The sequence below is a fragment of the Chlorocebus sabaeus genome, chromosome 10, assembly GCF_047675955.1.
Source record: "Chlorocebus sabaeus isolate Y175 chromosome 10, mChlSab1.0.hap1, whole genome shotgun sequence".
NCBI lineage: Eukaryota > Metazoa > Chordata > Mammalia > Primates > Cercopithecidae > Chlorocebus > Chlorocebus sabaeus.
The window spans coordinates 42,229,104-42,373,282 of record NC_132913.1 but is presented as its reverse complement, the minus strand read 5'-3'; the positions used below and the strand labels follow the sequence as shown (position 1 = coordinate 42,373,282).

General features: G+C 34.0%; 1 pseudogene; it reads left to right on the top strand.

The window, feature by feature from the left end:
• The first annotated feature begins 53,566 nt into the window (after positions 1-53,566).
• Positions 53,567-53,666, top strand: LOC119625437 (U6 spliceosomal RNA; annotated as a pseudogene).
• The last annotated feature ends 90,513 nt before the right edge of the window (positions 53,667-144,179 follow it).

Here is a 144,179-nt window from a genome sequence, read left to right as displayed (position 1 = left end):
TCTGTGTAAAAAGTGGCCATAAAGAAATTATCTGACCTAACTTCTTTGACTGTAAGCCATAACACCCCAATTCCAGAAAGAGTCCTGCCCCACAATCAGAAAGGAGGAAACCTGCATAGAGAGGCCAAGAATCTAAACAGACAGGCCTTGCTGGGCTTCTCCTCTGTCTATTAACAGAGCATACACTTTTTGTCCAATTATATATCTACACAGCTCTCCATACTTTGTTGAACCTAAGCAAATGAATAGACTATTTCCTCCTGTATCTCTGTGTCTTCATTTTGAACGCTCTCATGTATACATGTTAAATAAATTAGTATGCCTTTTTTCCAATTTATCTGTTTTGTGTGAGTTGATGTGCCAGGAAACCTGGAGAGTGCCAAGCAGAATTTCTCCCCTTTCCCCCTACAGCTATTATTGCTAGGTACAGAGAAAGACATAAATCTTTCCTTCGTAAAAAATAAAAACAAAAATGACTTATAAGTATACTACTGATATGGATTTAATTATCAATAAATAGTGCGTTAACTCTAGTTTATCATTCTTGAGTATATAGTATCTTTCAGACTAAAACTCAATCTCATTGCTTGTAGTTTTATTACGTATTCCAATCAAGTTGTAATATGATATATTGGATCAATATAGCTAAGCATAATTATCATTTTATAAAAAGGTTTGAGATAAAGTAATACATACATATTTAAAATATTTTCTTGGAAAATGAGCTACAAAGCAATATGCAAAAGTAGAAAGAGCTTTCTTGGATAAAACTTTTAAAATAATACTTCTTAAGTATGATGTAACATTTTTTTCTAACATAGCTCTATGTTGACTAGACAATATATTTAGAAGATAAAAAGATAATGATTTATTTTAGTGACTCTCTGTCTGACTAACACATTTCTCATTTACACATTTTCCTTGAAGCTCTCAAAACAGCAGCAACAGCTACAAGGCCCTGAGATTTCCAAGGCATGCATCTGCATGGCCACAGATTTCATCTCCCTTCCATCTAATTGCTTTGTTTTATTTTTCTATTCTGCTAATCTCTGTCCGTCTAGCTTTCTAACATCTCACAGCTCAATACATTCTTTTTGCCTCCAGCTTGGTCTTTTTACCTGTGAATCACTTCCCCTACTGAAGGTCTAACATCTTAGTCCCACAATGAGTATAGTTTTTTGGAAATGATATTTCCAAATTGCCTGTGGCAAACTCAAAGCTTGGCATGTGATCCTTTTCAATGCTGCAGCTTTGAGAAATATATAGAGGATCTTAATAAACTTTGCTTTTGTGTAAATTCAAGCTATAGTATGGATGGGAAGTTCCCAGTTGGTTCAGAGACATCCTAACTGATATTGAAAACACAAACAGGTAAGTGAGCAGTATGAGGTAGGTCAAAGATCAAGTCATAGAACAAATGGGTCTAGTGAGAGTTTAGTTCAGACAGTTGAAGATCAAAATGGGATAAATCCATGTGAAGTGGAGATCAGTCAGGTAGACTGAATAAACAAAGAGGGAAAAAATTTCCCAAAAGTCAAGCCATTGAAGCTATCCTAATACATACTAAGGAAATATTTCTAAAATTTCATTTAATAAAAAGAATCATGTAGTAACCTTTCTTTCTCTTCATTGCTAGACTTCTTGAAAGGTCTATAAAATAGTCTACCTTTATATTTTCAACTCTTATTTACTCATTTCATCATCTCTTTATAGTCAAATTTCTGTCTCCACTGTCCTATAAAGATTTATTCCTTTAGGGCCAAGAATAGACTTTTAATTGAGAGCATAATTGTTTCTATGCCCTCAACTTTGGCACTGCTTACTCACCCTTTTATTAATAAGATGCTTAGCAATGAACTCTTAGCCTCAGAGGAATCTTTTTTTTTTTTTTCTGGTTTTGATTCTATGTTATAAACTTGTGCCTCCATTAGTTTTTAAATTACTTTTTCATTAGCTGAATCAGACTATATTTCAATGTGCTTGTAAAAACTGTTACAACCTCACCTCTCAAAACACTTGTTCTCACACCATATGCTTCAGACTTACAGTGCTTCTTCTATTTGCTTGTACATGACCTTGTTATGGGCCATTCTCTCTGTCTAAGGCATCTTTTGTTCTTTTTTGTTTTTTTCTGGTTAAATACTACTGACCAAGACAGAATTAACATTTCTCTCATCTTGACTAAACTTTAGACAGGCATCCTCCCCTCCCACATAGTCACCTGTAGAATTCAGATGGCCTAACCACAGAGACCTTACCTCCCTTTTCTTAGTACATTTACTTTAGAACATTTGCAACTGCAACTTTTTTCCTCTGCCCATTTGAGATGCAAATCCTTTAAAAAGGCCTCCTTGCCAGTTGTACAACCCAGGACTATCTTTCTCAACCACCTGAAGGCAATCCCTTTGAAATGAAATTATCAAAAGTAAAAAATAATACCCCTTATATCTCAGTCTCTGTGGAATAATGGGGCTACTGTTGGTAGGAGCCTTTCTCAAAGTTGTAAAACTACCTGCTATCATAAAGATGCAAAATAGCCTAACTTTCCTTTGGGTAAGGCCAATTAGCAAATACAGCTGGCCTGTGATCTTCCTATAGGGAATGTCCCCTAAGAGAGGCTTGGTCTTCAGAAAGGGAAACTTTCAGAACACAGCAGCTCTGTTAGAAGGAGACTAAGGTGGGTTTAACCCCCTGATCATATTCACCTCTTTCTGTAATCTCCTGTCAATACATATCTGAAAGTCAGAGGTTCAGAGAGCCTGATGCAGGTCGCATACCCACAGATCTAGGTGGAGAAGGGTAGACAGTAGACATAAAGAACCTAACAAAAGATTTTTTATATATGTATCTGTGTTTATGTATATGTACCTAAGTATATGAATATATGTGTATGTATATTTATATACACACACATGCATAAATATTTATATCCCGGTTTGTAAACTAGTTGAGTCATTCATCAATCTACCCACTCATCCCTTCAAAGGATGGTTTTTTAATGTGATTGGCAATATATTAGGTCCTGGAGATTGTTTTAAAAAAATCCATACAGCATTACAATAATGATTGCATTGAATTGCTACTACAGAAACATTTCCAAATGTTGTGGAATTTTAGGAAACAAAGGTATGGAAGCAGTAAAATTTTTATTGCCATTTACTTTAAGGCTTATACATAAGTACATTGCCAAAAAAGAAGTGGAAGCAAGGCTTGATGGATGTGAGTGGTTTCATGTATCTGGACTATAAAATCTGTGAAAAAGATAAAGAGAGAGGAAAGATGTTGGTAAAATAATAGCAAGCTAGCTAGCTAAATAGATAAGTGGATAGATAGATAACAGAAAATCACCATTGAGACTAAGAAAGGAATGATTACAATAATCACCCAATAGTGTCCCAACTGTGGAAATTCAAAAAAGAAAGACTTAAAATTGACCTTTGAGTTTTGATTGTGAAAAGAGTATTATTGATCTTTGCAAGACTTGCAGGTGGAAAATTATAAAAGGTTGGGATTTTATTCAAACCTGAAGAAATCTAAATACTTATTACGTAAAAATTTGAAAAGATAAATGATGAAAAGGAAGAATTACCTTGAATTGATGTATAATGTTGACTTAAAAAATGAACTGCTTTTCCTCTGCTCTCACACTACAACAATCAACACAGAACACTTCTGGGACCAAATTTGTGGGGCTTTTTCCCTACTAGCAAGCAAGTAATTGATTCTGCAGTGGACGCTAGCTGGGTGTTCTCCAATTCAACACTATCTACCAGAAGATAGCATCAGACCCCACAGGTTTAGAACTCAATCCACTTCTGATGCCAATCACGAGGCTTGGGTGTTTTTATTTGTGTTTCTGGCCAACCAGCTATAAGTCAGAGTTCCCACAACCTCTCTCCTGGGTTTGATTAATTTGCTAGAGTGGTTCACAGAGTTGAACAAAACACTTACGTCTACTAGTTTATTATAAAGGATTTTACAAGGGCTACACCTGATAAGATACAGAGAGCAAAATATGGGAGAAGGGTTCCAGGGCTTCCACACCCTCTTTGAGTACACCATCCTCCAGGAACCTTAATGTGTTCAGCTATCTGGAAGCTCCTTGTAGCATCCTCTTGGGCCTTTTATGGAAACTTCATTGCATAGTCATAAATGAAGCATCGATAAGGGGGTAGAAATGTGATTGGACAAAAAGGGTATGATCTAATACAAATAAACAGAGCGGGAAACCCAGCAAGTTCTATCTATCTGTTCAGATTCTTTTTGGCCTCTCTGTGCAACATTTTCTCCTCCAGGGTATGGGGCAGAACTCCTTCTGAAATGGGAGTTTCATGACTTATAATCAGAGAAGGCAAGTTTGAGAATTTCTTTGTGACTAGCTCTAAGATGGAAAGGCAGGAGGAAATTAGGGTACATTTGTAATTTCTGTGGCCTGCCTTGAGGCAAAAAAGGAGCAGGTGAAGGGAGGGCAGAAAAAGGTCAAAGAGAAAGAAATTCTGTGTCTGAGGCCTGATTCTGAGGTCTAAAGCATCCCAACATTATAACAAAAGATGGTCTTTCACTTTTATCTCTCTGCAGTTGTTCCAAAGCTGCTTCAGGAAACAAGGACAAAAGGCCAAATACTTTAACAAAAGATATGCTTATTGCTTTAGTCACTTAGAAAATAACAAAGGTTACCGGAGTTATAAGCCAGGAACTGTGGACGAAAACCAATATGTATGTATAATAATATAACAGACATGGTTCTCATTTTTTCCTTTTCCTTTTTGCTGGTAGAGGAGATTTTATTGATGGATTCCATCTTTACTGCCTTTCAAACCCTGCCTTTCTCCTCAGAGGAAATAAAAAGATTAAGCAATTGTTCTATAAACAGCACATGAATTGTTCTAACCTGATACTATCAGTAATTCTTAAATGTGTGTTCATCAGGAACTCAGTATAAATTCAGTATTTTTAGTCGATTATATAGTTGTGGCTCAGAACACACCACCCCAAAATATGACTGGAGAAGACCAGAATATTTGAACCTAATATATATGGTTTTGGCATAGTTTAAACACATTATTCACATTAGTTTTAGAACCTGCAGACACAGAAGTATCTCTGAAAAGCTGTCCTTTTATAAATATATGTATAAAGGAAACCTGCATTTGTAAAAGTATCTCTATCAGGAAGATAGTGCACTGCTCCCAGACAACTTTTATTACCTGAGAGACTTTTTATCAGAGTAATAAGGCAATTTTTATTCACCATAGATTGTCTCTTCTAACTCCCCCATAACTTGTCTTCACCACCCCACAGAAGGCCAAAGTCTTTATTGCTTTTTGTAGCTCAGGATGCTATGTAAACTTTAATCATCTGTGGCCCTTCTTTAAGTTACATATTTTGGTGGGACTCCCATGCATCTGTATATAATTAAATATAGTTTTTCGCGTGTTAATCTGTTCATGTCAATTTAATGTCTAGCCAAGCCTAAGAACTAAGAAGGGTGAAGGATGCCACTTTTCCCTCCTCTGTAATAGTCAACAGAATATTTTCCACTCTTTGATTTTGTGCTTTTTTGTCATAAGGCTTCAATAAAATTGTCAGCTCCAATTTACTCATTATAAACATGTGCTATTTTTATTGAAAATTGTGTCAGTGGCATTTCTAGAGAGTATTTGCAAGTTGCTAATTACGAAATATGGTAAGTACTATGAGAAGACATTTTATACTTTAGTATTTTTAATTATTTTTAGAAATGAAGCTAAAAATACCTTTTCCAAAACTTATGACAGTGAGAAATATCTGCATAATTGACTCCATCTTGCTTCCAACCTCATAAGCTAACAGCCTTTGTTAACTTTTAAACAAAGATGATAACAGTACCTTCTGGAAACTAACTTCCTGGGGACTCAAACCACCTTTGTAATATTAACGAAAGGCCACAGTGTTAGGATTATGGGAGGGGTTTGAATTCTGCTTAGATGTAGGCCTAGTTGAGTGATAATCAATCATTATTTCTTACCTTGATTTTTTGTTTTTCCTTTATTTTTCTTTTGTATTTTTAGTAGAGATGGGCTTTTACTATGTTGGCGAGGCTGGTGTTGAACTCCTGACTTCAGGTGATCCATTTGCTTTGGCCCCCCAAAGTGCCGGGATTACAGTCGTGAGCCACCACATGCAGCCCCCTAGCTTGATTTTCTATAAGCCCTTACTGCTCAGGAGTCACGTAGCCAGAGATCACAGTATTTGTGACTTCCTTAATTGCTCCTATAGATAACATCAGTATTGTCAAAACCTAAGATTTATCTTTGAGATATTTTTCAGACTTTGGATTAACTGACTCCATGTGGACCCACTACTCATACCAAGGACCTGACTCAACCAGTAAACTCAACCCAGAAATGGGCATAGCATGCAAAAGCAGTGTGGACACCCCTGTGATTTCTTCCCCAACCAATCAGTAGCACCCATTTCCAAACCCCCTCCCCACCAAATTACCCTCTAAGCTCTTGGGGAAGTAGACTTGTGAAATGTCTCCTGTCCTAGCACTTGGCTGGACCTGAAATTATTTAAGGCTTTCTCTACTGCAATATCACTGTCTCAGTGAATTGGAATTATCTGTATAACAGGCAAGAAGAACCTGGTGGGGCATTTACAATATCTGATCCTATTCATATTAGTTGTTGGAATAAATAAATCATAACTATAAAGGAAAACAATATTAGTTTATAAGAGAAGGCAAATCCCATTGGAAAGTCAATTTCAATATAAGAAGCAATCAGACCAATCAGAATCACTGGACTCTCGACCAATCAGAGTCTACATAGATCACACTGAGAATACAACTTTTAGTGACAAAGATAAAATGATAAGCCTATTAACAAATTATGCTATTCTACCCTTATTTCTCCATATTTTGGGATTCTGTTGCCCACTAAGGCTTTCTACAACTGTGGTAACCATAGATATTAATTGAATTTCTACTCTGCGTCAGTAAATTTGCATACACTTTGTTTAAAGTCACTCAGCTAATAAGCACAGTACGGGATTTTTCTGCTAGATAGGCCATAGGTACTACTGTGAAGCATTTCATGTTCTAATACAATTGCATGTATCTTTCTCTACTCTTGACTGTTAGCTCCCTAAGGCTTAAATGTGTCTATTCACCTATGCGTATTTTATACTAGCACAATGACTAAAAGTGGATGAATAATTTAGAATTTAAGCTATACAGGTTATAACACCATAAACAGGGAACCATGATATACTTGGTAGCAGTTATATTAAATTACATGGGAAATGCTTACAAGTCAATCAGTGGCTTCGTAAAATTCTGATATGCTGAGTGACTACTAAGTCACTGGCCAAATGCATGCATAAGCCAGAGAGGAGTGCCTTATTTTGAGACTGGCAGATTTGATCTCAAACTGCTCTAAGGAGATACAGAGACTGAAAACCAAGAGTTAGAGAAAATGCCTAGATAGAGATAGGTGATGGATGGATGGATAGATATAGATAGATAGATAGATAGATAGATAGATAGATAGAGAAATAGGTATCAGTTGTCAAAAGCTACGTTGAGGAATCCAGAGTCAGCTGATATAAGATAAAAACACGTAAGCTGGTATCATTAATTCATAAGGCTTTCTATGTCATTATACAATGCCAGTAAGCAGAGACGTCAGGAATACTGAGGTAGTAGTATTTGTTTCTGAAATCCCTTGTACATTCACAGCCACATGTGAGTAGTCCTGCTTATGAATAGAAGACAAATTTAGCCAGAGGCAGAATCAGAATAAAGAGGAATTTATTTTCTCTTTCAGAGAAGTTGATCTATGATTATAGGAAGACTCTTCCCATATAAGAAGCTCTTATGTGGGAAACGAGAGAAAAAAAATGTTTCATTGCTAATTTATACTACAAGCACTTCATATTCTCATAAAATTAGATTTTAAAAGTTTGCCATAAAGAATAAAAATCAAGGATGCAATAACTGATAGCCTTTATTTAAATGAGTATCTATCCATTTGTGGTCTTGTCTTAAATCAGGCTTTCGATAGATACAAATATATGCTTTCTCATAACTGAATGTAACTTACCTGCCCTATTTTCCTCTCATTGAGAGAATGTTGTCATATTCAAAGGCTAAAACAAGTTTTCAACATGCAGTTCTGATTTAAGATTATAAATCTTATGAAATATTTAAAATCTTTAGGATTTTGTTAATTAGTTTTTCAGTGGTAAATAAAACATATCTAGAGTTCTAGCGCTTTTTAATAGTCTTTTAAAATCTTCTTTCAAAGTTGAAGAAATAAATAATAAAAATTTTCAAAACAAGCTTGGGAATGGAATATGCTACCACATGACAACATTAATAATGATACCGAAATTGCCAAGCAATTGCACTATATTCCTTCCTGAACTTGTCACACATGTAGGACCATGCAAAAATTTCATGTTAGATGACAGTGTTTTACAGGTATAATCATGTATTGTATGTATTTGGACATCCCGTTGCTTCAGAAATGCTCTGTGGAGGAGGTGAGATCTGGGGTTGGGGAGGAGTTTCTTTGAAATAAGGCAACTACTTTCTCTGGGGAAAAAAAGAGCATAATGTGTGATCAGAACAAGAAATGAAAAAATAGAAATAGATGGGGCAGTGTGTGGCCATTTCTAAATAAATGACCATTTACAGACTTTTGTGCAAATCACTTGTGAACCAAATTCATAGTTTTAATTTTATATTTTCTTTCTTTTTCTTCCTTATACAAATCGCAATTAATCATTATTTGAACTAAGACATTAAAATGCTTTGAAAAAATGCCAGAAAAAATAATTTTTATGTAGTAGTAGAAAATATCATTTTTAAAAGTCCTGCCTGAATATGCAATTAGATACCACAAAGATTCATGCAATTAGGCAGAAAATATTTCACAATGCTGTTTCTAAAAAACAATACAAAACAAAAAACTGTGCTTTCAAACTGAAAAATGATTAATTAACTAATGCAAAATAATTTCAAGTGTAATCTCTAAGCATACTGTTTGTTATACATTTCTTAAAGTTTATAAACTATTTCAATTAAAACTATCGGCTTTTTGAAGACAATAAAGAATGTATATTAATACTCTGTACCATCGGTAAGTTGAGTGTTTATTATCTGAAATTGTTTACAATTCAGGCCAATAACAACCTATTTAACTTTTTTCCGCCTTCATCATTATTCTGAGAACCAAAAGTTTTACTTCTGAAACTTAATTTTGTTGTACATGATGATAATATGGTATTTTGATGGATGCTACAAAAATGGCTCATGAATAGGAAACCAAATTCAGAAGTCACATTTTTACTTTTAGAATTACATTATTGTATTCAAGTGTGAAGCCTAAAATAAAACAACATAACATATTACTCAAGGGGAACACTTGTCAGCTACTTTTTCTCTCCTTCCCTCATCCCTGATAGGGTTGTGTGTGTGTGTGTGTGTGTGTGTGTGTGTGTATTTATGTCTATACACGCACACATTGTCCACATATGGGGACAAAGACACACACATATGTGCTCTCTAGCATAAGTAAAATTCAGATTTGCTTGGGGATATCTTGTAACCTAGAGATCACTAGAAACTTATTTGGGGGTGGCCAAAATTATTCATGGAAAAGGAATGAGATGTAGGAATTTTAGACGTAAAGAGCATACATTAAATGACAATCTATGGGCTTATTTAGGCAGACAAGAGTCTATTTACAAATAGCAAGAGGTATGGATGTCTTTTTTGTAGGAACAGTTATCCTAAGGTGATAAAGAGCTGAACCTTACAGACTTGACCCTATAACAATAACAGAAATTACAGACAGGAGAAGCAATTCTGAATAAACCTTGCTGTCCGTTATATTACATATTAAATATACATACATATTTAATGTCCCCTTCTCTTTTCTGTGCTTTGCTACTTCCCTGAATTCTGTCAGTCTTTTGTGTGTTACTCTCTTAATTCTCCAATCAAATAGTCACCATAGAACTGGGATGTGGACGAGTGTGGGTTCTTATTTTTCTTGAACTAGTGAAAGAATCATAATTTATCAATACCTGCACTACTGGCTTCTCAAAGCCCATATCATTCTCATACTCACAATTTGAGGCACCTAGTGGGTAGTATATCTTTCCAATTCTCATTAGTGATAAAGAATTTTGTCTATTTCCGTTAGAAAACTGAAGATATGGGTATCAAATGCACGGACCAATTAGACCATCACATTCATCCTGAAACTCTATATGAATGTGTACAAAGTCTCATATGTATATATGGAGGGAGTATACACACACATACTTTTTTATATACTGAAAGTTTTGTTGTGATAGTTCACAATACACACAATTTAACCATTTAAAGTGTGCAATGCAAAATTCCCAGAGTTATATAACCGCTATCACAATTTTAGAGCATTTTGATCACTTCAGAATGAAAGCCCATACCCTTTGTCTATCACTCCGATATTTCCAAGTCAGACACCACTCAGCTGCTCTCTCTCTAACTTTGCCTATTCAGGATTTTCATATAGATGAAATCATATTATGTGTGATCTTTTGTGACTGGCATTTTGGTATAATGTTTTCAGAGTTCATCATATTGAAACATGTATGAATATTTCACATTTCTATAGCTTAACAGTATTCCATCGTATGAATATATGATATTTTATTTATCCATTAATTAGTTGCTTGATATTTGTTTCCACTTTTTGATTATTCTACATAATCCTTCTGTAAACATTCATGTACAGGTTTTTCCAAGCATATGCTTTCACTTGGTCGGGGGGTACCTAGCTAGAAGTAGAATTGTTGGGTCCAATGATAATTCTATGTTTAATTTTTTGAAGAACTGTCAAAATGTTTTCCAAAGTGGCTGTACCATTTTTATATTTCCACCAGTAGTTTACGAGAGTTCCAATTTCTCTATGTCTTTGTTTACACTTTTTATTATCTGTCATTTTGATTATAGACATACTCGGGGGTGTGAAGTGTTATTTCTTATGGTTTCAATTTGCATTCATCTGATGACTAACGAGGTTGAGCATGTTTTCATGTGCTCATTGGCCAGTGTATATTATCTTTGGGAAAGTTTGTTAATAGTGGTCATAGTGTACATTTTGATTACCCCCAATTTATTTGATATTTTGTTGTCAGTCATGCTATTGGTGTCAAATGTAAAAAATCATTGCAAAATCCAAGATCATAAAACTTTACTTCCAGGTTTTCTTCTAAGAGTTTCATACTTTTTGCTCTTGCATTTTGGTCTGTGATTCATTTTAAGTTAATTTTGTACACGGTGTGAGATAAGGATCCAAGTCCATTATTTTGCATCTAGATGTCCAGTAGTCCCAAAGCCATTTGTTGAGGAGACCATACTTTCCCCACTGAATGGTCTACTCACCCTTGTAAAAAAATCAATTGACCATAGATGTATTTGTATATTTCTGGACTGTTTATTTTATTCTGTTCATCTGTATGTCTATCCTGATGCCAGGATCTCACTGTTTTGGAACTGTGTTAGGAAGTGTGAGTACTCCAACTCTATTCTTTTATAGATTGTTTTGACTGTACTGGGTACCTTAAATTTCCATATAAATTTAGGACCCACTTGTCAATTTCTACAAAAAGTCAGCTAGGATTCTGATAGGGATTATGTAAAACTTATAGATCATTTTGGGGAGTATGACTATCTTAATAATATTAGGTCTTCTGATTCTTGATCATGGATATCTTTCTATTTATCTAGAACATCTATCTAGAACACATTTCAGCAATGTTTGTAGTTTTTTGTGTACATTATGACATTTTCACTTATTTTGCTAAATTTATTCCTAAGAATTTTACTTTTTGGTGCTATTGCACGTGTAATTGTTTTCTTAATTTTATTGTGGATTTTTCAATCTAGTTTACATAATAGAGTTGATTTTTAAATTTTGTTTTCTGCAACTCTCTGAACTCACTTATTATGTTTAAAAGTTAAAAGCCCACAAAGTGGATTCTTAAAGATTTTCTATACATAAGATCATGCCATTTGTGAATAGGGATAGTTTTATTCTTCATTTTTAATATAGATGCTTCTTTTTTTTCTTGTCTTTGCCCTTCTTAAACCTTCCAGTTCTAAGTCAAATAGAAATGGTGAGAGTGGACATATTATTTTTATTCCTGATCTTAGAGACAAAGCATCTGGTTTTCACTAGTAGATATGTTGCTAAGTGGAGGTTTTTTGTACTTGCCCTTTTTCAGGGTGAGAAATTTCTCTTCTGTTCCTAGTTTGTTGAGTGTTTTTAATACGAAGCAATAGTGGATTTTGCCAATTGCCTTCTCTGCACAAATTAGGGCAATCATTTTTTTTAATATAATCTTCATACTATTATATGGTATTGATTGATTTTCATATGCTGAAACATATTTGCTTTCCTGGAATAAATGTCACTTGATATTGGTAATTTTTTTTCTATGGTACTGAATTCAGTTTGCTAATATATTTTTAAGGATTTTTTTTTTCATTTGTATTCATAAGAGATGTTGGTCTGTTGTTTCCTTTTCTTTTCATGTTTTGTTTGGCTTTGGTATTAGGGTTAAATAGTCTAGGAGGCATTTTATCTTCTATTTTTTTAGAGGTTTGTGAGTCATATATATATATATATATATATATATATATATATATATATATGAGACAGGGTTTCATTCCATCTCATACCTAGGCTGTAGTGCAGTGGCACAATCACGGCTCACTGCATCCTTGACTTCCCAGTCTCAGCCGTTCCTCCCTCCTAAGTAGCTGGTACCACACATGTGCACCACCATACCTGGATAATTTTTTGTAGAGACAGAGTCTCCCTATATTGCTCAGGCTGGTCTCAAACTCCTAGGCTCAAGACATCCTCCAGCCTCATCCTTCCAAAGTGCTGAGATTATAGGTGTGAGCCACCGTGCCGGGTGTATTAATTCTTTAAATGGTTGGTAGAATAAACCAATGAAGCCATCTAACCTATTTGATTTATGGAACTAGTTATTGTTTATTAATAATTTAATTTTCTTACTTGCTCAGGTCTATTCAATTGCTTTTCTTCTTGTGTCAGTTTTGGTAGTTTGTGTCTTTCTAGGAATTTATCCATTTCATCTAAGTTATCTAATTCATTGCCATGTAATTGCTCATAATATACATATATTTATTAATGTATATTTAAGATATATAACTATAAATATAAAATATATATACATTTCTGTAAGGTAGTACTATTTCCTTTCTAATTCTAGTAATTTTAATATTCTTTCTCGCTTTGTGTGTCTGTCAATATAGCTAAATATTTGCTTATTTTGTTAATTTTTTATTTCAAAGAGCCAACTTTTGTCTTTATTTATTTTCCCTGTTGCTTTTCTATTGTCTATTATATTAATTTCCAACCTAATGTGTATTTTTTTTTCTTCTTTTTGTTTTAGGTTTAATTTGCTCTTATTTTTTCAGTCTCTCAAAGTGGAAGTTTAGGCTAATTAGGAATCATTCTTGCTTTTTATGTAGATATTTACAACTATAAATTTTCCTTCAAGCACTGCTTTACCTGATTCTAATAATTTTTGGTGTGGTGTGCCTTCACATTTATTTATCTCAAAGTACTTTCTAATTTCCCTCATGATTTCTTATTTGACCTCTTAGTTAATTAGGAGTATGTTATTTAGTATTCATATATTTATGGGATTACCAAATTTCTGTTATTGATTTCTATGTTCAATCTATTGTGACCAGAGAACATACTTTGGGTAATTTGAATCCTTTCTATGTTCAATCTATTGTGACCAGAGAACATACTTTGGGTAATCTGAATCCTTTAAAATTTGTTTTGACTTGTTTAATGGCTCATAAACTGTCTCTCTTGGGGAAAGTTTCAGGTACACTTGAGAAAAATGTGTATTCTATGATTGTTGGGTGCTGTATTATATAAATGTCTGTTAGATTTAGTTGGTTTAGAGTATGATTGGTATCTACTACTTCTTTGACAATCTTCTGCTTAGTTATTCTGGCCATTATTGAAAGTGTTAAATTCTCTATTTTTAAATTATGATTTCTTTCTCTTTTTCTTTCTTCTTGTCAATTTTATTTTTCATTTTCATTTTTGGAGGGAGGAGGCCCCGTTTTGTAGGTCTTTGATTGTTACATCCAACTTATAGATTAAACTTTTATCCCTATGAAATAAGTCTCTTTTTCTTAGTAACATTTACTTGATTTAGAGACCAAATTTTGTACAGCCATTCCATATTTCTTATAATTTATGTTTTCATGATCTGTTTTTGAATTCAAAGTTTATCTTCGGTAGTAAGTATATAGTTGGATCTTATATCTTTTAAATCCCTCTGACCATCTATGTCATTTGGAAATTTTAGTCTACTCACAATTAATGTTATTATGATATAGTTGGATTTATGTCTGTGAATTTTTGTTTTCTGTGTGTCTTTTATATTCATTTATTTACTCCTTTTAATACATTAAATTAATATTTTCTAATGTAACATATTAATTACCTCAATTTGTTTGCTATGTCTATGTTTTTTAGCTGTTTTCTTAGCAGTTGTTCTAGAGCTTACCATATATATCTTAACTTTGATACTTCACATTTAGACTAAACTAATTCTACTGAGTTCTAGAAACAATATACTAATATAGCTCTATTCCCTTTTCCCCACATTTGTGCTATGATTACTTTATATAATTATATGTCTCTTAAACAAGTGGGAGAAGAGAGGAGAGCAAATATGTATTTATATAGATGGTAATATTAACTTTCTTATATTCTATTTCTGGGTTTCTTTCTTTATTCCTGTGGATACCTGTTACCACCTGGTGTCATTTCCTACTCCAATATAGTTTACCTCCCAGACAATTTCTTTGTAGTTGTATTAATCAGTTCTTACACTGCTATAAACACTGAGACTGGGTAATGTATAAAGAAAAATGCTTTAATTGGCTCATGGTTCCATGGACTGTACAGGAAGCATAATGCAGGCATCTGCTTCTGGGGAAGCCTCGGGAAACTTTCAATCATGGCAAAAGGCAAAGGGAAAGCAGGCACATCTGACATGGCTGGTGCAGGAGGGAGAAAAATGGGGGGAAGTGCCACACATTTCTAAACAACCAGATTTAATGAGAATTCTCTCACAAGACAGCACTAGGGGGATGGATGCTAAATCATTAGAAACCACCCCCATGGTTCAGTCACCTCCCACCATGCCCCACCTCCAACACTGAGGATTACGATTCAATGTGAAATTTGAGGAGGGACACAGATCCGAACCATATAAATATAATTTTATTTTTATATATCTGTGTGTGTGTGTGGGTGTATAGTTTTATACACTTCCTTTTTAAGTCATTAGAAGGAAAAAGTAGAAGACATGTGCATATATGCTATATTTAATAATTCCACAGTTAATTTTACTGGAGGCCTTTGGTTTTGTTTTTCTTTTTATGTAGATTGGAACTACTGTCTGGAATATCCTTTGGTATTTCTTATAAATTGTATCTACTAGTAATAAATTCATTCAGTTTTTGTTTACCTGTGAATGTTTTAAATTTTTTTCATTTTTGAAAGATAGTTTTGCTGGGTAAAATTTTTGGTTTACAGTATTTTCTTTCAGCACTTTGAATATATTACTCTACTTCCTTTGGCTTCCAATTTTATAAAGAGTCAGTTGTTTAATCTTATTGGAGTTTCTTAGTAAATGAGAAACCATTTTTCTCTTGATCTTGTCAAAATTTTCCACTTTGACTTTCTGTACTTTTCCATGATATATCTGTCTGTGTCTCTGTTTGTTTTCAAGTTACTTGGTGTCAATGAGCTCCTTAAATTTGTATATTCATGTCTTTCATCAAATTTGGAAAGCTTTCCAACTTTTACAACTTGTTTTCTAATTATTTTCTTCCTTCTCATCCATAGTAATTCCATTAAAAGCATATTAGTGTGCCTAATAGTGCCCCACATTTACCTGAGGCTCTGTTTACTTTTATTCATTCTCTTTTCTTTCTATTAGTTTGATTGTATAATCTCTATCAATCTATTTTTCAAGCTTACTTATTCTTTCTTCTTCAAGTTTAAGTCTACTGTTGATCAACTCTAGTGATATTTTTTTCATTTCAGTTGCTGGGCTTTTAAAGCCCAGAATTACAATTTGGTTCCTTTTATAACTGCTGTTCCTTTATTGATATTGTCTATTTGATGAGGTCTTATCATCATGCCTTCCTTTACTTTTTAAAGCATCATTTATTTTGCTTCTTTGAATATATGTGTAATGGCTGTTTTGATCTTTTTTTGTGTTAAATACAACATCTAATAATTCTCACATGCAGTTGCTTTTGTTCAAATATATTTCAATATATGGGCCAAATTTTTTGTGTGTATCTTTAAATGTCTCATAATTTTTTCCAAAAAACTAAAAAATTTAGATAATATATTCTAATAACCTTATTCATTGTTTTTTTCTCCTCCCTCTGAAGCCTGTTTTAGTTATTCATTTAATTATTTGTTTAATGACTAGATGGATAACTTTAATACAGTCTATTCCTTTTCTCCCTCCACCCATTAAAAGCCTCTGATATTGCTCCTCAAATCTCACTGCCTTGGATGTGTACACAACTAGCCTAAAATGACAGTTGTTTTAGTAGGACTTTCTTTGATTGTCTCTTTTTCTGACCACAACCAAATGTTAACATCCTCTAATTGCCAGCTCATTACTCTATTGTTGTTAATGTGTTCTGGAGCATAAATTCCTCTGCAGGTTAATCCAGTTAAATCTGGGATCTTTTGCATGAATAGTTTTTGAGTTCAACATTTTGGTTTGCCCTGACCTTTGGAGAGCACTTCTTAACTGTTTATTCATTTGGTTACTCCAATAAGCCTGTTGGTCTGTGATTTAACTTATACCTCTAATGAAATTATTAGCATTCTCTTAATTGCTTTCCACTGAAAGCTTCATAATTTTTTAGCATGCTCTTAGGTTTGAAGTTCCCTACACTCTGTTTCACATAATGTCAAATATTTTAGGAAAAGCTTCTGAGCTCACTTTTTATGGCCTGACTGTCCCTCTGGGGAAAAAAAAAATTCAGGTCACATCTCTGGATCTAAGAGCAGGAACACTGTCCTGCTTCTCTTTGATTGACATTTCTGCTCTTTTCTTGCTTCTTCCAGCATTAAACCTTCATCCGATGAATGAGCCAATGTGAAGGCAATCAGGATCCCAATATCCTTAACAAGTGTTCTCAAGGTAGACATTCTGTCCCACAGGTTTGGGAGGGGTGGAAGAAGATAGATACCAACATCTAAGGCAAAGTCAACCAAAATTTAGTCTCCGGAACAAGAATGTGAAGGATGAAGAATGAAATAAAGAATGTTGATTTCCTACCTCTCACACAAAGATGCCATAGCTCACAGCTGGCAGTTGGGGTAGAATAACCTGAACCTGTATTGTCAGTTATCCTCACCTGGAATGGAAGTCACAATCTGCTGGGAGTGAGAAAGGACATAGTTGATTATAGTTCTAATATCACAGATTCTCACTGTTTTTACTGAGTTTTAGTCAATTTTCTTGAATAAATGTTTCTTCATTTCCTATATACTCTTAGAAACATATCCACAGATTTAACATTGACCTTTTCTTAACATATATAAATTCCACCAGTTTCATGGAGGATTTCCATGGAACTCCTCATGTTACCATTCTAGAACACTTATTCGTGAAACAAATATTTGTTGACTGTATAAAAATAGGTACTGTTTCCATGGTAATATGAAAGAATAGCAGTAGAAAATAGGGAGGTAGTTCTGAGAATAAAATCCTAAAATCTGTTATTTTTAAAATTAAGAAACACAAAACTTAAATATATCCTTAGTATTAAACATCCAAAAAATATTGAGTTTCATAAAAGCAGAAATCATAATAGGCTTTATGTGGTTGTTTAATTTTTTTAATAACACACGTGTTTTATAATAATAGGAGAGCTAGTTCAACTTATTGACCCAAGAGATACTATTGGAAATGTGTTTGTTGACTACACAACTATGGAGTAGAAATCCTCTAAATGCAGGAAATGAAGTGATACACGAAAAGAAAAAGATTGGGATATTAGTAGGTAAGGTGTATAAAAAACAAATCCACAAGCAAGAAAGATAGTAAGAGCTAAGCAATAGATTATAATAGGTTGAAGCATAGAGAATTACTGGTGGTTGCTTAAAGATCTGGGAAAAACTCTCTTGCCAGGTGACATTTCAAAGGAAATCTAAATGACAAGAAAGGGTCCAATAGAATTTCAAAGGATAGGGAAATTCAGGCAGCAGATAGGACTATTGAAAATGATATAAAGGAAAAGCTTGGTTATTAAAGGAACAGAAAGAGTCAGTGTGACTGTGCCATGGTAGATAAGGAATTTGGCAATAATATTTAGTTATTGGGTCGTGATAGCCCCCAATCAAATCACCTAATCAGCTGATATATAGCCCTAAGCAATGTGTAAAAATCTGATTCCCATTCTGCATCAAAAATTTTGCAAATTCTATAAACCATTATTTATTGTTATTACTAAAACGGACCTTTCATTCCTGTCATGTCTGATAATCATTAAAATACTTAGATATTTTGTGAATAAAACCATTCTCAATTTAGATTTGATTCTTTTGTTATCTATTTGGATCTGATATTGCTATAAAATGCTTGGGATGTAATGTATGATACAGCAATTCATTTAATTCTGCTTGTTGAATTTTCACTTTATCTGATCTGCTTCTATAAATATCCCATAACTACATCCAGTCTGATTGTTCAATTATCTTGGCATTACTCCAGTCTAGAGCAGTTTCAGCATTCTTAATCCTACAGTGTAAATGTAGACTCACCATGTGGGAACTCCTGAAATCATGTTGTCTGTGTAAAAGGCAGAGAAAAGTATATGACTCATAATAGGAACTAACAAAGGTAAGTTTTGTTGCCTTTCTTGCTACCTTCCTTTCTCCCACCATTACTTTCTCCCCCTGCACAAGAAGAACCTGAGACAGGTAGGACTATCCATTGTTTTGTACATCCTAATGAGAGGGGAAGTAATAGTTCAGAAGGAACTGTGATGTGGTGGGAAATCACAGGTTTTGGTACCAAAAGACCTGAGACCAGGCTTGTGTTCTAGTACTAACTTTTAATAGCTGTGTATTAGTCAGGGTTCTCCAGCAAAACAGAACTATAAGAATGTACATATAAGTACACATATACACACACACACACACAAACACACATTCATTGTATTGTTTTAGTAGCAGAAAGATTTATTAGAAATTTATTACCCTGAACTGATGTTGCATGTGCCATAGTACTATTAGTCATTACAATTGATGTGAAGAAATATTCTTGCTTCCAAAATAGTCTTGAACAAAGCTATAAAATGTAGTTTCCAGTGTGATTTGTGTTCTGCCTCTTTCCCTTGGGATCCCACCAATGACTATGGTTATCCCTTTTACAGATGGAGATCGTGAGATACCAAGGTAGATGCTACTCTAATGGTTACACATTACAGTGAATGATAGGAGTTGCCTTTCTCTGCCTGGCCTAGGTAGAAGGTATTGGAGAGGCTGATGTGTCTGATCAAAGATAGGGACATCCATGGCCCCATCCAGTTGACACACAAAATAAACCATCATATTATACTTTGTTGCTATGAACAATTTACCTAAGTTCCTTGAGTATTAGTTTATTTTTGAATGAATTATAGTGGGTAAAACATCCCACAGAAATGTTATAAAGAATGAATTAAATATGCAAAATATATGAAAGCACTTTGTAAACTTTTATGACCATAATATTTATCATTATTTTACCTGATTTTACCAAAACTTTTTTTTTTTGAGACGGAGTCTTGCTCTGTCGCCCAGGCTGGAGTGCAGTGGCCGGATCTCAGCTCACTGCAAGCTCCGCCTCCCGGGTTCATGCCATTCTCCTGCCTCAGCCTCCTGAGTAGCTGGGACTACAGGCGCCCGCCACCTCGCCCGGCTAGTTTTTTTGTAGTTTTAGTAGAGACGGGGTTTCACCGTGTTAGCCAGGATGGTCTCGATCTTCTGACCTTGTGATCCGCCCGCCTCGGCCTCCCAAAGTGCTGGGATTACAGGCTTGAGCCACCGCGCCCGGCACCAAAACTTTTTAAATGAAGCTATAGGAATGTTTAACTTACACATATAAAGATTCATTTATAGATTTAACAATCATACTTCTGGCACTTTTCTCATTTATGGTGCTACAGTGTACTGTTACATAGTATACATTCTTCTGGAGACTGTAACTTTTAGTTCCATTCAAGAAAAATTTGGTAAATATTATAAAAAAAAAAGAAAGACTATAACTTTTTTAATTTCTGAGAAAACTTTTTAGAACATCTTTATCTAAGTCCAGTCCAAGCTAATTTGAGATATTAATTTGGAGACTTTTTCATTGCATTTTCTTTAGGTCAATCAGATGAGAGAGACCATGAGGGTGCTTGAGCAAAAACAACATCTGGCATTTTCAGGGATGGGGGAATAATTCAGAGATCCAGGAGGATTGGACTGTGAGAAAGGCAGGCATCAGGTGCTGTTTGCTGTGTTAACAGTTAATAATTACATTAAGGATTTTTGCTCACACTTCTTTTGTATCCTAATTATTTATAGTTCAGGTCTCCAGCTTTTACATACCACTTTCTGCTCCACAAGTCTCTGGAGATCTCTGAAAATAACTGCTGAAGAACAGTGACTTAGGTAACAGATTGAGTTGGATTTAAAGTCTTCATATTGAAGAATATATTATGTTTGTTTCTGTCTCCTATTATGACAATAAAACTCTCATGGTTACTGATTATTCCCAAGCTATTCCAAATAGTGACAATCAAAAAATAGAGAGAACATAAGAGTAATGGCAAAGAGGAGATAGTACATTCAACAAGAAAACTTTTGCTTACATTGCTTGACATGATATATTTAAATGCAATTGTAAATGTTACTTAAGGGGAACTATTTTAGAAAAAGTTAATAGTTTCTGAAAGATAGAGATTTGATTAAATCAGAATCATGCTCGGGTGATGTATTAGCCAGGTTTCTCCAGAGAAACAGAACCAATTCAGTAATACATATGTGGGGTGTATGTGTGGGCGTGTGTGTGTACATTTCTCATACTATGTTACCTGTAATATATGGTGTAAGGAAATGACTCACATGATTATGAAAACTGGAGACATAGGAAAACTAGTAGTATGCTTTCAGTTTGAAAGCAAAGTCCTGAGAATCAGAAAACCAATCTTGTAAGTCCCAGGCTGAGGACAGGAGAAGACCAATGTCTCAGCTAATGCAGTCAGGCAGAGAGAGCAAATTCTTCCTTCCTCTTCCTTTTTGTTCTATTTAGGACCTCAGTAAATTGAATGATGCCTGCCCACACTGAGGAAGGCAGTCTTCTCCCAATACAAATCTAGACTCTATTGATTCTAATGCTAATCTCACACAGAAATGCCCTCTCAGACACACCCAGAAATAATGCTTAACTAAATACCTGGGCACTCTGTAAAATGTCACTCTGTAAAGCTGACATATAAAATTAGCCATCACAGAAGTATAACTATCAACTTTCCCATTTTTAAATTCACATGTTACATTATACTGGATATAAATTTTTGGAAATGCAGGGGTGTAAAAGGTTGAGACAATCTTAAAAATACTAAAATCAAGTAGGAGGAGTTGAAGAAAAAATAAAATTGTGGTGAATATTGAATAAAATAGTTTCCTTGGCTAAAAACTTCCATATGGAATAGCATATTGAGTTTCTTCTCAAAGAGTGGCAAAACTATATACCAGATTGATTGAATCTGGCCTTCTGTGGAACATAAGTTTATATACACATTTGTAGAGAACAGAAAAAAAAGAGAGTCATATTAGGTGTTATGTGGAGTTACTAGACAGTTTCCTAAAAACTAAGCATTATGTACTCTTTAAGTTAAAATTTAAAGCTTTATTTTAGAAGCTGTGAGATAATAATTTATTTAAACATTTTTAAACCTATAAATTTTATTGGAATGTATTGTTCTAGCTTGAATTTTCTGAGGGAACACAAGACACTAGTCACAAAAATGGTTCCCTACTTTTAGCAGAACAACAAAAAAGTTCTCCCCACTTTATAGAATCTTTAAATATAAAGGCAAATAGCTGATCTCCAATGAGTTAAGAAAAGTTTAAATTCTGATACAATAATGAATATAAAATACATGTGTATACACAGCATGCATATATACAAACAAAATTAGTAAATATATAAGTTATGCATAATATGTGAATATGTTAATTATATATGCATAAATATATAATAAATTAACAAGTGCATCTTTTTTAAGTCTTTTATAATATATCATTTTATATATTCTCAGATTTCAAAAAGAGATAATACAGGCTTCTTGATACTATAGCAGGGTAGCCCAAATAGTGAGATTATGAAGGTCAACTAAGAAAATGAGTAATCCACAGAATGCTATGTAAAAAGGTCATTGAATGATCCTGAAGCCTACATAGACTTCTATACAATTGCTTTCAGTAGAAAATCTCCTCAAAAGTTGAACAAAATAATTTTTAGATAATTTTAGGATTAATGCAATTGAAAGACTCAAGAATACTTCACATAAAAAATAATACACAGAAATAAGTGGAGAAAATTAGCTACATTTTGAAAAGATATTCTTCAATCACACAGTAAAAAATTCTCATAGTGCTGTTCTAAATTTCAAATAAAGGATAAATTTAAAATTATAGATAAGTGAAATTTGCATATCTTTCCCAATATTAAATTTTTACAATTGCATGACAACATATAACTAAGCTAATTTACAATCAAAATAGTGAAGAACAGTGGATGAAATAATACAATGTGTTAAATATAATGACTGGTTAGTCAATTTACTTTGAATACCAAACAGAAGTGAGATTTCAGAGTGAAATATATTGCTTTTGTATTTGTCTTTCTAGTTTGCTAATGATCATTACTAGACAAATTATGAAATCTACACACACTTTTCCCCAAAACAGTGCCTGACATATTAAAAAGAAAAAATCCCCTAAACTTAATCAGGTATTAATAAAGTACTGAAATTGTGACACCATTTATAAACCTTTGAATCACAAATATTGTATTTCCATTGCCTAAATTTTACTTTAGGCTGAAATAGAAACTAATATTTATCAGACTCATTAACCCTCAATGAAAGGATGAAAGGGTTAAGAATCAGAGTTGTCAAGATTATATAGAGTTAGAGACAAGAAATTGGAAGAGAGAAACTTTCTCTTTTGATTAGACATTCAGTCTCTTGGTTATATTTTGGCTTCTATTGAGTCTCACTCATTATTCTGTATTCCATTCATTGATGATTATTGGTGGGTGTTAAGAGCCTAGAATAATTTTAATACCTAATTAAAATGTTTTGAAGTTTGAATATCCTACATTGTTATTTTGAAAGTGTGTGTGTGTGATTTTTAAGCATTGCATTAGCAGTGATCATTTATAGGAACTGTCTTCAATATATGTGGCTCAGCCAAATTTGTGAGTTCATTATTTATAAGCACATTAGATTCATCTATATATTTTTAGCTGAAAAAGTTACTCAATCATCATTTCTTGTCAAAATTATTATAATGCCATAATGATGTGCTTGAAAGACTATAATTAAGAGTAAGTTAACAATGCCATCTGAAACTCAAAACTGAGAGATGATTATAATTTAACCCAATTACTCTATTGTAAATGATCTCAGCTTTTCAAGGACTCTAAGTAAATTTTATTATATTCTTACAAAATATGTGCCACCTAAAATAATTCTGATGATCAAGCTCCTGAATAAAAGCATGTGTTTATTTGCCAAAAATCCCTATAAAACAAAAAACAAAACAGTCTGATTATTTCACTTATTAATTAAAAAAATTCTTAAAAATTCAAATTTAGTAATATTTAAAAATGGTTGAAGCAAAGCAGAACATATTGAAATGATATCCAATTTTCTATGAATTAGCCACTGGTTCCATTTGTTTTGTGAATTTGCAGGACTAGAGTCTGGAAAATGCATATCTGTATTTTGTCAGGGGAAATTATCTTGTTTGGGAATGTTTACAAACCACAACAGAAGAAATTGAAGCATCTTTTACTTAGGGTGAAATGTCAAGCAAAAAAGATAAGAAGATTATTTTATCTGTCAATTTCTGTTTCACATAGTTTTTCTCTAAGTTGTTTTTAATAACCACGTATTATAGGTAGGCAACCTACTCCTATGTATGAATCAACTGGGGGGTAAACAAGTCACCTGGCGTAAGTGGCAGAAGATTTAGCATATGTTTATTCTATTATTCTACACTTCAAGTAGAAGTTACTAGGCACTTTTCACCTTTCCAATAATTACCTAGTTAAATTTTAACAATGCCCTCTCCCTTGAGCATTTGGATACCAAGGATTGCTCAATTTCTTTGAGGTAAGTGCTACTCAGTCTATTTGTGGTAAAAATATATGTTTTTCTTTTTATTATTTATTTCTAATGTATGGGTTTTATGCAATAATACTTTTATAAAATAAATAGAGAAGCTTTTACTTTTTTTTTTTTTTTTTTTTTTTTTTTGAGATGGAGTCTCGCTCTGTCACCCAGCTGGACTGCAGCAGTGGTGTGATCTCGGCTCACTGCAACCTCCGCCTCCTGGGTTCAAGCGATTCTCCTGCCTCAGCCTCCCAAGTAGCTGGGACTACAGTTCCATGCCACCACACCCAGCTTATCTTTTGTATTTTTAGTAGCAACAGGGTTTCACCATGTTAGCCAGGATGGTCTTGATCTCCTGACCTCGTGATCCGCCCACCTGGGCCTCCCAAAGTGCTGGGATTACAGGCTTGAGCCATCACACCCAGTGAGAAGTTTTTTCAAAATCACACAAACACAGGCCATTATTATACTCAATACATATAATACTATAGCTATGGCAATGGTTTGCAGATCTCGCTTTGTATAGTACTACTTTAGTGACCTAGTGCACTGTTTAATTTTTGATGGGGTTATGAGAATGTGAATTAACTTAGCTTGTTCTTGCTAGTCTTTTTTCTTGAAAGCAGAATCCTATTCATTGTCTATTATCTTTTGTTAAACAGCATAACTAGATTGGTTTTGGTTCTGCCTGACTTAGTTCTTTTCTTCATTCATTTAAGTAAGACTTCTAACTCTTACTATGAATTTCATTCCTGTTTTTAGATATCTGTGTCTTGTTAGAACTGGAAAGAATCTGTTTCCCTTGTCCACATGGGCATTTAATGACTCGAGTCATTGCCCTAACTTCTAAGTAGCTCACTATCTACATGTATTTCTGTTTCTCTTCCAGCCTTATTTATAGCATGACGTTGTAATACTTCCCCTAACTCAAGGGTTCTTAAGAGTTTTCTAGTCCTCTAGAGCATTAATCAATTTCCTTTAGAAGGTTCATGAACCTAATAAATTATGCGCATTATTTTGTGCATTGGTGCATATGACATATTCAAAGTCTTTTTTGTTGTTCTTTCAAAAGATATACTGTTGCCATTTTTTGTGTGTGGAAAGACTACAGTGCTATCAGCCAATAAACTGTAATAGATTAAAAATTCCAAACTTCTTGATAAGTAACTTGAACTCAAGGCAATAAGAGGATAATTTTCTCTTTCCTTACCGATCATTGTCATAAAGTATTATTTTTCAGGACTTATAAATAAATTAAATAATCCTAACTCTGGATATTTATACTCAAACTATAGGCCAAGTGTAGCATAAAGAAAAAAATCAATCACATTTGCATCACCATCCTAGTCTACACATGCGAGCATGAGCAATCATCAGATTAGAGATTTAAGGGATATTATTGTAGATTCAGCATGATATTATATGAAGCACACAACCAACCATTGATGGTTTGAAGCTGAAAAGAGGGCCACAAACAAAGAAATCTGTTCAACCTGTAGAAGCTGTAAACAATCTCTGAGAATATTTTCAATAAGAAGCCACCAGCAAGGAGCCCAGCCCTGCCTGAATCTTGATTTTAGCTGAGACCCATTTTCAGACTTCTCACCTTCAAAATTTTAAGATAATAAGTGTATTAATCTGTTTTCATACTGCTATGAAGAAATACCCAAGACTGAGTAATTTATAAAGAAAAGAGGTTTATCTATGCAAATAAACTAGAAAATCTAGAAAAAAATGGATACATTCCTGGACACATACACACTCCCAAGACTGAACCAGAAAGAAGTTGAATCTCTGAATAGACCAATAACAAGTTCTGAAACTGAGATAGTAATAAATAGCTTACCAAACAAAACAAAACAAAAAAAAACAAACAAGAAAACAAAACCCAGAACCAGATGAATTTACAGCTGAATTCTACCAGAAGTACAAAAAGGAACTGATAACCTTTCTACTGAAAGTATTCCAAATAAGTGAAAAGAAGGGACTCCTCCCTAACTCATTCTATGAGGCCAGCATCATCCTGATATCAAAACCTGGTGGAGATACTACAAAAAAAAGAAAACTTCAGGCCAATATCCCTGATGAACATCAATGCAAAAATTCTCAATAAAATACTGGCAAACCTAATACAACAGCAAATCGAAAAGGTTATCCAACACAATCAAGTTGGCTTCATCCCCAGGATGCAAGACTGGTTCAACATATGCAAATCAATAAATCTAATTCATCACATAAACAGATCTAAAGACCAAAAGCACGTGATTATCTCAATAGATGCAGAAAAGGTCTTTGATACAATTCAACATCCCATCATGTTAAAAACTCTCAATAAACTAGTTATTGAAGGAACATACCTCAAAATAATAGGAATCATTTATGACAAACCCACAGTCAATATCATACTGAATCGACAAAACCTGGAAGCATTTCGCTTGAAAACCAGCACAAGATGAGGATGCCCTCTTTCACAACTCCTATTCAACATAATATTGGAAATTCTGGCCAGGACAATCAGGCAACAGAAAGAAATAAAGCATATTCAAATAGAAAGAGGGGAAGTCAGATTATCCTTGTTTGCAGATGATATGATCCTATATCTGGAAAACCCCATCGTCTCAGCCCAAAAACTTCTTAAACTGATAAGCAACTTCAGCAGAGTCTCAGGATAAAAAAATCAATGTGCAAAAGTCACAAGCATTCCTACACACCAACAACAGGCAAAGAACCAAATCATGAATGAATTCCCATTCACAATTGCTATAAAGAGAATAAAAATACTTAGAAATAAAGCTCACATGGGAAGGAAAGGATCTCTCCAAGAAGAACTACAACCCACTGCTCAAGGAAATAAGAGAAGACACAAACAAATGGAAAAACATTCCATCCTCATGGATAGGAGGAATAGATATCATGAAAATGGTCCTACCGCCCAGAGTAATTTATATATTCAATGCTATTTCCATTAAACTACCATTGACACTCCACAGAATTAGATGGAACAATTTTAAAATTCATATGGAACCAACAAAGGGCCTATATAGCCAAGACAATCCTAAGCAAAAAGAAAAAATCTGGATGCATCACACTACTGGACTTCAAACTATACTACAAGGCTACAGTAACCAAAACAGTGTGGTACAGGTACCAAAGCAGACACACAGACCGATGGAACAGAATAAAGAAGTCAGAAATAAGACCACATATCTACCACCATCTGGTCTTTAACAAACCTGACAAAAACAAGCAATGGGGAAATGATTCCCTATTTAATAAATGGTTCTTGAAGAACTGGCTAACCATATGAAGAAAAGTGAAACTGTATTCCTTTTTTACACCTTATACAAAAATTAAGTCATGATGGATTAAAGACTTAAATGTAAAACCCCAAACTATAAAAACACTAGAAGAAAATCTAAGCAATACCGCTCAAGACATAGACACAGGCAAATATTTCATGATGAAATCACCCAAAGCAATTGCAACAAAAGCCAAAATTGACAAATGGGATGTAATTAAGCTAAAGAGCTTCTGTGCAGCAAAAGACACTATCATTAGGTGAGCAGGCAACCTACAGAGTGGGAGAAAAATTTTGCAATCTATCAATCTGACAAAGGTCTAATATACAGAATCTACAAGGAACTTAAATTCTCAAAAGCAAACAAACAACAACAACAAAAATCAAAAAATGGGCAAAGGACATGAACAGATCCTTTTTAGAAGAAGACATTCACGTGATCAACAAACATGATAAAAACTTCAACATCACTGATGATTACAGAAATGCAAATCAAAACCACAATGAGATAATATCTCACATCAGCCAGAATGATGATTATTAAAAAGTCAAGAAACAACAGATGCTGGTGCGGTTGCAGAGAAATAGGAAAGCTTTTACACTGTTGGTAGGAATGTAAATCAGTTCAACCATTGTGGAAGACAGAGCGGTGATTCCTCAATGATCTAGAACCAAAAATATAATTTGACCCAGCAGTTGTATTACTGGATATATACCCAAAGGAATATAAATCATTCTGTTACAAAGACACATGCTTGCGCATATTCACTGAAGCACTGTTCAGAATAACAAAGACATGGAATCAGCTCAAATACCCATCAATGATGCGGTACATATACACCATGGAATACTACGCAGACATAAAATGGAATGAGATCATGTCTTTTGCATGGACACAAATGGAGCTGGAAGCCATTATCTTCAGCAAAGTAACACAGGAACAGAAAAACCAAAGACCACATGTTCTCACTTATAAGTGGTAGCTGAACAATGCGAACACGTGGATACAGGGCAGGGAAAAACACACACTGGGGCTTGTCAGGAGGAGGGACAGCATTAGGAAAAAGAGCTAATGCATGCTGGGCTTAATTCCTAGGTGATGCGTTGATAGGGGCAGCAGACCACCATGGCATACATTTACCTATGTAACAAACCTGCACATCCTGCACATATAACCTAGAACTTAAAATAAAAATAAAAATTAAAAAAGAAAAAAAGTAATTTTTGAAATAAATAGAAATACTATTCAACCATAAAAAGAATAATATCCTGTCATTAATGGCAACATAAATGGAACCAGGGAACATTGAGTTAAATGAAATAAGCCAGGAACGTAAAGCAGAACACTACACGTTTTCACTCCCATGTTGAAACTACAAAAGTTGTTGATTACACAGAAGTAAGAAGTAGAACTAAAGGCTAAGAAAGATAGGAGGAAGAGAGGCGATAAGGAGAGATTTGTTAAAAGATACAACATATAGCCATAAAGGAGGAATAAATTCTAGTTTTCTATATACCACTGTAGGATGGCTATATTCAAAATAATATATAGTTTCAAAAAGCTAGGAGGATATTGAATATTCCCAACACAAAGAAATGATAAAATGTTTGAGATAGTGAAAATGCTAATTACCCTGATCTTAATACTATACAATATATTTATCAAAACATTATGTCCACCATAAATATGTAGAATTATGACATGTCGATAATTGTTTTAAAAACAAAGAGAGAAAAGAGGTTTAATTGACTCACAGTTCTGCATGGCTGAGAAAGCCTCAGGAAACTTGGCAAAAGGCACCTCTTCACATGGTGGCAGGAGAATGAGTGATGAGTGAAGGGGGAAGCCCCTTATAAAACCATCAGATCTCATGAGAACTCACTCACTATCAGGAGCACAGAATGAGTGAAACTGCCCCCATTATTCAACTATCTTCACTTGGTTCCAACCTTGACATGTGGGGATTATTACAATTCAAGGTGAGATTTGGGCGGGGACACAGAGACAAAGCATATCAGTAAATTTTTGTTGTTTTAAGTCACTAAGTTTGTGGTAATTTCTCATGGCAGCAATAGGAAACTGATACAGAGTCTATTGTCTATGACAAGTCATTTTTCTGTTGCTGCTTTCAGGGTTCTTGCTGGGACTTTGTTTTCAGCATTTTTATTATACTGTATCTGGGTGTGATCCTGCTTGGAGTTTGCTGAGGTTATTGGATATGTAGATTAACATTTTTCATCCAGCTTGAGAAATTTAAAATTTGTATTTCAAACATTTTTTCTTTTAATATTTTGTTCCTTTCTCTATCCTCTTCTTCTGTGTCCCATTTTCCATAGTTGGTGCATTTAATAGTATCCAACATTTCTCTGAAGCTCTGTTCATTTTCTTCATTCTTTATTCTTTCTGTCCTTCATAGGATCTATCTTAAGTTAGCTGATTTTATGCCTGTCAGTCCAAATCTGCTGTTTAGCACATCTAGTAAATGTTCCATTTCAGTTTTTAGACTTCTTGACTCTTGAATATCTATTTGGCTTTTTCTTTTTTTTTTTTTTTTTTTGGCAGTAGTTTTTCTTTCCTTTTTTAAAAGAGATGTGGTCTCACTATGTTGCCCATGTTGGACTCAGATCTGGGCTCAAGCAGTCCTCCCACGTCAGCCTTCTGAGTAGTTAAGACTACAGGCCAGGTAAATGCCATTGTGCCCACCATCTGTTCCTTTTTAATAATTTCTATCTCCTTAGTGATATTCTCTATTTGATGAGACATTATAACCATACTTTAATTATTTAAGTGTGGTTTCCTTTAATTCTTTGACCATCTTGGCTTATATTCTTTGGTGACAATGGCTGCTTTGAAGCCTTTGTCTGCAAAGTCTGGCATTTGGGCTTCTCACAGGCAGTGTCTGTTCGTTGAGTGTTTTTGTTGTTGTTGTTGTTGTTTTGTTTTTCTTTCTTTCCTGTGCATGGGTGACCCTTCATTTATTTTTGTTTAATACTGAGTATTTTGGATAATATAGTGAAGCAATTATGGATTCTTATCCTGTCTACTTTTCTTGAACTTGTTTTTGCTTGCTGATTTATTTGTTTACTGGAATGGCTGTATTATTTTAGTGATGTCTTTTTATTGCAGCATGAAGCCTCTGATGCTGCTTCTTTGATGCTGCAGCCTTCAGCCCAAACCTGAAACAACAGTGAATTATCAGGACTTTTTTTGACTGTATTTTACCATAATCTGTCTAAGTGTCTGCCTTCATTAGAATCATGACTCAGTTGTTTGCCTCCACTAATTGTTGGATAATTGCTCTATAATTTTTGTTAGTGCCCTCAGGCACAAATTTCTCCAAAGTCTGATTCAATTAAAGTTGGGCCACTTTGAGGTGTGAGGTTTGAGATGAGTCTTTGAGATGTGTTCTAACCCCAGGAGCTCTTTCCATCTCTTTCTCTCCTTGATTCTCTCTGTTAAACTAGCTGGCTTTTGGTTTAGCTTGTTGCTCTCCTGGAGCTACCAGCTTCCTCTAAATTGCTTACTCCCCCAAATGTCCATTGTTTTAAGCATACTTTTAGACTTGAAATTACCCACACTCTGTTCCAAATAAAATTGATTAACTTGGGAGATCTTCAAAACTGTCTGTTTTTATGGTCTGCCTCTCAATTTGAGCAAAATCTCTGGCCCCAGATCTGGAGGAAGAAGAGAGAACAAGGTCCTGCTTTTCTCATTGTGGCACCTCTCATTTTTGTGCAAGATGTGAACTGGGGGTAGGAGTTTCTGGTCTTATTTGCTTGCCACTCCCAGTACGGAAGACATGCCCTATGAGCAGGCTGGGGTTAGGATGAGAAATAGCCCAGTATGCTTAAGACAGAGCTGTGCAGGGTCCATGCCAGGTGGCGGAAAGGAGTTTTCAACCTCAGAGCTTTCCTTGTTTAGAATTTAGTTTCTGCCACATTGAGTTGTGAGGGATGAGAAACTCCAGTGGCATGACACTCCGAGGGAGATGCTAAGGAGAGAATGAGCCTATTTTGACTTGAAGCTGGGAGAAGAGAGACCCATCTCGGCCACATCTGCCAAAATGGACCTTCTATCACCCTGAGCTGGAGATTGGGGAACACAAAAGGAGTAGATTGTGGCTCAAGTGCTACAACCACTCACTGCTTTTACTGAGATTGAGTACAGTTTTGAAAAAATCAGTTTCCTCCTTTGCTATATGTCCTTAGGACAATTTCCAGATACTTTAAATGATTGTATCTTTTAAAAAATAATTTTTATACTGGGGAATGAATCTATGGAGTTTATCATCACAACTATACAAATAAAATTGAATTATTAATTATTTTAAATCAGATTTTCCCTTCAAATTGTAGATTAATAGTCTCTCTGAGAAGGTTGAGAGTAGGTGATAAAGTTCTGGGGTCAGAAGAGAGCTCAGAAATAGAATGTCAGTATTTAGCTAACTCTGGATGTAAAACCAGTAAAGTCTCTTGGTATGTCTAGTCAAAGTAATTTAAGAGATCAGGAAAAAAATGTATATAACTAAGATCCTTCTTAAGATAACTATTATTTCAGTGTAGGCCTGGTAGGTCTGGATGATTCCAAAATATGTAGTTTTGTTTTGTTTTAGTTTTTCATGCTTACATCTATATTTTGAAGAAGAACTAGATTTGGTAAATTCTGTCTTAGAAGACCAATGAAAAATTGATCTGCCCTTAAGTTACAGTCACTGAAGGATTCACTAAAACTTCTAGAGAAAATGTGAAAAGTGTAAAGTTCCCATAGCATATAGTGACCTCCTAAATTTGAATGGCTGACCGTATTAATCAATCAAACAAACAAGAAAACCCCCAAACAACACAAACACAAATAAATCAATGATGTGAACAAACAAAACCACTTCTAGCCATCACCTAAAAATAACTAAGCAACAGAGAACAGAGAAGATTTTAAGTCACAGACAAGTATGAAAAGAAACACCTGGAGAGTCAGCTCCAGTGCCTGATTTTGTTTTTATATTTTATTTTAATTAATTAATTAATTAAGTGATGAGGGCTTGCTATGTTGCCCAGGCTGGTCTCAAACTCCCGGCCTAAAGCAGTCCACCTGCCTTGGCCTCCCAAAGTACTGAGATCACAGGTGTGAGCCACTGTGCCCAGCCAGTGCCAGTTTTAAATAGAGAATTAAGTAGACAACTCATAGAAAAGAAGATTGGGGAACAAGGGCATAGGAATTACAATAAAAAAAAAACTTCCCTGCTTCCCACCAAAAGAACAAAATATCACCCAGAGTGGCAAAATACAGAGAAAAATATTAGCACATAATTAAAACATGAGATTTTTCTGCAGTTTATCTATGTTTTATTTCAATGAATCTTTCTATAGAAAATAATTCTAGATTTTGAAATGCATAAAGTATTTATTGTAGTTTGGATTTTAAATGCAAGTTTTAATGTTACATAAATGTGTTATAAGATATATGTAATATTTCATAACCCAATTGTATGTCCTGAATGAAAATATTCCAAATATTTAATAAATATACTAGAACTATTTTGTTGCCAAAGTTTCTGTTAACATTCTTCTTTTAGTTCTATTTTCACACCTTCCTTTTTTTTTCTGTCTTTGAAAATCACTGTAACTGTTCATGGAACTACAAAATGAAGGAAGATATTTTTAAAGACTATCACAGTATTTGTTTTAACATTTTTAATTGCTCAAAATCTTTTTAAATGAGTCAGCATGTCTGGTCTAGTAACTGGAAGGAGCCATTTAATAATCAGATTAAAGATGAGACACACTTCAGAAAAATGAATTATTTGACAAGATAAATAATTCATTTATTATTATTGATTGATACATTATTATTATCGATAATAATACATTATTATTAATGTATTATTAATAATATATTATCAATAAATAATACATTATCGATAATAATAATTCATTATTATTATTATATAAAAATGAAGGAAGCTATATTTAGGTTTAATTTACTCAATTTCGTTGCATGCCTATGGAGCAGCAAAGACAAATTACAATTTCTAATAAATAGTTGAAATGTTTAGCATTTTCAAGAAACTATGAGCAATTCTGTGCTCTACATGAATACATATTGAAATGGCAGGTGTTGTGTGGGCAGTGAGTTTTTAGAGTCATAGTAAGTGTGTGAATGTGTGTATATGAGAAACAAAGAGAGAAGAATTAATGTCAATGTGTGTCCCATATTAAGATATTAAAAATAGGTAACTTTATTTAAAAGTATATTTATAACTAAAAAGACTTTTATGTTTTATTCATGACAGAATCATCTTTATAGAATATTAAAATAATACCTGTCATAAGAAATGAAAATACATTCAATAATTATGCCTAGTTTATTTCTGTGATCATATCAATGTTTTATGAGATGAAATACTTTGTAAATTGCATTTGAAGAATCACATCAAGTGAAAATAAATGATTTTCTACTAACTAGCAAATGTTTATCAAATGATTAGTGAGTGCAAATACTTATGGATTTGTCATTATGAAAAATATAACTATATTTTTGTACTATACCTGCCAAACTCTTCAAATATACAATCTAGTCAAAGAGTTGTTACATTAAAGACAAAATAACAAAAGAAAATTTGTCACAATCTAGTCCATGTTTATTTGTTAAATAAATTACTGTGGCCTCACAATATGGTTACTGAATTTTGTATTTTATTCCTAAAAATTAATCGATCTAAGATGACTAAATCTTAATTGAATAAAATCTGTTTTCCCATTGCTACAGGCAAATTGCCTACTAATCTTAATGAACAAGGTATTTATAACCAGATATAATGTTCTCTAGTACATGGTATAATCCTAAATTTGTTTAAATATATTTGTTTATTTTTAAGTATAGGATAATCAATAGAATGGGAGAAAGAGAGAGAGATAAACACAAGCTATGTTCTATATCTTGGATAATGTTTCACTCATATGTTTAAAGGAAATTTATACAAATAGTTTCAGTTGAAATGTCTGAATTACTGGTAACATTAGTACTGATTTTTATATTAAGCTCTTATGTATTTTCCAAATACCCAATATCTTATTTATATTGCTCTCATACTCAGAGAAGAACAATTATTATAAGACAATACAAAACCATATAATGATTAATAAAGGTACAAAGGAAAATAATTTATCTTCAAAAGATATATATGTATTTACCATAATTATCTTCATTTAACCCAAAATAGCATCTTCTCTCTGTCTCCCTATCCAATCTCTCTCTCTTTCTCTCTCTAGCAACTTCAAGTTAGAAAGAGTGACACGCAGTGATTTAAACCTTACATAATGACCATAACTACAGTTTGGCAGTTTGGAGAATGTATTAAATAGAGACACAGAAACTCTTATAAGAGAATGTAACAAGAATCCAAGTAAGAAATGATAGTGGCCTGATTTTGAAAATTATTAGTAGAGAGGGTTAGATGTACCATAGATGGTTTTAAGAGTTATTTAGAAGAAATTATAGATAGAAAATTATGATTATGCAGTTTCAGAGTGTAAAGAAGAAAGAAAATATGTTGCTATAGTTTCATACTTAGAAACAAAGAGAAAATGATACAATTTACTGAGCTAGAAAACAGTGGTCAAAGTTGGAAAGTAAGATCATCTTTGAAAATTTAACTATGAAGTTTCTACAATTGAAATAGGACAGATATTCAGGATAAATTTAGATGTACAGGTTTTAATTGAAACTTATTAACATATGATATATTTTAATTATCCTGGGTAGTAGACAGAATGAAACTGACAAAATATGTAGAATGATCTGAAAATAAGAGTCAGAAACAGACTCTGTAAAAGCAAAATATTTAATAAATAGAAAGACTTAAAGGGTATCAAGTGGTTAATGTTACAATAAACAGAAGTAGCCGGCTTCCCTTTTTCCATAGTAAATTTGTTAAGTATTTCCATTTCAATGCTAGAGCAAATTGACATTAATACAAGTACTGAGATATGAAGATTGGCTCAATAACAATGATATGAACTGAATTGCATTCCTCCTCCAAATTTAACTGTGGCAGCTGTAATTCCCTATATGACTATATTTGGAGATAGGGCCTTTAAAGAGGTAATCATGGTTAAATAGATCATAAGGGTGACCTCATAGTGCTAAATGAGGTCATAAGGGCTCTAATCTGATATAGCTAGAATCAGATATGAGATCCCTTATGAGAAAAAGAGATACTAGAGATCTCTCTCATTCTGCACCTGCACAGAGAAAAGGGCAGTTAAGGACACAGTCAGAAGGTGGCCATCTAAAAGCCAGGAAGAGAGACTTTACGGGAAACCAACACTAATAGCACCCTGATCTTGTACTCACAGAGTCAAAAACCATGCGAAAATAAACTTCTGTTGTTTAAGACATCCAGACTCTGGTATTTTGTTATGATTGCCCTAGCAGACAAGATTTTGGTACTAAGAGGTAGGGTACTGCCGTAACAAACACTGAAAAATGTGACAGTAGCTTTGGAACTAGGTGATGGTTGGAGGTGGAAGAGTTTTGAAGTGCATGCTGAAAAAGCTTGGATTGCCTTGAAGGGATTCTTGGTAGAAATATGAATACTAAAGGTGATTCTGGTGAGTTCTCAGATAAAAATGAGGTACCTATTATTGAAAAGTGGAGGAAAGGTGTCTTAGTTTATTTTCTGTGCAATAACAGAATACCATAAACTGAGTAATTTATAAAGAAAAGAAATACATTTCTTGCAGTTCTGAAGGCTGGAAAGCCCAAGTGCATGGCAAAGCATATCATGAGAGCTTTCTTGCTGTGTTATTTTGTGGTGAAAGAACAGAAAGGCAAGCGGAGCATGTGAAGAAGACCTCAAGAGCAAGTTGTTTGCTTTCATAACAACCGGCTTTCTTGAGAACCAATTCACTCTTGTGAGAACTAATTCACCCCTGCAAAAACTAACTCATTCCTACAATAATGACATTAATAAATTGATCAGGGCTCTACCTTCAATGACCCAGTCACCTTTTAAAGGCCCCACCTATTAATGCTGCTACACTGACTGTTAAATTTCCAACACGTGAACTTTTGTTAAATTTCCAACACATGAACTTTAGGGGGATACATTCAAATCATAATCAAAGGTGATTCTTAATATAAAGTGGTAACAAACCTAGCTGAGGTATGTTCTAGTGCTTTTTGGAAAGTATATTTGCAAATGAAGACATTGGGTATTTAGCTAAGTAGATTTCTAAGATTCTAAGTGTTGAAGAATGAGCCTGGCTTCTTCTTATTGCTGATGATAAAATGTGACAGCATGGAGATAACTTGAATTAATTGACCAAAAAGAATATTGGGATTTTAAAAATACCATCTATCCTAATTGAAAAAGAAAAAAAAAAAGAGGGAGAGAGAGAAAGCTTGTTCTAGAGAGAACACCAGACAATTACTTCATGAAGAGATCACACATCTAGTTAATCAGCCACCTCAGCAGAAACCAGCAATACAGAGGGGAGTATGCAAACAGGAACCCTGACAGTCTGAACCAGAGCGAACAGAGATTGGAAAAAATAAATATAAGTTTTCTAACTTCTGGGATTCTACAGGACAAGATGATACAGATTTTTGACTGTGAATTTGCTTCTGCCTTCAAGAAACGGGAGGAGTTACTCTAAAGATGGCTCAGAAATAATCAGGGCAGACACTCCCCACAACAGGGCCAGAAGACAAGGTTGTTTCCTTCTTGTTTTCAGAGGGTAGGGCCATCTGTTTTGTTTCAATGGGTCAGGCTGTCTTTGCTCAGAGTCTCAGAGATGGGTGTCTCTGCATAAAGCTGTGGGGATGAGGCCACCACAAAGAGCCAAGGGAGTGGAGCCACCATCCTGAGCTGACAGGCAGGGCCACCACCTAAGGAAATAGGCATGATACTACCTCTCTAGGGCACCAAGAAGGCAGAACAAATAGCCAAAGAATATTATTCTCAATCTTTAAGACCTAATGGAATTTTCTCTGCTAGGTGTTGCGCTTGCTTGGAACCCATTACCCTTTTCTTTCCTATGGTATCTTTCGAAATTTGGACGTCTGTCTTATACTTATCCCACCATTGTGTTTTAGAAGCACTTAACTTGTTTGGGTTTTGCAGTTTCACATCTGGAGAGGAATTTTGTCTCAGCATGAATCTCACCCAAGTCTGATTTAGATGATATTCATTTTAAAAAATTTTCTTGATTAACTTCTGATCATTTTTAACTTTTAATTCATGTGGGTACACAGCAAGTGCATATGCTTACGGCATGCATGAGCATTTTGATACAGGCATGCAATACATAATAATCACATTATGGTAAATGGGGTATTCATAACCTCAAGCATTTATCTTTTGTGTTACAATCTAATTATGCTGTTTTAGTTATTTTAAAATGTACAATTAAATTTTTACTGACTATAGCCACCCTGTTGTGCTATCAAATACTAGGTCTTATTCATCCTATCTAATTTTTGTACCTATTGACCATTCCCACATTTCACACACCCACTCAATACTTTTCCATCTTCTCTCCATCTCCATGAGTTCAATTGTTTTGCTATTTAGATCCCACAAATAAGTGGGAACACGCAATGTTTGTCTTTCTGTTCCTAGCTTATTTCACTTAACATGATAATCTCCAGTTCAATCTATGTTGTTGTAAATGATAAGATATTGTTTTTATGGCTGAATAGTACTCCTTTATGTATAAGTATCGCATTTTCTTTATCTATTCATCTGTTGATGGTCATAAGTTGCTTCTAAATCTTGGCTATTGTGAACATAGATGTGACAAGCATGCTTACTATTTGTATGTCTTCTTGGGAGATAAGTCTGTTCAAATATTTTGCCCATTTATTAATCGGATTATTAGATTATTGTATTATTTCTTATTCCAACAATTCCAGAGTTGTTTGAGCTTTTTATATATTCTGGTTATTAGTCTTTTGTCAGATGGATGGTTTGCAAACATTTTATTCCATTCTGTGGATTGTCTCTTGAGTTTGCTGATTGTTTCCTTTGTTGTTCACAAGCTTTTTAACTTGATGGGATCCTATTTGTCCATTTTTGCTTGGTTGCCTGTGTTTGTGGGGTATTACTGAAGAAACTTTGCCCAGACCAGTGTCCTGAAGATTTTCCAATGTAGTAGTTTCATAGTTTATAGTAACTTCATAGTTTAAGGTCTTAGATTTAAATCTGTAATCCATTGTGATTTGATTTTTGTATTACGCAAGAGAGAGGAGACAAGTTTTATTCTTCTGTATATGGATATCCAGTTTCCCCAACACCATTTATTGAGGAGATAATCTTTTCCCCAATGCGTGTTCTTCACATTTTAGTTAGAAATGAACTCACTGTAGGTTTGTGGATTTGTTTCTGTGTTCTCTATTCTGTTTCATTGGTCTATGTGTCTGGTTTTATGCCTCTACCATGATGTTTTAGTTATTTTAGCTCTGTAGTACAATCTGAAATTAGGTAATGTGATTCTTTCAGTTTTTGTTGTTGTTGTTCTTGTTGTTGTTGTTTAGGATAGCTTTGGCTATTCTGGGAATTTTGTAGTTCCTCAAATTTTTGGATTGTTTCTTCTATTTCTGTAAAGAATGCCATTAGTATTTTGACAGGAATTGCACTGAATCAGTATATTACTTTGCATTGAATCTGTATGAATATTTAACAATATTGATTCTTTTCATCCATGAACATGAATTATCTTTCCATTTTTTGGTGTCCTCTTCCACTTATTTCATCAGTGTTTTATAGTTTTTATTGTAGAGATCTTTCACTTCTTCACTTAAGTTTATTCCTAGGTTTTTAATATTATTTGTGGCTATTGTAAGTGGGATTAGTTTTTATTTATTTTTCAGAATGTTCATTGTTAGCATACAGAAATGCTACTTATTTTTGTATGTTGATTTTGTTTCATGCAACTTTACTGAATTTGGTCATCAATTCTAACAGATTTTTTTGGAGTCTTTAGGTTTTTCCAAATATAAGATTGTACCATCTATAAAAAAGCATAATTTGACTTCTTCCTTTAATTTTGGATGCCCTTTATTTTTTCTGATTTTGCAATTTTGTCTGATTGCTCTAGCTAGGACTTCCAGTACTACGTTGAATATCAATGGTGAAAGTGGGCATCATTGTGTTTCACATCTTAGAGGAAAGGCTTTCCGATTTTCTCCATTTAGTATGATACTAACTGTGAGTCTAACATTTAGGTCTTTTATTATTTTGAGGTTTGTTCCTTCTATACCTAGTTTTCTTAGAAGATTTTTATCATGAAACGAATTTTATCAAATGCATTTTCAGCATTAATTGAACTTATTATATGAATTTTTTCCTTCATTCTGTTGATATGATGTATCACATCCATTGATTTGCATATGTTGACACATCCTTGCATCCCTGAGATAAATCTCAATTGACCTTGATGAATTAGCTTTCTAATTTATTGTTCTATTTAGTTTGCTGGTATCTTATTGAGGATTTTTGCATCAATATTCAGTTGATATATTGACCTGTAATTTTTTTTTTATGTGTCTTTGTCTTGTTTTGATGTCAGGTTAATACTGGTCTTGTAGAATTAATTTAAATAAAGTCTTTTCTCCTCCTCTATTTTTCAAAGTAGTATGAGTAGAATTGATATTAGTTCTTTCTCTTTTTCTTTTGTTGTTATTTTAAAAGACACTTTTTTGTTTTCTTTTAGTTTCTTTTTTTTTTTTTTTTTTTTTTACTTTTAAATTCAGAGGTACATGTGCAGGTTTGTTACATAAGTAAATTAGGTGTCAGGCAGCGGTTGGAGAACAGATTATTTCGCCATGTAGGTAATAAGCATAGTATCTGATAGGCAATTTTTTGATCCTCACTCTTCTCCCTCCCTCCACCCTAAAGTAGGTCCCGGTATCTGTTGTTCCCTTCTCTGTGTCCATAGGTACTCAATTTTTAGCTCCCACTTATAAGTAGGAATATGTGCTATTTGGTTTTCTGTTCCTGTGTTAGTTCATTTAGGATAATATCCTCTAGCTCCATCCATGTTGCTTCAAAGAACATAACCTTATTTTTATGGCTGCATAGTATTCCATGGGTTATATGTTCCATATTTTCTATATCCAGTCTACCATGGATGGGCATAGAAGTTACCCAGACCCTATGTACGTACAGAGGTGCTGCCTGGAAGCCAGGGATCAGAGTAAAACTTAGAGATTTATTGATGTTCTATTCTACCATGGCTAAGGTGACACTCAAACGACAATACAAAATCCTTCTCACTCTTCCTTCTCTTTTCCCAAGCAGAGCAGCCTCTCCTTATAGCCACCACCACCACCAACCAACAAAGGTTCTGGCAGGCCATTGCCAATGTTCGCTTAAAGCCCAAAGGCTCTTCAGTTTTTCTCACACAGAAGGAGTCTCTTCCTATAGCCACCATAGCTGGGAATGTGCTGAGTCACACCTGAAGCCAGTATGTCTCAGAGCCCAAGGCCCCCAGCACACTACCTGGGTATTGCCACTGGTCATTTGGTGCCCACGGACTCTTTAGTCAGCAGTTAATGAATCCTGCCAGGACCGGGCACTTCCCTTCAAGGATGCAGGTTCCCTGTTGGCCCAACTGTGTCTAGAAATGTGGTCTGTGGGGTAGGACCTGAAATGGACCTCATGACTTTGCCCAGTGCCCTATCCTCCTGTGGCTAAGCTGGTATCCAAGATGCAGGACAAAGTCCTCTTTACTCTTCACTCTCCTCTCCCTAAGCAGAAAGATGGAGTCCCTTTTGTTGTTGTGAGCTGTGCTGCCTGGGATTGCATTAGGGGTGGTCTAAGCACTCCCTTAGCTGCCTCAGCTTATATCTCCCAAGGTCACATGCTGCCCAGTCCTCTGGCTCTGAGCCAAGCCCAGAATGAGCAATTGCCTAGGAATTTCAGTCCTCATGTCTTAGACTGCCTTTCAAGTTTACCTGGGGCCCCAGAGCACTTTGGCCTATGGTGATTAAATCTTGCTGAGTAACTGAAGTTCTGACCACTGGGATGGGATATTCCCCTCTGACTAGGTCTGGTCCAAGTGCTCCCTCCATGCATGCATCCTGCTGACCCTAGTACAACTCTGCTCTCCACTGGGACAGGATGAATTCAATGTGACGTCCCACAGTTGCTATGCACTTTGTCCTGCAAGGGCATAGGCTGTCTCTCAATGCCTCACAGCCACTGCCCAAGGACAATGAAGGGATGGAATTGGTAATTTTATACTGTCTATTCTGTCCTCCTTAATGCTTCTTTCAGTGATATGAAGTTAAAACCAGATACTGTGATTTTGGTTTTTGTGATGGTGCTTATCTGTGTGCAGATAGTTGTTAAAATTTGGTGCCCCTGCAGGGCAGATGAATAGTATAGGCTTCTATTTCACAACCTTGCTCTATTCTCTAGATGATATTTAGATGAGACTTTGAACTTTAGAATTTAGAGATGATGCTAAAAATGAGTTAAGATTGTGGAGGCTGTTGAGTTGTGATGAATGTATGTTGTGTGCACAAATGACATTACTTTTGGGTAACTGGAAAGCAGAATGATATGGACTGAATTGGGTCCCCCTCCCTCAAAATAGTATGTTAAAGCCTTAAGCTTCAAAGTAACTACTTTGAGATAAGTTTTTAAGGAGGTAATTAAGGGAAAATGAAGTTATAACAGTGTGGTCCTAAAGCAATATTGGTATTCCTGTAAGAAGAAGATACACAGGAGTCCTGTTTATCTCCACAAGTACACAGAGGAAAGGTCATGTAAGGACACAGTGAGGCATCTGTACATAAGTCAAGAAGAGAGGTCTCACCAAAAACCAACACTGGTGACACCTTGATTTTGGATGTATAGCCTCCACAACTGTAAGAAAATTTATTTCTGGCCAGGCACGGTGGCTCACACCTATAATCCCAGCACTTTGGAAGGCTGAGGTGTGGATCACGAGGTTAGGAGATCGAGACCATCCTGGCTAACATGGTGAACCCCGTCTCTACTAAAAATACAAAAAAAAAAAAAAAAAGAAAAAGAAAATTAGCTAGGCATGGTGGTGGGCGTCTGTAGTCCCAGCTACTCGGGAGGCTGAGGCAGGAGAATGGTGTGAACCCCAGAGGCAGAGGTTGCAGTGAGCCAAGATCGCGCCACTGCACTCCAGCCTAGGCGACTGAGCAAGACTCTGTCTCTAAAAGAAAAAAAAAAAAGAAAATTTATTTCTGTTCTTTAAGCCACTTAGACTACTGTATTTTATCATGGCAGTCCTAGTAAACTAATACAATCAATAAGCAGGTGGATAAAGTTGTTAAAATTATAGTATGAGTTTCTTTCCTTTTGATGTAAAATGTTTCTACTTTCTATTCAATGCCCCTCAATATCTTCTTACTCCCAGTGCAGCTATGTCAAACATTCTTTGCAGCTATATAATTCTCTGCACATTCTCACTCCTTTTGTCAATAATTCCTAAAGTCTGAAACACAAAATTTATAGTTTGTGCAAGTACAAGTGAATTAAACCAGGCAATTTATTGCAGTGATTTTTAATCAACTTTTAAAAAGCATAAACTGCATACAATAAAACAAGCCCATTTAAAGTGTACGTTTCAATGATTTTCACAAATGTGTAATACTCATGAGATCATCATCACAATCAAGATATATTAATATAGAACAGATCCACCGCCTTTCTGGGTTTACTCATATGCCTTTGAATTTTAACAACAAACACCAGTACAGGCAAACAATAAGCTTCTTTCAGTCACTATAGTGTAGATTGCCCTTTTCTAGAATTGTATACATTAATGTAAACAGCATCCTTTGGTCTTATTTTTCTGGTATTTACGCAGAATAATTTCCTTTAACAACTCTCCACTGATTGCTATTTTGCATTTTTGCAAAGTTTTTATTGTATGAATATTCCATAATTTGCTTATCTATTTATCTACTAATATGCATCGGTTTTGTCTAAAGTTTGGAGTTGCTATAATAAATACAGCTGCTATGAAATTCATGTGCAAGTCTTAATGAGGACTGCATTTCTCTCCTGAACAAGAATAAAACAAACTAAAAAAAGAAACAACACAAATATATTGGGGAGAGGTACTATATCTCTTGGAGCTCACACAATACTGGGAGAAATTAAAGTTCTGTAGAACCAGAGTAGAGAAACTTAACTAAAAAGGCCAAATATGAAGAGTAGAGTTATGGAGGCTTTGAGTATTGTCAATCTCCACAGGCCATGTCATCGTTTAAAAACAGGCCTCTAAAGGCTCAAGTTCATTCATGAGTAACATAGGTGGCCTGCCAAAACAAACTTTAGCATTTTTTTCTTTTTTTTTTTTTTGAGATGTAGTCTCGTTCTGTCACCCAGGCTGGAGTGCAGTGGTGCCATCTCTTCTCACTGCAAGCTCCGCCTCCCAGGTTCACACCATTCCTTGACTTAGCCTCCCAAGTAGCTGGGACTACAGGCGCCGGCCACCATGACTGGCTAATATTTTTGTATTTTTAGTATAGAAGGAGTTTCGCCGTGTTAGCCAGGATGGTCTCGATCTCCTGACCTCGTGATCCGCCCGTCTTGGCCTCCCAAAGTGCTGGGATTATAGGCATGAGCCACTGTGCCCAGCCAGCAAAATTTAACACTCTTTAAATAATACAACAAAATTCTAAGATTTACACCCACAGTGTAAATCTCCATGTTCTGGATGTATTGAAATTCTCTATATTCTGTATGTATTGAATAATTACTAGCCACGTGAAAAAATCAGGAAAGTGTGACTCAGAACTCATAATCAGTCAAATAAACAAATACCCTATAATGATGGAGATTATTAAATTATAAGGCAAAGGTGTGGCATTAGCTGTTATAGATAGGTCAAATAATTTAATAAGAACATGAATATACAGATAAATGAAAGAAACTATTAAAAAATGAATAGAATTCAGGATTTGAGAATACATATATGAAATGAAGTTTCACTGAATATATTTAAAGATTACATACAGAGGAATAGGTCAGTAAACTTGAAGACAGGAAAATAGAATTTATCAAAATTGACATACAGTGAAAACAAGAGAAAAACAAACAACAGCAACAACGACAAAAACAGAGTTGTAATGACCTAGCTGTTGATACCAAGGAGTCTGACATGTATGTAATTGTACTCTCAGAAAGGGGAGAAGCAACAGAAGTACAAGAAATAATGACCCCACATTTCCAAAATTTGAACAGAAGTTTAAGCTCAGACTCTATGTGATCAATCAGCACAAAGAAATCAATATCAACATAACAAAATCAAATTTATGAAAACAATGATAAAGAGAAAACCTTCGAAACAGCCAGAGGAAAAAATATGTACAGAAAACAATGATAAAAATGCCCATGAGATTCTCATCAGAAACAACAGAAGCCAACATAACGTGGAACAACATCTTGAAAATGGTGAAAACAACTTTTAATCCAGAATCTATATTCAGCAAAAATATATTTCAAAAATAAATGCAAAATTACAACAAAGAAGCAATTAACTGATGTTTCTGGGCGTGATGGGTGTTTATGTCAGAATAGTTTAATGAAGATAAACACATTGGACCATACTCTAGGGGGCTTATTAATCATAGTAAGGTACGCTTGTTTAGTGAAATAAAACTGCAAGTCCAAGGATGTGACTTCTTGCTCATTACATTCACTAGCAACCTTGGCTAAATTACTATATATCTAAGCTAAATATTCATGTTCAGTAAGTTAAGCCTAAACAAACTTTTCCAAAACAATATCTTAAGTAAGACTAGTTCCATGATATGATTAATATAAACAGGATTTCATAATGAAATAATGCTTACAATGCTGATTATAAATATTAATACATCAAGGCCTCTGAGAACTCCTAAAATAAAGATATTTGTTAGCACAATTTAACACAAAAATATTGGGGTAGTAATATATTATTTCCAGGTAAATATTTAGTATCAGTTTTTATTTCTTTAAGGAAATATTTATACTTACATTTCAAGTTTCAAATTTAATACTTGAAGAAGCTCAATATACTATTATATCCCAAATGGCATAATGGCTTCCAAATTTATAATAATTATTATTCTATGGGCCTCAACCAATTTATTTGTTGTCTTTATATATATGAACTATATCAAATAATACACAGGAATGCATACTTTTTAAATCAAATACAGATGTTGTGTCTATGAAAAATTAGATATATGGGGAGCATTATAAGGTAATATTTTAGTTTAATAGTATCTGTTTTTTATTGTTACTGTAGCAAATTACTCAAAACTTAGTGGTTTAAAACAATACAGCTTTATTATCTTTCTAGATGTCTGAACTAGTTCTCACTGGGCTAAAATCCTAATGTTGGGAGAGCTGCATTCCTTTCTGTGAGTTCTAGGGAAGAATTCATTTTCTTGTTTTATTCTACCTTCTCAGCATCTTCAAAGCCAGCTGTGTAAAATCATAATTTTTTTCTCTCTATGATACTCCTGCATTTCTCTTTTTCTTTTTGAAAGAACCTTTTGAACAATAGACACTGGAGCCTATTTGAGGGTGGAGGGTAGGAAGAAGGTGAGGATTAAAAACTACCTGTCTATCAGATATTATGCTGATTACCTGGGTGACAAAATTATCTGCACACCAAATCCTCACAACATGCAATTTACCCATGTAACAAATCTGCAAATGTACCTAAACCTAAAATAAACATTGGAAAGAAAAAAATAAAGACCTTTTTGATTATATTGGTCAACTGCATAATCCAAGATAATCTCTTTATCTCAAAATCCTTAATTTATTTACATCAGCGAATTCTCCTTTGCCAGGCAAGGTAACATATTCAGTTCCCTAAGCATTAGGACTGAATATCTTTGGTGGGGTGATTTTCTGACTATCACATTAACTAATAGTAATTTAGTATTTACTGATGCCAGGCACTGTTCAGGCATCTTCTCTCCTGCAAAGTGATCATCAGTGACACGTCTGTGAACAGGAAACACACTTATGCCTTTGTAGCGCCTGCATTCGAGCAAAAGGAGACAGATGATGAACAGGAATTGTAATAAATGTTTTATATTGTTTTAAAAAGAGATAAGTGCTACTGAGAAAAAGAACAGAGTAAAGTGAAACATGATTGAGGTGGACAGAACTGGTGATTTATATGTGGTGGTCAAGATAAAGCATGCTGAGAAGGTAACATGTGGCCAATTATATGCAGACATCTGGAAAATAAAAACCATCTCAGGTATAGAGAGTATCTGGTGTGATTGCCCTGAGATAGAGTAGTGGCTGGTCTGCTGTGGTGAGAAAGAACAAAGGGAGTGGTGTGGTCAAACCGCAGTGAGAGAAGCATGGCTGAGGACAGCAGGAGAGCAATAGCAGATGAGGTCAGAGAAGTAAAAGAAAGGGGAAAAACAAGAATACAGGACCTTGTCAGCATTCGCAAGGACTTTGACTTGCCTGTGCATGAAACAGAAAGCTTCACAGGGTTTTCAGAAACAAGCAAAATGATTTGATTCATGTTTTGAAGGATCGCTTTCACACGTGTTGAGAATGACTGGAGAAGGGGCAAGATTGAATAAGAGATCTGGTTAAGTGACTATGGCAGTTATCTAGGCAAACTTTTAGTGGTGGTTTAGGGCAAGAGGTACCAGTATACATGACGGCAAGTGACTAAAATTGAGATATTTTGAAGGCAAACCAATACAAGATTTTGAAAGAATGTATGTAGCGTATGAGAACAACAAAGACAACAAAATAGAAATAGGGTGACTCCAAGGATCTGGCTTGAGCAAGTACAATTCCCAATCACAGAATTCAGAAGGCTAATTGAAGACCAGGTTTGTGGGGAAAGCGGAAGAGTTGAGTTTAAGCATATTTACTGGAGACATCTTTCTACTACTTGGTGGGGTAGAAAGGACAAATTCTGTATGGAATCAGTTATGAGGTGAATGGCAGGAAATAAATTGGAGACAGTAACCATAGACGACTTCCTAGGAGTTTTGCTGCAAGGGGGCAAAGGGGAACAAAGAGATTGCTGAGAAAGTGGACCAATAGAATATTCACTTGTTTTGGCTAGAAAAAATAACAATTTTTTTGTAATTAAATGGAAACCGTCTTACTAAGATATGCCATTAATGATGAAGGACAGACAAGGCAGAATTTCTAGAGTGATGTCCTGAAGTAGGCAAGAGGAGTTGAAATCTGGTACACACATAGAAGTCGTGCCTTGAGACAGGAGTATGGATGAATCACTTATAATAATATTCAGAAAGAGAGAATTTGTGGACTGTTATCTTGTTAGCTGGGCAGATGTGTTTGAATGATTTGTCAGTGACATAAAAGCATTGAGTACAGTTTGTCCATTACACATTCAGATGTCTGGCATCATATAGCTCTAACCAGAGTATGCATATTAAAAACATGAAATGATGCTAAAAAAATGACTGTGTCCAGCCATGTGACGTGTAAACCATGTTAATAATTTTGAAGCTCATGTTCCCTTGATACAATAAAAAGATCAAACCCCCCAGTTAATATTTGCCAAAGTAGTACTAACTTAGTAATGCTAATTTTAAAAGATCTGTGTTTTTAGCCCCACTCAAATAAAATTGTTTCTGTTGTCTAACAGAGATGTCTCCCATTATTTTGTTACATGCTGTTAAGAATATTTATACGCTCCGGAGGTTAAGAATTTATCAGGACTGTTTACCTTAAATAATAGAAGCAAAAAAAGGAATTCTGGAGAAATTGGTTAACAGAAAAAAATTAATAAATATATATTTAAAAATACATTTACCATATATTTACTATTTATTAATATGCATTACTAAATATATATTTACTGTATTATTATATATAATGATAAATACATATTTACTATTTACTATAAATAGTAAATATATATAAATGTATATTTACTAATAGTATATATAATCCGTTAAGTCACCCTATTTCTATTTTGTTGTCTTTGTTGTTCTCAGATGCCACATACATTCTTTCAAAAAATTTTATTGGTTTGCCTTCAAAACATCTCAGTTTTAGTAATTTTTCATCATGTATACGGTTACCTCTTGCTTCAAACCACCACTAAAAGTTTGACTAGATAACTGCCATAGTCACTCAACTAGATCTCTTATCCAATCTTGCCCACTTGACAGTCATTCTCAACTAATAGTAAATACTATTAGTAAATATATACTTACATATATTTACTGTTTATAGTAAATAGTAAATACTATTAGTATAGTAAATAATAAATATGTATTTATTATTAAATACAATAATAATAATTACTAATAGTAATAAGTAGTAATAATAACATTAATAATTAGTAATAATAGCAAATGTATATTTGCTATTTGGATATTAGAAATATCAACACTTTGAAGATAAATATCAGCAGTTATAGTCTTTAGCAGAGCATTAATTACCTTTAAATATTTTACTTTTCTTAATATCAATTAATTAATTTGGTTGTAGATTCTCACAATATTTTTCAAAAAGACATTCCCCAAATACCCAATGGCTATTAAAATATTAAGTATTTCAACATGACGTTAATTATTTATGTCATACTTTTCATACGAAAACATTGCTGTTTAAAATATTCTAATGATAGATAACTCCTGTGATGAACTTAAATATTTATCTTTCTTTTTCAAAAAAGTGATATATAATCAATAAATGACATTAGTGATAAAAGGAACATTGAAAGAAATGAATATAATCTAGAATTTAACTAATTTAACTAGTATAATCCATTAGAAGTCCTCTGTCAATTCCAAAAGTCGAGGTACATGAAGAAAATGGTTGGGTATGTCTGGCAGACAGCAATAAATATCTAATTGAAGAAAGTGAAGGGCTGAGGAAAGAGTAGGATGATAGAGGTGGAAAATTCTTCCATTGGCAAAAGATATATCCACTTTTTACTTTTCTAAAATATAAATGAAGTTGAAAAACAAAAGGAAAAATTATTTCAGAGCATGTGTTCTTGAAAGATTAATGCAAATCTAGGCAAACTTCTAGGCCAATTTTGTAGTATATTAAAAAATGATCATGAAAATAAGCGTGTCATGTAATCTGGATTTCCTAGACTTGGAGGTTTCAAGTGAAATAATTTTTACGCTAAGAAGAAAATATAGTCTTATTATGATTAAATATAGTACCACAAATATTTGCCTAACATTTGGCAGTTGAAATTTTGTGTGTGCTTTTATATTTGTGTGTGTATGTGTGTGTGTGAGTGTGTGTGAGAGACAGAGAGAGAATGACCCAAAATATTCCAAACTGAAGATTTTCTGACACATTTTACCCTTCAAGTAAATTAATTCTAATTCTATAGAGGAATGTTGAACCTGTTGCCTTGCTGATGTTTCTCAAGTTTGAGAAATTGCATCCTGTCCATGTTGGCTAAAGAGAAACACATTCGAGTAAAGTAGCATACATGGAAACAGTGCAGACAGTTAGAAAGTAATCAGAATCTTACTACCTGTTTAACTATTTCAATGTTTATTTAAAATTTGAGTTGGTGCTCACACCACTAGACGCAATGTGCTTTCTACTTGTTGATATGGATGATAGCATTGAAGTTACTTTTGAAGTTTCAGATTACTTTTGAAAAGCAACTTCATTTTTCCTTATTTGTTAATCTATTTCTTACACAATTTCTCTCAAATAATATGTGTTTATTATATATAATATTTTATTTATAATATAAAATATAATTTTAAAGCACGTAGTTCAATGTTCTCAGGCATTTCTCTTTTAAGATGGTGTAAGTATATCACTGATTTCTGCTGCTTCTTTGCCTAAGTTTCCCGTGATGAAATCTGTGTTACCCTTAGAATTTACATTATGGCTACTTAGGTCAGGCTGATAAATAAAAGTTTGTTAAAAAATAAAGTAAAAGACAGAAATAATTGAATTCTTTGCTCATAAACATGTAAAAAAATTATGATTCAAACTTATATTGGAGATTTTTCTAAAAGCAAGTTTGTATAAACTATGAGTGATTATATTTCAGAGGCAAGTTTTCTGCTCATTGTAGCATCATTTTCTTGAGCAAAGATAAATGAGATCTTGGGAAAAGGTGGTTGGAACAGGAGTATGGTAGAGTGGTTTTAATAGATTCTCATCTTTCCTCATGGAAGTTGTCTGCTTGATAATTAAAGCTTAGTGCCTTGCCTTAATCTCATCACAAAAAGATTGTATGTAAATTATATTGTAATGAATTGATATTAGGCAACATAGGCTGCATAATTAAGTGTAAGGCTTTAATTAAAACAACATTTCCAAACTGTGTGTGCAGGTACATCATTTATGGATTTTATAAAAAATGCACGCCCTTTCCTTGCTGACTCAGAATCCTTGCTAATGGGACTAATTGTCAAAAAAAAAATAACCTGTTTCTAGTATGAGTCAAAAACAAAGTAACATATCAAATTTTAAAAACAACTAGCTAAAATATTTTTGCTTATTAATAAGATTTAAAAGTGTAATAAATTGCTATAGAACAAAATTTAACTTTTTTAACGGCTACACTGTCACTGAGTAGTATTAAACATTGAAATTATGGGTTTACTGATAGATATGTTGTAAAAGGTCAATAAAATGAATGTTCCTGCATGTGGAATGGAATGGATGATTAGTTTCTTGAATAATAATTTGACCATAATTGAAGTCTTGTAATATTACCCAAATAAATGAACAATCTCCATCATATTATAATATTGATTTTTCTGTGCTATATATCTACTGAGTTTATGATGTAACAGCAAGAGAAAATGTGTCAGGAAATAAGTTGATTTTATTTTTAATTTATACACAGCAACTTAAACTTTTTAGTACACAGTTCAATATGTACAGTTCTGTAAATATTGAAAAATACATAGTGTCATGTAACTACCATTACAATCAGGACACAGAACAATCCCCTCACCACAATTAAATTGTCTTATCCTGTCCCTTTGTAGTCAGATCCCCCGCTTTCCCTTATCCCTGGGAAATAATGATCTATTCTTAGTCCCTATACATTTGCATTTTTCTGGAAGTCATGTATATGAAATCCTACAAGATGTAACTTTTTTTTTTCTGGCTTTTTTCACTTAGCATACACCTTTCTAGATGCCTTTCTAGATATTTTTGACATTCATCCGTTGTTCATTTGATTTTAATTCTGACAGGTATTATATTGTCTAGGTGTGCAAGAATGTTTATTCACTCACCCATTAAAAGATATTGAGATGTTTTCAAATTTCAGTTATTATGAGTAGTGTTTACATGTACATTTGTAACTTTTTGAGAGAATTTTTTTTCTCTGATGAAATACTTAGAGCAGGACTGTTAATTCCTATGGTAAGTGTATGTTTAACTTTAATTAAAACTTAACACACACATAGAGTGGAAGAAAGAAAAATTAGACCCTGATGACATAACTTGAGCCCTGAATTTTCTAGAGATTGAAGAATAGTTTACTCTTGGGTTTTTCAGATGGATTCTCTGCACTTGCAGGCCAAAATTTCCAAATACATTACCAAATTCCTCTCGGTTCACAGTTCCTATGGTGCCCAATTTAGTGTTTTTCAAACTTGCATGATTATTAAAATCAGCTAGTGTTTATTAAAAATGCAGATTTCCAGATCACTGTCCTGAAAATTATATTTTATTAAGGTTTCTGTTTTTTAAAAATGGTCCTGATATGAATATTATGATCTAGAAGTTCATATCATCTAGAAGTTCTGTTAGTTCAAGCTAACACAATAATAGTACAATATTTACAATATTAAAAACTATTAATATGCTACCATATTCCACTGAATATTATATGATTCACAAAATTGCTTAGCAAACCAGTATATAGCTACAGAATCATGGAGTGCTACAGATAGAAAAACAGTAGATACAATCTGCTCCAACAGCCCATTCTTTACAGTGAGAAATTTGTAGCTGAGAGAAGTCATACACATAAATCCCACAGGGAGTTAGCAGAACAAATACAACAACATGAGCCTCCTGCTAGTTTCAATTTATCTTGCTACCAAGCTCACATGTCTAAATTAGAAAATTATGAGAAAAAATACATAAGTAACAAGATACTGAAAAATCCACCTTTATAAGTCCAAAAGGGCTTATAGCATGTTGTCAATTCTTAGCATACTGTTTATGAATGGGCACTCATTGTTTGATCATTATAACAAAAATGAATAAAAGCTTATCCTAACTCATGGCTGTGATTTTATAATCATAACATTTAATACTTACATACCAAGTATCTTATTTGTAATAGAAAATTGAGAGATGTTATTGATGAAAGGATTTTGAGAGTAGATAAGTCATTCATTTTTTTTGTGAAACATTAACACAATAAATTGCTTGAAAAATCAAGTGATCCCAAAGCAATAGTCCCAAACAAGAAACTCAAAGGGTTTTACATACCAACTAAGAATTTTTCAAATTTATTTCCCAGGGTTCTGAAAAATTTATATGAAGTAGATTAGCTCCAGAGGTTGCTGATTTAAGGGGTTAATTAACATCACTTGATAGATATAAGGTCCAAAAGTCCTTCACATTATAAAATGAAGCATTATGAACTGAACATCCTCATTATTCTTTCCTCCTCTTGAGTAGTCAAAATCAAACTGATTGCCTTCTATAGCTCAAATTGTTAAAAAAAAAAAAAAACTTCCATTAATGTTGCAGAAAGTGATACTTTAAATAATTTGTTGCCATTTCAAAACTCCAATATTATCCTCACTTTAGCAATGCATGTACTGAAATTGGTGTGATACAGAGATTAGCATGGCTCCTGTGCATGGATGACACACAAATTTGTGAAGCATTCCATATTTTTAATCCAGTTTAAAATGATTCAAGATAAAATGGCCATATTAAGAAAGAATCAAACTGATATGATAGAGCTGAAAAACCCACTACAAGAATTTCAAAACACAATCAGATGTATTAACAGCAGAATAGACCAAGCTGAGAAAACAATCTTAGAGTGCAAAGGCCAGTTTTTCAAATTAATTTAGTCAGGCAAAAATAAAGAAAAAAATTAAAAAGAATAAACAAACCTCTGAGAAATATGGGATTACATAAAGAGGATAAACCTATGACTCGTTGGCATCCTTGATGGAGAAGGAAGGCGTGTAAGCAACTTGAAAAACATATTTGAGGATATTGTCCATGAAATTTTTCCCAACCTTGCTAGAGAGGTTGACATTTGAATTTAGGAAATTCAGAGAACCTCTGCAAGATACAATACAAGATGACCATCCTCAAGACACAGAAACATCAGATTCTCTAAAGTCATTAAAAAGAAAATATATTAAAGGCAGCTAGAGAAAAGGGACAGGTCATCTACACAGGTAACTTCATCAAGCTAATGGCAGGACTTTCAGCAGAAACCCTACAATCCAGAAGAGATTGGGGACATACATTCAGTGTACTTAAGAAAAGAAATTCCAAGTCTTTGCTATTGTGAATAGTGCCGCAATAAACATACGTGTGCATGTGTCTTTATAGCAGCATGATTTATAATCCTTTGGGTATATCCCCAGTAATGGGATGGCTGGGTCATATGGTACATCTAGTTGTAGATCCTTGAGGAATCGCCATACTGTTTTCCATAATGGTTGAACTAGTTTACAATCCCACCAACAGTGTAAAAGTGTTCCTATTTCTCCACATCCTCTCCAGCACCTGTTGTTTCCTGACTTTTTAATGATCGCCATTCTAACTGGTGTGAGATGGTATCTCAAAAAAAAAAAAAAAAAAAAAGAAAAGAAATTCCAACCAAGAATTTTATATCCAGTCAAACTAAGCTTCATAAGTGAAGGAGAAATAAAATCTTTGTCAGACAAGCAAATGATTAAGGAATTTGTTACCACCACATCTGCCTTACATGAGGTTCTTAAGGGAATGCTAAACATGGAAATGAAAAGTCACTACCAGCCACCATAAAAACACATTTAAGTTCATAGAATATTGACACCATTAAGAAACTCCACAATTAAGCCTACATAACAACCAGCTAACAGCACAATGATGAAATCAAATCCATACACATTAATATTAACTTTGAACATTAATGAACTATATGCTCACTTGAAATGCACAGTGTGGCAAGTTGCATAAAGAAGAAAAACCAAGTATATGCTATCGTCAAATGACCCATCTCACACACAGACACCTGTAGGCTCAAAGTAAAGTGATGGAGAAAGATCTATCAAGCAAATTAAAACCAAAAAAGAGCAAGGGTTGCTATTCTTATTTCAGACCAAACAGATTTTAAATAAACAGTAATCAAAAAGAACAAAAAATGATAAACATTTCAATTACATAATGATAAACATTTCAATTCAACAAGAAGGCTTAACTATCCTAAATATATAAGCACCCAACAGTGGTGCATCCAGATTTATCAAACAAATTCATAGACACCTACAAAAAAAACTTAGATAACCACACAATAATAGTGGGAGACTTCAACACCTCACTGACAGTATTACAAATATCATCAAGGCACAAAACTAACAAAGATATTTGGGGACCTAAACACTTGATTAAATAGATCTAACAGATATATAGATACATGTTATATAAATATATATTATATATACAGAATATAATATATATTATATATAATATATATTATATTTATATAGAATGCTTCCCCCATCAACCACAGAAAATACATTCCTCTTATCTGTACATGTCACATACTCTAAAATTGACCACATGCTCAGCTATAAAAAATTTTCAAGAAATTAAAGAAACTCAAAGTTATACCATCCACATTCTTGGACCACAGTATAATAAAAAATAAAAAGCAATACCAAGAAGATCTCTCAAAATCATACAATTACATAAAAATGAAACAAGCTGCTCTGAAATGACTTTTGGGAAAACAGCGAAATTGAAGCAGAAAACAAGAAATTCTTTGAAACTAATATAAACAAAGATAAAACATAGCAGAATCTCTGGGACACAGCTAAAGCCATGTGAAGAGGAACACTTATAGTACTAAAAGTGCACATCACAAAGTTAGATTTGTTAATTTCAAATTAACAAACTAACATCACACCTAGAGGAACTAGAAAGACAAGAGCAAACCAACCCAAAAGCTAGCAGAAGAGAAAAAATAACAAAATTAGAGCTGAACTGAATGAAATTGAGAAGGAAAAAAACAATAAAAGTTCAAGAAAACCATAAATTGGTTTTTTGAAAGCATAAATAAGATTGATAGATCATTAACTAGACTAACAAATGAAAAGAGAGAAGAACCAAATAAACACAATCCAAAATGAGAAAGGAGACATTACCACTGAACCCACAGAAATATGAAAACATTCCAGGACTAGTATGAACACTTTTACACACACCAATGAGAAAAACACAAAATAAGAAATGAATAATTTGCTGGAAGCACACAAATTCCCAAAATTGAACCAGGAAGTAACTGAATCCTTGAACTGACCAATAACTTGTTCTAAAATTGAACTCATAACAAAAAACTATCAACCAGAAAAACCCCTGGACCAGAAAAAGTCACAACTGAATTCTGCCACATGTATAAAGAACAGATGGGACCAATCCTACTGAAACTTTTCCAAAAAATCTAGGAGAGACTCCTCCCTAAACTAAATCTAAAGCCAGCATCAATCTGACAGAAAATCCAGGCAGACACACAACAAGAAAAGTAAACTTCAGACTAGTATTCCTGATGAACACAGATGTAAAAATCTTCAAAAAAATACCAGCAAACCAAATCCAGCAACACATCAAAAAGCTGATCCACCACAATCAAGTAGGTTTTATTCCTGTGATGCAAGGATTTTTCAACATACACCAATTAATGAATGTAATTTGTTACATAAACAAAACCACATGATCATCTCAACATACAAAGAAAAAGGTTTGGATAAATTTCAACATTCCCTCGTTTTAAAAACTCTCAGCAACCTTGGTACCCAAGGAATATACCTCAAAATTATAAAAAGCCATCTATGACAAAACTATAGCCAACATAATACTGAATGAGTAAAAGCTGGAAGCATTTCCCTTGGAAACTGGAAAAAGACAAGGATGCCCACTCTCACCACTTCTATTCAACATAGTACTGTGAGACCTAGTCAGAGCAATCAGGCAAGAGAAGGAAAGAAAGACATCCAAATGGGAAGAGAGAAAGTCAAACTATTTCTCTTTGCAGACAGTATGAATCGTACCTAGAAAATTCCATGATCTCTGCCCAAAGGCTCCTAGATCTGATAAAAAAAACTTTAGCAAAGTTTCAGGATACAAAACCAATGCACAAGAATCAGTAGCATTTCAATAGCCTTGAAAAGAATAAAATAACTGGGAACAGAGGTAACCGTGAAGGTGAAAGATCTCTACAACAATAATTACAATGCACTGCTAAATGAAATAAGAGATGACAGAAACAAATGGAAAATACTCCATCCTCCTGGATAGAAAGAATCAGTATTTTTAAAATGTCCATACTACCCAGACAATTTACAGATTTAATGCTATTTTTATCGAACTACTAATGACATTAATTTTTTAAACATTTCAGTAGTTGTTGGGGTACAGGTGGAATTTGGTTATGTGAATGAATTGTATAGTGGTGAAGTCTGAGATTTTAGTGTACCCATCACCCAAGTAGTGTACATTGTACCTAATATGTAGTTTTTTAATCCTTCACCCCTTCCCCACCCTCCTCTTCTGAGTATGCATCCAAGTTGCTGCAAAAAAATATTTCATTCTTTCTTATGACTGAATAGTGTTATATGGTGTATATATATCATATTTTATTTATCCATTCATTGGCCAATGGTTTTTTTCAGATACTTAGAAAAAAGTATTCTAAAATTCATACAGGACCAAAAAGACTCCAAATAACAAAAGCAATCTTAAGCAAAAGAACAAAGCTGGTGGCATCACACTATTTAACTTCAAGCTATATTATAAGGCTGCAGTAATCAGAACAGCATAGTGCTGGTACAAAAATAGCCACATAGACCAACTGAATAGATTAGAGAACCCAGAAATAAAGCCAAGCACCTACAGCCATATGATTATTGACAAAGCTGATAATAACAAGTAATGGTGAAAGGACTTCCTATTCAATAAGCTATGCTGTAATAACAGGTTAGCTACATATAGAAGAATAAAACTGGACACTATTCTTTTACCATATACAAAAAACAACTCAAGATGGACTGAAGATTTAAATGTAAAACCTAAAACTATAAAAACCCTAGAAGAAAATCTAAGAAATAGCATTCCGGACATTGGACCTGGCAAAGATTTCATGACAAAGACTCCTGAAGCAATTACAATAAAAACAAAAATTGATACCGAGGACCAAATAAAACTAAAGAGCTTTGGCAAGACAAGAGAAACTATCAAGAAAATAAACAGAATACCTACAAATGCGAGAAAACATTTGCGAACTATGCATCTGACAATGGTCTAATATCCAGAATATATAAGGAACTTAAACATATCAACAAGCAAAAAACATATAACCCTATTAAGAAATGAGCAAAGGACATGTACAGACAATTCTCAATAAAAGACATACATGTGATCAATAAGCATATGGAAAATGCTTACCATCATTAACCATTAGAGAAATGCAAATCAAAACCACAATAAGACACCCTCTCACACCAGTCAGAATGACTAATATTAAGAAGATAAAAAATAACAGATATTGGTGAGGTTACAGAGAAAAAGAAACAGTTATACACTGCTGGTGGGAATGTACATTATTTCAGCCACTGTGGAAAGCAGTTTGGAGATTTCTCAAATAACTTAAACATAACTACCATTCAACCAAGCAATTCCATTACTGAGCATATACCTAAAGGAATACAAATCATTCTATCATAAAGATACAGGCATACATATATTTGTCACAGCACTATTCACAACAAAAAAGATATGCTATCCTCCTAAGTACCCATTGATGGCAGACTGGATAAAGAAAATGTGGTGTATATACAACATAGAATATTATGCTAGCGTAGAAAGAACAAAATCATGGCCTTTGCAACAGTATGGATGGATTGGAGGCCATTATCCTAAACAAATTAAGACAGGAACAGAAAAACAAGTGGACAGAAAGAAGGGAACAATAAACACCAGGGCCTACTTGAGAGTGGAGGGTGATGCAGCTGGTGCTCCACCAGTTTGTATAAGCAGTGACATTGGAAAGTACAGTATTTTGCCCATAAAATAACTTGTAAATATTCACAGACATTTGGTGATCATTCTCAGATAATTTTTAAAAATAACACTTTAATACAACTTTTATTCCATGGGACACAGCATCTGCAAGCACGAACTCATCATATTGACACATGGTACTGTCCTGGAGTTGTAATGAAGATGTACTCGATGACAAGTACCAAATAATTGATTATTGACATCTTTTGCCATTGAATTAATTTACCTTGAAACAGATCATTTATTAATGAAATAAGAAAAAATATATTTTTTGGATTTCCTTCCTTAATTCTAGTAACCACCCAAAGCTGACAAGCTTAATATTTTTCTAATATTATGTGGCATCGTATATTTTATGATCATTTGTCCTACTGTTAGAAAACAATGGTCTCTTTTCCTTCTTTAATGATTTTTTTTAGCATTAAAATGACAACACAGTATAGAGTTTTTAGAATTTTTCCTAGTATTTCGGAAGTATGTTATATTTTGCCAATTTTATCAGCATTCTTCATTGTAAAATAGTTCATTAAATGTAACATTTTCGTTCTTCATTAGAACAAAAATAATGTTGGCAGATCAGACACATTGATGACGTTATTTGTGGAAAATACTTAAAATCCAGTTTGAAATATATAACTGAATAATGTTGATGCATATTATTTGTAGTTAAAATAAGAAATATGTAGCAAATAAGAAATAATTATTTTAGAATAGTCTTTTATAAACAGGGATTGACACAAATATACTATACTGGCATCTAAAAGCTCTCAAATAGTTTTGCAATGAGTGGTATGATTTCTAATATGTTCAACTACTTGTCGTAATTTAGAACCAACTAGACTACAATAACTTCTCATTTTACCTGTTAGGTTTATTTCTAGAACATTCAGTGTCATTAAAGCCAGGGGGAAAAAGTATTTTTGTGTGAATTTACATTTTAAAAAATAACTTTTAAATAAATGTTTATGTGTATATATATATATCATATATATATTTATCAAGGCATTTGAAAGATAAGTGGTATGTGAGATCATTCTTTCCTGTTAAAAGCTGTGCTACATATAGCAGAATGCCTTGTTTCTGTAGCACTAACCAATTAAATGCCAGCATTACCGTCTTATCATTGAAACAGAAAAGGCTCCCAAATTTACATAATGTCCCTTAGGAATTGCACTGCCCCAATGAGAGTCAGGACCTTGAACCTTTGGCCTCTTAATCGATCCTGTGTGCTGCCTGAAGCACCATATTGATCGTGTCACCACTCTGCTTAATATATGTAAAATACACTACAAATTCCAATATCCTGCATCATCTTGCTCCAAACCCAACTCAGAATTTGTCTCTGTCAAGATACATTATCTTAATGCTTCCATTCATGAAGAACTCTTACATGTTTGAACTCATACTTTTTCTTTTACGTAGCATTTATACTGTTCTACACTTTACTTCTGGTACGTGTATCTCTGCTTTTATTTTTACATCATGTGGATTTGATATAGATAAATTGTTAGTTATAATTGATGTGTTCAGAAATTTTAGTCACGAGAAATAAATAACATAAATAAAATTATTCTATGCTGTAAATGCTATTCATATACTTACCTCCAAAAATAGAATAATATTAAGGTGTTAAGAAAACATTCTCTCATTAAAATCTTTTAGGAATACAGTTCATTCTAAAGCTCAAATAACAAGACAAAAAATATAAAAATCCTTTTCAGATATTCAATTGTGTTTGATTATTGGCAATTTAATGAATAAATTTGCTTTGTTCTCAAATCATTTTTAATTAGAGAGTCATATTCTCACTGAATTCTTAAATTTTTCACTACATTTCTCCTGGTTCAAAAGTGACAAGAAAGGGATTTATGGCCAATAAGAAAAAAACAAAGCCTTTCAGAATGAGGCTGTCCCTATATGTTTGCAGCTGGATCAAAATGATCTATAACTTTCAATGGGGCCAATTTGCTACAAAGAGTCTGCAAGATTCTTTAAAGGACAAAGAAGCCAGAAGTCACAGTCCCAGCTGTTCAGGGCACAACGTGAGTAAGTCACAGTGAATTGGATCCATAAAAACACTTATTTTTAAAGTGATCTACCATGGAAATGTGAACTCAGCTAAAGAGACTTGTTAAATTTGCTCAATCCCAGAGGCTTTAATATTAAAGAAAAATGTGTTCTTCATGTTATATATAAGTCTTTGGACTAACAACAAAAATACACCCAGCTTTATATTTATTAAAGAAAAATATAAATGAATAAGGAATTGGGGAACTGAGAGAAATGCTAATAGATACAAAAAGGGGAAAATTGTACTTAGCAAGTTGCAGACAAAATAAGGAAAACCAAATTTTTACAGCTGGAGAGTAAATAAGTCAACAAGACAGGTTATTCCCTTCCAGGATAATTACCAATTGGGAAAACTGGGCCTAGCATAGAATGACTTGAGATTATACAAAAATACACAAAACTAAACTTTTGGTTCATCTCTGCCACTTGTTAGCTAAGTGACCTTGTTCAAATTATTTAATTTTTGTGGGACTTAGTTTCACCTCATTTCTTCTTAGTTTCTTTATTTGAAAATGTTATTGGTCTTTAACATAATCTGCCTATTATTAGAAATTTAAAGCCAATTTATAGTCTATATTAACACAAAGTTTCATGCTTGGATTGCTTTGATAACTGTTCTTCCTTTAATAAGGCCGGGCATGGTGGCCTATGCCTGTAATCCCAGCACTTTGGGAGGCCGAGGAGGGCAGATCACAGGTTCAGGGGATTGAGACCATCCTGGCTAACATGGTTAAACCCCGTCTCTACTAAAAATACAAAAATTAGCTGGGCGTGGTGGGACGTGCCATGCCCCACCCAGCTACTCGGGAGGCTGAAGCAGGAGAATCGCTTGAACCCGTCACAGGGAGGTTGCAGTGAGCCGAGATCACACCACTACACTCCAGCCTGGTGACACAGTGAGACTCGGTCTCAAATAAATAAATAAAAATAAATAAATCCTTTCACTGAAAATATCTTTGTATATCACATGCCTTGGTTTGCCACTTGAGACTAGTGTACATCTGACACACTATTTTGTTCTATTTTATTCTTTCTTTAACTTTTATTTTCAGTTCTGGGGTACACCTGCAGGATGTGAGGGTTTGTTACATAGGTCAATGTGTGCCATGGTGATTTGTTGCACGAATCATCCCATCACCTTGGTATTAAGCACAGCATCCATTAGCTATTCTTCCTGGTGCTCTCCCTCCTGCTACCCCTCCTCAGAAGTCCCCAGGGTGCATTGTTCCCCACCATGTGTCCACGTGTTCTCACTATTCAGCTCCCACTTATAAGTGAGAACAGCGGTGACACACTGTTTTAAAGAGTAACATGATTTATTTCATTTGCACCTGTGCATAGTATTTTGGCTGAATTATTTGCTAAGGATTCCCAGATAGTCCTAATGACTTTTTCAGGTTTTCTTACCCACTTGGTACAATGGAAAGTTCATTTACACACTAAGGCACTTGTGCTATGTTCATCCTGGGTTCACAGGGAAAGTAAACCACAACCATAAGTCTAGATTTGAAGTCACCCTAGTCCCTCCCTCAAATTACATAGAGTGTTGAGAGTCCAAGATACTCTGCAGTCGACCCATACTAACTGCCGTAAAAAGCACATATGTGACTACATTGTATAAATTCATATTAAAACTATTTTTGCCTGAATAAAGGATATAACCATCTCTATAAAGTAGTATAAGAAGTTGTTACCTATATAACTGTAGCAAATGAATTTTTTTTCTGTTCATCATGAACAAAACCAAATTTTGTATATGCATGTATATGTGAGGGTGTGTTTGTATATACATGTGTTTGTATATACATATGTGTGTGTATATATATGCATATACATATACAATTTTCTAGTGTTAATTACATATTAATATATATTTCAGGTGAAAGTAAAAATGTCAAAAAGAAATACTGAAGAACTGTAACTTCAGCAATAATATTTATATTGTGCTGACATAAGCCTCCCATCAAAAAACCCTATAAAATTTAATAAAATATATGACATATATTTTTAGGCCTTCACACTGCAAGTCCTAAAAGAAAAGAAAAAGTCATGGTTTTCCTACTGATTTCAGTAGTTCTCTATCTGAGGATAATTTCCCAGTTATGACTCATTGAGTTGAAATCCAACAGATCATGGCATCCCCTCTAAGATGCCAAAGAACAAAAGAGCAACAACAACAACAACAACAAAAACCTGAAGAGATAACAAAGAAAGGCCTGGGATGGAGTTTCATATTGGATTCCATATGGGACTAGGTGGGAGTCCATGGCTAAGAGCTGAGCTGCCTGTCATCAGGTTGTGATTACCTGAGACTTACCAGAAAGCTGTTTCAACAAGGTTCAGAACAGAACACAGATGCTTGAAATTAAACAGCACTGATGCACTTTGGAGATTTGGCCTAAATGAAGTCGAGAAATGTTATTAATGCCTTATTAACACTTGAACATCCAGCTGAGGTACCACAAAAGCCATAGAAGTAAAGACCTACCTAGACTAAGGTTTATTCAAGACCTGTTGAAACAAAGCTTAAAACCAAACTCTGACAAGATCTGCATGAGAGTATAGCCATGAAGTCGTGTTTCAAAAAGTAGCCAAGAAAGACATGACCACTAAAATAATGTTGTATCATAGGTGGGATCCTGGAGTGGAAGAAGGTTAGAAACAAACTAAGAAAATCTGAATAAACTGTGGACTTTTAAATTTAAAAAAATGTATCAATATTGGCTCATTAATCGTGACAACTGTGCCCTACTAATGAATGTAAGTTGATAATAATGGAACTGGTTGTGCAATACATGGGTGCTCTGCACTATTTTCACAAGTTCTCTGTAAATCTGAAATTATTCTAAATTTTTAAGCACTATGTAATACCACTGCACAACCTATATAATGGTTAAAATCACTGCAAATGCCATTTGGCAAGACAGGAGATTGAGGCTCAAAATATATTGGGGGGACCTGTCAAAGGACACAGAGCTAGTAAATAAGTATTGGGGTTGATGGTAGGCCGACAATGTGGGACCTGAGTGCTTTTCACTCTGCAGCCTGATTCTGCAAATTTGTAGAAACTAAGTCCAGGAAATGACAGTCAATGATGAACTGCCCCAGGCAGCAAGTATAAAATGATAGGACTCCACTTATGAACAGGATTTAATAATCCTTCCTTACTCTTAGTTTTCAGTGTTTAATAAAATTGCCATAACTTTCTTCAAACATTTGCTTGCTTGATCAAGAAAGAAACCTTTTCTATTGGAAGTAATCCAATTACTATTAATTCGTTTTCTAAAAAAGCAAGAGGAATGAAACTATTCAAGAGCATTTAGAGAACAACAGGAACGATATGAAGATTACTCTAAATTTAAAGTCAGTTTCTTAGACTCTAAACTTAATATATACGTTTTCTGTATACAAAATGAGATTTGCTTATTGGGATACTCGCCTGTATAGACTGACTCTTGGGAGAAGACTGTGTAAACTTTTCTCTCTCTCTTTTTGTGATGTATTTGCCTGAGGCAAATTGCACATATCCAGTTTTATTCCAGTAAAGCCAAACATCATCTTAAAAAGTTAAATACAAATACTCCCCCAAAGAATGTTAAATCAATGTAGAATCCCTGAGTTTATAGTTATTATAGCTGTGGATCTCATGAATCTTTTAATTATGTCTTCTGGATTGCTAAGAATATGCAGTCCTGTGACGTTTAGTAATGTAATATAGGAAAATGTTTTGTACGCCATATAATGCTGTATCCCAAATCCTCAGGGCTTTTTCCTTGGGGAGTTGTACTTCCTCTGGATGTTTCTCGGTGTAGTTTTCTGCTGTTGTTAAATTAGCCATCACTCTTTTTGGTGTTTACATACATCCCTTCCCTGTTTTGTACCTTAACCAATGTGGGGCAAACCCATGCTCCCTGTGGGTAACCCAAACACATCTTACACGAGTCAGCTATCCGTAGTAGAAATTTGTTAAAGAAAGTAGAGTTTGGATTATTTTTGCTCTCCCAGCCTTGCACACACTCCCTTCTCTTTTGGGAGAAATGATATTGAGATGTTGCATCTTCAATTTTCAGGCAATATCCTTCAGTGAAGCTCACTCCAGCACAAGATCCCAAAGACAGTCACGTGGGCTCATCTGTGCCAAGCTTAACATTCCATGTCTGATCGCCTGATCCATTGCAGACTAACCAAGTCAGAGGTAACAGATCTGTAAAGTGGATCGTGGAGGGACTACTAGAGGCCTAAATTAAGCCATATCTGGGAAGCAAGCTCAAGCTCTTGATTTTTCAGTTTATATGACCTAATGAATTTTTTTGACTGAAGCCACTTTGGATGGGAGTTGTGATGTTTGCAATTAGAAAATTACTATCGGATACAATGTAGGCAAAGGGAAAAGGAATACAGGGAACTGATTAACATGGAATAAATAGATAGCCCTACTTATAAAACATCATCACAACTGTGAAAATCTCAGAACTTACCTTCTACCTTCTTTCTGGCTTCTCACCATATTTCTGGCTCCTCTTTATTCTATCACATTTCATCATGTTCTACCCTCTCTCCAGGAATCCCTCTCTGTCTTCCTCAGTAACTGACTAGTACAACTACACACTGGGCTTCATTTACTATGCAGATAAACTATAATTTTTTCAGAATTGGTCAGTTAATTTTTAATTTTTTAAAATTTAGTGTACATGCTCATGGCATAAAATTAGAAAGGCACTGAAAGCTACACAACTGAAAGAATGTTTTCCTATCACTACTGTCTCCCACATATCCAATTTTCCTCCCTAGAGATATACATTGCTACCAACTTACAAGAAGAAAGTCAAGAACACTTTTGAAATATTGTATGGGTTTTTTAAGAGACTCAATAGATTACACTTTTACAGATAATTTTGAAGAAGAATAATTGCTTTTGTTATTTATTATTATATCATTATGCAAGGAATATAGATAATAATTAGATATATAATTTTATCCTTCTTAGAGAATTACATAGTAATTACTTTTTCTGTTTGTGCTCAAATTTATTTCTTAAAAGGGATGAATAAGTGTGCATGACTGAAATAAAATAGAAATAATGACTCTATATTCCTCAGTTATTTTATGTATTATTATAAAGTTTATACCAAAGGGATAAAATGAGAATATTTGTATAGTAAATAATATTAAACATATTTTGAATTATACAGATAAAATGTCCACTTAAAGCTAATTAATTGTCAAAAGATCAACATCCCACTTTTCTTTTTATAATTGTATATCATAAAATTAAACACTAATTAGTCACTATCTCATTAGAATTTTTCAACTGTGATTTCAAAATTAAACCAACTGTAAAATAGTACCTCATATATAAAAAAAAAGTAGAATGCCACTGAAATGTTATAGTATATTTACTTCATTAGATTCCTGTTACTGGAGATCAGCATTACCCTGGTTCAGTTGTCTCCATCCAGGCTCTGTACACATCCAAGCAGCACATATTCATATATAATCCTTGTAGAATCTAATTATTTTGCCCTGATTCTCATGTAGTGCTTTTCACTACTTTTGATTATCTGTGAAACACATGAACATAGAATCAAATTTGTTTTTTGTAATAAGTTACCAACATTATTAAGCTAGGCCAATCAGTTTTATCTTTTCATTATTTTGTAGCATAAAGTTGTTGGAAGGAATATACATGTTCTGACTCTAATTTAGAGGCTGTACATCCTAAATCCTGGAAACTAGAAAAATTTCTAGTTATCACTGTGCCTGAATTTATAACACTTTAAAAACATTTATCCATACTTGGAAGTATGAAGGTACCTCTAGGGCTTGAAAAATCCCCCCAATTTGTCTGAATTCTTTTTTCTACTTATACATGATGAAGGGAGACATTTTGGCAACGCTGAGTTAGATTTCTCAATTGTCATTTAGCTATACTTCTTTGTATTATCATTCCACTGATTGCCTCAAGGGATTACTGTGAATTAATTTAACTTATAACAATCTAATTAACATTGTATTCTTAAATGAAATATAGGAATCTTGCAACACTATATTTTCATTTACTTCCTCATCCTTTGCACTATTCTTTTTGTATATATTGTTTCTACATACATTAAAAACCACTACCATGTTTGTATGAAAAATTAGTTCATATATACATGTATTTTTAGAGAAATTAAAAGCAGAAAGGAAAGATTATATAGTCTTTTGTATTTACACATATACTTATCAGTTTTGTTCCTTCATTCCTTCTTGTGGATATGCATTAAAATATGGTTTCACTTCCCCTCAGATAAACAAATCCTTTTTTTACAGACCTTTGGCCAACACAGGTCTGCTACTGATAAATTTTCTCTGTTTTTTTTTTTTCAATATGAAAACCTTTCTTATCTTATCTTGAATTATGAAAGACAGCTTTTCAGTCACAGGGCTGAAATTGTTAAAAACCAAATGACTAAGAAGATCTGAATTACAACACAAGTAGAACTTCCAGTCTCATAAAGTGTCCATTGTTAAAGTGAGGTCATTGATTGGGAGCAAATGGGATCCTATAAATTGGGGTAAAGACACAAAAGAAGACCCCAGTGAAGCTATGGACATTGAACACCTAAGTACTAATGAGTCTTCTTTGCCAGTAGAAGAAGTATCCCTACCCCAAGTGAAAGTGACCTCCTCATTTATCAGAGGTATTGGCCTCTCCAGTCCCAACAAAAGTGGCTTCCATATCCCCAGTGAGTGATAGCTCCTTCCCACACTCTGCAGTATCAGCCTTTCCATCTCAGTATGAAGAGATTAACCCTACACTGACTGAGGAAACTATCATGGCCTCCTGGAGGCACTTACCATGCAAGACTGCTGATTCTTTTCAGGACCCACACCCACCCACCACCTCTCTTTGCTTCTAGACCTATAACTTTACTCAACTACCAGTGGACCTATAAAGACAAGGTTCAATATGTGACCCACTAGGAAGTGAATTACACTAAAAAATAACTACTTCATGTTTTTAATTTATGCACACAAAAACCAGAGGACATATGTAGAAATGGATACTAAAGGTAAGGAACAGTGGTGGAAGAAACACAAAATTGGATCAGGATGAATTTATTGGCATGGGTTCACTAAGTGGAGAATCTGTGTTCAATGTTGAAGTTCAGGGAGTTAGAAGGAGTTCTAACCATTTGTTTAGTTGATTAGATGAAACATGAACTAAAACGTGGCCTATAGTGAGTAAACTGGAAATGCTGGATTTGTAGAGTCAAAACAGCAGTTTGAATAGTCTGACTTACACAGGCTTATGGTGTTGGCTATTTGGTCATGGTTGTTCCTAGAAGTGAAATAGATAAGAAGGATGCTAAATTCTTACTTTATCTATATAAGCAGAAAAGCTCTAGGCCAAGTGAACAAAAATCTGACCTAAATGATTAAAACAGAGTGTCTTAGTCCCTTTATGCTGCTGTAACAGAATACCACAAACTGGGTAATTTGTAAACAACAGAAATTTATTTCTCACAGTTCTGGAGGCCGAGAAGCCTAATAAGATAAAGGCATCAAAGAAACTGGTGTCTGCTGAGAGCCTGATCTCGACTTCCAAGATTGCACTTTGTTGTTGCGTCCTCTGGAGGGGACAAATGCCTTGTCCTTACAGGATGGAGAGTGGAAGAGCAAGAGAGTGCTCCCTTCAATCTTGAGCCTTTTTATAAGGCACTAATTCATTCAATGAGGGAGGAGCCATCGTGACTTAATCACCTCCCAAAGGCCCTATCTCTTAATACCACCACAATGGGAATTAAGTTTGAACGCATTAATTTTGGAAAGCACATTCAGATCACGACATAGGGTCATGGCTCGGCTCCTCAATGTATTCCAAGACTTGAGCCACTTTATCTACCCCCAAATCCCTGGGATAAAGGGGAGTTCAGCACTGCTTAGGAGAGTGCCCAGTACATTACCAAAAATGTATATTACTATTTCTCTCAACCTTCCCTAAAGGAACATGTTGTCTTTTCCCAGGTAACTGTATATTGTGGAAAAAAAGAAATAATTAGAACTTTTGAGGATATCTGGACATTGGCTCTTAATGGTCAGTAATTCCAGGACAACCAAAACAATACTTTGGCCCACCAATCAGAACAGGTCTTGTGGAGGTCAGATGATTAATGGAATTTTAGCTTGGGTACTTTTCACAGCAGGTTCAGTAGGTCCCCAAACCCATCTGTGGTTATTTCTCCAATTCAGGAATGCAGAACTGGAATAAGCATACATACAGCCTGCATAATCCCCATACTGGTTACCTTGCAGAGCAATTCTCTGGATGGCATTGGACCTACCCAATCCTCCCTGCCTTTCTTGTTTATAGTTATCAAGAATGACTGTAGAATGTCCTAGGTGTTCAATATCCTGAGATAGAAAGGTAATGCTTGAAACAGCCCAGGCTTTGTTTCTGTCTCTTCTAGGGAATATAGTATACTGAGTTAGGGAGGAACTGCCTAGAAAAGCTCAGATTTTGTTCCTTTCTATCTTGGAAGCAGGATGTCCTTCAGATTTTTAACCCAGTGTGTCATGTGGTCCCTGAGCTATATAACCCAGGATGGACTGCCTTTTTGGGTGCAAGTGTGATACATGCAGTCAAGACTCCATCTCTGTCTTCCCCCTTGCCACAGCTTTCTTGAGCCTTGGGGGAATAGCTCTCAATAAATCCTAGGTTTCTTTTGTCCCTTGCTGCCTATCTGTAAGTAATAAATTCACATTATGTAACTTGTTGTATATGAGTGTGTTCTGTCTCACCAGACTCAGAAAAGTTTATAACCAGTGTGCAGTAAATCTGTGTCACATTCCTGGCCTGTGGAGGGAGGATTATTATGCTAGGAAAGGCCAAGTTAAAGCCATTAGAACCACTTCTACTTAGAAAAAAAGTAAATCAAAATGGAATATTTCATTTCTAGAAGAATTTCAGAAATTAGGGCCACTATCAAAGACTTGAAAAATGCAAGCTTGATGACTCCTAGCCCATTCCCCATTCAACTCTTCTATTTGGCCTATGCAGAAGACAGATGGCTCTTGGAGAATGATGGTGAATTAACATAAGCTTAATTGCATAGTGACTCGAATTGCAGTTGCTGTACCAGATGGGGTTTCATTGCTTGAGCAAATAAACACATCCCTTGGTACCTGGTGTGCAGTCATTGATGTAGCAAATGACATTTTCTCCATACCTATTCATAAGGCCACCAGAAACAGTTTGCTTTAGCTGGCAAGGCCACAGTACACCTTCAGTGTCCTAGCACATAATTTTATCAACTCTTCAGCCCTTTGCCATCATTTTGCTTACAGGATTCTTGATCACCTTCTCCTTTCATAACATGTCCCCCTGGTTCACTGCATTGATTATATTATGTTGACTGGACTTAATGAGCAAGAAGTAACAACTACTCTAGACTTATTAGTAAGACATTGGCATGTCACAGGATAGGAAATAAATCTAAGTAAAATTCAGAGGACTTCTGACTCAGTGAAATTTTCAGGACTGCAGTGGTGTGTGGCATATTGAGATATTGCATCTATTGTGGAGGATAAGTTGTTGCACCTAGCTTCATCCACAACCAAGAAAAAGACACAAGGCATAGTGAGCCTCTTTGGATTTGAAGAGGAACGTAATTCTCATTTGGGAGTGTTACTCCAGCCCATTTACCAAGTCACCCAAGAAGCTGCTAAATTTGAGTGGGGTCTAGAACAAGAAAAATGTCTTCAATAGGTGTGTGTTTCTATGCAACCTGCTCTGCCACTTTAGCCATATGATTCAGTAGATGCAATGGTACATGAAGTGTCAGCTGAAGACAGGGATTGGATAGGTGAATAAAAGTACAGGCTTTTACAATTTTGGAGCAAAGCCCTGTTATCCTCCACAGGTAACTACTCTCCCTTTGAGGAACCTCTCTTGGCTTTCTAATGAACCTTAGTATAGACTCATACTTACGGGCCACCAAGTTACTGTGTGACCTGAGTTACTTATCATGAACTGGGTGTTACCTGACCCACCAAGCCACAGAATGGGACATGCACAGCCATACTCACTATGAAATAAAGTAATATAAATATGATAAGTCTTGAATAGGCCTTAAAGTATTACACGCAAGTTAAATGAATTGGTGTCCCAAATGTCCATAACCTCCACTACTGCTACACTGCCTTTTCTCTCCCAGCCTGCAACTTTAACTTCATGAAGAGTCCCCAGCAATCAATTAACATAGGAAGAGAATATCAGGCCTGGTTTATAATTAGTTCGGTGTAATATACAGGCACCATTCAAAAGTGGACACCTGGAGTACTGCAGCACCTTTCTGGGACATTCCTGAAGTACAGATGTAAAGATAAATTTGCTCAGTAGGCAGAACTTTCAGCAGTTCAGAGCTGGTTTTGCACTTCCTTGGAAGGAGAAATGGCCAGATGTGTGATTATATATCAATTTATGTGATGTAGTCAATGGTTTGGCAAGATGGTCAGGGACTTAAGAAGAACATGATTTAAAAATTATTCCAAAGTCCTTTGAAAGAAGCAGCAGGCAGCAGCCTACATCATGAACCAGGTGGAAAACTTCCCACAGGAAACAGTGAACTTATTCACACACCCAGAATATTACTACAACAACAAGCATCTGAGAAAGCCATCACACAAAGATTCTTTGTAACCAAGGAACTCATACACAGCCTTCACCACTGAAAGCACTCAAAGACAAATGTAGGTGACAATAAACTATAAACATTAAGACCTCATTCTCAAAGGGAAAAATAATTAAAAAATAAAATCCAATCAAATAAAAAATAACTTCAAAAATAATTAGAAGAAATAGTACACACAAATGAAAAGGAACCAGGAAAGTAATTCTGGCAATATAAATAAAATAGGATCCTACAACACCCCTGAAAGATCACACTAACTCTCCACCAGTGGATCCAAACCAAGATGAAATATTTAAAATGCCAGATAAAGAATTCAAAAGATTAATTATTAAGTTACTCAAGGAGATCCAAAAGAAAGATAAAAAACAACATAAAGAAATTTTAAAAAGTATATATATGGAAGTTTTTCTGAAGGGTTAGATATTTTAAAGAAAAACCTATCAGAACTTCTGGAAATTAAAGACACATTTAAGGCAGTACAAATTGCAGTGGAAAGTTTTAACAATAGACTAGACTGAGGAGAGGAAAGAATTTGAGAGCTCTAAGACAAGGCTTTCAAATTAACCCAATCAATCAGACAAAAATAAAAAAAATAAAGAAAATAAACATAGTGTCCAAGAAATATGGGATCATGTAAAATGGCCAAATCTAAGAATCATAGGTGTTTCTATGGGAGAAGAAACAGCAAAAAGTTTGCAAAACCTACGAGGGAATAATTGAGGAAAACTTCCCTGGTCTTGCTAGAGATTTAGATATCCAAATTCAAGAAGCTAAATGCCTCCTGGGAGATTCATTGCAAAAAGGGCATCACTGAGACACACAGTCATCAGGCTATCTAAAGTCAATGTGAAGGAAAGAATTCTAACAGTGAGACAAAAACATCAAGTAACCTATAAAGAAAAACCTATCAGACCAACACCATACTTCTCAACAGAAATCTTACAAGTGAGAAGAAATTGGGATCCTATTTTTAGTCTTTTTAAAAAGAATAACCATAAACCAAGAATTTGGTATCTAGCAAAACTAGGTTTCATAAATGAAGGAAAAGTAAAGTCTTTCTCAGGAAAGCAAATACTGGTATTTGTCAATATTAGGCCAGCCTTACAAGAAATGCTAAAACAAACAAAAGCTTAAAACTGAAACAAAAGGTTGATATGCACAGAATAGGTACACTTGAAAGCATAAAATTCATAGGGCTTATAAAACAGTAACACAATGAAGAAAACAAAGTCACTAGATAACAGCATAATGACTGGAACAGTACCTCACATCTCAATATTAACATTGTAACTGATAAAAATGCTCCACTTAAAAGATATGGGTTAGCAGAATGGATAAAAAATTACAAACCAAATATTTGTTGTCTTCAGTAGATATGCCTAACATAGTCTTATAGATTCAAGGTAAAGGGGTAAAAAAAGATATTTCATTCAAAAGGAAAGCAAATGTGAGCATGAGTAACCATTCTTACATTAGATAAACATACTTTAAAGCAACAACCTTAAAAAAACGAAGAAGGTTGTTATATAATGATAAGAGTATCAATTCAACAAAAAGATATAATAATCCTAAATATATATGCACCTATCCCTGAAGATCCCAGATGTATAAAGCAATTACTACTAGACTTAGAACAGAGATAGACAACAACACAGTAAAAATGAGGAACCTCAGCACTCCGCTGATAGCACTAAACAGGTTATTAAGGCAGAAAATCAACAAAGAAACATTAGATTTAAACTGCACTCTGAAACAAATGAACCTAACAGATATTTATAGAAGATTTTAACCAAGAAAAGCAGAATATACCTTCTTATCATCAGCACCTGGAACATTCTCCGAGATAGACTATATAATAGTCCAGAAAACAAGTCTCAATAGATGTTTAAAAATCAAAATCATATCAAATATCTCCTTGGACTGCTATGGAATTAAAACAGAAATCAACTACAAAAGGAACTCTTAAAGCTATACAAATACATGGAAATGAAACAATCTGCTCCTGAATGATTTTTGGGTCAACAATGAAATCGAAATGAAAATTTAAAATTTTTTTGAAATGGTCAACAATGACACAAGTTATTGATACCTTTGGGTTACAGCAAAAGCAGTGCTAAGAGAAAAGTTTATAGCATTAAACACCAAAAAGTCTGAAAGATCACAAATTAACAAACTGAGACCACAAATCAAGGAACTAGAGAAACAAGAGCCAATCAAACACAAAGCTAGAAGAAGGAAAGAAATATCAAAGATCAGAGCAGAACTAAATAAATCTGAAACAACAAAACTGCAAAAGATCAATGAAACAAGAATTTGCATCTTCGAAAAGAAACAAAATTGATAATCACTAGCTAGATCAACCAAGAAAAGAAGAAAGATTAAATAACCTTAATTAGAAATAAAAATGGAGGCATTACAACTGACACCACGAAAATACAGAAGATTATTCAAGAGTACTATAAACACTTCTGTGCACACAAACTAGAAAATTTAGAAGAAATGGATAAAATTACTGGAAACACACAATCCTAGCTTGAATCAGGAAGCAATATAAATCCGAAACAGACCAATAACAACTGGTGAAATTGAATCCTGAATTTAAAAAATTGCCAACACAAAAAGCTTGGGGTCAGATGGAGTCACAGTCAAATTCTTCTAGAGATTCCAGAGGAATTGGTACCAATCTACCGAAACTATTTCAACAAAGGCACTATCACCGAATCCAGGAACAACAGAAAAACAAACAAACAAACAAACAAGCAAACAAAAGAAAAAAGCTCATGAACATAGATGCAAAAAATCATCACAAAATGCAAGGAAACCAAATCTAACAACTCAGAAAAACAAATTCACCATAATTAATTTAATTTCATCCCAGGGATGAAGGGATAGTTCAACATATACAAGTCAATAAATGTGATACATCACATAAGCAGAATTTAAAATAAAAACAAGACTGGGTGTAGTGGCTCATGCCTGTAATCCCAGCACATTGGGAGGCTGAGGCGGGCGGATCACGAGATCAGGAGATAGAGACCATCCTGGCTAACACAGTGAAATCCCTTCTCTATTAAAAATACAAAAAAGTAGTCGGGCATGGTGGCGGGCGCCTGTAGTCCAAGCTACTCGAGAGGCTGAGGCAGGAGAATTGTGTGAACCCAGGAGGCGGAGCTTGCAGTGAGCCAAAATCGCACCACTGCACTCCAGTCTGGGTGACAGAGCAAGATCTGTCTCATTTAAAACAAAACAAAACAAAACAAAACCACCACGTGACTGCCACATTAAATGCAAAAGCATTTGATAAGATCAAGCATCCTTTTATGATAAAAATTCTCACCAAACTAGGCATAGAAGGAACATATCTCAAAATAATAAAAGCCATATATGAAAAACACATAAGCAACATAATTCTGAAAGGGGAAAAAATTTAAAACATTCTCCCTAAGAACTGGAACAAGACAAAGATGCCCACTTTCACCACTTCTATTCACCATGTTGCTGGAAGCCCTAGCCAGAGCAAGCAGGCAAGAGAAAGAAATAAAGATATCTAAATTGTAAAATAGGAACTAAAAGTATTTCTGTTTGCCAATGATATGCTCTTATACCTAGAAAACCCTAAGAACTCTTCCAAAAGACTCCTAGATGACAAATAGATTCAATAAAGTCTCAGGTTACAAAATTAATGCACACAAATCAATAGCACTGCTATACATTAACAATGACCAAGTTATGAATCAGATCAAGAACTCATTCCCCTTTAAAGTAGCTGCCAAAAAATGATAAAATAATACCTGGAATATACTTAACCAAGGAGATGAAAGATCTTTACAACTCCAAAATACTGCTGAAAGAAATAATGGATGATACAAACAATTGGAAATACATGTTATTCTCATGGATTGGAGGAATCAGTGTCATGAAAATAACCATGGTGCCCAAGGCAATCTACAGATTCAATGCAATTCTTATGAAAATACCAACATTATTTTTCACAAAATTAGAGAAAAACAACTCTAAAATTGATATGGAACCAAAAAGAAGCCCAGAGAGCCAAAGCAATCCTAAGCAAAAATAACAAATCTGGAGGCATCATATTACCTGACTTCAAATTATACTACAAGGCTATAGTAACCAAAAACATCATGGTACTAATATAAAAACAGATACACAGAACAATGGAACAGAATAGAGAACCCCAAAATAAAGCAAAATATGTCCAACTGATCTTCCACAAAGCATACAAAACTATAAATTGCGGAAAAAACAACCTATTTGATAAGTGGTCCTGGGACGAATGGTTAGCCAGATGTAAAAGGATGAAACTGGATCCCTGCCTTTTGCTATATATCACTATATATGAAAATTAACTGAAGATAGATTAAAGACTTAAAAAATAAAGACCTGAAACCATAAAAATTCTAGAAGAAAATCTAGGAAATACTTTCTGAGTCTTGGCTGAGGCAAATAATTTATGAATAAGACCCCAAAAGTGAATGTAACAAAAACAAAAATAAAAATAAATAAATTGGACCTAGTGAAACTGAAAAGCTTCTGCGCAGCAAAATAAATATTTATCAGAGTAAATACACAATATGCAGCATGGGAGAAAATACTTGCAAGTTTTGTATCCAACAAAGGTCTCATATCCAAAAATCTACAAGGAACCCAAATAAACCAGCAAGAAAAAATCCCTAATAAACCCATTAAATAATGTGCAAACGAAATGAATAGACATTTCTCAAAATAGATATTTTTCATATATAAATGACCAACAAACATCTGAAAAAATGTTCAACATCAGTAATCATCAGACAAATGCAAATTAAAACCACAGTGGGATACTACCTTACCCCAGCCAGAATGGCCGTAGACTATAATTAAAATGTCAATGAACAATAGATTTTGGTGTGGATATGGTTGAAAAGGAACACTTATACATTGCTGGTAGACGTGTAAACTAGTACAGCCTCCATGGAAAATAGTATGGAGATTTCTCCAAGAACTAAAAGTAGATGTACCATTCGGTCCAGCAATCCTACTGCTAAGCAAAGAATTCACTATATCAAAGGAAAAGAAGTCACCATGTCAAAAAAAAACACCTGCATCCATATGTTTATTGCAGCACAATTCACAATTGCAAAGATACAGAATTAACCTAAGTGCCCATCAACCCATGACTGGATAAAGAAAATGTGTGTGTGTGTGTGTGTGTGTGTGTGTGTGTATAAAATATGTATGCAAATATATATGTGTGTGTATAGATATGTGTGTATATACATACACATGGAATACTACTCAGTCATAAAAAAGGAATGAATAATGTCTTTTGCAGGAATTTGGATGGGACTGGGGTACATTATCCTAAGTGAAGTAACTAAGGAATTGAAAATCAAGTACTGCATGTTCTTAGTTATAAGTGGGAGCTAAGCTATGGATTTGCAACGGCATACATAGTGGTATCATGGACATTGGTGACTCAGAATGGGGGAAGTGGGGAGGGTAGTAGGAATGAAAAACTACCTATTGGGTACAAGGTATGCTACTTGGGTGCACTAAAATCTCAGACTCCACCCCTATAAAATTCATCCATGTAACCAATAACCTCTTATATCTTTAAAGCTAGTGAAATTAAAAACTTAAACAAATTAGTGACAAAGAAATTTGGGGAAGAGATACACACATAGACTTATCTGAGTGGATGAAGGATGCTAGTGAAGGATAATCCTCTCAGTGAGCAGAGCTTTGAGCAGTACACTTGGTTGTTCACTTTGCTTGGAAAGCTAAATGACCTGTCACACAAATATATTTTGATTCATGGGCCATGGACAATGGTTGGCTAGATGACAAGGAATACAAAAAACAGGATTGGAAAAGTGTTGACAAATAAATTTGGAAAAGAGGTATATGATACACCTCTCTGAATAAGCAAAAAGCAAAGATATTTGTATATATGTGAACACTTACCAAAGAGTGGACTCAAAAGAGGAAAATTTTAATAATTACATAGACAAAATGACTCATCCCATGGATAACAGTTAGCCTCTTTCCCTAGCCACTGCTTTTACCATTCAATGGGCTCATGAACAGTGTCATGGTGAGAGAGACAGAGGATAGGCACAGGCATAGCAACATGAACTTCCACTCATCAAGGCAGATCTGGCTATGGCCATCATGGAGTGCACAATCTGCCAGCAGCAGAGAACAACACTGAGTCCCCAAAATGGCACTATTCTTTGGGATCATCAGCCAGCTACCTGGTGGCAGGTTGATTACATTGAACCACTTCCATCATGGAAGGAGAAACATTTTGTTTTCATTGGAATAGACAGTTACTCTGGATATGTATTTGTCTTCTCTACATGCAACACTTCAGCCAAAACTACCATCTGTGGACTTACAGAATGCCTGCCTTATCCACTGTCTTAGTATTCCACGCATCATTGTTTGTAGTACAGCAGTGGACCCATACGTATTGAATTCACTGTTTTTATCATGTTCCCCAATATGAGTGGGCATCATCCAATCCTTTGAGATTCTGAATAGAACAGGCTCCTTTATGTCTGCTTTATGTCTGCTTTGGCTAGGCTATCAGTCTTCTCCTGTCCTTGGACTGGAATTCACACAATCTGCTCTCTGTTCTCAGACCTTTGGACTCTGATTGGAATTACACCATCCTGAAGCAGCTGGCTTGATAGATAGTGGAATGGTCTTGAACCGCTAGTTAATGACAGCCAGTTGTCAATACATTGCCAGGCTGGGGAATAATTCTCCTAAGGGCTGTATATGCTCCTGTTTTTACCATAGTCAGGATTCACAGGTCCAAGAATCAAGAGGTGGAAATGGTATTAGTAACCCTCACTATTATCCCACTAGTGACACACCAGCAAAATTTTTGCCTCCTGTTTCCACAAGTTTGTGTCCTGCTGGCTCAGATGTCTTGGTTATAGAGGGAGAAATGCTTCCACCAGAAGATACAACGTTGTTCCCATTGAACTGGACGTTAAGACTTCCACCCAGCCACTTTGGGCTCCTCATGCCTCTGAAGCAACAGGTAAATTAGGGAATTAGGGTGCTGGCTGTGGTGATTGATCCTGACTCCCAGGAGGAAATTGGAATACTACTCCACATTGGAGATAAGGAAGAGTATGTATGTCTGGAGTACAGGAGATCCCTTAGGTTGTCTCTTAGTGTTGTCATGTGCTATGATTAATGTCAATGGAAAACTACAACAACCAATCCAGGAAGGGCTAATAAAAGCTCAGATCCTTTAGGAATGAAGTTTTGTGTTTCCACTTCAGGTAAAGATCAGTGACCAGCTGAGTTGCATACTGAGGAAAAAGGAAGTACGGAGTGGGAAATAGAAGACGACAGTTATAAATGCCAGCCTTTTGACCAGTTATGGAAATGAGTACTATAATTGTCATGTGTAGCATAAGATACATTGACTTTACATCATAATATTTAAGTATTGTTAATTTCATAACCTAATATATAAGTTAAAGGATATAAAGTTGAAGAGTAACATCATTTGCAGGATAGCTCTATTACATTAGTTGGAATGACCTCAGTACAGTTTTTATTTAGAGGTTAAGCATAATTTAAGCAATGTATAGGTACCAAATTGACAAGGGGTAGATTTGTGATTGCTAAATTTTATATATCAGCTTGAATGCACTGTGGGTTGCCTATATTAATCATTATTTTTGGTGTGTATGTGAGGATGTTTATGGATAAGATTACCATTTAAAATCAGTGCAGTAAATAAATTAGGTAGCCCTCCCAATGTTTGTGGGCATCATCCAATCTATTAAGAGTTCTAATAGAATGAAGATGCAGTGGAAAGAGGAATTTATTGCTTTCCTTCCTGCCTGCCTGTTTGAGCTGGTCTTTTGACTGGAATTCACACCATCAATTCCCTTAGTTCTCAGACCTCTAGACTCAGACTGGAATTACACCATTGGCTTTCCTGGGTTATCAGCTTGCAGACAGAGGATGGCAAGACTTCTCAGCCTTCATCGTGAGCCAATTCTTCATAATAAATCCCCTGTGTATCCTGTTGGCCCTGTTGCTCTGGAGAACTCTTACTAACATAACTAGTTTACTACAATTCGTATATTTATAACCACATATGAAATGTGCCATTTTTTCTGACTGCCTTCAAGATTTTCTTTCTTCTTCTATTGAAGATAATACAGGAAATCATGGATAGAAAAATAAACAAGAAAAATAAACAAAATCCACAATTCAGAAAGGAAGAAATAAAATTGTTTCTGTTTGCAGGTGACATAATCTTAGGTACCAAAAACTTGAGAGAATTCACAAAAAATAAAATTGTTAGAACTATAAATTCAGTAAAAGTGCAGAATAAAAAATCAACATTCAAAAATCAGTTGCAGTTCTATAAACTAACAACGCTCCAAAAATGAAATTAAAAATAAATCTTATTTACAATGGCATCAAAAATTTAACCAAAGAAGCGAAAGATCTTTACACTGAAAACTATAAAACATAGTTGCAAAAAACTAAAGTAGATAATAGTAAATGGAAAGACATCCTGTATTTACGGCTTAGAAGGATTAATACTGTTAAAATATCCATACTATACAAAACAATCTATAGATTTGGTGGAATCCCTGTCAAAGTTCCAATGGCATTTCTCAAAGAAATAAAAAAAATCATTTCTAAAATTCATATAGAACCCCCTAAAACTCATGTAGCCAAGGAAGTCATAAGAAGAACAAAGCTAAAGTTATCAAAATTCTTGGTCTCAAACGACATAACAAAAGTACAGTAATCAAAATGGTAAGGTATTGGCATAAAACAGATACATAGAACAATGTAACAGAATAGAAAGCCCAGAAATTAACCCATACATAATCAACTAATATTTGACAATGCTGCTGAGAATCTCCAGTAGAGAAAGGATGGTGTCTGTAGTAAATTGTGTTGGAAATACTGGATATCCACATGCAAAAATGTGAAATTGGATCTCTATCTTGCACCACTCACGTTATTAACTCAAATAGGATTAAAAGTTAGAACTGAAACTGTAAAAGTACTTGAAGAAAAGGGGGAAAAACCCTTTGACAATTGGCCATGGTGATGATTTTTTTTTTTTTTTTTGATATGACACCAAAAGCACAGAAAACGAAAGCAAAAATAAACAAGTGGGACTACATCAAACCAAGCACATAAGTACACACACAATAAATTATCCTTGTCTCATTTGTCATATAACTTTATCCAGGACATTGTCTCACTTTATCCAAAGATAATATGAAACATCTTTTCATTAATGTATAGATACTTGTTCTAGTTATTCACGACACTTGAGGCATTTTATTTTGCTAGCTTTTAACTTATTTTTGATATGCTAAAATAAAATAGAGCTGTCTTAATACATAATTTAACAGCATGATGAACTTTGAAGTGTTCCATAAATAATTTGCTACTAAATATAAAGGAGTGAGTTGTGTTGATGGTAATTTAAATCAATAATTGTTTCACTCTCCCACTTGCATTTCATTGAGCTTTGTTTAGTAAAAAGAAATGGGTGTAGTTAAAGCTCTCTTACTGACATACTGTAAAATATATAATTTTGTTTATCACTCAGGATATATTATCCTTTTAAATGCCTTGAGTGGGGGAGAAAAATGGGTAAAGGATTGCTGTGTGTCAACTTCTCTGTCCCCCCAAATCCAACATAAACAGATTTACCTCAAACTCATGTTTCTACCTACAAAGTCATGTTTCTGCCAGAGCCATTACAGAATTATCAAAATTTTACAAATCAGCTCTCTGATATGAAAAATACGTCATTTTTAAGTTAAGAATATAAAAAGAGCATTATTTTTTATTTAAGTATATAAAGAGCATTGTTTTTCAAGATAAAATTTGATCACTTATGAGTTACATGATAGTCTCTATACAACAATTTGTAAAACTATTACCACACATGACATGGATGCCTCTAATAAACAAGATTCAATAAAATAAATCAGAAACAAAAGAATTCATAAAGTGTGACTCTTTTGAGACAAGTAGAAAAAGTCAGAACTAACCCATGGATACCAGGAAGTTAAAGTGGATAATACTCTGCTTCTTGATTTATTTGCTGATTTTATCCATCTAAACCATCTATCTATCTATCTATCTATCTATCTATCTAATCACCCACGAAAATTTTCTGATATGTGCATTTATGATTTGTGCACTTTTGCTGAATGTTATAATTCCTTAAAACAAATTCCAAAAGTCTTTCCCAACTCTGTTCAATTTATAATTTTGCCTTCAACAAAATTTTAGTGATTAATTTAGTCTTTTGCTTCTCTAAATTTTATTAATATTTATCAGTTTTGCATACTCTAGAAATTTGTTACACAAATAATATAATTCAGAATTTATATTGAAGTGGATAAAGAATTTGCACCTTTGCTCAAGAAGATGGATTATTCAATTTCAAACTCCTTCTAGAGTTCAATAGGAACTCATCTTTTCTACTTAAATGTGATATATTTTGAAATATCTAAACCATTAATAAGGCTTTTAGATTGTGCTTAGGTGGTCATTTTCCTTACTTTATGCCTGGGAAAAATTGTACTATATAAAAGCACATTTCACTAAGTATTAATATTCTCCATGATCTCACCATGACAGGCTATTTTTTTGTTCTCTTGGCACTAATGTGATGGATTAATGTAGTAAATATGAAAGGCCAAGTCTTTGATGATCACAGAAACTCAAGGCATAGAATGTCCATTCCTAATTCCAAGCAAAGGTAGGTAATAGTAGAAAAGGAAGGAGAGCAAAATAATTCATAAAGAAAATAAAATGAAGTTTCATTGTTCCTATTGTGGAAGAATGTACCTTTTGACTCTAGTATCATAGATGTTAATTATAGTTTTCACAATGGTAAGACATATATTTTTAAAGATCAATTTAAAACTTGAAAAAAGTAGAAATTATTTACCTTGAAATTGTGAGAGAAAAAAATAAAGCTAGTTAACTTGTCTTATAAAATTTCAGTGAGCTGAGTACTTCACAAGATAGTTGATTCTATTATCATGTCGAAACTGTTCTAACACTAGAAAGCGATTCCTCATATTGAGACAAAACACTTCTACCTGACAGAACTCAAAGCAGTAAAGACAAACCTGTGACTCACTTGAATCATCTCTTTTCCAAGGTTTTTGCATGTCCCTTTACTGCTAATTATATAACACAGTGTCTTGACCCTTCATCATCCTAGGTTACAAGTTTTCTAGATATGTGCTCTGATTTGTGAATATTCCTCCTGAACCAGTGTCCAAAGATAAATTCAAAGGCAGATTCCAAAAAACTTTAGCCCTTTCCATCATCATAGCAGGGGCCCTAGAACATGTTCACGTGTCCTTACGGTTTCATAAAAATTTCAAAACTAATATATTTTAATCTCAAAAGTTGCCAAGGACTGAATATTTGGATTTTGCATAATTCTTATGTTAAAATTCTAACTCCCAATATGACGGCATTTGGAGGTGAGGCCTTTGGGCATTAAGTTATGAATGAGATGAGTAGTTTTATACAAGGGAACCCAAGGAATTCTCTCACTCTTTTTCTGCCAGACAAGGATACAAAGAAAGGACAGTAGTCTGAAACTGGATGAGAGTTCTCACCAACACCAGACAACACTGGCACCCTGATCCTGGACTTCTGACCTCCAGTACTGTGAAAAATAAATCTCTCTCTCTCTCTTTTTTTTTTTTTTTTTTTTAACAAGGCACCCAGTCTATGATCCTTTGTTACTGCAGCCCAAACCAAGGCAAGACTGCGGCCACTTTATATTCCAACTTCCCTTTGTCATAATTCCCCTCGTGTCTGGAAGAACTGGAGGATTTGAGGGTATTTTAGGGATCTAGGCAAAAAGGAATTGAGTTAGTTAAGTGGAATACAGTTATGTGGTTTCTGAGCATTCAAGCCCATTGTAATAGTGACATCTACTTTGGTTGCTCAAAGACCTGCAGTCAGCTGGTCCACTCAGTACTGTGACACAAAGGTAGAGGGAAATAAATTATATCACCAAATAAATGTATACTTCAGAGCCCAACATGGATGTATATAGGTCATGGGGCTTGAGATGTACGGATATAAAAGTAGAATGTGGGAAATCCTCCCACATCTTAGCTTTTATATGTGAGGAAAATTTGATACAGATGTCTTCAAATTTTACAACAATTTAAAAAAAAAAGTGACTTTCTCCATAATGTGTTGTGGACTAGAGAGCAATTCTTCTAAACTATCAATAATAAAAACAAATTTTGATCAACTTTCCTAGTGAAAAGACTGAAATAGCTATTAACTGTAGAAGGCATAATGTGACAAAATCATTTTCATATGAAGAGGAAATCAGGGTATAAAGCCACAATATATCTGAAAACTGTATCACAGAGGTATATCAGGCAGTTAAAACTGTATCACAGAGGTATATCAGGCAGTTAATTCATTTTAAAAATAATGTTTTTTTTTTTTTTTTTTTTTTTTTTTTTTTTTTTTTTTTTTTTCTCTCTCTCTCTAGATTTGGTGATGTCTAGTACTTGCAAGTGTCTTTTCTTTCTTTCTTTCTTTTTTTTTTTTCCTTTGAGACGGAGTCTTGTTCTGTCGCCCAGGCTAGAGTGCAGTGGTGCGATCTTGGCTCACTCAAGCTCTGCCTCCCGGGTTCAAGCCATTCTCCTGTCTCAACCTCCTGAGTAGCTGAGACTATAGGCACCCGCCACCACGCCCAACTAATTTTTTGTATTTTTTTTTTTTTTTTTTTTTTGGGATGGAGTCTGGCTCAGTCGCCCCGGCTAGAGTGCAGTGGCGCGATCTCCGCTCACTGCAAGCTCCACCTCCCAGGTTCACGCCATTCTCCTGCCTCAGCCTCCCAAGTAGCTGGGACTACAGGTGCCTGCCACCATGCCCGGCTAATTTTTTGCATTTTTAGTAGAGACGGGGTTTCACCGTGTTAGCCAGGATGGTCTAGATCTCCTGACCTCGTGGTCCGCCTGCTTCGGCCTCCCAAAGTGCTGGAATTAAAGGCGTGAGCCACCGCGCCCAGCCAATTTTTTGTATTTTTAGTAGAGACAGGGTTTCACCATGTTATCTAGGATGGTCTCAATCTCCTGACCTCGTGATCCACCCTCCTTGGCCTCCCAAAGTGCTAGGATTACAGGCGTGAACCACTGCGCCCGGTCTACTTGTACATTTTTTAATGTGTGATTTGTTGTGATTTTTAAAATTCTAAATAAATATTTTTTTCTATATCAAAAAAATTCAATGAGTTGAAAGGAAAAATACACTTTCACAGATCTCAAAAATCTCTGTTTTATTAAACTACCCCAGTGTAGGTATTTTTTTTTTTTTTTCCTATTATTTACAACCCAAAACATTGAGTCCATTTCTAAAAGTGAGACCTTCTTAGTCTGTTCCTGGGAACAGACTTAGAAACGAGTAAATGTTGATGAGATCTTGGGAAAAATCCTAGGTAATCTGATTATTGCAGAGTGACTTCTGAACAGGAGAATCATGGAGGAAGGATCACAAATTTCATGTGTGAATCAGAGTTTATGATAATACATAAAGACAATTTAAAAACACAGCAATATTTGCAACATTAGCTATTTTATTCCCTTTCCATCACTAAATTATGGTTTTTGTCAAAATATATTCATGGGTTCTAATAATACCTTTGTGCAACATTTATACTTTACAGAACGCTACTGCACACATGACTCAATGTCCTTGCCGTTTTTTTTTCTCCTAAAATCTCGCCCAAATGCTTTGGTCTTTCAGCTTAGATTTAAAAATTATTAACATGCTATTGAATTAAACCTTGTCAAATAGTTGAAAGTGTCATCATTCTTTCAAAGCTTGCAAGAGGGAGACTAATTTTCAGTATTCCATCTTCTCTTATTGATGTCCTCATGAAAGTGTTAATTATCAATTTATTATTTAGCTTTGTTAGGTAACATTAACATAAATATGTATCAAGGTAAATATTGTTACTAAGAAATGACTGGACCTCAGAAGTTGAAGAAAGGTATTATTAATGAATTGAAGACATGCTACAGTAAACACAGAGGATTGTAGAAAGTGTGTCAGAATGAGAGAAAAAAATATGAATTAGAATTAAAATAACTGAAAAACAGAGAAAATGTGTATACAGATCTCAAAAATCTGGAGCTAGAAAGAAATTATTCACCTTATAAATATATTCAGGAGCTAGAAAGAAATTATTTAGGCAGTTAGTGAGGATAAGAGAGCCCTTGGCAAGGTTTCCCTTTTTATAAAAAGCAGCCCCCAAATCATTTCTTTTCTAACAAACAGCAGCCTGAAAAATCAAGCTGCAGACAGAAAAGCCAGCAGCTATACCAAAAGGAAAAGGCTACCTGGGGGCCAGGCAAGTTCAACATGGAGGCTCCATCTTCCCTTTTCTTTGTCAACCATGTGTACAGTAAACCATGTGCACATGTTGCCAGCCAGGTAGAGAAACCATCTGCATAATAAAATATTAGGGTGGGGTGGCCATCTTCTTTGCATACTGTGCAAATGGCACACCTGGTCTGATCAGTCTCTAGTCCCCTATATAAATCAGACACCACCTCCTCATGCTCATCTATAAAACCCTGTGCATTTCACCATGTAGCCAGAAGACCCACTTGGGAGCCCCTCTTTCTCTGCAAGAGAGAAAGCTTTTCTCTTTCTTTCACCTATTAAACCTCCGCTTTTAACCTCATGCCTTGTATGTCTGCGTCCTTTACTGAATTATATTTGTAAGGTGAATATTGATAATTTATACTGAAATATGATAATTTTTCTATGGAAATAGAAAAAAAAGTGGTCCTACTCCTCAAGAAATTGATCTTAAATTCTAAGATTTCTTAATATGTCCCTTGATTGCACATACAGATTCAGAGGTTTTGGGGTTTGTTTGTTTTTTTTTTTTTTTTTTTACTTTTAGCAAATATTCAAATAACTCATACAAATAAAAAATTATTTTAATTATGTTTTTATAAGATGTTAATGTTTTACATGCAAATGCCTATCAGATATGATAATGTTGTAAGTAACTGAAATAATTTCAAAATCTGAACCATAAGCAAGAATCCAAGCATAAAAGAAATGAACAATCAGAGTTTTCACAAATGAAATAATTATTGACTTCAATCATTGCCTTTATGTTTTCTTAGTCCCCTCCTTCATAGTTGGTTAGAAACAAACAAGCAACAACAACAGCAACAATAAAAAACAGAGAGCACAAAGAGAAGAAATAAAGATGCTGTCAGAGATGGAACAGTAAAAGAAATGACAACTAGTAGAGGGGAAAGTAAAAAAAAACTCCAACATAGACTCACAACTATTTTTATTCAGTTAATATTAATGAATAAAGTTTCTTTTGGCAATGCCTCATCAAAAACTATGAGAAATATTCAATACTGAAAAAGGTGGTCATTAATATACACATTATAATTATCTCCATAATAAATGTAGTTTAAATTATTTTGTTTATAGAAACTGGAGTCAAGTTCCCTGGAAAATATATTTATGTGGAGCAGGCGTCCCCGAGGTACACACATGAATTCATGAGCCTGAATCAATCCTTAGTTTCCATATAAGTGCTTGGATATAGTAGTCAAATTAAAAAATATCAGTTCGCTTGGGCTACATTAGTCCAAAACAAAGTAATGTCTTCAATTCCTATAGCTAACAATAAAATGTTTATTTCTCTCTGCTGTGGCAGATTGGTCTTGTATCAATTGTATATTTTCTCTGCTCTGAAACTAAGGGTGACAGCAGGGGGAAATGGGAGATGTGGCAGATGATGAGATAGCTCTTAATGTTTCTAAGTGGCACATGTTACAGGTTCTTTATTACTCACTTTTTATTTCACAAAGCAATTCAGATAACAAAGTCTCAATTCTGTGATCTAAAATATATACTTCTTCTGTAGCAAGATGTATAAAGGGAGACTGGACATTTTTGAACAATAATATGATCTACCAAAAAGAAGTTTGATCTTAATTTTCCCTCACTTTTCTAGAGTTATCGCCCAAGAATCTTCAAATGTAGGACATTGTAATCATTAAGTTTACATTTCACTCAATTCTTCTCCATTTTGATGAAAACAAATGAGAGGATCAAGGTGACGTTGATCTATTATGTAGAAAAATCTATTGTTTATATTTATGTTTGATTTGATAACTGCTTTAAATGATTGATTTAGAGCTTACAAAAATAGCACAATTCTTTGCTGGACAAAAGGCAAAAATAATTTAAGGCAAAAGTACCCATCTAGGTATAAAACGAAGTAATCACTTAGGTAGCTAACATTCTTTTAAAATAGAAATGCATTGCTGATATTTCTTTTCATTATTGAAAGAAACTTTTAATTTGAGATAATTGTACATTTTGAGATAATTGTGCATTCATATGGAGTTGTTAGAAATAACACAGAGAAATGCTGTGTACCATTTACTCAGTTTTCTCTAATGGTAACATTTTACAGAACTATAGAACTATGTTACAACCAGGTATTGATATTGATACAATCCGCTACTCTTATTCAGATTTTCTGAGGTCACTTTTATTCATTTGTGTATGTGTGTATTACATCTATGAAATGCATCATGTGTAGATTTATGTATTCATCACCCAGTCAGCATAGAGAATAGTTCCATGACCACAGGATCTATTGTGTTGCACTTTTATTACCATACCTATCTCCCTGGCCACCCTCCCAGGTCCTAATCCATGGCAAAACTAATCCATTTTCTATTCTATAATTTTGTCATTTCAATAATTCTATGTAAATGAATTTATATACAATGTTTTATCTTTGGGGATTGATGCATTTTTACTCAGTACTTTTCTCTTGAGATTAACTAAAGTTCTTCTATGTATTAATCGTCGGTTATTTTTGGTTGCTGAAAAGTACATAATGGTATAAATATGTCATAGGTTATATCACTCATTTAAGGGCAACTAGGTTATTTTCAGGCTTTTGTTATTACAAATTCTGTCATTTTATTATTTGTGTTTTATTTGTTTATTCTAATTTTTATTCCTCTATTCCTCATTTCTTTTCTGTGGATTGTGTGACTATTTTTTAGAATTTTACCTTCAATGATTTCTAGTGTTTTTCAGTATACTTTAATTAGTAGTCACTAGTCACAAAATACCTTGTGACTTACCATAATCTACTAGTATCAAGTGAAGTTTGGAAATTTGATTTCATTTAAGCTCGCTCTACCCTACCCTACTTTAACTATTACTGCCTTGAATATCAGATAGCATTATCATTTTTGTTTCAATCATCAAATATAATGTATAAAACTCATGAGGATAAAGATAATCTATTTTATGTTCCCATCTTTTTGCTCTTATCATTGTTCTTCATTTTGATGTTCCACTATTCTTTTCTAAAACCATTTTATTTGTGTTTGATGAAATTTGTTTAACCACTCTTTAATGGTAGAGATGCTAGAGGCAAATTATCTTAGTTTCCTCAATCTGCAAATATTTTTCTTTCCCCTCATTCATAAAACATATTTTTACCAGATAAAGCATTTTATATTTAAGATCAAATATATTTATTCACAGATATATTTATCTTGCCAGACATATCTGATAAGGTTAGGTTTTGTGTCCCAACCCAAATCTCATTTTGAATTGTAATCATAATCCCCATAATCTCCATGTGTCAAGGGAGAGAGCAGGTGGAAGTAATTGAACCATGGGAGTGGTTTCTCCCATGCTATTCTCATGATAGTGAGTTCTCACGAGAGCTGATGGTTTTAAAAGGGACTCTTTCCCCTTCACTAGGCACTTCTCCTTCCTGCCACCTTGTGAGGAAGGTGCTTTGCTTTCCCCTTCACCTTCCACCATTATTGTAAGTTTCCTAAGGCGTCCCCAGCCATGCTGAACTGTGAGTCAATTAAACTTCTTTCCTTTATAAATCACACAGTCTCAGGTAGTTCTTCACAGCAGTATGAAAATGGACTAATACAATATCTTTATCTTCACAGATATGTACATAAATAGATAGTTATTTTCTTTCAGCACTTGAAAAGTGATGTTCCACTTTCTTCTGCTTCCTGTGATTTCAGATTAGAAATCTGCTGTAATTCAAATTGGCATTCCCCTGTTGGCAATGTGTCATTTATCTCTTGCTACTTTTAACTTGTTTTGCTTTGTCTTTACTTTTGAGAAGATTGATTATTATGTATATTGACATAGATTTCTTTGAGTTTAGCTTATTTGGGATTATTTAGCTTCTTGAATAGTTTTCATTTGTCTCACCAGTTTCAGAAAGAATTCAGCTATTATTTATTTGGATATTCTATTTACCCTACTGTTTTTCTCTTCTTATTTCAGGACTCTGATAGAATGAATACTGGACATATATCTCTCTCCAATGTACATATAAGTGTGCATGTGTATTTTATAGATAAATAGATGTTTTCTTTCAGCACTTGAAAGATGTTCCACTTTCTTCTGTATTCTGTGATTTCAGATTAAAAATCAGTGGTAATTCAAATTGGCATTCCCATATTGGCAATGTGTGATTTATTACTTGCTACTGTAAAGTTGTTACCAAACTTAAAAGTAGCACAGGTTCCTGACTGAGTCAATTATATTAACTTGTCCTCAATGCCACTGAGTCTATCCCCTATTTTCTCCAATCTACTATTGGGTCCATCCATCAAGTTTTTATTTTGGTCATTATATTTTTCAGTGTTATAATTCCATTTGGTTTATTCTTAAAACATTTATTTGCCAAGATTTATAATTCTTTATTTGTTTCAAATGAATGTAAAATTGTTTCTTGAAGCATTTTTATGATGACTGCTTTAAAATACTTGTCAGTATATCCTGACATATAAAATATTTTTGTATTGGCATCAGTTGATTGCCTTTGCTCATTCAGTTTGTGCTTTGTCTGGTTCTTGATGTCGTGAGCTGTTTTTAGTAGAATTTTTATAAATAATTATTCTTTCTGGAAAATATTTGTTTTTGATATCATGGTTTTATACAGATCTTTGGGCTTATAGTACAGGCACTTGGATGTATAGGAAATAATTTAAGTGGAAGCAAGTGGTGCTTTTGCACCCATCACCTCATCACCCCTACAACTCTGAGCCCCAGTGAGCTCTGCATGCAAAATCAGTTTCAGATGTCGAACTTTTTGTGGGAATTTCTGAGAAAGGACTGGTTTCTGCTCTTGTTAGTATAGTGGAGAGACAAATACAATTTTACCAATTATAGAATCTGTTGAAACTGAAAATTATGGAGGAAGAAAATAAAAAGAAATTAAAGAGATTTCTGCTTGAAGTAATTGTAGAATAGTTTGTTTCAGGCTAAATTCTCACTGAAAATGACTATGGAAGGTGGAAAATTTGAAAAAAAAAAGAATTCAAGACACTGGAGAGTTTCAAAAACATGAAAGATATATCAAAGATATCATATTTAAAAAGATAAAGCAAATGCAGAGAATTGACTCCTACATTTGGTTCTGATGTTTCTAGATATGTGCTGATTCAAATAACCAAATAATAATTGCCAATGAAGAGAAAACAAACAACAACCCACTGCAATAAATAAAGTGATGGAAATCAAAGTGATAACATTGCCTGTTGCTGTTACTTGAGTCCAACTGACAGCAACCACAATGGCAACTTGTGCAGGCAGGTGGCATGACCCTTCTTAGTTGTTCTCACAGCATAATCTTAAGAAATTGAAGACTTACTCTTAATACGAAAGATAACAGTGGCCTCTGGTATCAGAAACTGATCTGATGCTTCCACCTAAATGTCAGTGTCATTCATTATAAGCTGACCATTTTGTTCCCCATTTGGACATAAACCATCTTGCAGAATACTAAGATTGGATAAGGATATTCTGAAACTTTGATAAACAGAGAAAAAACAAAACTATTTCACAAAGTCTGCTCTCTTGGCTAAAATGAGTGATTTTGAATTCTGCAACAAATACAGTTTTATCTTCGTTCCAGGCTTCCTTCCTTATAGGGTAGATTCATTGAGATATTGAATGATAGAATTGCCCCTAATTAATGTCAGCATTCAATTTAGAGCAAATCCCTGCTTCCTTAGACACTCCCACAAATTACCTAGCCAAAGTGCAAATACTATAGAGGTTTTACTCTAATAACTTTTACTGAGAAGCACATCTTCCCCAGGCTATATATTGTCCCTCACTGCAACAAGTAATACTTGTTAACTTCAAGGTGTGTTCCTGATGAATTTTTGCTGAAAGTGCTGTTTTCTTGATAGCTTATTGATTAATTTTATTATATTCAGTTTTGGTGAGATTTTCGGTTAATCTTCTTTCTATGTTTGGCATCCTGGGTAGGAGAAATGACCTATAAAGTTAATGTTGCCTGTAAAGTGTGAACAGTAGGAGGAGAATTTTTTGTGTTGGTAAGCTCTACTTGTTTACATGACTCAACTGCATACATGGAAAATTTTCTTAAAATTGGCCTTGAGTTAATGATATTTAAACCTAAAACCTTTTAAAATTCACTTGTAGTTGTGCTTCAAAAGCTCTGGTGGTTTTCATGTTACTTTTCATCCAATGATTTAAAAACTCATATTCAGGTGACTTGGTAATCTTAAAATATAACAACAGAAAGCTTATTCTATGCAAGTCATAGGCTGGACATTTTGTCTTCCAACATAGAGAGAATCAAGGGGCATTACAAGTTTTACATTCATGGACACTGAAATCATCCTTAGTCATTCAGGAAAAACCTAATCAAATTAAAATGGAAATAGTCCTATTTTAAAGTATTTGATGAACAATCTTTGCAGAGATGCTGTGAAAGATAGCCGGACAACTTAGAGACAACTTAGTTCTTAGATCATGAGATAAAGTGGTACTGCAAGAAAACACAAGCACTCTATCATAGGAATTCTAAGAAAGGACAGTGGATATGGTTAATTAGTTCCATAGTTAGTTCCATTGTCATAAACTACATAATATCACCCTCTTGAAAATACTCATTCTAGCTTATAATAAATGGCAAAATCTCATTGAGACTAATTAGATTGAACAAAATGAACTCAAGTAGGAGGTCAGCTTAAGGGATAATTTTTCTTAAAAATAACATACACAACAAAGTTTCATATTTGCAATTCAATTTTACTTGGGAGAATGAAACTTCAAAATATGAAGGCTTAGCAAAATACACTTCAATAAGAGTCAATTAAAACCAATGATAAATGAAGTTATAAATGCATGAATCTGTTTGGGAAGGACAAAATAGTGTGCTTGGTGTCAAACTTAGAAGTACATTTAAGATGAATGTCACTCCCTAGAGTTCCATTCACCAAAAATGCTTTTTTAATTCAAAAATGATGTTAAGTGTGATTGGTTTAATTTTTTAATTACACTAAAATTAAATATAAAATGCAACAGAACATTAAATTCACATTCAATTGGTCTTGATGCCTTCTTTCAAATTCTCATTTTTCTTTCAATATAAACTTTAGTCAGATACAATAAAAATAATTTGTTGTCAAATACAAAGAGTATACACTAAAAGAATGTCTTTAATTTTGTCATATATATTTAATTTTATGTGTTTGTGTGAATATATATGTATGCTTACAAAGAAAAAAGAGACTCTAAATGTAAGTTCTGATATTACTTTATATATTTTTAAAAAATATATTTGGAATATTTTGTGAGATTTAAAAGAATAGTGTGAAATAAGAAAAAATATAGTCAGGGAGAAATTTTATAATTAAAAACTCTTCCACTTGAAATATGTTAATAAAGTGAGTATATCAAAATATTTTAAAGCAATTGCCACATAAATATGAAAAGAAAAAAACATGTAATAACACTGTTTAGGCAACTTCAAATATTAAAACCGTTTTTTCCTGAGACCAGTCATTCTTTTTACAAAGTATGCCCTAACTAATGCATTATTGCATAATGTTGCTTTATGTTTACAGGACATAAATGCTTTTATCCTATATGTAGATGGACAAATGAATATGTAAAGTTAGTGTTTGGTGAGTTTTTTATGTTATTAATTTGTAACTGGTAATTATTCCTATAAATTTCTTATCGTATGTTTCCTTAGTCAATTATTTAATGTCTATTTCTTGTAGAATATGTAGTTGATGCCTCTAGGGTATCACCATTTTTATAAAGAAAATAATATATTTTTGTGATAAATATTACCTTTTCCCAAGTTCTAATTTCTAAGATTCATGAATATGAAAAGCACAGAGCAATCACAATAAGCAACAATTAATCTGCAGGAAATACACTCAAGAAGTAATTTGTTTATATATGTCAATAATGTGTATAATACTAAAGTAATATGTAGTATTTAATCCTTATATTATTTTTACAAAACTAACTCATTAGAAGTACTAATGTGAATATTGGATTTTATACATATTGAAGTAATAACAAATATTGAATATATAATCTCTTTTATTACTAGAGGAGAAGAATCTTGAGATATTAACAGTATACTACATAGAAATTATGCAATATATCATAAGGTTTTGCTTGAATTATATTTAAACATTTCAAAAAGTGCATAAATAAGGATAAAAATGGTTTATTGTGAATTTCATATATATTTCATCTACATTAATGGAAAGCATGCAAGCTAATAAGACTTCAAGATTTATCTCCCTCTCTAACAATCCTATTTCAAACATCACATAGCTATATTCACTATGTCTGATCTTATCATATGTTTTCTACTTCCCTTTTGTTTGTTTCTACTAAATTATTTATATATTTGCACTTAAATAATGTTATTTTCCTTCAGGGAGAAAATTAGATTGCTCCTCAAATATCATTGCTTTAAATCTGTATTTATAAGTTCATAGGCACTTTGTAAAATTAATCACTTATCCATTAAAATCAATTGTTTTGAAATAACAAATAACATAATAAATATTTTTGTATTGTATCAAGTACATATTATACATTTATTAAAACAAAAGCTAGAAAGAGGCAATTTAACTAGGTGAACCTATAATTTAAATAATTGAAATTTTTGTTGATATACTAATGGAAAGAATTGTCTGTTACTTAAGTAGCTTTAAAATGACAACATGCCGTATGTCATTTTGAAAGTCATACACTGGATAGATTAGCAACACAGTTTGAAACATTATCCCCTACAGGGGAATCTATTCACTCAATAGATTATAACAAGTGACAACTGCATCAAGCTGCCATTGCACAGCATAGTAAGCTAAGAAAAACCCCAAAACCTATCAGTTTGTTACGTTATTCTCTCATGTTAGATTTTGGATACTATCATTCAGACTCAATTTTTTTTATATATTGAGATTTTAAAAGTTTTATTTATTTTTGTTGGCATATAATGGATGTACATTCGTTGGGGAAACATGTAGTTTGTTACATTTACATAATTAAATTAGGGTAATTGAGTTGCCCATAACTTGAAATATTTTTCTTTATGCTAGGAATATTCAAATTATTCTCTTCTAGCTATTTTGAAATGTACAATCGATTAATGTTAACTATAGTCACCTTACTCGTATTGTTGAACACCAGGTCTTCTTTATTCTATGTAAGTGTATATTTGTTTTTTGTTTGTTTGTTTGTTTGAGACAGAGTTTCACTCTTACTGCCCAGGCTGGAGTGCAATGGCAGAATCTTGGCTCACAGCACCCTCCGCCTCCCGGTTCAAGCAATTCTCCTGCCTCAGCCTCCCGAGTAGCTGGGATTGCATGCATGTGCCATCACACCTGGCTAATTTTGTATTTTTAGTAGAGATGGAGTTTCTGCATGTTGGTCAGGCTGGTCTTGAACTTCCGACCTCAGGTGATCCTCCTGCCTCAGCCTCCCAAAGTGCTCTAAGTGTATATTTGTACATATTAATCAACTTTTTTTTTTTATTCCCCACTCCTCCCTGCCCTTACTGGCCTTTGGGAACCAATCTACTTTCAACCAATCTACTCTCTATGTTCATGAGATCTACCTTTTTAGCTCCCACATATGAGTGATGAAATGATATTTTTCCTGTGCTTGGCTTACTTCACTTAATATAATGACCTCCAGTTCCATCCATGTTGCTGTTAATGACAGAATTTCATTATTTTTTTCCTTATGGCAGAATAGTGCTTCATTGTGTATATATACCACATTTTCTTCATCCATTTATGCATGGATGGGCACTTATGTTGATTCCATGTTTTGGCTATTGTGCATAGTGCTTCAATACATATGGGAGTGCAGATATCTCTTTGATAATATTGACTTCCTTTCTTTTGGATTTATACCTAATAGTGGAATTGCTCAGAAATATGGCAATTCTATGTTTAGTTTTTTGAGGAATCTTCATAGTTTCCCATAATGGTTGTACTAATTTACATTCCCACCTAAAGTATATAAAGAGTTCCCCTTTCTCCACATCCTCATCAGCATTTGCTATTTTTCATCTTTTTGATGATAGTCCTTATAACTGGGTGGAGATGATCGTTCATTGTGGTTTTGATTTGCATTTCCCCAACGATTATTGATGCTGAGCATTTTTCATATACCTGTTTGCCATTTGCATTGTCTTCTTTTGAGAAATGTCTATTCAGACCTTTTGTCACTTTTTTAATTGAATTATTTGGGTTTTTGTTATTTAATTGTTTGATAATCTTATATATTGTTATAATCCTTTATCAGATGGATAGTTTGCACATTTTCTTTTTAATTCTGTGGGTTGTTTCTTTACTCTGTTGATTGTTCCCTTTGCTATGCAGAAGCTTTTTGCTTGGTGTAATTCTGTTTTTCCATTTTTGGTTTTGTTGTCTGTCCTTTTCAGATCTTACACAGAAGTTCTTTGCCCAGACCCAATGTCCTGGGATGTTCTTTCAATATGTCCTTCTAGTAGTTTCATAGCTTCGGTCTTGGATTAAAATCTTTAATCTATTTCAATTTGGCTTTTGTAAATGGTGAGAGATACAGATCTACTTTCATTCTTCTGTATATGGTTACACAGTCTTCCCAGCACCAGTTATGGAAGAAACTGCTCTTTCCTTATTGTACATTTTTGGTGTCTTTGTTTAAAATGAGTTCGCTGTAAATGTACAGATTTATATTTCGGTTCTCTACTTCGTTCCACTGGTCTATGTGTCAATTTTTTTGTCATTTCCATGCTAATTTGGTTACTATAGTTTCATATGTGAAGTGTGCTGCCTCTAGTTTTGTTCTTTTTGCTCAGGAAAGCTTTTATCTGGGGTATTTTGCAGTTCCATAAAAATTTTAGGATTTTTTTTTTTTTTTTTTGAGATGAGTCTTGTTCTTTCACCCAGGCTGGAGTGCAGTGGCACAATATCAGCTCACTGCAACCTCCACCTCCCGGGTTCAAGCGATTGTCCTGCCTCAACCTCCCAAGTAGCTGGGACTACAGGTGCGTGCCACCACGCCAGGCTAATTTTTGCATTTTTAGTAGAGACGGGGTTTCCCTATGTCAGCCAGGCTGGTCTCAACTCCTGACCTCATGATTCGCATGCCTCAGCCTCCCAACATAGGGGATATTTTTCTTTATTTCTATGAAGAATGTTATTGGTATTTTGATAAGGAGTGCATTGAATCCATAAAATGCTTTAGGTAGTATTGTCATGTTAGCAATATTAATTCTTCTAATGCATGATCATGGAATATTTTTCCATTTATTGTATCTTTTTCAATTCCTTTCATCAGTTTTTTATAGTTTTCCTTGTGTAGATAGATATTCCACATCTTTGACTAAATCAATTCCTGGGTATTTTATATTCTATGTAGCTATTGTAAATGAGATTACTTTCTTGATTTTGTTTTCAGTATGTTTACTGTTGGCATACAAAAATGTTACTGGTTTTGTATGTTGATTTTTGTATCCTGAAGTTTTACTGAATTCATTTATCAGTTCTAACAGTTTTTTTGGTGGAGTCTTTAGGTTTCTCCACATATAAGATCATGTCATCTGTATACAAAGCTAATTTGACTTCTTCCTTTCCAGTTGAATGCCCTACTTTTCTTCCTCTTACTTAACAGCTTTGGCCAGGACTTCCAGTATTATATTGAATAAAAGGTTCAAATTTAAAAGTACTACTTCAAAATTCTAGTTGACCGATCAAATCACATAGAAAATTTCATGAAATTCTGATGCCCTTTCTCCTTCTTCATTGTTTCTGATAAAAATGCTGTATGATGGGCTCTAGGCAAGGATTTTTTTAAAAATTTACCATTACTAGTATAATGCATAGCCAGAGTTGAGCACAATTGACTTAAAATCAGCTGTATAATTACTTTAAACATATTTTAGTTGATATAATTATAAATTATTATTCTTAGAACCCACCACATATTACTAATTATGACCTGTTATGAAATCAGTATAGCACTATGGTTTCGGTAGAAGGCAAGAGGGTTCAACTTTGTGTAACAAATAAGTCTGTGTGAATTTCAAAGAAAGTTGAGAATTTTTGATGTTTAAAAAGTATAATTCTTGTTAAGGGCACAAATGTCCATTTTATCAATAAAATACTCTATAGAGTGCTATATGAAAAAATATTATCTTTAAATAAGACCAAAATAGAAACATATGCTCTATTATTTGACATTGGATTAATTACTTAATTTTTCTGACTCTTGATTTCTTTCTCTATAGATTATAAAAATCTCTTACAGTCATTTTAAAAATTAATTAATTTATGGTAATAAATAAATCATTTAGTAGTTACATAACAAATGCCAGTCTACCCTAGAGTATTTTCATTATTTGTGTGTGCTTTAGAAAAGTAATTATACAACTAAAAGTCAGACAGATTAATTCTTGAATAAAATATGTATCAATCTTTTTTGAAATCTACCTTGGAATTCTACACTAATTAACTAATTAATCCAAACTAATTAAACCAATAAAATATGGATTGAAATTTCAAAAGAGTTTTATAAATGGACCAACTCGTAAATATTACATCCCAGCCCAAGTCTATCCATAACATTAAAAATATTTTAATTAACTGTCAGATATTCATAAATATATCAGTAATGTAAGATAAATTATATTTCCCATTGTTCAGTACTATTTGATGATAAGCAGTATTTCTTTTTCCTTATTAAATGCAATTCAGTTTTTTTGACATTGACCACAAAATAGTATCTCTAATATACGCATATTCACATTATTTTTTTCTGTGCTTTTTATTTTCAGACCCGGAGTTTCTGCCCATGTCTAATACATTCAAGTTTCTTCTGCAAATCTGTACAGTCATAAGTGCTGACTAAAAATTTTGATAAAGGGAGATGGGCATATTAATTTCTCAGATATCTAGAATGGCTAGATTATAAAACCCAAAAGGTTATCGATTCTACAAATTGCCTGGCTGGCTTTGTTCAGATGCTCTGCCTACTCCTTTCAACTCTGGATAGGATTCAGGGATGTGGGATATATGGTCACCTAGGAAACAGGGGACTTTTGGAGTAACTCCCTCAACACAGGAATGTGCTGACATATAGCTTTTGTGATATAAACACCAAAATGCCTTGTTCATTCTAACCTCTTGCTCTTGCTGGCTACACTCTCTATGGTTTATGTCTACAAGAACTACCTTAGCAATTCTTGAATATCATAATTTCTCTTATTTTTATGTTTTTCTTTTGTGGTGTTACATATAGAGTTCACTCAATAGAGAATGGCTTTTCATTTTATTTGCTCCTAGTTGGCTGCTGTTAATTCCTGAAATTCAGCTCTGTTCTGTCTCTTCTGAGAAACCACCCCTACCATCTGCCTGCTGCCTGCGTAGAAAACCTGGCCTGTGTATTCTCACAGCATATCACTCTTACTCTACTTGAAGCACTCCTTTCAGTCTATAGATATTCTTTACTTCCAGGTAAAAATCTGGCTTATGGCAGTATCATTCTGTATTTCATAAGCTCATTTATGAAAATTAAACATGTTAATATGCATAAAATATATATAAAATGTTAATTTTAATATCTTATTTAACATATAATTATGACCCTTTTGAATACATTAAGACTAAAACTACTGCTTTTTAGCAAAATATTTAAATGTGGCCATATATTTGTTAAGATAGCAATCCAAGATCAATATTATCAAAGTAAAATTTTAAAATCTAATTATCTTGAAAGGACAAAATAATTTAAAAAAATAAAAATCATAAATCACCAAATAAATATTATATATATCATTTAAGACACATCAATCAGTAGATACAAAAAGTGACAGCAGAACTGAACAAAAGGAATTCTTCACCTAGTAATAGACAGTCTAAAAATATATAATTTATGAGAAATGATGAAAACAAATCTTATAAAGATAAAATTGTTGTGAGATTTCGTGACTATAACCTTCGTGACCTAGAGAGTCATGATTTAATGGAAAGAAAAGTAAATTACATGCATGGTTTATTTAATAAAGTCTGAGAATCAAGACTAAGCTCAATCAAAATAAAGGTTTATTACTCAAGCCAAATTAAATTTGATGTGAATGAGGAATATTTATCAGAATAGTAATACTGATGCTAATTTATCTCTTGCTAGAGAGTACACTAATCATTAGGAAAATCTATACTTACAATTTATACAAAAGAAAAATATTTTGACTTCATGGTAAACCCTAACTGAAACAATTCTTAGGTAAACTGAAAATTGAAAACTTTCTTACTTGCTTTATAAAATTATTGTTCTGTGACATTGTTTGTTTGTTACAGGCAGGACATACTAATGAATGCTAATTACATAAACAAGTATACCAACTAGTATTAAACATTTTATGAGTGAAGCAAACATTCAAAAATTTGAAAACATTTAGGTTAATTATATCTTTTCTATAGACACATTTAACTGTAAGAAAACGGAGTACATACAACTAAAAATCATTTCTTGAGATATATTGCTGCAATTTTTTCACTTTAAACTGTTTTGGCTATATTTAGGCTCAACTGTCCTCAAATATATTCCAGAATAATCAAATTTCCTGATAGTGTTATTTCCGACAAACATTTACTGTGCTACACCCTGAAAGTGAAAATGAAAATGCATGACTATCACACAAGACATAGCGAATTAGTTTATTTTCCTCTCAGCATGAATTGTCAAAAATGAGTCATATTTTTTCTCTGTAACATATCTATTGACAAATATTTATTTAGCTGAGAAATAAATTTTTATGGTGGAGAACCAATGTTATTATCACAGGGGCAACATGCAATACAAACAGAACTCCAACCTTCTTTTGTTCATGATTTATATTCCAAAGATAACTGAAATTGCCCAAAGTATATTGTAAATCAAACTGATTTTGTACTTCTTTCCCAAGCATTTCTGACTTTGTCTTCTGTCTCTTGCATGTTTTTGTTTGTTTTTGCTTGAATAGCTTGTTCACGTGGTTAAGGCAGGAGAAACATTCAGATATATGGAAATGTAGATAGGTGACAGTATATTCAGGGTTCTTTATTAGTTTTATAAGCAGTTGTTCTTCCCTGAAATTAAACCTTTTAACCTAGATTATATCCTTTTTATGCAGAAAATGCCTACCTCATCCAGTCTGTGGTCAGCACAGTCTCCTTACTATTTCTTTCCCACAAATTTTCAACCCAGTCTTGTGTCAAAGCAATGTTGGAAAGTGCAGTTTCAGAAGTTTCAACTTATTTTAAAAATGTGCTTCTAACACACACAAACATTCATGAAAATGTATGGGATAAGGGCCTTATGCATTCAAGTTTGTCACTATAGTTGTGTGGAATGGGACAGGAAGTGAGAGGGACAGAGAATGAGTTCCAGCTGGAACACATTGTTTTTAAAACACTGATGGAGTACCAGTATGAAATGCTCTGAAATTATGTGTCTAAACATCAAGAAAGTGGCCAGAGCTAGGAATAAATATTTGAGAGGTAGCTTTATGAAGCTGTAAGAAGGTTTAAGTGCACACACACACACAGAGCATATAATCAAGGCTCTCTGTGATTTGACCTATGTTGATTTCTCTCTCTGCTCCTCCCCTCCATTTGATCATTTGAACAGTGAACAACTTGTATACGCCAAGTATGCCATATTTCTTCAAGATACTTTCTGGAATGTCCCCATCTTCTCTTTGCCTCCATAATTGCTAGAAAGTTTCTCCTCATTTAAGATCCTGGGGGGAAGTTTATATGTGTAAGATTTCCTATGGCCCTAAAGTAAGAATGATTCACTCTATTCTTTGTTTCTATGCTTAGGTATTTATCACATTCACTGCAGTTATTTGCTTAATACTCAGCTGCTGTTATGCTCTTTTAAGACAAGTTATATCATATTTATCCAGAACATAAGCACATTTTAAAAATATTTGCCGAATAAATGAATGAGTTAAGTCATCAATTTAACAGGTTTTTGACTTACCCACTAGAGCATATTTCCTTTTGCAATAATTCACAAAATTTATCGACTAAACAGGGTACCAGTTATTCCAACGACTTGTATTTGAAAACAGATTTGATTTTATCAAAGTTAGCGTTTAAATTGGGGTAGAAAAATGTCAGAGTAATTCATATAGCTAACATATCTTCAAATTTTTCTCTAAGTGTCCATCAAGACTAACATTTGACATAGCAATGGCCAAGAGATAATGTTTTCATAGATGTACATGATCTGTTACTTCTAAACTTGTCTTGGATGATACTCATGTATGCTTGCATTTAATTGGTACAGATTCATGGAGTTGTTGGGTTTTTTTATTTTTTGTTTTTGACATTTACTTAGAGTTTATTATATGCCAGGCACTGTGCTGGATGATTCTGATCCCTATCTCGTGATTTCTAGAGGACACATGAAGAATTAAAATCTCCTTACATTTTAACAACAACAAACTGAAAATATTTTAAAATCATTTTATGACAAATATAATCTTATAGCTGAAAACATAAATATCAGTAAGCTTAATGGATTATATGCACCCTTAATATCTTTATTTATTATGAAATTTCCATTCATATTATAAAATATACTTATGTTGATATTAGGCCACTGTCTAGTTCTTCCACTTAGAGTATGTTAAACAGAAATCAATATACCAAAAAAAGTGCCCATTGTCTTTGAATAAAACTCTTATTTTCTCTTAAACATGATCTAATTAGAATAAAATGTTTTAGGCCAGGTGTGGTGGCTCATGCCTGTAATCCAAGCACTCTGGGAGACTGAGGCAGGTGGATCACTTCAGGCCAGGAGTTTGAGACCAGTCTGGCCAACATGGCAAAACCTTCTCTCTACTAAAAATACGAAAGTTTGCTGGGCATTGTGGTGCACACCTGTAATCCCAGTTACTTGGGGGACTGAGGAGAATTGCTTGAACTCAGGAGGCGAAGGTTGCAATGAGCCGAGATTTCCCCACTGCTCTCCAGCCTAGCAACAGAGCAAGACTGTTCCAAAAAAAAAAAAAAGAAAAAAAGAGAAAAAAAAAAAGAAAGAAAAAGAAATAAAAAGAAAACCGTGTTTAATAATTAAGAAATCCATGAAAATATTTCTCATCTAAAGTCTATCTCCCATGTTGTATATACTTGGAAAACATCTAGCATGTTTGAAGTTGTGTTTGTTTGAATAAACTGCAGTCTGTTCATATGGGTGTGATTTTCTAATTTAAGTTAATTGAATGACATAGTACAATTCAAGAGATTATGTTTTTGATTATAAACAATTTTGGAAATTGAAGATTTTTCCTATGCTTTTATTGTTTAACCTTGGATTTGATTTTGTAGACTGAGACATTGAAGGGTATGTATGACCCCAAAACCCAGTTCAAGAAGATGGCAATGGAACTCAACATTTTCAGGCAATGCGAAATTTATCATTATTTTTCTCCACTCTCTCAAGTCTTGCTGCCAAGAAATTCTAGGGAGTCCATGACCTCAACAGCAAAGGAGCCACAGGAGCCCCAATTCGGAGGAAAGCTAGTCTTCCTCTTAAATTGGTGGAGTGTCATTCCAAGAGTGTGGGGCAACTCCCCTCATCCATTTGCTTTTTTTTCTTACTTTGTTCTCCTGCTGCTTGGCCTAAGATACATGTGCATTTTCTGAATCACAGAAGTAGAGCAAGATAACTAAAGCACACATTTTTCTACTCAGAGGGCCAAAAGAAACCAGCAAATATCAGGGAGATTATGCAGAGATAAAGAAGATGGGAAAAAACTAACCTCAAAATTTTTCGGTGAGCTCCCTGACTCCCTTCTAAGTGGAGCAGGCTGATCAACATACTAAAGGATTTGAAATCTGTACTAAAAGAGATAAACTTCAGATGCCAATATGATCATTTTGTTAATTTCCTATTGTGCTTTAATAAAGTACAATAAAGCAGTTTAAAATGACACAAAGTTATTTTCTTATGTTTCTGAAAGTGAGAAGTCATATGAAGCTAAAATAAATGGGTTGGCATAGTTGATTCCCTCTAGAGGACCGGGGTAGATTCAACATTTGCCTATTCCAACTTCTTGCCACCCTTTCTTGGCATTCTTTGGCATAACATATCACTCCAGTCACTTGCTTTCCTCATTGCATCCCTTATTGCTGTAGTCCAAATTCCCTCTGCCTCCTACTTGTAAGGAGAGTTGTGGTTGCATTTAGTGTCCACCTGAATAATCAAAATCTCCCTTTCTTGAAGTCTTTGACTTTACCACATCTGCAAGATCCCCTCTGCCATATAGGGTAACATCACAGGTTCTAGGAATTAGGACATGGGTATCTATGAGGGACATTATTCACCCTGGCAAATACACTGAGTTACACACTTGAGGGAGACAAATCCCAGGAGCAGAGAAATTACTTTGAAAATGGAACAAGCATTAGCACCATAGGTCACTGGAAGTGGGTTAGAACCTTTGGCCTTCACCTAACAAAAAATATAAATATCCGCTATAAGGTTTAATTAAGACTCGGATTCCCCTAAAATACATTTAAAATTTCCGGGATAGAATATAAAACTTCTCTGGATAGAAAGAGTCAGGAAATTCTCATGGGAAAAGATAACAAAGAGGGAGATGACATAGATGTTAGAATTATCTGAAAAAGACTTTAAAGTCGCAATTATAAAAAGAAGGTACACTTTTAAATGAATGGAAGATTAAAAACACTTAGCAGTAAAATAAAACAAAGGAGAACCAACTAAAAATTTGAGAACTGAAAAATGCAATAATAAGATAAAACAGCCTCACAAGTCGGGCGCAGTAGCACAATTGAGATATCAAAGGATCAGCAAACTTGGCAATTGAACTTGAAAATCAAACAAAGTGAACAAACTGCAGAGTAAAGCATTATTGAGCAAGAAATGATTAGGGTCTCAGGGACATATGGGAAAACAACATAAAATCTAATATTTGTGTCATCACAATACTAGAAAAGGAGAAAAACATCAGTGCTGAGAAGTATTTGAAGATGTAATGGCAGAAAACATGGTGAAAGTCATAAACGTATAACCACTCAGATATACCCAAATGTGGAACCAACAGAAATCCTAACTGAAATAAATTATTATGTAACTGCTGAACACTAAGACAAGGAAGAGTCTTGAAAATATCTAGAGGAGTTAATACATTATCTGTAGATCAATGGTTTTCAACAAGGGGCAATTGTTCCGTCAAGGGCAATGTTTCGACGCATATTTGTTATGACTTGAAGGAGAGAGTGGACAGAGGTCAGAGACGCCATTTAACATCCTACAATGCACAGAACACCCCCAAACGCCCCAACCACATATATACAACAAATAATTATCTTGTCCAAAATGTCAAAAGTGTAAAATTAGGAAATACAAGAACAACAATTTGAATTACTGGATTTTCCATCAGAAACGGGGGGCCAGAAGGAAGCGGTACGATATTAGTAAAGTGTTTTAAGAAACCCTCAATCCAGAATTTTATATCTAATGAAAATAAATTTCATGAATGAAATGAAGACAAAGAAAATGAAGGGGTTGTTTGTTTGTTTTGTTTTGTTTTGTTGTCAGTAGATGTGCTTTAATAGCTAAAGAAAGCTTTGTGTATACAATAGAAATGGCTCCAGAAGGAAACTTGGAAATTAGGAACCAAGAAAGAACAACCAAAATGATATATATCTGAGTCAATATAATGGATTGTTCTTTCTTAAGATATTTAAAATATGTTTGAGTGCTAAAAGCAAAAAAATTATACTTTAAGGGTTTTAATTGTTTATAGAAATAATACAAAAGATAATATAACATAAACAGTACAAGTTAAGGGGAACTAGATGGTGATTCAGAATTCTACATAAACTATATTTGAAGGGGAAAATACTGACTCTAACTGGAATGTGAAAAGCTAATCATTTGCAGTTTAATCCATAATGATACAAATTTTAAAACCTATATAAAGAGATACAGTAAAAAACAAAATAGAAAACTAAAATGTAATTCCAAACATTGTTCAAATAACATAAAAAGAAGGAAGTCCAGGCATGGTAGCTCAATCCCAGCACTTTGGGAAGCAGAGGAGGGAGGATTGCTTGAGCCCAGGAGTTTGAGGCCAGCCTGGGAGATATGGTGAGGCCTCATCTTGACAAAAAAAGTTAAAAATTTAGCTGGGCAAGGTGATATGCACCTGTGGTTCCAGCTACCCAAGAGGCTGAGGTAAGAGGATTGCTGGAGCCAGGGAGGTTATCACTGTGATGAGTGAACCATGATTGCACAACTGCACTCTAGCCTGGGCAGCAGAGTGAGACCCTGCCTCAAATTAAAAAGGAAAAAAAAAAAAAAAAGCAGGAAAGAAAGAAGGAGAAAGGAATAGGAAAAAAAGAAAACAAACAGAAACAAATAATAAAATTATAAACCAAACTTAAATCATATCAATGATTATATTAAATATATATCTTTTAAGCCTATAAATTGAAAGACTTAGAATAGATAATAAAATGACATTGTGCCCAAGCACTCACATTTTTTTGAGTGCAGGCTGTGTAAACTATGAGTAGATAAGCCTTTTGTAAGATGTAAATTAAAAGTGTGCATAATGAAATGTACTTATAGAAAATTAGATTGTCAGTTGTGACTTGATTGAACTGTATTTTAATGAGAATTTATTATCGAAATGATCTCCAGGATTCTATATAAGTCATGAGATGGCAAAAATATTCTTTTAAGCTCTTAATATGATAATAAAAATGCATCGAGTGCTTATTATACCCAGATACCCAGAGTAATAGAATAACATTAGGCTAGTTGTATAAATGATACAATAGAAGTTTATTTTTGTGAACAACACATAGTCTATAGCACATTGAAGTTTATGTTAAGCTTTATGGTTCATTTAATAGAATTAGTATACATATATTCTTTTAAAATCAATATAAAAGTTTATTGAACATAAACCATTTGGTCAGAAATACAACCACATTAATCTTTGAGGAAAACACTGTGCTTTCCATGGCAATTCACATAATGACCTAGTTTCCAGGAAGGTTTTATTTTCTATTTTTTGGTGAAAAGTGATACTGCCTGTATGGAAATGTGCCTGGCAGAGATGTTTTTCCCTCAGGTAACTTGATCCAAACACTGCTGTAAATATTTCACAATTATTAGTGAAATCATGAAATGAGAAAACTCAAAACACAAATAGAGATTTTGCCTCAAAACATTGCATTATTTGCTAGTGGATTCAAGCTGGCACTAGTACCAGGACAGCAGGCAATACCCAAAATAGCAACAAGAGGCTCTTAGGCATCAGTTTTCTCCCAAATACTAAACAACTCTCCCTGTGTGTTTGTGTGTGTGATACTGTCAGGAGACATGAGGTAAAATATTTCTATGGGAACTGAAAATATTTGTGTGAATCCTTAAAAAATTATATATCAGTTTCATTTAATGGAATCAGATGAAGACAATTTTAATTTGGTCAAGTATTTAAGGAAGACACTTAAGGAATTTTTTTTTCAATGTGTTTAAGGGGACTTACTCTTTTTCTTCATTTTTACCTATCTGTAGGGTAATAAGTCTAACAAAAATAGATTATTGGAAGTTAGAAGTTAGAATGAGACCATGGCTACCCTTCATTTAGCTTAGGATTCTGGAAAGGTCAGAAATTACAAAAGTAGAGATTTCAAGTCTTTTAAATGTACTTATGAAATATTTATTTCTTGTCACCCTCCACTATTCCACCTTCAACCCCTCATCCTCTCAATACTACATGCCAGTTTCCACAAAGTCATTGTGGATTGTTATTTCCTGAATTGTGGGGAATATAAATGCAATAGTAAAATATTTTAATGGTTGTCAGTAACTTAAATGTGATCTCCTTGTTTCCTACTTTTCCATGATGATGCTGGTAGTGGAGTCAGTTGTAAAGAGTAAATGCAATGAGTAAAATTGGTCCCTTTTAGATAACTTCTGTATAAAGAAACAAAAAATGGTATCATTCAGGGCCTTGCATGTTGTGATCCATATATACAAAGGTATAGATTTAACAGTTTAAGGAAGTGTACTCCTTCATTTTTGCCTTCCTACACACTTAATCTCTCTCCAAGAGTGCAGAATAGTTTTCCTGGAAAGCAAGAGGTTTTATTGCAGTTCCAGTATGACCTAGCTGTGTCTAGGAAAAAAAAAAAAAGATTTAGAAAACCACTTATACTATTAATAGAACTGAAAATCTTCCTCAAGGATTAATTCAGTACTCAGGAGTCCAAATTCAGGACTAGTTTAACCTCCAAATAATACATAGGGTGCCCTTGGATAATTAAATTCAAACATCTAAAGCAGATCACTTCTCAAGAGAGGTAAGTTCTGAGGGAATCCTTGAGATAAACTCTTCAGAAATGTTGAGCCCTTTCTGTCTTTAAGAAGTTTGTGGTTGATGTGTTCACCCCAAAAAATCACTGAACCTTAGGCAATTCCACTTTCTTGATGCAAACATTGGTAATATAAAGCAAACTCAGTAGTAATATAAAATGGGGAAAATAGTAGTTTAGACTAAGTAATATAATGTGAAATGCATTTCAGTATACTATGTAGAGAGACATAGAAGACCATCAGTGTTATAGAAAATAATAATAAAGTAATAGAATTCTAAGTATTCTCTCTATAAGTGTAGTGACACTAATACTGCTTCCTGGCTACTATTTTAATTTTTTTCATGTCAATGCACTTCCTAGGTTCTTATTTGAGTTATCTTCTCAGTTGTAAGTTACTAGTGTAAATACTATATATAGAGAGAACATAAAACAATTATCTGTTAGTAAAGGAAATATATTAATAAAGACAATATATATAATATAGCAGTATGTTATAAATTATGTAAAGGGAATATACATTAGTATCATATCATGATCCGCACGCCTCATCCTCCCAAAGTGCTGGGATTACAGGCATGAGCCACTACCCCCGGCCCATGAGATCATTCTTACATCAAACCTCAGCAACACATGATTTACCCATGTAACAAACCTGCACATGGATTCCTTGGACCTAAAAAAATATGTTGAAAAAAAAAAAGGAATTAAATTATGTCATAATCAAAATATATGTAAATTGATAAGTAGAATTTTAACTTTGATGAATGAAAGTCAAATTTTCCCAAACATAATTTGTTGTATGTGCCTTTAAGAATTAAACTTGGAAACAGTGGCAAAATCGTCACTAAAACATTCATTTTAATTAAAAAAAGCATTCTTGCAAATAAGTTCATAAGATTACATACTTGTTATGTGTGAAATGAAGAATCATGCCAGAAAAGCAAAATGCTAATTTATTATTATCATTAACAGAGTAAGCACGTAAACATAATGGTATTTGTGAAAGAAAATCTGTTGAATTTCTGGTAATTTTTTTCCTTATAAAAATGGGATAAATATAATTGTTGATTTTATTCATTTAATCCACTTATTGGTCAGTTGGTAAAAAAATTTTTCAGCATCTTCTATGGATTTAACAGTACTCTTGCATTTCTGGTTCTCTTCTCGTTATTCTTTTCAAACCCCATTTAAATTGTAGTCATATACAGCAGAGTTACTCTAGAAGGACAACTGGAAATTACCCAGTTGAATCATTTGCATGGTATATCATTCCATACACTAAATGCAGAATGTTGAAAAGCAAAGCAACATGCCATACAGGTCTCTGTTTAATTAATTCATTCTACTATTATACTATTTATTATGAATTGTCAAATTTTAAGACCTTTAAAATATTTATTTACATGTAAGGGAAACCCTTTAATGTAAACTAGTAATCATTTCATCTCTCTAAATGAAATTTCATAGAGAACTGAACGCCAAGACACAGAAACTTTCATATGGAATTTAGAAAGACTGAAAAAAGGAAGCAAAGACACATTTTTACGACATAAAGCTTTATTTTATTGTGCTTAGTTTTTGTAACACAAGGGGAAGTATTGTCAGCATGCATATCAAAAGGTGAATATTTAACATATATAAAGTGACTCAAAAAGATTTCATCTAGTCCTGCAGGATTGGACTGGGTGCAATTGTTTACTTATTATTGTAGCAACCATGTCATATCCATCTTTGAATCAGAAGGGCTTGCTGACAGTATTTAGCATAATTCAGGTTCTCATGAAGAAGCTATTAAATTTAATTCAGTTATAATTGAAACCAGTTTATGACCACAAACAAGCCTGACTTATAAATATGATCATAATACTCCCTAGAATTGTTATAATTATGAACTTGTTTTTCTGTAGATTTTAAGTATGATTAAAATAAGGTAGGAAAAATAATTCCTAAAATGACTGAAAATAATTGCTTACATAGTACAGAATCTCCTGTAAATCAAGTTCCCATTTATGGCCTCACAGGATAATTGGAGTGAAACAGAATAATTTAGATAAAAAATAATATAACACACTGAATACTGGCTAAAATTAGCTTACAATAAAGATAAATAACCATTTAACTACAAAACAAAATTAAAAATAAAGTTAGACGGAAAACAAATATATGAACTACTTAAACTGATATTATTGCTGTTGAGTCAAGGCAAAAAGGGAGAAAACAGCAGGTTATGCAATTTCCATTCTATAAGAAAAAGCAGTGCTTCAGTTTTCATAAAAGGCATTTTCCTGAAATTAAGTGTTTAAGAAAGTTAGATTACACAATGGTTACAAAGTCCTTGAGCAAAATCATGAATATTGCTCTCAGCAATAACTTGATACTACTAGAGAAATACAGTCCTTACCACTGTAGGACAGTCAGTTTTTATTACCCCTGAAGCCTAGGTAAGAAATTGCATATTAGTGATGTGAGTATTTATAACTGAGGCCTCATGTATTTTTATATATCCTTTTCATCAATATGTTTGTTCAACAATTATTTGTTGAGTTACTATTCTACGACTGACATGTTAGGCACTAAAATCACCTTAGTTTTATAGTTTAGAGTAAAAAGCTTTCCTGATCTTAGCAAGGAGATATAAATTCTCACTGAAGATTTTTACCTGACACTGATTTTTAGCTCTTTTCACCAGTTTTTAAACTCAATGTATTGAAAAAATATTTACCTTTTAATTAACCAAAATAGCACTCAGAAATAGTTGAAAAACCCTAGAATCTTGGATGGTTTTTCATTTTTCCTTGTACCATTTCAAGTAATTGGCATTAATACAAATGCTTAGTGCTGAGTACATTGTGCTGCTGGGCAAATTACCAAGTCATGGCTACATATTACGACTTCTAAAAATTGAATTCAAATAGTTATTTCTTTAGGAAATCAACATTGTTTATGGTTATTAAGCTTCTTTTTAGTAGTAAAAATGTTATTTAAGTATACTCTAATGGCTATACACATATGTGTATAATACCTAATACTTGTACATAAGTTGAAGGCTTTCAGGGTGTCAAGGGCACCTACTAGCAGATAAAATAAGGCCAGGCTGTAGAAAAACATACGTCTATCAGAAATAAATCATTATTGTGGGTATTAGCAGTGCTTTCCCCTTGCTGACTGCAGGGCACTAAAGCAAGGTCAGGGCTCCTAAATTATAATAATTGGAGAACAAGGACAATAAAGCCATTTCTTTCTTATGAAAAGCTTAGTTTCACAAAAGCATATTTTTTCAGTCTTCCCAAACAAATAATTCTAGATTTTTCAGGCAATGGCCCCTGAGAAGCATTAATGGAGTCACAAAAGGCAGCTCTATTGCCAATTGGGCTAACAGCTTGTTCTGTGTCATGTGAAGCAGTGCTTTGTGAATTGAATTTTTCTTTTGATATTTTTGAGCTCTGAGTCCATCACTTAAAGAGGATCATCCACCACTTAAACAGATGTAATTTCCATTTTCTGTCTTAGCCTAGAAATTAATTGAAAGTGATGGAATGAACAGGAAATTCTATTTGTGCCTTAAAGAAGCCTCTCATCAGTTTCGAGTTTCATCAACAATAGAGACAGCCTTCACTATCCTGAGCTTAGCCTACCTCGCCAGTATCTCCGACAAGTCCCAACTCAAATCATTAATTACAGACTGATCTCTTTGTTGTCCTCCAAATAAGGCAGGTCGCTTCCCATCCTGTATTTTTGCTTATACTATCTCATTTCTCTTGGCTGACATTCAGCCTGTTGAGGCAACCTAATGTAGTCCTTAAGAGCTTCAGCCTGGAACCGGATAGCTTGATTCAAATCCTAGGGCTTCCACTTACTAATTTTTGCCAGTTACTCACTTTGAGTCTCTATTTCCACATCTGCGAAGTGGAGATAATAATATTACCTTTTCAAAAAATTGATGTGAAAATTAAACAATATGTATAAAAATTTTAAAATAAGACCTGGAACAGAGTAAGTGCTATATAGGTGTTTATTCCATTATCTATTCAAATACTTTTACATCTTTCAAGTGCCAATTTGACTGTATAATCTTAAATTATTATTGTAGTCTTTTCAGATTTTTGACTTCTTCCATATTTCTAAAGTAATTTGACATACCACATACTTGTATTCAGTGATTTTCTAACTGCGTCATACATTTTATCAATACTTATGCAAGGAAATTATTAGCACTTAAAGTATATAAAATTTATGTTCTCTCTATGCATACTAAAGTTAGTCAATTTCTAGGAAAATACTGACTCTCATTTTTATTAATATATAAAATCCGGTTTATAAAACTGAAGACTATATTCCATTAGTAATGACCACAAAATATTCAACTTCACTCATTCTCTTATTTTGAAACTGCAATATGCTTTGAAGTCAATTTGGGGAACTTTCATTGCAAACGTTGTATTTTGAATTTAAGAATTCCATTTATTAAAGTTTATAATTTGGGGCTGGTATTCTCCATGGACTCACTCATTATGTACATAATTTTCTTTAAATCAGTGGATATGTTGTTAGTAGTTTTTAAACATTTTTATGCTAATTTACACTTATTCTGAATCTGCTTTTATTGACTGTTATTATACCTGCATATGGGGCATGTTATTATGCTATTTGAAATCTTAGTGAAACATTAAGAATATTATGTTGTTCTTTAATATACTAATATTTACTCTCTTCATTTAAAGAAAACTGTGACTTTTGGTTTCTTAGAATACAGACAGCTGGTGTCTTGCATTCCTAAACAAAACAAAACTGGCCAACAAACTGAGACAATCTGCACTCTCACAATTTTCTACAATCAATTACAGGTTTGAGGTCATAGGACAAACAAGTAATCTGAAGTCTAAGGAAGTCAACTGTCTGCAATGAAAGATGGAACACAAGCAGTTACACACATAGGCAGATGCACCCAGACAATAGCAAATGTAATTCAAGGAAAAGTTTAATGAACTGGTAAATGTAGACTGTGGACCAGCAAGAGAAACAAACATGTTTTTCCACAGGGCACTGGAAAACTTTATCGCACTTGAGAAAAAGGAACAGAAAAACAACCTCTATGTATTTGGGAAAAGGGCAGGATTGTATGCTGAGCCCAGAACTATAGCTGGACAATGGGAAAAACCACTGAAATAAACACACTTCTGAAGCCTAGAAACATCATGTCTGCCTAAAATGAAACTTAACTACAACAACAGAGATTACTCATCCCACCACTAGGCTAAAAACACTAACTAATAAGGTAACAAGGGAGTACTGAAGGGATATTTACTGTGGCACATAGAGATTATTTTCTAATGCGCGCCACAAAAGGAAAACCTAGAGCTTAGTGTAGAGTTGACATTGAGAAAAATTCTCTGCCAAACTAAAATTTGCTGCAAATGAAATATGTCACAAAAGTACTTTGAGGCTTTTGCACGCAGCGTAGAAAACCAAACCAGCAACAAACCCTAAACAGAGCCCAATCCCTGACTTGATTGAGCCAAACTCTGACACAAGAAGCCTAGTAGAAAAAAAAAAAAGTATGCCAATTTTATAGTATAAAATATAGTTATACTTTCCTAAGTTCTACAAAAAAATTCAACGTCTTTTTTAACAAAGTATGTCATACATAAGATACCCAGTTCTCAACAAAATTATGAATAGAAAAAATCTTGAAATAAAAGAAAAACACAGTTTTAAGAAGCAAAGCAACCAACATAACTAAACTCAGATATAACATAAATGTTGGAAATATCAGAATGGAAATTTTCAAATAACTATAATTGACATGTTAAAGATTATAATGTTACAAGTTAACAACATGCAAATCTAGATGGATAACAACAGGACAGAGATGAAAAATAGAAAGAAGAATCAAAGGGAAATGCTACACATAAAACAAATAGAGATAAAAAAATACATTCAATGGGCTTATCAGTATATTCAAAATAGCCAGAGGAAGAATCAATGAACTTGAAATAGAAAATATGAATTTTCCAAACTAACACACACAAAAACTAAAGCACTGAACCGAGCCCCACCCATGATCTCAGGTGCAATTTAAAAGGGTCTAACATAAGTTAAATTGAAATCCAAGAAGAAAGTGAGAGACAATAGAGCGTACAAAAATAAAATGTTTCAAGAAACACTGGTAAACAATAATGAGCAATTAATGAAAAACGCAAAAACATGAATCCAAGAAGCTCAGAGAAATTAAGCAGTATAAATGTCAAGTACACAGACAAAATAATTATCAAACTACTGAAAACTACAGACAAAAAGAATATCTTGACAGCATTCAGACACACACACACACACACACAAACACACACACAAACACATGCCCACCGACCCCTTAGGACCAGTGATAAGAATTACATATGACTTCTTCTCCAAAGCTATACAATTATAAAGACTATGAAATAGAATATTTAAAGTACTGGAAGAAAAAAGTCCTATCAACCCAAAATTCTATACAAATCATTTTATTTTTCAAAATTGAAGGCTACATTATAAAGTTACTCGGCAAAACATTTACCAAAATAGTTAATTGCCACCATATCCTGAACTAAAATCAATGTTAAAGAAGTTTTTTAAGCAGAGGTAATATACCAGACAAAATCTTGTATCTACACAAAGAAGTGAAGTATGCTTAAAACGGGATCCATGAAGATAAAAATAAAATTTATTTTTTCTTATTTTCAGTAACTAAAAAGGATGACTGCTAAAAGTAAGAGAGAAAATTAGAGGAACAATGTATTGTGAGATTATAGAATACCTAAAAGTAAAATATGTCACAAAATAGAAAAAAAGGACAAGAAGGTGGATTAAGGAATAGCTTTCTGTATATTCTTATGTATGAAATAGTATAATATTATTTGAAGTTATATTATGAATAGTGAAAGATGTATACTGCAAACCACAGAACAACTAGAAGTAATTTTTTAAAAGGGGTATAAAAAAGGGGTATAATCAGTAGAAGAGATATAGCAAAAGTTATTTTAAAAATCTCAGTGAGGCAGGGTGTGGTGGCTCATGCCTGTAATCCTAGCATTTTGGGAGGATAAGGAAAGAGGATCACTTGAACCCAGGAGTTTGAGACCAGCCTAGGCAACACAGTGAGACCCTATCTCTACAAAAAAATAAAAATAAAAAGAACAAAAAGATTAGTCAGGCATGGTGGCATGCACCTGTGGTCCCAGCTACCAGGGAGGCTAAGGAAGGAGGATTGCTTTAGCCCACGAGGTCAAGGCTGCAATGAGTCATGATCACATCAGTGTACTCCAGCCTGAGTAACAGAGACCTTGTCTCAAAATAACAAAATAAAACAAAGCAAAAACTCAATGAACTAGTAGAAGTATTCAGAGATGAAAAAAAGAGAGAAGAAAGTATAGAATTTAAAAATAGATGATAGCAAGTAAAATGGTAGATTTTAGCCAAACTATATCAATAATCACATTAAAAGTAAGTGGTCTATAGATACCATTTATAAGACAAAGATTGAAAAGAAATTATGACCCAACTAAATTATTTGTAAAGAGAAACACTTTAAATATAAAGGCATGTATGATAAGGATATACCATGCAAACTCTAATCAAAAGAAAGCTGGAATAGCTATATTAATTTAAAAAAAAAAAGTGAACTTCAAAACTAGAACTACTAACAGGAATGAAGACAAACATTACATAATAATAAACAAGTTTGTAGTCTAAGAAGACAGAACAATCCAGAATGTAATAAGTGTTACAAAAGAGAATACATATCTATGAAATAACAGCTGGTAGAAATAATAGAATTATCAGGAAAAGAAACCCTGCAAGTAAGTAGGGAGATTCCAACACTTCTCTTAGTAGATGATACAGCAAGCAGACAAAAAATAAAGTTAGATTTTACCTGAACAATCTATCAATGAACTTGGCCTAATTAACAGTTATAGAACACTGCATTCCAAATCATTAGAACCCACATTCTTTTCAAATAAAAAAGAGTAAAATAAGTAAAATTTTACTTATCTAAACTGTAAAATAAGTCTTAACACATCTAGAAGAATTGATATCATACAATGGTATGGTCTTTGTTCATAATGAAATACTCAATATGATTAAAATAAGGTAGGAAAAAAAATTCCCAAAATGACTGAAAATAATTGCTTTTTCGTCATGTGGGTGATCAATATCTTCCCTCTCTACTCTTATTTCCAATTTACTTTGAAGCATATTTTATGCCTCTTGATTATGCCAGAACACTCCTTGAATTTCTAAAAATACGCTTCTCAGTAGCTTCCCAGTGCTCAAAGTCCAAACTCCTCCCTGTAGCTTAAGCTGACCTCTGTCTAAAACTTTGCTGTGTTTTTATAACATTTTCTTACAGCATTATGCTTCTGTCACTCTAGAATTTTTTCTTCAAATATTTTGTATTGTTCATTTCCCTAAGAAATTGAAAATCAAACAACACACTTCTAAATAATCTATGGGTTTAAGATGTAGACTTGAAGAAGTCTTAGAAGATAGTTTATGTGTACCATTCAAGTTTTATTTTGAAAAACAGAACTTCAAGTCAGTAATCTAAGTTCCTCTCAAAATAAAAAGAGAAAAAATGCAAAAATAACAATAATATATTATGTAGTTTCAAATATCTGAAAGGAGGATATTGAATATTCCCAACAAAAATAAATGATTGATGTTTCAGATGATGGATGCTATTATCCTGATCTTACCACTGTATGTTATATGTATTGAAGCATCACTATAGACTCCATGAATATGCATAATTATTATTGTCAATTAAAAATTAAATAATTAATTAAAAATGAGAAAATAAAAGCCAACAGAAGAAACAACAAACAGTAAAAATTAATGAAATGTAAAATGAATACAAATTGAGAAAAATCAGTAAAATTTATAGCTGGATTTTTGGGGAAAAGAATCAGTAAAATGAATAAATCTCCATCCATCCCAACCAAGAAAAAAGAGAGATGATTAGGAATCTAACAAAAGAAATTAATAATTATAAATCTCAGGAAAAAATCCAAGTCATTACTACTGGCCCCATACACATTAAAATGGTTCCAAAATACTATGAACAAATCTATCTCCATAATTTCACAATTAAGACAAAATAAATTTCTTGAATAATATAAATTACCAAAACTCATTGAAGAAAAAATAGAATACCCCCAAAAATTGCATGAATACATTGAACTCACAGTTTCAATGCTTTCAGGAAAACAAAAATAGAATAAACTGATGGCCTAAGTGGTGTTATTGGCAAATGCTACCAAACATTTTAAGGAAAAAATAATGTGAATTCTGCAAAATCTTTTCCAGAGAATTGAGTTGTCTTGAGTATCAGTAAAAATGTAGGGTGAATTTCCCACTTTGTACTTCTGCAAAATTGTTTTTCTTTTTATTTATTTATTTATTTATTTATTTATTTATTTATTTATTTTTACTTATTTATTTTTAATTATACTTTAAGTTCTAGGGTACATGTGGATAACGTGCAGGTTTGTTACATATGTATACTTGTGTGCCATGTTGGCATGCTGCACCCATCAACTCGTCAGCACCCATCAACTCGTCATTTATATCAGGTATAACTCCCAATGCAATCCCTCCCCCTGTCCCCCTCCCCGTGATAGGCCCTGGTGTGTGATGTTCCCCTTCCCGAGTCCAAGTGATCTCATTGTTCAGTTCCCACCTACAAGTGAGAACATGCAGTGTTTGGTTTTCTGTTCTTGCGATAGTTTGCTGAGAATGATGGTTTCCAGCTGCATCCATGTCCCTACAAAGGACACAAACTCATCCTTTTTCATGGCTGCATAGTATTCCATGGTGTATATGTGCCACATTTTCTTAATCCAGTCTGTCACTGATGGACATTTGGGTTGATTCCAAGTCTTTGCTATTGTGAATAGTGCCACGATAAACATACATGTGCATGTGTCTTTATGGCAGCATGATTCATAATCCTTTGGGTATATACCCAGTAATGGGATGGCTGGGTCATATGGTACTTCTAGTTCTAGATCCTTGAGGAATCGCCATACTGTTTTCCATAATGGTTGAACTAGTTTACAGTCCCACCAAAAGTGTAAAAGTGTTCCTATTTCTCCACATCCTCTCCAGCACCTGTTGTTTCGTGACTTTTTAATGATTGCCATTCTAACTGGTGTGAGATGGTATCTCATTGTGGTTTTGATTTGCATTTCTCTGATGGCCAGTGATGATGAGCATTTTTTCATGTGTCTGTTGGCTGTATGAATGTCTTCTTTTTAGAACTGTCTGTTCATATCCTTTGCCCACTTTTCGATGGGGTTGTTTGTTTTTTTCTTGTAAATTTGTTTGAGTTCTTTGTAGGTTCTGGATATTAGCCCTTTGTCTGATGAGTAGATCGCAAAAATTTTCTCCCATTCTGTAGGTTGCCTGTTCACTCTGATGGTAGTTTCTTTTGCTGTGCAGAAGCTCTTTAGTTTAATGAGATCCCAGCATATAAGCAGAACCAAAGACAAAAAGCACATGATTATCTCAATAGATGCAGAAAAGGCCTTTGACAAAATTCAACAGCCCTTCATGCTAAAAACGCTCAATAAATTCAGTATTGATGGAACGTATCTCAAAATAATAAGAGCTATTTATGACAAACCCACAGCCAATATCATACTGAATGGGCAAAAACTGGAAAAATTCCCTTTGAAAACTGGCACAAGACAGGGATGCCCTCTCTCACCACTCCTATTCAACATAGTGTTGGAAGTTCTGGCTAGGGCAATCAGGCAAGAGAAAGAAATCAAGGGGATTCAGTTAGGAAAAGAAGAAGTCAAGTTGTCCCTCTTTGCAGATGACATGATTGTATATTTAGAAAACCCCATTATCTCAGCCCAAAATCTCCTTAAGCTGATAAGCAACTTCAGCAAAGTCTCAGGATACAAAATTAATGTGCAAAAATCACAAGCATTCTTATACACCAGTGACAGTCAAACAGAGAGCCAAATCATGATTGAACTTCCATTCACAATTGCTTCAAAGAGAATGAAATACCTAGGAATCCAACTTACAAGGGATGTAAAGGACCTCTTCAAGGATAACTACAAGCCACTGCTCAGTGAAATAAAAGAGGACACAAACAAATGGAAGAACATACCATGCTCATGGATAGGAAGAATCAATATCATGAAAATGGCCATACTGCCCAAGGTTATTTATAGATTCAATGCCATCCCCATCAAGCTACCAATGAGTTTCTTCACAGAATTGGAAAAAAACTGCTTTAAATTTCATATGGAACCAAAAAAGAGCCCGCATCTCCAAGACAATCCTAAGTCAAAAGAACAAAGCTGGAGGCATCACGCTACCTGACTTCAAACTATACTACAAGGCTACAGTAACCAAAACAGCATGGTACTGGTACCAAAACAGAGATATAGACCAGTGGAACAGAACAGAGTCCTCAGAAATAATACCACACATCTACAGCCATCTGATCTTTGACAAACCTGAGAGAAACAAGAAATGGGGAAAGGATTCCCTATTTAATAAATGGTGCTGGGAAAATTGGCTAGCCATAAGTAAAAAGCTGAAACTGGATCCTTTCCTTATCCCTTATACGAAAATTAATTCACGATGGATTAGAGACTTAAATGTTAGACCTAATACCATAAAAAGGACATAGGCATGGGCAAGGACTTCATGTCTAAAACACCAAAAGCAATGTCAACAAAAACCAAAATTGCAAAATTGTTTTTCTATTGAAGCTCTTTGATCTTTCCACATAAATTTTAGAATCAGCTTTTCTGTGTCACTAAAAATCTTGACGGGATTTGGATTGGAGTTGCATTTAAATGTACAGATGATTTTAATAATTATAAAGGAGCTTCAATAGATAAACAATTTTGCAGAAGTACAAAATGGGAGTATTCACCCTACATGAATTCAAGACTTACTATAAAGTTCAGGATTATAGCTCCACATTGTCCATTGTCCAATGGTTAATTACACTTTGCTTTATAATACATTTTTATTGATACTCAAGATACCTCTATTTATTTTGCCAAAAAGATTTTTTATAACCACTGTGCCTTTGTGCTAATACATAAAAATCTGCTTTTTATCATGGAAAGTCTGATTTCAATGATGTGAATTGTAACACCATAGAAAGGTAGAATTTGTTATTTGCGTTAGATTAGAAGAAATAATTTGAAGATAAGCCTGCCCCCTACTACACATTTTTGGTAATTCTTTTAATACTATTTCTATCTTTTTAGAAAATGTCAAAGTTAGGAAGTTTTAGCTGAAATAGTAAAACACTGCAGGAGTGAATAAATTAACTCTAAGAAATGATTTCTAATGATATAAGTTAAATTTTACAACACTGGGTAGTTATAATGATTGAGTAACATATTTTATGTACCTAGATTTTCATCAGTAAGTATCTGTGACCAGATCATTATTCAATAGATTCAGAAAAGCACGGTAACATTTATGGATATTTATGTCACTGTTCTTGAAATAAAGAAATACCTTTCAATAATAGCTTTATCACAAACTATCACAAACTATTTAGTAAAGTTGGTCAGTACTAAAGTATATGCTGACTGAGTCATCTTAGCTCAAAATGAGTTATTTAATAGATAACATGTAACTTTATTTTGGTTTTAATTCCTCTGATTCTATAACTTATGTATATGTAGATGATACTACATCATATAGACATACGCTCTTAGGGAATTTACAATCCAAGACATGCAGCCATTAGTGTTATACAAAAATTCTTCTTCCTTTTTCATCATCTAGGTGATCAATATCTTTCCTCTCTACTCTTATTTCCAATTTTCTTTGAAGCATATTTTATGCCTCTTGATTACGCCAGAACACTCCTTGAATTTCTAAATATACACTTCTCAGTAGCTTCCCAGTGCTCAAAGTCCAAACTCCTCCCTGTAGCTTAAGCTGACCTCTGTCTAAAACTTTGCTGTGTTTTATAACATTTTCTTACAGTATTCTGCTTCTGTCACTCTAGAATTTCCTCTTCAAATATCTTATGTTATTCATTTTCAATTTGCACTTGCTGATCCATTTCTTTTCCTTCTGTGTCTATCTACTAAGCAGTGTGACCTGTAAAGAGAACAATAGGTGAGTTCAAAAGGATACAAGAGCAGAAGATCTGAAGGCAATGAGAGATAAGGTAGGCGATTTCTTATTTTACACATCCCTGCTTTGACATAGAGCTTCTGGTTGGTTATTGGGTCTTTCCAAGTTGTAGCTCTTTCCATGTGGCACCCCTACTTCAAGATTTAAGATTCCAGGTCTTACTGGGCTCCAGGAACTGTATTTCTTTTGCTTATTCTTCTTGCCTAAGGGAGGTGACAAGTTTCCCACTCTTGCTTGCCTTTGGGTGAGTAAATATACTACCACTCCTCTGTAAGTACTCTCTTCATTGAATCCATCTTAGTGGAATTTTCTTTTCTGCCAGGACCTTCACTGGTATGATGTCAAATTTTTCTATTCCTCAAGAAATCTGTTTTGTTCCTCCCCTTAGATAATTTATCTCTGGATCCTCAATTGATTGAAGTTTTTTTCTCTATTTCAGTCATTACCTCAAAATCATCTTCTCAAAAAAAACCTCTTTTATGTCTATTACAAAATACCTCCCATTATTAATTTCTATAGAGTCATACTTGTTACTTTCTTCTTAACCCTTATTTTTATCTGAAATTATCTATTTTCTTGTTTATTTGTTATGTCTTCTCTTCAACTACTCTTACTAGAATATAATTTTAATGACAACAGAATCTTATCTCTTGTTTTCACTTCTGGCTCTGGATCTTTGGAACTTAAAACAGTGACTGACGCAGTCCTCAGCAATTAGAATGGATGATGAATGAGTATATGAACAAATATTTTGCTAAATCATTATACCCTTTGTAGCAATCTGCTTCAGTATCTGAGTTTTAAATTATTCATATTTTATTTACATTTCTTGGATAATTCTTCATTGGGGCAATTATTTGTTCTGTTTGTTTACATGTGACGTTCAAAAGAATTTAAACATTTATAGACTTTTATTAAAAATCAAAACACACTTAATATAGAAGAAATTTGAACAAATCAGCTCTATAATAATCTGGGTGCCCTTATTAGGTTGTATGAATTTTCTCTAATAAAAGATTTCTGGGGTTTTCAAATAGCTTTCATTCTATGCAAACATTTCCTAGTTCAACATAAATGGCATTTATGATAAACTGTGGGATCTTTGTTGTTGGCTAGACAAATGTTATAAATAATAGCTTTTATTGCCTATTTAAAGCCTTTCTTATTTTTAAAAGTTTTTATATTTAAATTATTTTAAATTCACAAAAGAGTTGCAAAGGCAGTACACACAGTTCCTGCATACCATTTTTACAGCTTCCTCTGATATCGACATCTTACATAACCATGCTACATTTATTAAAAGTAAGAATTTAACATTGGTGCATTATGACTAACTAAGCAATCAGACTTTATGCAGCTATCACTAATGAATTTTTACACTTGTGTCTTTTTCCTGTTAAGGATCAAATGCAGGATACCACATTGTTTTTTATCATCATGTATCCCAGTCTTCTCTAATCTGTGATGGTTTCTTAGTCATTCCTTGTCCTTCATGACCTTAACATTTTTGAAGAGTGTTGGTCAGATAAACATTTTGTAAATCACCTCTCAATTCTGGTTTGTGTGATGGTTTCTTGTAAATGGGCTGGGGCTATACATTTAGAGGGAGAATACCATAGAGATGAAGTGCCCTTTCATCACATCACATCAACTGATATATGCTATTAACATGACTTATTATTGGTGATATTAACCTTAATCACTTTGTTAGTGAGGTATTTGCCACATTTCTTCGTTGTGATTAGTGTAAATCATACTTTTAATCATAGTAGGTGCTTACTTCCTGATTAATAACACAAACTGTGTAACAAGTAAAAGCAATTTTCATTCTTGAACCAATAATGTTAATATTGTTAATATTGTATGTTTTAGTATAACCATCAGTTATTTAGAATTACACTGTAATCCCTGATACATGTCTCCTGAGTACTTAAAGGAATTCTTAAAAGCCCTGTTGCCTTTATTCTCTTATTACAGTGGGGAAAGTGATGAAAAGAGACACATGAGAACAACTCAGTACTCTATTTAGTTTCTAATAAAGTACAAGTGAATAAAACCATTACAGTAATTTTAGAATATATTTATCAGTATTTTTAGCATTAATGGATTTGTTTCTTTTCTGTTACTTTTAAAAATTAAAACCAGGAAAAGAATTCTTTGGTGGTTTTTAACCTCATTTAATCTCCCTCTTAAAATACTTTGTGTATTGAGCTGCCATTGTCTTGGCAAAGGACAATACAGCACTCTTTATCTCAGACATTTAGCAATGTCATTATTCTACTTCAATTTTTCCAAAAATATTCATCTATATATGGATATATAACCAGATTAAGCACACAGATTATACATAAAAATTATATGTGATCAATATTTCCTAAAAATTTGCAGCATAGCTGGGAAAACAATGGTTATTCAAGAAAACAGTCAGTGAAGGCATAATAAAAAACATGTAAATTGAGCTACGTCTTTTATATAAGTGGAGAAAATAATATTTTAGGAAGTATGATTAAAGCAATGGGGTGGTGGGGTCAAAGTGGGAGTAAGCATTGGAAAGCTAAATTAAATCATTGAAATCTAATATATACAGTAACAGGACACAAAATAAGATACTTTTCTGAGTCATTAATCAATCAGTATTACATCAAGTAAAAATTAGTTTAGTAATTTTCCTATTTCCAAAGAATCATCATTTTTGGCAGTAGCTAGTTAACATAATTAATAAGGCTTCTTAACAGGTGCTAATGGCTAATCTGTAATTTGTTTGTATTTTTAGACAGTGATCTAAATAAATAGACATGATGAATAAAATTGGATATTGGGGAAATACTCTAGATTTTGTTACATTCTTCAATACGGATCTTAAGAAACAACTATTTTGACTAGTAAATTGACAGGCCTTCATTCATTAAATGTAAATCAATGACCACTAACTATTAGACACCCCAAACACCTAAAAATATAGCTCCGCTTGTGTATATATTAAATTTAATCTCACTTCATATTTATGAGGTTTAATCTAATATGGGTCTATTCCGTATGAGATTTCTTCTTTCAGTATGATTCTTTTTTACATGGCACCCAATGCGATACTTTTTTGCCTGATACATTATATAGTTTAAAAGCTTAAAAATTAGTATTTTTTTATTTTTTGTATTTTTACTGATATATCATAGCAGTACATATTTTTGTGATATGTGAGATCTTTTGATACATGTGTACGATATGAAATTATCAAGTCCAGATGTATGAATATTTATCCATGACCTCAAACATTTTTTTTTGTATTCGAATACTGCAATTTTCTCTTCCAGCTCTTTTAGATACACAATAAACTATTGTTAACTATAATTTCCCCACTGTACTATCAAATAGCATAACTTATTCCTACTAACTGTATTTTTGTAACCATAAGCCAAGTTCTCTTTATTTTCACTCCTTTCCCCTTAGATAAACCTTCATATTATCTAAAACAGAAAAGATAACATTGGGTACAATAAGAAACTGAGGCTTATGGGGTTTAAATGTGTTGGCAAAGTTCAAAACCTATAAGTGGCAGACATGGACATCAAAACAAGGTCAAATGATTTGAAGTGTAGTGGTACTATATCTTCATATTTCAACCAGAACAAGTAAAATTCAAAGTTGTCCAAGAAATCAGATATGTCATATCTAGTTCTTTATTTAAATCTCATTTAAAAGTAACAGGAAATCAGAAAAAAATTGTTTATCTTGGAGATAGAGTAATATTGGATGGACTGGGATAATTGTCTGATCCCAGTGTAGGAATCTATTAACATATTTTATCAGTAGTACTTGGCATTGATCTCTGGTCATGTGCCAGGCCTGATGACAGAGGAAAAAGCCTATACAGCAAAAGTGTTGCAAGAATTAGTGAGCGGGTACCAACATGAGCCAGTAGAGCACTCCTGGAATATGATTTTGAAGGTTGCTTCATTAAGGAAGCTGGACATATTGCTGGATAAAAAAGAACGTTTTTAGGGTTCTTTTTTTGTTCCTAACAGGACATGGGTTTTACCACCATAACAAGAACCCTAGGTTTGGTGGGGATGCGGCTAGAAAAACTTGCTGTTGGGATGGCATCTATAATTTTGGCAAATGTGATGGCCAGCGCTCAGCAAAATGGAGAGACCTTAACTGTCTTGTCAGATAGGAGAGGAAAAAATAGAGGCTAAGGAAAATGGACATGCTGGAATGGATACGTTATGTAAAGGCCAGAAGGTCCACCAAAGGACAATGTTCCTTGGGAGGATATAAATAACCCTCCATTTACCGATACAATCAAGAATGTGATGATGTGAAAAGTGCCAACATGACTGGGAATGTGAAAAGTGCCAACGTCACTCTCTTCTATCAGCCATGATTGACGATAGGAAAGGCAATCACAGATCCATGTTTGCTCAAACTCAAGGGAAAGGTAGAGCCCCAAAGTAATAGAGGGCAAGTGACTTCACTTAGCCAGAAAACATGAACTGCAATTATCTTCATGACCGGAAAAATCAGAGGGGCCGCCAAGGAGATTTGATCCTCAGAGAGTTATGGGAGATGATTAATAAAGCATGCTGTCTCTAGGAGCAAGTATGATGGGTTACTACTTAGCATCAAATGGAAAGAAATAGCATCAAATGGAAAGAAATAATAAAGAATCTGCCCACTGAGTATGGCCACTCTATTGAAAAGTCTTAATCCAGACTATCATTGATGGGTATTTGGGTTGGTTCCAAGTCTTTGCTATTGTGAATAGTGCCACAATAAACATACTTGTGCATGTGTCTTTATAGCAGCATGATTCATAATCTTTTGGGTATATAACCAGTAATGAGATGGCTGGGTCAAATGGTATTTCTAGTTCTAGATCCTTGAGGAATTGCCACGCTGTCTGTCTTGGGGTAGGGGGAGAGGGGAGGGATAGCATTAGGAGATATACCTAATGTAAATGATGAGTTAATGGGTGCAGCACACCATCATGGTTCATGTATGCATATGTAACAAACCTGCACGTTGTGCACATGTACCCTAGAACTTAAAGTATAAAAAAAAAAAGAAAGAAAAAAAAGTCTTGCTCCTTTGCTCAGTTCCTAAACATTAGTCAATATTTAGAACTAGAACCAGTTGTCTGAAGAGGTGGCCATGATCCTAAGACAAAAAACACTGTACCACTATGACAAGTATTTACCACAATGATTTCCACATGCCTTCCCCAGTGGGACCTGTGGTCATTCGCTGTGGTGATTGAATGTTAGAGAAAGGAGAATAATATATTTCCAAGATGATTGAACACTGTGTTTGAGTTGATATTCATATCTGGAAACCCAAATCACCATCATGGCCTCGTTGATAAAGTGGGTGTGTATGGGACCAGCTAATGAAAAATGTCCAGGCTAAACTCTATTTAACAGGGGGCCCGCTAAGTCTGTGAATGCTCCCAGGGATCATTTCTTCAGTACCTTAGTGCATAATTGGAATCGATGTGCTTGGTCGTTGGAGAAAACACCACACTAGTTCCCAGGCATGTGTGGAAATCTCTGAAACTGTTTTCAGCTCTGCCCCTGACTAGAAAGTATATAAAAAACAATATTATATATTAGGATTGTAGGATGATAAATATTGGTGTCACCATTAAGGACCTAAAGAATGTAGGGTCAGTTGTCCCTGTCTTATCTACATTTAATTAACCAATCTGGCCTCTGAAGGAACTGAGAGAATTCTTCAGTTTGTAGACTACACAGTCTTCATCAAGCAGTATCCTTGTTAGCAGTTGCTGTGATATTACTGCTAGAGCAGATTAATACGGACTCAAGTACAGGGTACATGCTATTGATTTACATAGTGTGTTCTCTTCCATTCCAATTAAGAAACTGCTCCCATTCTAGCGGGACAAATAAAAATTTTCATTTAGACTTTTGCCTTAGAGTTATAATAATTCTCCTACTTTTGTCATAATATAGACTAAAGAGATCTGGACAGACTGGTGATCTCACTAAACATCAAACTAACCCATTGCATCAAGGATATATTGATTAGACAGCAAGAGGTAGTACACTGAAGCCCTGGGTAAGACACAGGAGCTCCAGGGGGTATAAGATAACGTCTCTAACATTCAGGGAACTGCTACTTCAGTAATATTTTTAGGAGTGAAAGGGCAATGACCATGTGTAAGTTAATTTACCTCCAATTAAGTTATGAATGTTCTAGATCTTCCATCTCTTCATACAAAGAATAAAACAACTACCTGAAAGGCATCCTTGGGCTCTAAATGCAATATATTCTCTACCTAGGAATCATGTTCAGGCCATATATCAGATGACATAGAAAGTTACCAACTTCTGCTGAGTATAGAGTTCTAGAATGGCCTACCTTTCTTTCTGGAAAGATACCATCCACTGTTTTCTCACTTGCATTTTTTTCCAGCAAGAAATCTGCTATCATCATTATCTTTCTCCGTGTGAAATATTTTTCCCCCCTGGCTACTATTAAAATTTTCTCTTTATAAGTTGTTTTAAGAACTTTAATTATTATGTGTCTTAAGCTAGTTTCCTTCATGTGCCCTGAGCTTAGGTTTCAATGAGTTCTCCAAATTTTGAAAATGTTTGGGCATTATTCATTTAAGTATATATTTATTGCATTTTTTTCTCTTTTGGGGGGACTCTAATTTCACCTATATTCGCCTGCTTGAGTTGGCCCCCAGATGCCATGGTATCATGGTGTTGTGTGTGTGTGTGTGTGTTTGTGTGTGTGTGTGTGTGTGTGTGATTGTTTTTGTCAGTCATTTTACCCTACATATTTTATTTTGAATATTTTCTTTCAGTATGTCTTCAAATTCACCGAAGTTACCTTTTGCAATTTGTAATGTGCTTTTAATCCCATCTATTGTATTTTTCACCTTAGACATTGTAGTGTTTACATCTACACGTTTGAAATAGGCTATACTTATATAGACCATGACTTTACTAATTTTTTAAGATATGGGATATAGTAATAATTTCTGTTTTAAGTTATTTCTCTCCTAACTTTAATCGCTATCAATCTTAATACCTTTCTATTTATTTTTTTCTCTTCTTTCCAGATTGTATTTTCCTGCTCCCTTGCAAACCTGATAATATTTTATTGAACTATTGTGAATTTTAACATATGTGTTTCTGGAGAAATTTGTAGTCATAAATAATCTTTAACTTAGTTCTGAAATACAATTAACTTAATTGGAAATCACCTTTATTCTTGAATGATACCTTCTCTAGGTATGTAGTTCTGGGGTGATTGTTTTTTTTAACACTTACAAATGTTATTCTACTCTCAGATTCTACCTTATCACTCTCCATGACTTCTAGTGATAAGTCAGCCTTAATTGAATTTTGCTTTCTTATACGTAATTTCGGTAATCTCATGGGGCATTAAAGATTTGATGTTTACACTTGGTTTTCAAAAGCTTAACAATGATATACCTAGGTGTGGGCTTCTTTGTGTTTATTCAATTTACATTTCATTTAGCATATCACATCTGTAAATTTGTGTTTTTATAAAATTCAGGGTTTTTTGGCCATTATTTTTCATACATATATTTTCTCCCCTATTTTTCCATCTATTCTCTCTTTGGAATACCAGATGCATACATCTAACAATTTGATATCTGACAGTTCCATAAGAATTTCTTCATTTTGCTTCAAGCCTTTGTTTCATTGTTTTTTACCTTAGATACTTAACATTGCTCCATCTTCAACTTTACTCTTCGCTCTGTCATTTTTTTGGAGTATCAAGTCCATTTAGTATTTTTAATTTTTTTATTTTGTCAGTTGTATTTTCAGTTCTAAAATTTCCCTTGGTTCTTTTATACTCTTTCTTTACTAAGGATTTATATCTCTACTGAGAATTTCTATTTATTTATTCAATCTCAATACTGAGATTATAATCATTAAAAACATGTTTTGTTTTATTCCCTTAAGTGTGTGTGTGTGTGTGTGTGTGTGTGTGTGTGTGTGTATTAAATGCTTTAATGGGGGGGCGGAGCAAGATGGCCGAATAGGAACAGCTCCAGTCTCCAACTCCCAGCGCGAGCGACACAGAAGACCGGTGATTTCTGCATTTTCAACTGAGGTACTAGGTTCATCTCACTAGGGAGTGCCGGACAGTCGGTGCTGGTCAGCTGCTGCAGCCCGACCAGCGAGAGCTGAAGCAGGGCGAGGCATCGCCTCACCTGGGAAGCCCAAGGGGGAAGGGAATCCCTTTTCCTAGCCAGGGGAACTGAGACACACAACACCTGGAAAATCGGGTAACTCCCACCCCAATACTGCGCTTTAAGGAAACAGGCACACCAGGAGATTATATCCCACATCTGGCCGGGAGGGTCCCACGCCCACGGAGCCTCCCTCATTGCTAGCACAGCACTCTGTGATCTACCGGCAAGGCAGCAGCGAGGCTGGGGGAGGGGCACCCGCCATTGCTGAGGCTTAAGTAGGTAAACAAAGCCGCTAGGAAGCTCGAACTGGGTGGAGCTCACAGCAGCTCAAGGAAACCTGCCTGTCTCTGTAGACTCCACCTCTGGGGACAGGGCACAGTAAACAATACCAAACAGAGCAGAAACCTCTGCAGATGCAAACGACTCTGTCTGACAGTTTTGAAGAGAGCAGTGGATCTCCCAACACGGAGGTTGAGATCTGAAAAGGGACAGACTGCCTGCTCAAGTGGGTCCCTGACCCCTGAGTAGCCTAACTGGGAGACATCTCCCACTAGGGGCAGTCTGACACCCCACACCTCACAGGGTGGAGTACACCCCTGAGAGGAAGCTTCCAAAGCAAGAATCAGACAGATACACTCGCTGTTCAGCAATATTCTATCTTCTGCAGCCTCTGCTGCTGATACCCAGGCAAACAGGGTCTGGAGTGGACCTCAAGCAATCTCCAACAGACCTACAGCTGAGGGTCCTGACTGTTAGAAGGAAAACTATCAAACAGGAAGGACACCTACACCAAAACCCCATCAGTACGTCACCATCATCAAAAGACCAGAGGCAGATAAAACCACAAAGATGGGGAAAAGCAGGGCAGAAAAGCGGGAAATTCAAAAAATAAGAGCACATCTCCCCCAGCAAAGGAGCGCAGCTCATCGCCAGCAACAGATCAAAGCTGGACGGAGAATGACTTTGACGAGATGAGAGAGGAAGGCTTTAGTCCATCAAACTTCTCAGAGCTAAAGGAGGAATTACGTACCCAGCCCAAAGAAACTAAAAATCTTGAAAAAAAAGTGGAAGAATTGATGGCTAGAGTAATTAATGCAGAGAAGGTCATAAACGAAATGAAAGAGATGAAAACCATGACATGAGACATACGCGACAAATGCACAAGTTTCAGTAACCGACTCGATCAACTGGAAGAAGGAGTATCAGCGATTGAGGATCAAATGAATGAAATGAAGCGAGAAGAGAAACCAAAAGAAAAAAGAAGAAAAAGAAATGAACAAAGCCTGCAAGAAGTATGGGATTATGTAAAAAGACCAAATCTACGTCTGATTGGAGTGCCTGAAAGTGAGGGGGAAAATGGAACCAAGTTGGAAAACGCTCTTCAGGATATCATCCAGGAGAACTTCCCCAACCTAGTAGGGCAGGCCAACATTCAAATCCAGGAAATACGGAGAACGCCACAAACATACTCCTCAAGAAGAGCAACTCCAAGACACATAATTGCCAGATTCACCAAAGTTGAAATGAAGGAAAAAATCTTAAGGGCAGCCAGAGAGAAAGGTCGGGTTACCCACAAAGGGAAGCCCATCAGACTAACAGCAGATCTCTCGGCAGAAACTCTACAAGCCAGAAGAGAGTGGGGGCCAATATTCAACATTCTTAAAGAAAAGAATTTTAAACCCAGAATTTTATATCCAGCCAAACTAAGTTTCATAAGTGAAGGAGAAATAAAATCCTTTACAGATAAGCAAATGCTTAGAGATTTTGTCACCACTAGGCCTGCCTTACAAGAGACCCTGAAGGAAGCACTAAACATGGAAAGGAACAACTGGTACCAGCCATTGCAAAACCATGCCAAAATGTAAAGACCATCAAGGCTTGGAAGAAACTGCATCAACTAACGAGCAAAATAACCAGTTAATATCATAATGGCAGGATCAAGTTCACACATAACACTATTAACCTTAAATGTAAATGGACTAAATGCTCCAATTAAAAGACACAGACTGGAAAACTGGATAAAGAGTCAAGACCCATCAATCTGCTGTATTCAGGAGACCCATCTCACATGCAGAGACATACATAGGCTCAAAATAAAGGGATGGAGGAAGATTTACCAAGCAAATGGGAACAAAAAAAAGCAGGGGTTGCAATACTAGTCTCTGATAAAACAGACTTTAAACCGTCAAAGATCAAAAGAGACAAAGAAGGCCATTACATAATGGTGAAGGGATCAATTCAACAGGAAGAGCTAACTATCCTAAATATATATGCACCCAATACAGGAGCACCCAGATTCATAAAGCAAGACCTTAGAGACTTACAAAGAGACTTAGACTCCCATACAATAATAATGGGAGACTTCAACACTCCACTGTCAACATTAGACAGATCAACGAGACAGAAAGTTAACAAGGATATCCAGGAATTAAACTCATCTCTGCAGCAAGCAGACCTAATAGACATCTATAGAACTCTCCACCCCAAATCAACAGAATATACATTCTTCTCAGCACCACATTGCACTTACTCCAAAATTGACCACATAATTGGAAGTAAAGCACTCCTCAGCAAATGTACAAGAACAGAAATTATAACAAACTGTCTCGCAGACCACAGTGCAATCAAACTAGAACTCAAGACTAAGAAACTCAACCAAAACCGCTCAACTACATGGAAACTGAACAACCTGCTCCTGAATGACTACTGGGTACATAACGAAAAGAAGGCAGAAATAAAGATGTTCTTTGAAACCAATGAGAACAAAGATACAACATACCAGAATCTCTGGGACAAATTTAAAGCAGTGTGTAGAGGGAAATTTATAGCACTAAATGCTCACAAGAGAAAGCTGGAAAGATCTAAAATTGACACTCTAACATCGCAATTAAAAGAACTAGAGAAGCAAGAGCAAACACATTCGAAAGCTAGCAGAAGGCAAGAAATAACTAAGATCAGAGCAGAACTGAAGGAGATAGAAACACAAAAAACCCTCCAAAAAATCAATGAATCCAGGAGTCGGTTTTTTGAAAAGATCAACAAAATTGACAGACCGCTAGCAAGACTAATAAAGAAGAAAAGAGAGAAGAATCAAATAGACGCAATAAAAAATGATAAAGGGGATATCACCACTGACCCCACAGAAATACAAACTACCATCAGAGAATACTATAAACACCTCTATGCAAATAAACTGGAAAATCTAGAAGAAATGGATAATTTCCTGGACACTTACACTCTTCCAAGACTAAACCAGGAAGAAGTTGAATCCCTGAATAGACCAATAGCAGGCTCTGAAATTGAGGCAATAATTAATAGCCTACCAACCAAAAAAAGTCCAGGACCAGATGGATTCACAGCCGAATTCTACCAGAGGTACAAGGAGGAGCTGGTACCATTCCTTCTGAAACTATTCCAATCAATAGAAAAAGAGGGAATCCTCCCTAACTCATTTTATGAGGCCAACATCATCCTGATACCAAAGCCTGGCAGAGACACAACAAAAAAAGAGAATTTTAGACCAATATCCCTGATGAACATCGATGCAAAAATCCTCAATAAAATACTGGCAAACCGGATTCAGCAACACATCAAAAAGCTTATCCACCATGATCAAGTGGGCTTCATCCCGGGATGCAAGGCTGGTTCAACATTCGCAAATTAATTAACATAATCCAGCATATAAACAGAACCAAAGACAAGAACCACATGATTATCTCAATAGATGCAGAAAAGGCTTTTGACAAAATTCAACAGTCCTTCATGCTAAAAACGCTCAGTAAATTCGGTATTGATGGAACGTACCTCAAAATAATAAGAGCTATTTATGACAAACCCACAGCCAATATCATACTGAATGGGCAAAAACTGGAAAAATTCCCTTTGAAAACTGGCACAAGACAGGGATGCCCTCTCTCACCACTCCTATTCAACATAGTGTTGGAAGTTCTGGCTAGGGCAATCAGGCAAGAGAAAGAAATCAAGGGGATTCAGTTAGGAAAAGAAGAAGTCAAGTTGTCCCTCTTTGCAGATGACATGATTGTATATTTAGAAAACCCCATTGTTTCAGCCCAAAATCTCCTTAAGCTGATAAGCAACTTCAGCAAAGTCTCAGGATACAAAATTAATGTGCAAAAATCACAAGCATTCTTATACACCAGTAACAGACAAACAGAGAGCCAAATCAGGAATGAACTTCCATTCACAATTGCTTCAAAGAGAATAAAATACCTAGGAATCCAACTTACAAGGGATGTAAAGGACCTCTTCAAGGAGAACTACAAACCACTGCTCAGTGAAATAAAAGAGGACACAAACAAATGGAAGGACATACCATGCTCATGGATAGGAAGAATAAATATTGTGAAAATGGCCATACTGCCCAAGGTTATTTATAGATTCAATGCCATCCCCATCAAGCTACCAATGAGTTTCTTCACAGAATTGGAAAAAACTGCTTTAAAGTTCATATGGAACCAAAAAAGAGCCCGCATCTCCAAGACAATCCTAAGTCAAAAGAACAAAGCTGGAGGCATCACGCTACCTGACTTCAAACTATACTACAAGGCTACAGTAACCAAAACAGCATGGTACTGGTACCAAAACAGAGATATAGACCAATGGAACAGAACAGAGTCCTCAGAAGTAATACCACACATCTACAGCCATCTGATCTTTGACAAACCTGAGAGAAACAAGAAATGGGGAAAGGATTCCCTATTTAATAAATGGTGCTGGGAAAATTGGCTAGCCATAAGTAGAAAGCTGAAACTGGATCCTTTCCTTACTCCTTATATGAAAATTAATTCAAGATGGATTAGAGACTTAACTGTTAGACCTAATACCATAAAAATCCTAGAGGAAAACCTAGGTAGTACCATTCAGGACATAGGCATGGGCAAAGACTTCATGTCTAAAACACCCAAAGCAACGGCAGCAAAAGCCAAAATTGACAAATGGGATCTCATTAAACTAAAGAGCTTCTGCACAGCAAAAGAAACTACCATCAGAGTGAACAGGCAACCTACAGAATGGGAGAAAATTTTTGCAATCTACTCATCTGACAAAGGGCTAATATCCAGAACCTACAAAGAACTCAAACAAATTTACAAGAAAAAAACAAACAACCCCATCAAAAAGTGGGCAAAGGATATGAACAGACATTTCTCAAAAGAAGACATTCATACAGCCAACAGACACATGAAAAAATGCTCATCATCACTGGCCATCAGAGAAATGCAAATCAAAACCACAATGAGATACCATCTCACACCAGTTAGAATGGCGATCATTAAAAAGTCAGGAAACAACAGGTGCTGGAGAGGATGTGGAGAAATAGGAACACTTTTACACTGTTGGTGGGATTGTAAACTAGTTCAACCATTATGGAAAACAGTATGGCAATTCCTCAAGGATCTAGAACTAGATGTACCATATGACCCAGCCATCCCATTACTGGGTATATATCCAAAGGATTATAAATCATGCTTCTATAAAGACACATGCACACGTATGTTTATTGCGGCACTATTCACAATAGCAAAGACTTGGAATCAACCCAAATGTCCATCAGTGACAGATTGGATTAAGAAAATGTGGCACATATACACCATGGAATACTATGCAGCCATAAAAAAGGATGAGTTTGTGTCCTTTGTAGGGACATGGATGCAGCTGGAAACCATCATTCTTAGCAAACTATCGCAAGAACAGAAAACCAAACACCGCATGTTCTCACTCATATGTGGGAACTGAACAATGAGATCACTTGGACTCGGGAAGGGGAACATCACACACCGGGGCCTATCGTGGGGAAGGGGGAGGGGGGAGGGATTGCATTGGGAGATATACCTGATGTAAATGACGAGTTGATGGGTGCTGACGAGTTGATGGGTGCAGCACACCAACACGGCACAAGTATACATATGTAACAAACCTGCACGTTATGCACATGTACCCTAGAACTCAAAGTATAATAATAATAATAATAAAAAAAAAAAAAAAAGAAGTTGGGAACAGGAGGAAAACAACTGTAGTCATCACACACACACACACACACACACACACACACACACACAATAAATAAATAAATAAATGCTTTAGTTTTTTGTCTGTTTTATACAATATGTGGTTCATCACAGGAACAGATTTGATTTACTTTTTCCCCATAAGATTGTGTTTTATTCTCTTTGTTCTTCAGATGTTGTATAATTTTGGATTGTAGAAATGCAAAATCAAATTTTGTTTATCCATTGAGTGTTATAATTTTTGTTATTTTGTCTTAGGATATTTCTGACTCAAAATATCCAATCATATTAATTGTACTGGATCTTAACTCTATAGTTAATGCTACTAAGTTGCTAAATATCTTTTTTCATGTTGGGCAATTAACATCACACTCACTCCTTTAAGTAAATTCAAAAGTTTCCCTTCTTTTTGTATGTTCTGAATACTTTAAGCAGTATTGACACTACTTGATCTTTTAAGGGGTTGGTAGAATTTCTCTGAAAAAAGCATCTGGCCCTTGTGATATTTTTGTTGGGGATCTCTTTATTTTATTGCTTCAATTTTAATTGGTCTGATTTTACTATGATCATCTTTCTCTAATTTTATTTTTCTGTTAAGTGTTTCATCTAGTAGTTCACATTTATTTGCATAGTTTTATTCAAATAATATTTAAATTTTCTCTTTCAAGGGTTATTTGTTCCATGCATTTTACTAATTTTCATCAAGTAGATCTTTCATGGATCGTGAGAAGTGTATTAATGTCTGCTACTTTTAATGTGCTACTGTTTCATTTCTTGTAGTTTTTGCTTCCTGATAATTGTTGAGTTATTGGGAACAAAAATTTATCTGCAGTGTGAATGACAGCCCTTAGCATTTAAGAAGCAGCATTGTTTTTCTATTCTGAAATCTTCAGTCTTAATTTCTATCTCATCCATTATTTTTCCATTAAAAAAGAATGTTCTTATTTGTTTGTTTCTGCATTTCTGTAGTATATACTTGAACATTCTTCTTTTTAACCTCTATATATCTTTTTGCTTTTTAGGTTTTGATATTATAAATAACATAGTGTTGAAATTTACTGGCTAACCTAAATAATTTTGTTTGAGTGAGATAATCCTATCTGAATTCATCAACATGATCAATATATGTGCCCATACATTTGTAAAAATTTTGAAGTCATCTTTATATATAGCATATAGCTATATGCTATTAATATACATGGTATGAATTTAGAAATAACATTTTCTATTCACTTTCTATCTGTGAAAGATCTAGTTGATGAAAATTAGTAAATTGCATAAAAGAAAAAACCCTCAAAAGAGAAAATTTTAATGTTATTTGAACAAAACTATGCAAATAAATTTCAACTACTAGATGAAATACTTATTAGAAAAATAAAACTAGAGAAAGTTGATAATAGTAAAAACAGACCAATTAAAATTTAAGAAATAAAATAAAGAGCTCTTAAACAAAAATGAATAGAAAATGAGTAGAAATAGAATAGAAAGTGAAAAGAAAATGCTATTTTTGTATAGTATCAATTTTGAAATCATCTTTATAGATAGCATATCTGCTATATGTAGAAAATGAATAGAAAATGCTATTTTTAAATTTGTACCATGTATATTATTATTTATAAATTTTAAGGAAATGGGAAAAAATGAATATTATATCCACCTGAAAATTATAAAATATTTTTGAAGAAAACTAATGAAGATCTAAGTTGATGGTCTTGTAGTGAAAAGTGTAAGAAAAGGTCATTTCTTCCCATATTTATCAATAGATTATTGATTTAATGCAAATCCAGTCAATATAGCATTAGGTTTTTTTAGAAATTAATGCAAGTTTCTAAAATTTTCCAGAAAGTAGACAGCACCAAAAATAACTATGGCCGTCTTGAAGAACAGAAAGAGGAATTATACTATCAGACATCAAGACATTTTATAGTAATGTCTTAATCATTCTGATTTTTATTTTTGTTTTTTGTTTGTTTCCTCCTGTCCACCTTCTGTTTTTCATATAGTAGTATCCATCATGTTAATTGCCCCATCTTCTGTCTAGTGTAGTCTTCTTTTCTCCATTTTTTTTTAACTTGATCACCATAGCAGGCTTTGCTCTGGAGACACATAGCAGGCTTTGCCTTCTGTTCAATAACCTGCACCCACTTTGCAGCCAGTTTCTGCCCTAACTCTGCCTTTACTCACCTTGGGAAATTTCTACTTGGTCCCAGAGAGTAGTAGAATAGCTACTTTCTAATTTATCTTCTTTTTCAACCAAACTTACTGAAAACATGTATCTCTTTTCTTTGAAGAATTTAAAACATGTCAGTGGGGCTATTCCAAAAAGTGTTTAAGAGGTACCATTGTGTTTAGTTCTCTCAGTAATTTTCAAACCCTTAAAACTTGTGTTCTGACTACAGTAGCTGGGTACACTTTCTACTATCCTGAGATGAGTTCTCAGGAATTGGAAGAGCTTTTATCTCTAATTTTGTAATATTTTTTGTTGTTTTGTTTTTCTCTTTATTTTTTATCCTAATATTGGTATACTTTGTCTGATTAAGATTACTAAAATCCTTCATTTCCTACAAAGGAATTTTGGATCTTTAAATAAGTGGGGTTTTTATTTTTAATGTTGGACTTTTCTGAGATTTGTACTTTTATCACACACACCTCTTAAATGCAGACTTTCAATGCATGTTTATTGAATGGATATTGTTTTCCCTTGTGCTTTCTTTGATCCAGATATATTTTGTCTTCGTGGATGCACACATATGGTTTCAAATGAAAGGTTAGAATCCAATATGTTTTCTCTTTTATTTCAAGAAAACTAAGAATACATTTTAGTGCCATGTTGTAGCTATCAATTTATCGCAAGTGTTTAGAAACATTTACTCCTTCTGTTTGCGATAAATGTATTCCATTTTTGTTAACCCCTCAATTTGCTTTTTCTAACAATGTGTTTTAATGTGTGAATTACTCAAAGTCTCCTTAGAAATGGATAATTTGTAAACAACATACAGCCACACACGTACCCACACACAGACAAGAAGTCACTCAGGCTATAAGATAATAGAAACATTCATTGAAGTTAATGTATATCTACCTTTAATCAGAAAAAGCAGAAGTTGTATCCCTTTCATACATAAAACTGCAGCATTTGCTGAAGATTATATTCAATATGTATTCCTAAATACATAGAAGATATGACCAAGTTAATCATTGGATAATATGGAAATTAATTTTAGTGTACTAATAGGGATAGTGACATGAAAATCAAATCAAATAAAAAATAAGACAAATATGGATAAATTTATAAGAGAAAAGGGATGACAAGAAGCTTTAAACTATACAAATTTTTACAAGAAAAAAATAATAACTTTTAAAGCTACAATTTTTTCACTGCAATTTGTAATTTTTTTAAAATCTCTGTGAGGGATAGTACCAATGTAGATACATGATGAATCTGAAAATGCTTGTTTAAAGCAAAAGATTGGACAGAAACATTTTATGGACACAAACATGAAAACCATCAAAGAAAACTCTAGTGGAAAAACACAAGAGATCAGTTTCCCATGGCTCTGTGAGGCCCAAAGGGTTTTTTACATGTTTTATGACCTATAAAAATCAACGATATAATTAATTTTTAAAACGCTTAAAGAGGCTGGGGCGGTGGCTCACACCTGTGATCCTAGCACTTTAGGAGGCCAAGGAGGGTGGATCATGAGGTTGGGTGTTTGAGACCAGCCTGGCCAACATAGTGAAACCTCGTCTCTACTAAAAGTACAAAAAATGAGCAGGGCAAGGTGGTGGGCGCCTGTAATCCAAGCTACTTGGGAGGCTGAGGCAGGAGGATCGCTTGAACCTAGAAGGCGGAGGTTGCCGTGAGCCCAGATTGTGCCACTGCACTCCAGCCCAGAAGACTGTGTGAGACTCTGTCTCAACAACAACAACAACAAAAAAGCTAATAGAAGAAACATTGAATCTTATAATATCCACCCTAATATGACCTACTTAGATCAATATGTCAGTGGGCATTATCAAGTACACCAAAAGCCTCCATGAATTCAGTTTTCAGGTGCATCTGTTGGAATATGTGTGTACACGTGTCAGTGAGGAAGTAGAGGGGGAGAAGGAAGCCATAATTAATGTTATTTGAAACAAAGATGAACATAATATGGTTATTCAGGGACACAGATACCTAGTTGCTCTCCTCTTTATTAATTGCCTGCCAAGCAGTAAGAGTTTAATACTCTCCATGAGCCTAAAAGTGACTGACTTTTTGTATTTCCTCTACTGCTTCATTTTCTCTTCTGAGAGAATAATGCATTGATGAGTACTGTTTTTAGTCCCCAGGAGAGTCACATGATAAAAATCCTGTGCTCACTTCATGGATCAATATGTCAGGCACCAGAAATTGATCAACTAATTTACTAATTGTTGTTAGTTTCCCTGAAGCAAAAACATGCCAGCTTTATTCGAATAGTCCTTCAGGATACATCACTAAATGTGTCAGTCTGCTGTCAATATTAAATTCACTTTAAACGTAGCTTTTCTAATCTTTGAAATATACATGCAGATTAGAAAGGTAGACACCTTAGACCATTCACGGTTGCAAATTGGAATTAAAAGTGGAAATATGTGTAATTATATTATTTGTATGGTACGGCAACAATATGACTTCAGAAGAGTAAATCTTGGAATGAAATATGATAAACAGTATTATTTTTGTGAACCACAGAATAACATATGGGATGTAGGCCAATAGCATCACACTAAATCAGCCTTAGAATTTCACAAGCCACTGAATGTCACAGATGAGGACTGTTATTCATTCCAGCTGCTTGACATAATGAAAGACAATAATAAAAGTTCAGAAGTAAAATTAAAATGAAGATAGCTAAGCCTTCCTCTACTCTACTGGTTATAGTTATTAGCGGTATGGTGGTTGCAGAAGCCAAAGTTTCATGTTCATTGTAAGGATATGACATGATGACAGCTGGTTAATTCTAACAAGACTTTCACAGGAATCTACTTTGCTAATTTAGGAGTAAACACAATGCTCATATAATCCTCCTTGCAAAGAGAATCCTAAAAAGAATACATGTCAGGTGTCAATTTATTCTAAGTTTAAACCAAGTAAACGAAAGGACTAACAATTGTTTGCTAGCTCCTCAAAATAGGCTATTGTTTTTAATTTTTCTTAAGTTTTTGTACTATACAACTTTTGATATGCATAATACATAATACTTGTATATAAACTGAAAGTTTTCAGTGTGTCAAGGGCACCTGGTAGCTGATGAAATATGGCTAGGTTGTAGTAGTACATATATCTATTAGAAACAAATCATTGTTGTATTAGCACTGCTTTCTCCACGTGGGGTGAAGGGCACTAAAGCAAGGAAGGGGATTCTAACTTTACTTAAAATTTAGTTTCTATACTTTGAATGCATGCTAATAGTAAAACATAGTAACAACGCAGAAATCTACAGAGTGGAAAAAGGAAACTTCATTTTCCTATCTTCTCACATGTATATAAAACCAAGCTTTACCTCTCTCCTTAAGGAACCTATATACACACAGAAAAACATACTATATAATTACATATATACACAAACAAGTATATAAATGTATGTCTTTGGTTTTGTACATAGTTGTTTTTCCCACATAAATTGAAAGCCATTTTATTACTGAATTAATATACACAAACATAATTCTGTATGGATATAAATGATGTATTATATATATGTTTTTGACTTGTTATTTCTATTCAATAATATAAGCACACAAAGATTTATTGTATTTTTGAAATTTCTAAATAGCATTTTTATGGTGGAAATAAGATAATTTATTTGACTATTTACTAAATAACCTTCTTTTTAAAATTTTTCACTTTCATAGGCAAGGCTGAAAAAATAAACATTAAATAAATATAGGTACAGATAGAATAAAGATACATACAGATAGATATAGACATACAATGAATGTATACATAAGTGGATATACACAATTCACACAGACACACATCCCTGATCAAAATGCATATTCCTCCACTGGTTTGAAATTCTGTCTTAATAACAAAGAAAACTCCCAGTGATATCTAAGCCTTTTCCTCCCCTCATTTTCTCTTCTAGTCCATTTTTTTCTATGCATATAGATGCACTGTAGTTTGATAACATGTCTTAATATAAAAATGGGAAATACTCTTATTGTTATTCCTTTTTTTATTTCCAAATTGTAGTGTTATTCTTGCATTTTTAGTTCTCAAGATTAACTCTGAAGTTTTGCTTAGGGTTACATTTTTAGGTTACTTAGAAGAATTAACCCTTTATCATAATGGTGTTTCTTGTTGAGGTATCTTATGTCCTTCAATATTTTAAATAGTTTAAATACTTGCATATGCCTTTTCAAATTTATGTTATGTATTTATAGATTTTGTAAGTTTATGGAAAAATTATTTTTCCTATTATAATTTTTTATTTTGAGTTTTGGTAGTGAAGAAGGTGACGTTTTATTTTTATCAAACTTTAACCAATTCTCCAAGTTTCTTGTTTGCATAAAAATATTTTCCTATTAATACAACCATGTGATTTACATAAAGAAAATTTTACTTTCTTTTCTAAATTTATACTTCTTGTGTGTGTATGTGTGTCTTATTTCACTAGTTATGGTGTTCGGTACAAAGCCAATTAGTAATGGTGGTGCTTGCCGTGCTCTTCAAATTAATGAAAACAGTTTTAATGTTTGACAATTAAGTATAATACTCTTATTTTACAAGATATTCCTTAGCAAAATAGAGACTTTTTTTACTGTAGTTTACTAAGAAGTTTTTTTAAGGTTTTGAAAACATTCTTTGTACCTATTGAGAAAGGTACACAGATCATTGATTATGTTTAGTAAATTGTTCATGTAGTGAGTCGTATTTCACTATTGGATGCCATTGCGTTTGTGAATTATATCACTGTTGGTAAATGATAATTGTTTTTTTATTATACTGTTCCTTTTGAATTCCAATATTAATATTGGATGTTTTAATTTATGTTCCCAAAGTTTCTTAGTCTATTATTTCTCTGTCTTATCTTGGTCATATAGGATTGTAAAAGTTTCAGCCTACACAATGATGTAAATAACAGAGAAAATTTCTGTTTCTTGAAGAATTAGTTTTTCTCATACAGACAGTTACATGATTAAAGGATTTGTATAGGAATAAGTTATCTTTCCAATTTTTAGAATGGCATTGATCTAGTACAGCTTTCCAAATGTCCTTGTGTTAACACTTTGGATTTTTCTGTATTATTATTCGATTCATCTGGATATTCGTATTAAATATTAAGCAGCTACCAAGCTGTAGACAAGGTTTGAACCCAAGGACCTGACATCAGAGATTGTAGCATAAAGTACAATCATTCTCAAGTGTTAATTAAAATAAGTAAAAATAGAAGTGTCAGAAAATACACTGATGACATGTTTCATTATTATTAAATGTATCACATTTTGGGTCAGAATGTGTTTATTATATGTTGTCATTAGGGTTTTCACTACTCAATTACATTTTGATTTTTGTATTAATTAATTTATGTATTTCAGGATTTGGGGAGAAGTTAAAGAGCATATATCTAGATTTTAAATAAAATAATATTTACAATCGGAAAGTTTGTTTCTCTTAATAGACACGTTCACATTTAATGTGCTATTTTGTATGTTTAGTCATATTTTGCCATCTGTTTTATATTTTTCATTTGATCAGGCTGCATTTTTATTTCTGTTTCTCCCCCTCCCTTTCATTATTTGACTTTTTCCATTTTTTGTTTGTTTCTCTAGGGATAGATCTTATACATTCTAACTCCTTAATTCTAGAGAGTACCAAAAAGAGCATATTTCAATAAATATTGAAAATTAAATTATTATAATTAGCTTCTATTTCTATTATATAAGATAATATGAGATATTCCATAATATGAGATATTAGGTATTAGATATTCTTTTCCTTGTCCTCATTGCTGACCTTGTGAGCTTTTGCAGGTATAAATATATAAACCACAAATTCATCAGTTATTTTAACCCAGCTAAAAGTTTTTAACGGTTAGTTATATTCTTTATCTTTTGTATTCATAGGTCTATGCCTTATTTTGCTGGAACATTCACTCAAGTAATTTCTGTTACTAAAGGTTCATCTTAGGAAATATCTCCGTCATTAAATTTTCAGAAAATTTTTCCTATATTCTATTT